Source organism: Arachis hypogaea, chromosome 10, assembly GCF_003086295.3.
Source record: "Arachis hypogaea cultivar Tifrunner chromosome 10, arahy.Tifrunner.gnm2.J5K5, whole genome shotgun sequence".
Lineage (NCBI taxonomy): Eukaryota > Viridiplantae > Streptophyta > Magnoliopsida > Fabales > Fabaceae > Arachis > Arachis hypogaea.
Genome location: NC_092045.1, coordinates 34,424,256 through 34,568,434, shown reverse-complemented (window position 1 = coordinate 34,568,434; position 144,179 = coordinate 34,424,256). Strand labels below are relative to the sequence as shown.

Sequence of the window (144,179 nt, the reverse complement as noted above, 5' to 3'; positions counted from 1 at the left end):
GCTATCTTCTTACAAATTTGCTTGCTTCTTATTGTATGATTGAATTAGTGGAATTTGATTTATGTTTGTCTTGGAGGATTTGTTTATTTTCAACCGAGTAGACATAATCATCTTAGCATATAGTTGCATTCATATATAGGTTGCATTTCATGAGTCTTACTTTCCCCTATTCATTCTTTTTGTCTCCTTAATCTTAGCATGAGGACATGCTAATGTTCAAGTATGGGGAGTTTGATAAATCACTATTTTATGGTTTATCTTGTGCTAATTTGGGTGGTTTTTATCAACTCTTTACTCACTTATTGATATGATTTGCATGATTTTACAATTCCTTCCCAATTTTATTCTATGGTTGAAAATTTGCTTCCTAGACATCTAAATTATATATTTTTAATTCTCTTTTATACCATTCGATGCTGTGATCTGTGCGTTAAGTGTTTTCAAGCTTTATAGGGCAGGAATGGCTTAGAGGATGGAAAGGAAGCTTGCAAAAATGGAAGGAACGCAAGGAAACAAAGGAGCTGACCAGCGAGGAGCGACGCGGGCGCACACGCGCACATTAGCACATTCACACCTTGACGTGCACGCGCATCTGGCGCGTACGCGCAACAGGCAAAGAGAACAATCAACACGCGCGCGCACCTGGCATGCACGCGTGACATGTGTGACGTACAATAGTTGCAGAAAAACGCTGGGGGCGATTTTGGGCCAGTTTTAGACCCAGTTCAGGCCCAGAAACACATACTAGAGCTAGGGAATAGCAGAGACTCAAGAGACATTCTGATTTTGCATAGTTTTATTTTTAGTTTTGGAATTGGGGAGAGAATTCTACTCCTTCCTCTAGGTTTTCTTCACATTCATAGTTCTTAGAGTTTCATTGCTTTTTGCTATTGATTTGGATATTGAGAAGAGTTGCTACCTCCGTTGAAGTTCCCATTATTCTAGTTTGTTTCCTTTGTCCCTTACTCTTTCATATCCTTAATCCTTGTTCATAGTTATAATTGGATTAATTTTTAGAATTTATTAATGCAAAGAACCATTTTTACTTTTAATTAATTTTCAGTCATTATTTATCATGTCTCACCTTTATCCCTCTCTTAATTCTGCGAAAGTTATATTCATGTTAATGGAGTAGTTTCCTAACTTGATTAGGAGTTGATTAAGAGGAGAATCTTGAGTTGGAATACTCAAGTGTTAATCCTAATTGGGAGTTGTTGGCTGACTCTCTAGTCTCCGACTCTAATCCTTTCTCAGGAAAGGATTAGGACGCGAGCGATAGGGTTAGTTGGTTAGCTACTTGACTTTCCCCTATTATATAAGGGATAACCAAGTAGAATAACAACCTTTTATTATTACACTTGGGAAAATTTAATAAGGATAGAACTTTCAATTAATCTTCTCCCGGTCAAGACTTTTAATTGAATTATATAAATTCTCTCGTTAATTTCCGTTGCTTGAATTCACTCTTATTTATTTTCTTGTTTCTCAAACTCAAAAATTTCTTGGAAAACCTCTGACCAATAAACTGCACTCTTTTGTTAACTCGTTGGGAGACGACCAGGGACTCATACTCCTAGTATTTTTATTCTAAAATTGTGACAATCATTTTCTAAATTGATAAGCAGATTTTAGTCGATTGAGAACTGTACTTGCAACACTGTTTTCTCTATAAATTCTTAATCAACCAATTTTCACCACGTCAGACACATATATCATCTTCTCACACCAGAAGCTTCCAAGCATCGAAGATTCCCAAGTCGAGTTGTTGCCTCATCGCTGCCGCCAGGACCATGTCCTCTTTTTCATCATCGTCATAGCCACCGTAAGTTAGGCAAGTCGTTGTCGCATTCTGAAGTTCGTATCCAATGTTGTCATCTTCTCCGTTGCAGGAAGAGCATCGACTACCTCCATCTGGAGCCTCTTCCCTATCATAGACACCGTGAGTTGGGTGAGTCGTCATTGTATATGTTCATCTTCTTCTCTTCTTTTGCAACTACAGGACCAGCACTCCACCAGGACTCTGCCCTCTCACCGCCGCTAAGACATCCACCTCCTCGTCATCGTTAACTTGCCACCATGACCTAGGTTAGTCGCCTAGATTTTAATTTGTGTCCTGATAGCATTATATATTAAACCATTCATCCACCTTAGCCTATGACAGCAATAAAGAAATCTCACGACCCACAAATTCAGTCCAACAAAATACATAAATTCAGTTACAATTTTAGTCTTTATTATCTTATCTTATCTTTACTTTTATCTTTTGTCGACAATACTCTATATATATTTAGTTTTGCCTTCATAATTTAATCAATCAACAATCAATAAAAATTTCTTCATCTTTTTCTTTTCTTTTCCTATTCTTTCATAATTTTTTTCTAGTATCAGAGCTCCTCTTGAGCTTTGCTGACATTCATAGATAAACCAACCAATTTAGATCTTCTTCGAATTGTTGAGCTACCTTCCTACTCTGTCCTAGGTCAAGGAGAAAGGGCACACCAGCAACTTTATTAGGAGCTTCTTTTGAACCTCTCGTCAATCTAGCATTCTTCTTTCATGGCACTTTCTTCCAATAAAGAAACTCGTCATTCGAACCAATTTGGACTTTTGTCAAGCCCAACTACTCATTATCTTCGTTATTTCAATACTTTTTCTCTTGTTAACAATTTTTCAAATTGGAATTCATTCTTGAACACTTGGATCATTGATTTTGGTGCCACAGATCACATTGCATCAATTTTTTTTGGTTTATTTCTTACACATAAATTTCTCCTATTATTGTTCATTTACCAAATGGCTCTCAAATTACTATTTCTTATATAGGCATTGTTCAATGTTTACCACCCTTGATTCTTCATGATGTTCTTTATTTACCTCATTTCAACTTTAATATTATCTCCATCTCAAAAATTACTTCAGCACTCAAATGTGTATCACTTTTTTATCTTCTTCTTGTACTTTACATAGCAACAATTTGGGGACGATTGATTTGGACAGAATGAGAGAGGGATTATATCTCCTTGAACCCAATTTTGGTAAAAATCCATCCACTATACATTCTATAAATTCCATCCAATCCCTACCCATTACACCTTCAAATATATGGCATTTTCGTTTAGGACACCATTCTGGACAAAGACTTAATCATTTATATAAAAAAATTTTTTATCTCTATGCATCATGATGAGGCTTGTGATATTTGTCATCTTTCTAACCAAAAGAAACTTTCATTTTCTCAAAGTTTTAATAAAGCTAATGCAAGTTTTGATTTATTACATTTTGATATTTAGAGTCCGTTTCGACAAAATTCTATTCATAATCATAAATATTTTTTTACTATTGTTGATGATTTTAGTCGCTTTACATGGATTATTTTATTAGAATCAAAAGGAGAAGTGTAAAATCATGTAAAAAATTTTATTAGTTTAGCTGAAACACAATTCAACTCTAACGTCAAAACTATTTGTTCCAATAATGGACCAGAATTCATTTTACATGATTTTTATGCTTCAAATGGCATTATTCATCAATGTAGTTGTGTTGAAACTCCTCAACAAAATGGAAGGGTAGAACGCAAGCATCAACATATTTTAAATATAGCTCATGCTCTTATGTTTCAATCTAATTTACTATCATCTTTTGGTCTTATGCTGTTAAACATGCTGTTTATTTGATACGCGAAAATTTAAGAATTAACGCGCAATCAGCAAGTATACCGGATTGTATCAAGTAGTAAAACTCACTTAGAGTGAGGTCGATCCCACGGAGATTGGTGGATTAAGCAACTTTAGTCAAATGGTATTTTAGTTAAGCAAACATGGTTTTGATTTCATGAGTTTTTTATTCTTAAATGCAATTGCAGAAAGTTAAATGACAAGGAATTTAAAGAACTAAAATAAGGAAAGAAAATGAAAGTAAATAACTGAAAATTAAAGTGCAAGAAACTTAAATGACATTAAAAATAAATTGCAAGAAAGTAAAGATTGCAGAATTGTAAAGAGCAGAAAAGTAAATTGCAAGTAATTGAAACAGAATGTAAATGGCAAGAATGATAAATTGCAAGAAGATAAAGGGGAATTAGGTAGTGGGTATTCAAAATAACTAAAGAACAAAGAAAATGAGAATTAATGATGGAGAAATCATTAGGGATCAGAGATGCAAATTCTCATGAATTGATGTTGATCAATTCCTTCTCAATCATGGGTATAGATCCATGGCGGATTGTGGGTAATTGAGTTCCAATCTCTTGGTAACTCAATTTCTCTCAACACAATCAATTGCCACTCTCGTGATCTAATTGTTCATGAGAAGAGATGAAGCTCAATTAACTAATCCTTCATACCACACAACTTCCAGGATCTCAACTAAGAGTAGTTACATCTCACATACCAACCCAAAGTGTATTGATCAAAGAAATTATGAAAGGATGAACTCTAAACTGAGTTATGTGACTCCTTTCTCAAGTTCATCACATAATTCATATAGATTTAATCCCTCTCTCGATGGTGATTAAATCTGTGAAGAACAAGAGTTTCCTCTTGGATGAACCACTTGAATTGAGAAGGAAAAGAAGAGTTATCAACCCATTCAATAAACAAAGCTCTTCCCCCTAATGAAAATGGGGTTTAGTGAGTCACAGCTCTAAATTCAACAACAAGTGCAAAAGTAGACATTAAAATTGAGTAGAGAATAGTGAAGAATGAAGAGGAAGTTCTTAAAACTTGAAATTGAAAGTTGCAAAAAAACAAAATAGCTTTCAGGTATCCTTCCCAAAATTGAAGAATGCTCTCAAAGTTAAGCACTAGAGTGGAAAGTAAAAGTCTAAGTGTGTAAAAGAGTCCCCTCAAGTACAAAACTCCTATCTATTTATACTACTCCTAAAACTCATTTAGAGCTCTTCAATTGGGTTAGCAATGTGGGCTTCACCCTTGTTGAGTTCTTGGCTCAATGGAAGAAATGTTGCCAAACAAAGGAAGTAGAGCTCATTTACATTGCTTCCGGCCTATTGGTTGGGCGTTACTGGCAAACACGCCAGCCTCATTGTACGTTGGCAACGTGCTATTGCATTTCCTAGGCTAGGAGCTTGGTGCTTGGGCGTTGTTGCTCAAGTTGTTGCCAAACACTTGGCCCATTCTTCCTTCTTAGCTTCCCTTTTCATGCTTGATGTTGCCTGAACTTTGAGCTTCAATCCTTTGCTTCAATATGGACTATTATACATCATTGAAAATCTCAGAATTTCTTCTTTCCAATGCACTTGGGGTCATCTCAATTGGATCTTCCTAGCTCAAGTTATGCTCCATTGAAGAGGGCAAGGTCAAGTTGCCTTGGTTGTGGGCGTTTTTACCAAACACGCTAGTGCCAACGTGCTAGTGAACTCCCTTAGCCCAAATTCTTGGCCTTGGCATTGTTGCTGGAGTTTCCAAGGAACACACCTTCTCCTCCTTGCCTTGGCAACGTGTTCGAGCCTCTCTAGGCTCATTCATGCTTCCTTGAGTTTCAACTCCATGTTCTTGTTTTTTGGGCCTAAAGATGACTCTGATATGAGCTTCCATTTCATGTTACACTGTAGACTATTATATATGGTTGGAAAGCTCTGAATGTCATCTTTTCAACAAAACTAGAAGCACTCAAATTGGATTTCTGTAGCTCAAGTTATGCTCCATTCAAGAGGACATGGTCAGCCTGCTAGAATCGCGGGCGTTTTTGGCAAACACGCCTTCATTCTTCCACGTTGGCAACGTGCTCAATTTCTGAGGCTCTAAATGAAGCCAGCTTTGAAGATTCAAATGAATGCCAACCCCATACTATGATATATGGTTGGAAAGCTCTTGATGTCTACTTTTCAATGCCACTAGAATTACCTCATTTGGAGCTTTGTAGCTCAAGTTATGCATCCTTGAAGAAGGTAAGGTCAGGCTGCCAAGTTCGCTGGAGTTGTTGCTGAACACGCACCCTTTCCTCCAAGTTGGCAACACCCAAGATCACTCTCCAGGGCTGCCTTGCATTGTTGGACGTTGTTGCTCGCGTTGTTGATGAACACTCTAGTTCATTCTCAAGGCAACAACGTGCTCGAGCTCTTGGTTGGCCTAAACTCTTACTTTCCTTGCTACGTTGTTGGTGGCGTTGTCAAGGAACATGCTAGTTCATCCCAAGCTTGGCAACGCTCTCGAGCTCTTGATGGCACTAAGCTTTCTTGCTGCGTTGTTGGTGGCATTGTCAAGGAACACGCCCCTCATCTCTAGATTGGCAACGTGCATACTTCTTCTCCTTGGCCAAAACTTTTTGATGCTGGCGTTGTCACCAAACACTCCCTTGTTGGTGGCATTGGCAACGTGCTAGAGGGCTGCCTCATTCCAAGTTTTGCTCCCTGGTGTTGCCTAGGAGCATGCCCTTGTTCCTGGAGTTAGCAACGTGCTAGCCCTCCTTTCTTGGCCTGCCTTGGATTGTTCTCTTACTTGCTTCACTTTTCTACTCCATCACCTATCATTAACCAAAGAATTTGCTTCAAAATTTTGCCATTCTATGCAACAATTTTCAAGAGATTCATTCATACTAATTCATTTGTAAACTTCTTGAATTATTTGCATGAATATGACCGAATTCCACCTAGTTCTTGGTTCATGAATGCATGGAGAGAAAACTCATACAAATGCTTGTTTATTTTGATGATAATGAATGAAACTAAGCTAAAACTAACTAAACTAACTAGCTAATATAGCAAAGATGCAAATGCATCACTATTTACTTAACAAAGTTCCATCATCCGCAATTAATTTTAAAACACTAATTGAAATTTTATTTAGTCATCTACCAAATTATCATGAACTTAAAGTTTTTGGATGCTTATGTTTTGTTTCTACCCTAATGGCAAATAGATCAAAATTAGATCCAAGAGCCAAAAAGACTGTGTTTATTGGTTTTCAACATGGTTTTAAAGGATATATTGTTTATGTTTTAGAAGATAAAAGAATTGAGATTTCTAGAAATGTGATTTTTTATGAAATAGCCTTGCCCTAAGTCACCAAAAATGTCCAAGTCCATACACTCATCCCAACATTGCCAAACATGCCTTCTCAAAAACAAAATTCAGTTAGTCTTCCAGTTGGATCCTCACCCATACCCATTGACCCACTTCCATCAAATTCTTTCTCTTCGCCAACAACTCCTCTTTCTTCCTCACTACCGTGTCCTGACCAACTTGAACACATGACTCCCAAATCTATTTCAAGTCAGACAACCTCCCTTCTTTTCGCAATAGACACTAACCCACCATCACCTCTTCATCCCACGTCACCTTCTTCATCACCTGAGCAATCCCGTCCTCATCATTCTGAACGATCTCACCGACCTCTAGCATATCTCTCTGATTACTTGTGTAATTCTTCTCTCACCTCTACAAATCTCTCTGCCTCAAAGTGTCATTATCATTTATCTTCAATTATATCTTTTTCTTCTCTTTCATCTTCTCATCATAAGTTTTTTTATCTCTACATTCTAATGTTGAGTCAAAGTCTTTTAAGGATACCAATCAACACCCTAATTGGCGTAGTGCTATAAAAGATGAGTTGGATGCTCTTGAGTTGAACAAAACTTGGCGTCTAGTTGATTGCCCTACAGGCGTTAAGCCAGTTGGCTGTAAATAGGTCTATCGCATCAAATGCAAGCCCGATAGTTTAGTTGATCGATATAAAGCACGCTTTGTGGCTAAAGGGTTCACTCAGAGTGAAGGTGTTGATCTGTTCCAATGGATAGTACCACAAGACTATATCAAGACAAAAGTCCCCTACTAGCTGACCCTTTTGTATATCACCATTTGGTTAGGCGTTTTATATCTCACCACTACTCGACCAGATATCATGTATGCCACTCAACAATTAAGTCAATTTATGGCATCTCCTACTGAATTTCATCTTCAAGCTACTAAGCATGTGTTATGATATCTGAAACTAACTCTGGGAAAGGACTTTTTTTTCAAGAGAATCAGAAATTCAGCTTCTCGACTTTAGTGACTCTAATTGGGCTGGATGTCTTGATACTCGGCGATCTTTAACAGACTATTGTTTCTTGTTAGGCAGGTTTTTAGTCTCTTGGAAGACCAAGAAATAAACCACCATTGTCTGCTCGTTCACTGAAGCAGAATATCGTGCACTTGCCAACACAACTTGTTAACTTCAATGGATACTAAATGTGTTACCATTTTTACACATCTCTTCTATCCGCCCACTAGTTTTATATTGTGATAATCAGAGTGCTCTTCATATTGCTGCTAACCCGATTTTTCATGAACGAACCAAACATTTAGAGGTTGATTGTCACTTGGTTCGACAAAAAGTTCAAGTTGGAGTGATGAAACTTCTCCCCAAACTGAGAAGCTAGTTGATATTTTCACCAAGCTTTTGTCTTCTCAGTCCTTTCATCTTAATTTCAATAAGCTTAGTGTTCTTGAGATCTTTCATCCTCTAACTTGCAGGGGCGTGTTAAACCATTCTTCCACCTTAACTCATGACAACAATAAAGAAGTCTCACGGCCTACAAATTCAGCCTAATAAAATATATAAATTCAATTACAATTTTAGTCTTTATTATGTTATTTTATCTTTATGTTATCTTCTTATCTTATCTTATCTTTACTTTTGTCTTTCGTAGACAATGCTCTATATATATTTAGTTTTACCATCATAATTCAATCAATCAACAATCAATAAAAATTTCTTCATATTTTCTTTTCTTTTCTTATTCTTTCACAATTTTATTATTATATATGAATTTGGTGTAGGAACCCAATTAAAAAGAAAAAAGTATAGGAATCTAATTAAAATTTTCGCAAAACTATAGAGACCGATAGAATAATTAAACCATTTTTTTATCATAATTATCAAAATTTAACCAGTAATTGGTCCAATTAAGTCATTAGTCGAATTGATTGTTTTAAAGTTAGGTATATATTTATTTAAATTAAACTTTATCTCATTCAATTATGTTATATATGTAAAATATGTGACTTAATAATCCAACTTTAACTTGGTGGTTATATTGCTTGCGGTAAGGTTTGCCATCTTGAGGTCACAAATTTTATACAAATGGATCCATCCAAGTTAATAAAATAGCACTCAATTTTAATTAACACTAACTGATAGATTATTAAATAAGTCAGTTTGACTAACTTAAATTTACAGTTTATACTTTATACAGACTCATTTATTTTTTGTTTATTCACAAATTTCAATTTTTAGACTTGGGCCGTTTATAAACAATCTAACGAATTATACTGATTGACTAAAACAAAACTATTTTGGAGCCAAAAATCTAAAACAAACTAAGTTTTTTTCGGTGGGTGTGTCAAATTTTTGTACCCAACCAGGAAAATATTGAAAAGAAAGTGCTGAATATTTTTAAAAATGCAAAAAGATTAAATGGGTCACCTGTTTAATCAACTAGTTTTTCTAGTTAATCAGGATTAGCTATGTTGCCAGAAATTAAAATGAGTCTAATTTTAAAATAAAAAATTTATCTGTAACTGGATAAATAGGATAACTCGACATATTTAGTTTATTTTGACGGTCTTACCAACTGAATTATATTAAATTAAAGCAGTTTTGAATACAAATATTGTCTGATTAATTGTTTATAGGATTGTCAAACGGATCAGTCTGTTCCGTTTAATTTCACCTAGTTTACGGGACCATAATATTTTCCGAATCGTTTATGGTAATTTTGATGGGTTAAATAGTTGACCTGTTTAATTTATACTTTATTTTTTTGAAAAATATTTTGAAAAACAAGATCACTTTTCGGTCTAAAATCATAAACAAATAATGTTTTTTAAAGTTGATGGGAAAATATTGAAAAGGAAGTGCCAATTATTTTTTAAATGCAAAAAAAAAATCTAAACAGACTATCTATTTATTTGTAAGCTAATTCGTTTAACCTTCTATTTTTTAAGATTAATTAGGCTCAATCCATTTAACCTGAAATTTAAATAGAACTAATTTTAGAAGCAAAATTATGTCCATTTAAATAGATAAATAATCGGACCCAATAGATTTGATCCCTTTTTTTTTGGACATGGCCATGGGCCAGAAGACAAACCCGGCCTAGACCCAGAACCTGAGCTCGCCCAAACCAAGAAAATCAACCCGAACCTGCTCAGCTCACCAACCCCTAGGCCCGACCTAACCAACCTCGCCCTCTTCTTCTTCCTTCCGATGAATGCGTCGTCACTCCGCCAACGTCACCGAACCTCCATGTGAAGATTAAGATGCTGCTGCAGGCCATCCGGAGTTATGTCTCCAGCTTTAGTTCGCCCGCCGATCACTGTGTGTGTGCCATCTTCAACCGGCTCGAATTCTCTCCCTCGCCGAAGCTCCCCCTGCTGCCCTTGACAACGTCCTGAGTTTGCTAAATTCACCGCCGCGTTGTGACCATTGCTACCCTTCTGCCGAGAGAGCATCTGCCCATTATGAAATGTGGCTTTGTCCCCTTCATTTGAGCTATTTCTGATGTTGAATGTGTCTCTGCTGGTGGGTTTTGTCTGCCGAGTTGAAACCGGGTGCTGAAGTCGCCGATCCCCCTGAGTTGCATGGCTGTTCCAGGTTTTCGTTTCCACCCGCCCAGGTAATCCTTTGTCTCTTTGATTTCCTTGAAGGTTGGTTAAAATTGAAACCTGGTTGTCTTGAGTTCGATTGCGTTGATTGTTCTGAAGAATTGCGAATCCTGCTTCTGTTCTGATAATATTCCTGATCTGTACAGGCAGAGTAACTGTCCACTGCCTCTGTAGCTGATTTACTGCTGCCATCGTTGCCAGTTAGTGAGCTAAGGTGTTGCCTTCTCGTGGAGTCCAAGTAGCTCCCACATCCGGCGCCTCTTCCAGCAGTTGCAGAATGTCCCTGATGATTGCGTCTGCTTCAGCTAAGGGCATTCTTGCCTTGATCGCTTGAACTAGAGGTAAACAATCTGATTCAATTATGCAGTTCCTTATCTGTAATTTTTTGTAAGAATAAGAGCTTCTCTGTATGCTTGTGCTTCAGCTGCTAAAGCTGATGTTAATTTGAATTTTGATGAAGCTCCGGTTATGATTTTACCTTGCCAGTCCCTGAACACTGCTGCTGTTGTTGCGATTCCTGTCTCCCTTTGAAAAGCCACGTCTATGTTTACTTTCATTTTGTTGCGGGGTGGAGGCCTCCAGGTAATTCTCCGATTTTCTCCATACCTATCTGCCATAGCTCTATTATCTTTGTTGAGGTCTTTTGTTGCATTATGATATTCTGCTGCAATCTGTTCTGAATGGATTATTGTATTTTGTGGATTGAGTTTTGTTTGCTGGAATATGTGCTAGTTCCTAGCTTTCCAAATGCACCAACAAACACATCCTAATTTGCACAAATGTATGTCTTGTTCACTTCCTGCTAGTTTCTTAATTTTGTCAATTGTGTTTATCAACCATTTTTCAAAAGATTTGACATCATAAGCCGTAGGCACGATTTGAATACTAGATCCAAACCATACCGCTCTCATCCACGGGCATAATAGCAACACATGTTCTATTGTTTCATCTTGTTCATGACATATGCTGCACTTGGGAGTGAGAGCACTTTTGTGCTGATATAAATTCGTGTTCACTGGCAGAATTCCATGCACTGCTTTCCATAGAAACATTTTAACCTTCTCCGGTACCGGTAATCTCCAAATCCTCTCCCATATCTCCTTCGAATTCTGACTTGTTGAAGCTTTGCCTAGCATTGCGACTTCCATTGTATCATTCTCCTCCTTCACTGCTTGATATCCTGATTTGACTGAATACTGTCCGTCATTCCTATACGGCCAAACAAAATGATCCTTCTTGTTAATCAAACAAATGGGCGTTCTTGTTATCAGCTCAGTCTCATTTCCATGAAAAATTTCCCGAATTTTGTCTAAATCCCAGCCCTCGGCCTCTATTACTAGCTCGCTCACTCTTCTAAGTTGATTTTCTCCGACTCTCCTCAACTTGTCTATTCCTACCACCCAATTATCTTCCCAGATATCTATCCCTGCTCTACTTCCTACACTCCACCTTCCTTTCCTTCTGAGAAAATCTCTACCCTTCAACATACTCCTCCAAATCCATGATGCGTTGCCTCCTCTTCCCGCTTCCCATAGGCTACAATTTGGATAGTATATGGCCTTTAGAATCCGAGCCCATATTGCATCCTCCTCCTTTACCAGTCTCCAAACTTGCTTAGCCAAGAGTGCTATGTTTTGGCTTTCAAAATCTTTAAATCCTAAGCCTCCGTTTAATTTGCTCCTGGTCATCTTTGTCCAGCTTTTCCAGTGAATGCTTCTTTCCTTACCGTTGTTAGTCCACCAGAATTTCGCAATTATTGATTCAATTTTCCTGCAAAAAGACTTGGGAAATTTGATGATGTTCATGGCATAGACCGGAATCACCTGTATAACAGCCTTTATCAAAACCTCCTTTCCCGCTTGATTTAAAAGTTTCTCCTTCCATCCTTGAATTTTGTCTAGTATCTTCTTTTGAATCCACTCTAGCACCTTGTTCTTGGATCTACCCCATGTAGCTGGTAATCTGATGAGCGGATATTTTATATGCTTTTTGGGGGTAATTTCATGTAGATTTTAGCATGTTTTAATTAGTTTTTAGTATAATATTATTAGTTTTTAGGCAAAAATCATATTTCTGGACTTTACTATGAGTTTGTGTGTTTTTCTATGATTTCAGGTATTTTTTGGCTGAAATTGAGGGAGCTGAGCAAAAATCTGAGTTAGGCTGAAAAAAGACTGCTGATGCTATTGGATCCTGACCTCCCTGCACTCGAAATGGATTTTTTGGAGCTACAGGAGTTCAATTGATGCGCTCTCAATTGGGTTGGAAAGTAGACATCCAGGGCTTTCCAGCAATATATAATAGTCCATACTTTGCGCGAAGATAGATGACGTAAATTGGCGTTCAACGCCAGAAATAGGTTACAAGTTGGAGTTCAGCGCCCAAAACACGTCACAACCTGGCGTTCAACTCCAGAAACAGCCCAAGCACGTGAGAAGCTTTAGTCTCAGCCCCAGCACACACCAAGTGGGCCCCAGAAGTGGATTTCTACACCAATTATCTTAGTTTACTCATATTTTGTAAACCTAGGTTACTAGTTTACTATTTAAACAACTTTTAGAGACTTATCTTGTACCTCATGACATTTTCAGATCTGAATTTTATATACTTTGACGGCATGAGTCTCTAAACTCCATTGTTGGGGGTGAGGAGCTCTGCAGTGTCTTGATGAATTAATGCAATTGTTTCTATTTCATTCAAACGTGTGTGTGTTCCTATCTAAGATGTTCATTCGCACTTAATTGTGAAGGAGGTGATGATCCGTGACACTCATCACCTTCCTCAATCCATGAACGTGTGCCTGACAAACACTTCCATTCTACATCAGATTGAATGAGCATCTCTTAGCTTCCTTAATCAGAATCTTCGTGGTATAAGCTAGAACTGATGGCGGCCATTCTTGAGGATCCGGAAAGTCTAAACCTTGTCTGTGGTATTTCGAGTAGGATTCAAGGATTAAATGGCTGTGACGAGCTTCAAACTCGCGATTGCTGGGCGTGATGACAAACGCAAAAGGATCAATGGATCCTATTCCAACATGATCGAGAACCAACAGCTGATTAGCCGTGCTGTGTGATGAGCGGATAATTTATACGCTTTTTGGCATTGTTTTTATATAGTTTTTAGTGAGTTTGAGCTACTTTTAGGGATGTTTTCATTAGTTTTTATGTTAAATTCACATTTCTGGACTTTACTATGAGTTTGTGTGTTTTTCTGTGATTTCAGGTAAATTCTGACTGAAATTGAGGGATTTGAGCAAAACTCTGAAGAAGGCTGACAAAAGGACTGCTGATGCTGTTGGAATCTGACCTCCCTGCACTCGAAATGGATTTTCTGGAGCTACAGAACTCCAATTGGCGCGCTCTCAACGGCGTTAGAAAGTAGACATCCAGGGCTTTCCAGCAATATATAATAGTTCATACTTTATTCGAAGAATGACGACGTAACTTGGCGTTAAACGCCAAGTACACGCTGCTGTCTAGAGTTAAACGCTAGAAAAACGTCATGATCCGGAGTTGAACGCCCAAAACACGTCATAACCTGAAGTTTGACGCCAAGAAATGCCTTAGCTCGTGTAATGATCAAGCTCAGCCCAAGCATACACCAAGTGTACTGGGTCGTCCAAGTAATAAACCTTACGTGAGTAAGGGTCGATCCCACAGAGATTGTTGGTATGAAGCAAGCTATGGTCATCTTGTAGATCTCAGTTAGTGAGTGGAATCATAGAGTCAAATGGAATTAAATTGGATAAATAAAATAAATAAAAGGGATAAGAATACCTATGCAGATTCATTGGTGGGAATTTCAGATAAGCGAATGGAGATACTGTATACTCAAGGACGCCTGCTATTCTCCTACTTCAACTCAATCCTTCTTACTCCTTTCCATGGCAAGCTGTGTATAGGGGTTCACCATCAGCTGTGGCTACTTTCAATCCTCTCGGAAAAATGATCCTATGCGGCTGTCACTCGCACGGCTAATCGTCTGGAGGCATCACCCATGGTTGATGGCTACATCCCATCCTCGCAGTGAAAACTAATGCTCACGCACTCTGTCACAGTACGGCTAATCACTGGTTGGTTCCTGCGCCTACTGGAATAGAATCCCTTGATTCTTTTGCGTCTATCACTAACGCCCAGCACTTGCAAGTTTGAAGCACGTCACAGTCATTCATTACCGGAATCCTACTCGGAATACCACAGACAAGGTTAGACTTTCCGGATTCCCAGGATCCTACTCGGAATACCACAGACAAGGTGAGACTTTCCGGATCCTCATAAATGCCGCCATCAATCTAGCTTATACCACGAAGATTCTGTTGGGGAATCTAAGAGATACACATTCAAGCTCTGTTGCATGTAGAACGGAAGTGGTTGTCAATCACGCGCGTTCATAAGTGAGAATGATAATGAGGGTTACTTATCATCACATTCATCATGTTCTTGGGTACGAATGAATATCTTGGAATAAGAATAAGAGAGATTTGAATAAAAGAAATAGAACTTCATTAATACTTGAGGTACAGCAGAGCTCCACACCCTTAATCTATGGTGTGCAGAAACTCCACCGTTGAAAATACATAAGCAAAGGGTTCAGGCATGGCCGAATGGCCAGCCCCCCTAACATGATCAATGATCTCCTAAGATGAAGAATAAAACAAAACTGAGACCAAAGATGTCTAATACAATAGATAAATGTCCTATATATACTAGACTAGCTACTAGGGTTTACATGAGTAAGTATTTGATGCATAAATCCACTTCCGGGGCCCACTTGGCGTATGCTTGGGCTGAGCTTGATTAATCCACGAGCTGAGGCATCTCTTGGAGTTGAACTCCGAGTTATGACGTGTTTTGGGCGTTCAACTCCGGATCATGACGTTTTTCTGGCGTTTAACTCCAGACAGCAGCATGAACTTGGCGTTCAACGCCAAGTTACGTCGTCAATTTCCGAATAAAGTATGGACTATTATATATTGCTGGAAAGCCCTGGATGTCTACTTTCCAACGCCGTTGAGAGCGCGCCAATTGGAGTTCTGTAGCTCCAGAAAATCCATTTCGAGTGCAGGGAGGTCAGATTCCAACAGCATCAGCAGTCCTTTTGTCAGCCTTTTTCAGAGTTTTGCTCAAGTCCCTCAATTTCAGCCAGAATTTACCTGAAATCACAGAAAAACACACAAACTCATAGTAAAGTCCAGAAATGTGAATTTAACATAAAAACTAATGAAAACATCCCTAAAAGTAGCTTGAACTCACTAAAAACTACCTAAAAACAATGCCAAAAAGCGTATAAATTATCCGCTCATCACAACACCAAACTTAAATTGTTGCTTGTCCCCAAGCAACTGAAAATCAAATAGGATAAAAAGAAGAGAATATACTATAAATTCCAAAATATCAATGAATATTAATTATAATTAGATGAGCGGGACTTGTAGCTTTTTGCTTCTGAACAGTTTTGGCATCTCACTTTTTCCTTTGAAGTTCTGAATGATTGGCTTCCTTAGGAACTTAGAATTTTGGATAGTGTTATTGAATTTCCTAGTTAAGCATGTTGATTCTTGAACACAACTACTTATGAGTCTTGGCCGTGGCCCTAAGCACTTTGTTTTCCAGTATTACCACCGGATACATAAATGCCACAGACACATAACTGGGTGAACCTTTTCAGATTGTGACTTAGCTTTGCTAAAGTCCCCAGTTAGAGGTGTCCAGAGCTCTTAAGCACACTCTTTTGCTTTGGATCACGACTTTAACCACTCAGTCCCAAGCTTTTCACTTGGACCTTCATGACACAAGCACATGGTTAGGGACAGCTTGATTTAGCCGCTTAGGCCTGGATTTTATTTCCTTGGGCCCTCCTATCCATTGATGCTCAAAGCCTTGGATCCTTTTTACCCTTGCCTTTTGGTTTTAAGGGCTATTGGCTTTTTCTGCTTGCTTTTTCTTTTTTTTTCTATTTTTTTCGCCACTTTTTTTTTTACAAGCTTTTGTTTTTTTTTTCACTGCCTTTTCTTGCTTCAAGAATCAAATTCATGATTTTTCAGATTGTCAATAACATTTCTCCTTGTTCATCATTCTTTTAAGAGCCAACAATTTTAACATTCATAAACAACAAGATCAAAAATATGCACTGTTCAAGCATTCATTCAGAAAACAAAAAGTATTGTCACCACATCAATATAATTAAATTAAATTCAAGGATAAATTCGAAATTCATGTACTTCTTGTTCTTTTGAATTAAAACATTTTTCATTTAAGAGAGGTGAAGGATTAATGGATTTATTCATAACTTTAAGACATAGTTACTAACTACTAATGATCATGTAATAAAGACACAAGTATAGATAAACATATAACATAAAAAAAATGAAAAGCAGAAGAAAAATTTAAGAACAAGGAATGAGTCCACCTTAGTGAGGGTGGCGCCTTCTTGAAGGACCATTGATGTCCTTGAGCTCTACTATGTCTCTGAATTGTTGTAATTTAGTTTCTCTTAGTTTCCTCTTCAGAGTCCTTTCAGGTTCTGGATCAGCTTCAACAAGAATGCCTTTTTCCTTGTTCCTGCTCATATGAAAGAGAAGAGGAAAATAAAAGAAAGCGGAATCTTCTATGTCATAGTAAAGAGGATCCTTATTATTAGTAGAAGAAGAAAGGAGATAATGGAAGGAGAGGGATGAATAGTCTGTATAAAGAGTAAGGATAGGGGAGGTGATAAGAGATGAAGAGAAGTGTTAGTAAATAAATAAATAAATAAAAGAAGATGAGAGAGGGATTTTCGAAAATATTTTTGAAAAGGAGTTAGTAATTTCGAAAATTAAAGATGAATTAAAATTAAAATTAAAACTTGAAACAATTAGTTAATTAAAAAGAATTTTTTGAAAAAGAGGGAGGTATTTTCGAAAATTAGAGAGGGAAAAGTAGTTAGGTGGTTTTGAAAAAGATAAGAAACAAACAAAAAGTTAGTTAGTTGATTGAAAAAGATTTGAAATCAAAATTTTTTTAAAAAGATAAGAAGATAAGAAGTTAGATAAGATATTTTGAAATCAAATTTTAAAAAAGATAAAATTTTTGAAAAAGATAAGATAAAAGATAAGATTTTTAAGAAAAAGATATTTTGAAAAAGATTTAATTTTTAAAATTAAAATTAATTACTTAACTAACAAGAAACTAAAAGATAAGATTCTAGAATTTAAAGATTGAACCTTTCTTAACAAGAAAGTAACAAACTTCAAATTTTTGAATCAATCACATTTACTTGTTAGCTAATTTTCGAAAATATGATGTAAAAGATAAGAAAAAGATTTTGAAAAATATTTTAAAAAAAATTTCGAAAATTAATAAAAAAAAGGAAAAGATTTAATTTTTGAAAAAGTTTTGAAAAGATAAGATTTTTAAAATTGAAACTTTGACTTGACTTGTAAGAAACAACTAATTTTTAAAATTTTTGACTAAGTCAACTCAAATTTTCGAAAATTAGGAGATAAAAAAGGAAAAGATAATTTTTTTATTTTTTTGAATTTTTTTTATGAGAGAGAAAAACACAAAAATGACCCAAAACATAAAGATTTTGGATCAAAACACAAGATGCATGCAAGAACACTATGAATGTCAAGATGAACACCAAGAACACTTTGAAGATCATGATGAACATCAAGAACATAATTTTGAAAAATTTTTGATGCAAAGAAAACATGCAAGACACCAAACTTAGAAATCTTTAATGCATGGACTCTAACAAACGAAAAATGCATATGAAAAACAACAAACAACACAAAACAAGAAAACCTCAAGATCAAACAAGAAGACTTGTCAAGAACAACTTGAAGATCATGAAGAACACCATGAATGCATGAATTTTCAAAAAAATGCAAGAAAAAATTTTTAAAGCATGCAATTGACACCAAACTTAAAAATTGACTCAAGACTCAAACAAGAAACACAATATTTTTGGTTTTTATGATTTTATGATTTTTTTTGTATTTTTATTATTTTTTTTCGAAAATATTTTTGGAAAAACGAAAAATAAAAGAAAAATTTTTGAAAAAGATTTTTGAAAAGAAAATTACCTAATCTGAGCAACAAGATGAACCGTCAGTTGTCCATACTCGAACAATCCCCGGCAACGGCGCCAAAAACTTGGTGGACGAAATTGTGATCCATGTTCTAACTATTTTGAGATAAATCATTATTATGGCACTGGTTGAATTCACAATTCCGTTCAACTAACCAGCAAGTGTACTGGGTCGTCCAAGTAATAAACCTTACGTGAGTAAGGGTCGATCCCACAGAGATTGTTGGTATGAAGCAAGCTATGGTCATCTTGTAGATCTCAGTTAGTGAGTGGAATCATAGAGTCAAATGGAATTAAATTGGATAAATAAAATAAATAAAAGGGATAAGAATACCTATGCAGATTCATTGGTGGGAATTTCAGATAAGCGAATGGAGATACTGTATACTCAAGGACGCCTGCTATTCTCCTACTTCAACTCAATCCTTCTTACTCCTTTCCATGGCAAGCTGTGTATAGGGGTTCACCATCAGCTGTGGCTACTTTCAATCCTCTCGGGAAAATGATCCTATGCGGCTGTCACTCGCACGGCTAATCGTCTGGAGGCATCACCCATGGTTGATGGCTACATCCCATCCTCGCAGTGAAAACTAATGCTCACGCACTCTGTCACAGTACGGCTAATCACTGGTTGGTTCCTGCGCCTACTGGAATAGAATCCCTTGATTCTTTTGCGTCTATCACTAACGCCCAGCACTTGCAAGTTTGAAGCACGTCACAGTCATTCATTACCGGAATCCTACTCGGAATACCACAGACAAGGTTAGACTTTCCGGATTCCCAGGATCCTACTCGGAATACCACAGACAAGGTGAGACTTTCCGGATCCTCATAAATGCCGCCATCAATCTAGCGTATACCACGAAGATTCTGTTGGGGAATCTAAGAGATACACATTCAAGCTCTGTTGCATGTAGAACGGAAGTGGTTGTCAATCACGCGCGTTCATAAGTGAGAATGATAATGAGGGTTACTTATCATCACATTCATCATGTTCTTGGGTACGAATGAATATCTTGGAATAAGAATAAGAGAGATTTGAATAAAAGAAAATAGAACTTCATTAATACTTGAGGTACAGCAGAGCTCCACACCCTTAATCTATGGTGTGCAGAAACTCCACCGTTGAAAATACATAAGCAAAGGGTTCAGGCATGGCCGAATGGCCAGCCCCCCTAACATGATCAATGATCTCCTAAGATGAAGAATAAAACAAAACTGAGACCAAAGATGTCTAATACAATAGATAAATGTCCTATATATACTAGACTAGCTACTAGGGTTTACATGAGTAAGTATTTGATGCATAAATCCACTTCCGGGGCCCACTTGGCGTATGCTTGGGCTGAGCTTGATTAATCCACGAGCTGAGGCATCTCTTGGAGTTGAACTCCGAGTTATGACGTGTTTTGGGCGTTCAACTCCGGATCATGACGTTTTTCTGGCGTTTAACTCCAGACAGCAGCATGAACTTGGCGTTCAACGCCAAGTTACGTCGTCAATTTCCGAATAAAGTATGGACTATTATATATTGCTGGAAAGCCCTGGATGTCTACTTTCCAACGCCGTTGAGAGCGCGCCAATTGGAGTTCTGTAGCTCCAGAAAATCCATTTCGAGTGCAGGGAGGTCAGATTCCAACAGCATCAGCAGTCCTTTTGTCAGCCTTTTTCAGAGTTTTGCTCAAGTCCCTCAATTTCAGCCAGAATTTACCTGAAATCACAGAAAAACACACAAACTCATAGTAAAGTCCAGAAATGTGAATTTAACATAAAAACTAATGAAAACATCCCTAAAAGTAGCTTGAACTCACTAAAAACTACCTAAAAACAATGCCAAAAAGCGTATAAATTATCCGCTCATCACAACACCAAACTTAAATTGTTGCTTGTCCCCAAGCAACTGAAAATCAAATAGGATAAAAAGAAGAGAATATACTATAAATTCCAAAATATCAATGAATATTAATTATAATTAGATGAGCGGGACTTGTAGCTTTTTGCTTCTGAACAGGTTTGGCATCTCACTTTTTCCTTTGAAGTTCTGAATGATTGGCTTCCTTAGGAACTTAGAATTTTGGATAGTGTTATTGAATTTCCTAGTTAAGCATGTTGATTCTTGAACACAACTACTTATGAGTCTTGGCCGTGGCCCTAAGCACTTTGTTTTCCAGTATTACCACCGGATACATAAATGCCACAGACACATAACTGGGTGAACCTTTTCAGATTGTGACTTAGCTTTGCTAAAGTCCCCAGTTAGAGGTGTCCAGAGCTCTTAAGCACACTCTTTTGCTTTGGATCACGACTTTAACCACTCAGTCCCAAGCTTTTCACTTGGACCTTCATGACACAAGCACATGGTTAGGGACAGCTTGATTTAGCCGCTTAGGCCTGGATTTTATTTCCTTGGGCCCTCCTATCCATTGATGCTCAAAGCCTTGGATCCTTTTTACCCTTGCCTTTTGGTTTTAAGGGCTATTGGCTTTTTCTGCTTGCTTTTTCTTTTTTTTTCTATTTTTTTCGCCACTTTTTTTTTTACAAGCTTTTGTTTTTTTTTTTCACTGCCTTTTCTTGCTTCAAGAATCAAATTCATGATTTTTCAGATTGTCAATAACATTTCTCCTTGTTCATCATTCTTTTAAGAGCCAACAATTTTAACATTCATAAACAACAAGATCAAAAATATGCACTGTTCAAGCATTCATTCAGAAAACAAAAAGTATTGTCACCACATCAATATAATTAAATTAAATTCAAGGATAAATTCGAAATTCATGTACTTCTTGTTCTTTTGAATTAAAACATTTTTCATTTAAGAGAGGTGAAGGATTAATGGATTTATTCATAACTTTAAGACATAGTTACTAACTACTAATGATCATGTAATAAAGACACAAGTATAGATAAACATATAACATAAAAAAAATGAAAAGCAGAAGAAAAATTTAAGAACAAGGAATGAGTCCACCTTAGTGAGGGTGGCGCCTTCTTGAAGGACCATTGATGTCCTTGAGCTCTACTATGTCTCTGAATTGTTGTAATTTAGTTTCTCTTAGTTTCCTCTTCAGAGTCCTTTCAGGTTCTGGATCAGCTTCAACAAGAATGCCTTTTTCCTTGTTCCTGCTCATATGAAAGAGAAGAGGAAAAGAAAAGAAAGCGGAATCTTCTATGTCATAGTAAAGAGGATCCTTATTATTAGTAGAAGAAGAAAGGAGATAATGGAAGGAGAGGGATGAATAGTCTGTATAAAGAGTAAGGATAGGGGAGGTGATAAGAGATGAAGAGAAGTGTTAGTAAATAAATAAATAAATAAAAGAAGATGAGAGAGGGATTTTCGAAAATATTTTTGAAAAGGAGTTAGTAATTTCGAAAATTAAAGATGAATTAAAATTAAAATTAAAACTTGAAACAATTAGTTAATTAAAAAGAATTTTTTGAAAAAGAGGGAGGTATTTTCGAAAATTAGAGAGGGAAAAGTAGTTAGGTGGTTTTGAAAAAGATAAGAAACAAACAAAAAGTTAGTTAGTTGATTGAAAAAGATTTGAAATCAAAATTTTTTTAAAAAGATAAGAAGATAAGAAGTTAGATAAGATATTTTGAAATCAAATTTTAAAAAAGATAAAATTTTTGAAAAAGATAAGATAAAAGATAAGATTTTTAAGAAAAAGATATTTTGAAAAAGATTTAATTTTTAAAATTAAAATTAATTACTTAACTAACAAGAAACTAAAAGATAAGATTCTAGAATTTAAAGATTGAACCTTTCTTAACAAGAAAGTAACAAACTTCAAATTTTTGAATCAATCACATTTACTTGTTAGCTAATTTTCGAAAATATGATGTAAAAGATAAGAAAAAGATTTTGAAAAATATTTTAAAAAAAATTTCGAAAATTAATAAAAAAAAGGAAAAGATTTAATTTTTGAAAAAGTTTTGAAAAGATAAGATTTTTAAAATTGAAACTTTGACTTGACTTGTAAGAAACAACTAATTTTTAAAATTTTTGACTAAGTCAACTCAAATTTTCGAAAATTAGGAGATAAAAAAGGAAAAGATAATTTTTTTATTTTTTTGAATTTTTTTTATGAGAGAGAAAAACACAAAAATGACCCAAAACATAAAGATTTTGGATCAAAACACAAGATGCATGCAAGAACACTATGAATGTCAAGATGAACACCAAGAACACTTTGAAGATCATGATGAACATCAAGAACATAATTTTGAAAAATTTTTGATGCAAAGAAAACATGCAAGACACCAAACTTAGAAATCTTTAATGCATGGACTCTAACAAACGAAAAATGCATATGAAAAACAACAAACAACACAAAACAAGAAAACCTCAAGATCAAACAAGAAGACTTGTCAAGAACAACTTGAAGATCATGAAGAACACCATGAATGCATGAATTTTCAAAAAAATGCAAGAAAAAATTTTTAAAGCATGCAATTGACACCAAACTTAAAAATTGACTCAAGACTCAAACAAGAAACACAATATTTTTGGTTTTTATGATTTTATGATTTTTTTTGTATTTTTATTATTTTTTTTCGAAAATATTTTTGGAAAAACGAAAAATAAAAGAAAAATTTTTGAAAAAGATTTTTGAAAAGAAAATTACCTAATCTGAGCAACAAGATGAACCGTCAGTTGTCCATGTTCTAACTATTTTGAGATAAATCATTATTATGGCACTGGTTGAATTCACAATTCCGTTCAACTAACCAGCAAGTGTACTGGGTCGTCCAAGTAATAAACCTTACGTGAGTAAGGGTCGATCCCACAGAGATTGTTGGTATGAAGCAAGCTATGGTCATCTTGTAGATCTCAGTTAGTGAGTGGAATCATAGAGTCAAATGGAATTAAATTGGATAAATAAAATAAATAAAAGGGATAAGAATACCTATGCAGATTCATTGGTGGGAATTTCAGATAAGCGAATGGAGATACTGTATACTCAAGGACGCCTGCTATTCTCCTACTTCAACTCAATCCTTCTTACTCCTTTCCATGGCAAGCTGTGTATAGGGGTTCACCATCAGCTGTGGCTACTTTCAATCCTCTCGGGAAAATGATCCTATGCGGCTGTCACTCGCACGGCTAATCGTCTGGAGGCATCACCCATGGTTGATGGCTACATCCCATCCTCGCAGTGAAAACTAATGCTCACGCACTCTGTCACAGTACGGCTAATCACTGGTTGGTTCCTGCGCCTACTGGAATAGAATCCCTTGATTCTTTTGCGTCTATCACTAACGCCCAGCACTTGCAAGTTTGAAGCACGTCACAGTCATTCATTACCGGAATCCTACTCGGAATACCACAGACAAGGTTAGACTTTCCGGATTCCCAGGATCCTACTCGGAATACCACAGACAAGGTGAGACTTTCCGGATCCTCATAAATGCCGCCATCTATCTAGCTTATACCACGAAGATTCTGTTGGGGAATCAAAGAGATACGCATTCAAGCTCTGTTGCATGTAGAACGGAAGTGGTTGTCAATCACGCGCGTTCATAAGTGAGAATGATAATGAGGGTTACTTATCATCACATTCATCATGTTCTTGGGTACGAATGAATATCTTGGAATAAGAATAAGAGAGATTTGAATAAAAGAAAATAGAACTTCATTAATACCTGAGGTACAGCAGAGCTCCACACCCTTAATCTATGGTGTGCAGAAACTCCACCGTTGAAAATACATAAGCAAAGGGTTCAGGCATGGCCGAATGGCCAGCCCCCCTAACGTGATCAATGATCTCCTAAGATGAAGAATAAAACAAAACTGAGACCAAAGATGTCTAATACAATAGATAAATGTCCTATATATACTAGACTAGCTACTAGGGTTTACATGAGTAAGTATTTGATGCATAAATCCACTTCCGGGGCCCACTTGGTGTATGCTTGGGCTGAGCTTGATTAATCCACGAGCTGAGGCATCTCTTGGAGTTGAACTCCGAGTTATGACGTGTTTTGGGCGTTCAACTCCGGATCATGACGTTTTTCTGGCGTTTAACTCCAGACAGCAGCATGAACTTGGCGTTCAACGCCAAGTTACGTCGTCAATTTCCGAATAAAGTATGGACTATTATATACGTCTGGAAAGCCCTGGATGTCTACTTTCCAACGCCGTTGAGAGCGCGCCAATTGGAGTTCTGTAGCTCCAGAAAATCCATTTCGAGTGCAGGGAGGTCAGATTCCAACAGCATCAGCAGTCCTTTTGTCAGCCTTTTTCAGAGTTTTGTTCAAGTCCCTCAATTTCAGCCAGAATTTACCTGAAATCACAGAAAAACACACAAACTCATAGTAAAGTCTAGAAATGTAAATTTAACATAAAAACTAATGAAAACATCCCTAAAAGTAGCTTGAACTCACTAAAAACTACCTAAGTTTGAGCTACTTTTAGGGATGTTTTCATTAGTTTTTATGTTAAATTCACATTTCTGGACTTTACTATGAGTTTGTGTGTTTTTCTGTGATTTCAGGTAAATTCTGACTGAAATTGAGGGATTTGAGCAAAACTCTGAAGAAGGCTGACAAAAGGACTGCTGATGCTGTTGGAATCTGACCTCCCTGTACTCGAAATAAATTTTCTGGAGCTACCGAACTCCAATTGGCGCGCTCTCAACGGCGTTGGAAAGTAGACATCCAGGGCTTTCCAGCAATATATAATAGTCCATACTTTATTCGAAGAATGACGACGTAACTTGGCGTTAAACGCCAAGTACACGCTGCTGTCTGGAGTTAAACGCCAGAAAAACGTCATGATCCGGAGTTGAACGCCCAAAACACGTCATAACCTGAAGTTTGACGCCAAGAAATGCCTTAGCTCGTGGAATGATCAAGCTCAGCCCAAGCATACACCAAGTTTTTGGCGCCGTTGCCGGGGATTGTTCGAGTATGGACAACTGACGGTTCATCTTGTTGCTCAGATTAGGTAATTTTCTTTTCAAAAAATCTTTTTCAAAAATTTTTCTTTTTATTTTTCGTTTTTCCAACCTATGTTTTTCGAAAAAATTAATAAAAATACAAAAAAATTAGAAAATCATAAAAATCAAAAAATATTTTGTGTTTCTCGTTTGAGTCTTGTGTTAATTTTTAAGTTTGGTGTCAACTGCATGCTTTTAAAATGTTTCTTGCATTTTTTTGAAAATCTCATGCATTCATAGTGTTCTTCATGATCTTCAAGTTGTTCTTGACAAGTCTTCTTGTTTGATCTTGATGATTTCTTATTTTGTGTTGTTTGTTGTTTTTCATGTGCATTTTTGCATTCATATTTTCCATGCATTAAAGATTTCTAAGTTTGGTGTCTTGCATGTTTTCTTTGCATTAAAAATTTTTCAAAAATATGTTCTTGATGTTCATCATGATCTTCATTGTGTTCTTGGTGTTCATCTTGACATTCATAGCATTCTTGCATGCATTCATTGTTTTGATCTAAAAATTTCATGCATTGAGTATTTTTGTTGTTTTTCTCTCTCATAATTAAAAATTCAAAAAAATCAAAAAAATATCTTTTCCTTATTTTCCTCCAAATTTTCGAAATTTTGGGTTGACTTGGTCAAAAATTTTTAAAATTAGTTGTTTCTTACAAGTCAAGTCAAAATTTCAATTTTAAAAATCTTATCTTTTTCAAAATCTTTTTCAAAAAATCATATCTTTTTCATTTTTTATATATAATTTTGGAAAATTTCAAAATTATTTTTCAAAATATTTTTCAAAAATCTTTTTCTTATCTTTATATCAAATTTTCGAAAATTAACTAACAAGTAATGTGATTGGTTCAAAAATTTGAAGTTTGTTACTTTCTTGTTAAGAAAGGTTCAATCTTTAAGTTCTAGAATCTTATCTTGTAGTTTCTTGTTAGTTAAGTAATTTTAAAAATTAAATCTTTTTCAAAATATCTTTTTCTTAAAACTTTTATTTTATCTTTTATCTTATCTTTTTCAAAAATCTTATCTTTTTCAAAATTTGATTTCAAAATATCTTATCTAACTTCTTATCTTCTTATCTTTTTCAAAATTTGATTTCAAAATCTTTTTCAATCAACTAACTAACTTTTTGTTTGTTTCTTATCTTTTTCAAAACCCCCTAACTACTTTTCCCTCTCTAATTTTCGAAAATTCTCCCTCTCTTTTTTTCAAAAATTCTTTTTGTTTTAAATTTTAATTTTAATTATATTTTGTCTTTGATTTTCGAAAATTACTAACCTCTTTTTCAAAAAATTATTTTCGAAAATTCTATTCTCTTCTCTTCTTCTATTTTAATTATTAATCACTAACACTTCTTCTCACCTCTCTTCATCTAAGAATCCAAACCTCTTATATCCCTTGTATTTGGATTCTTCACTCCCTTCTTCTTCTACTAACATAAAGGAATCTCTATACTGTGACATAGAGGATTCCTCTTTCTTTTCTTGTTTTCTTCTCTTTCTTATGAGCAGGAACAGGGAAAAAGGTACTCTTGTTGAAGTTGATCCAGAACCTGAAAGGACTCTGAAGAGAAAATTAAGAGAAGCTAAATTACAACAATCCAGAAACAACCTTTCAGAAATTTTCGAACAAGAAAAAGACATGGCAGCCGAAAATAATAATAATAATGCAAGGAGAATGCTTGGTGACTTCACAAAGCCAACGTCCAAGTTTGATGGAAGAAGCATCTCCATTCCTGCCATTGGAGCCAATAACTTTGAGCTTAAGCCTCAACTAGTTGCACTAATGCAACAAAACTGCAAGTTTTATGGGCTTCCATCTGAAGATCCCTATCAGTTTTTAACTGAGTTCTTGCAAGTCTGTGATACTGTAAAGACGAATGGAGTTAATCCTGAAGTCTACAGACTCATGCTTTTCCCTTTTGCTGTAAGAGACAGAGCTAGAATATGGTTGGATTCACAACCTAAGGATAGCCTGGACTCCTGGGATAAGCTGGTCACTGCCTTCTTGGATAAATTTTTTCCTCCTCAAAAGCTGAGCAAGCTAAGAGTGGATGTTCAAACCTTCAAGCAAAAAGATGGTGAATCCCTCTATGAAGCTTGGGAAAGATACAAGCAGCTGACCAAGAGATGTCCATCCGACATGTTTTCAGAATGGACCCTATTAGATATATTCTATTATGGTCTCTCTGAATTTTCAAAAATGTCACTGGATCATTCTGCAGGTGGATCTATTCACCTGAAGAAAACGCCTGAAGAGGCTCAAGAACTCATTGACATGGTTGCAAACAACCAGTTCATGTATACCTCTGAGAGGAATTCCGTGAATAATGGGGTACCTCAGAAGAAAGGAGTTCTTGAAATTGATGCTCTGAATGCCATATTGACTCAGAACAAAATGTTGACTCAACAGGTCAACATAATCTCTCAAAATCTGAATGGATTGCAACATGCATCCAACAGTACTAGAGAGGTAGCTTCTGAAGAAGCTTATGATCCTGAGAACCCTGCCATGGCAGAGGTTAATTACTTAGGTGAACCTTATGGAAACACCTATAACTCATCATGGAGAAATCATCCAAATTTCTCCTGGAAGGATCAACAAAAGCCTCAACAAGGCTTTAACAATGGTGGACGCAATAGGCTGAACAATAGTAAGCCATATCCATCATCTCCTCAGCAACAGACAGAGAACTCTGAACAAAATAATTCTAATTTAGCTAATATAGTCTCTGATCTGTCAAAGGCCACTTTTAGTTTCATGAATGAAACAAGATCCTCCATTAGAAATTTGGAGGCACAAGTGGGCCAGCTGAGTAAGAAAGTCATTGAAACTCCTCCCAGTACTCTCCCAAGCAATACAGAAGAAAATCCAAAAGGAGAGTGCAAGGCCATTGATTTAATCAAAGTGGCCGAATGCATAAAGGAGGAGGAGGACAAAAATCCTAGTGAGGAAGACCTCCTGGGACGTCCTTCAAGCAAGAAGGAGTTTCCTATTAAGGATCCAGAGGAATCTGAGGCTCATCTAGAGACCATAGAGATTCCACTAAATCTCCTTCTGCCATTCATGAGCTCTGAAGACTATTCTTCCTCTGAAGAGGATGAAGATGTGACTGGAGAGCAAGTTGCTCAATATTTAGGAGCTATCATGAAGCTGAATGCCAAGCTGTTTGGTAATGAGACTTGGGAAAGTGAACCTCCCTTGCTCATTAGTGAACTAGATACTTGGATTCAGAGAACTCTACCTCAAAAGAAACAAGATCCTGGCAAGTTCCTAATACCTTGTACCATAGGCACCATGAGCTTTGAAAAAGCTCTATGTGATCTGGGGTCAGGGATAAATCTTATGCCACTCTCTGTAATGGAGAAGCTAGGGATCATTGAGGTACAACCTGCCTTGTTCTCATTACAATTGGCAGACAAGTCAATGAGACAAGCTTATGGAATAATAGAGGACGTACTAGTAAAGGTTGAAGGCCTTTACATCCCTGCTGATTTCATAATCCTAGACACTAGGAAGGAAGATGATGAATCCATCATCCTAGGAAGACCTTTCCTAGCCACAGCAGAAGCTGTGATAGATGTCAATAGAGGTGAGTTAGTCCTTCAATTGAATGGGGACTACCTTGTGTTTAAGGCACATGGCCATCCCTCTGTGACAAAAGAGAGTAAGCATGAAGAGCTTCTCTCAGTTCAAGGTCAAGAAGAGCCCACACAGTCAAGCTCTAAGTTTGGTGTTGTGAGGCCACAACCAAACTCTAAGTTTGGTGTTAAGACCCCATATCCAAACTCTAAGTTTGGTGTTGGGACCACACTAACATTGACCTGATCACCTTGTGGCTCCATGAGAGCCACTGTCAAGCTATTGACATTAAAGAAGCGCTTGTTGGGAGGCAACCCAATTTTATTTATCTAATTTTATTTTATTTTGTTTTAGTGTTATTTTTGTGTTTAATTAGGTACATGATCATGAGGAGTCACGAAAAAATCAAAAAAATTAAAAACAGAGTCAAAAACAGAAAAAAAAAATTTTCACCCTGGAGGACGCACGGGCTGGCGTTCAACGCCCAGAAGGTGCATCTGGCCGGCGTTCAACGCCAGAACAGAGCACCATTCTGGCGCTGAACGCCCAAAACAAGCAACATCCTGGCGTTAAACGCCAGGATGGTGCACAGAGAGGAAAAACTGGCGCTGAACGCCAGGAACAAGCATGAAACTGGCGTTCAACGCCAGAAACATGCATCACATGGGCGTTGAACGCCCAGAACATGCATCAATGGGCGTTTGAACGCCAGAATGGTGTGCCAAGGCAATTTACATGCCTATATGGTGAAGGAATGGTATTTCTTTTCACCTCAGGATCTGTGGACCTCACAGGATCCCCACCGACCTCGCCCTCTCTCTTTCCATTCATGATCATCCCTTCTATTTTTCATTCACCACCTACATCTATCCACTCTTTCCCATACACCCCACCTACCTTTACAATTCAACTTTTCTTTCCCACCCAATCCCACCCATATAGCCGAATCCATCTCCCCTCACTCACCTCCATCTTCTTCTTCTTCTTCTCTTCTTTCTTTTCTTGCTCGAGGGCGAGCAATATTTTAAGTTTGGTGTGATAAAAGCATAGCTTTTTTGCTTTTCCATTACCATTAATGGCACCTAAGGCCAGAGAAACCTCAAAGGGAAGACAAAAGCTTCCACCTCTGAGTCTTGGGAGATGGAAAAATATAAGCCGTCATAGCTCAGTGGCATAACATGTGGCTGCAAATCAAGAGATCCCTGAGATACCTCAGGGGATACGTTGTCCTCCACACAAATATTGGAAGCAATTAAGGGTGGAACATCATGAGCACTCCATCATTCTCCAAGAAATAAGAGAAGATCAAAGAGCAATGAGGGAGGAGCAACAAAGGCAAGGAAGGGACATAGAAGAGTTGAAGAACATCATTGGTCCTTCAAGAAGAAGACGCCACTAAAGGTGGATTCATTCCTTATTCTTTACTTTCTGTTTTTCATTTTTAATATTGTGTTTATATATGTTTTGTGTCTTTACTTCATGATCATTAAGTATGTAACCATGCCTTAAAGATTATGAATAATTCCATGAATCCTTCACCTCTCTTAAAAGAAAAATATTTTAATTCAAAAGAATAAGAAGTACATAAATTTCGAAATTATTATTGAATTTAATTTAATTATATTGATGTGGTGGCAATAATTTTTGTTTTCTGAATGAATGCTTGAACAGTGCATATTTTTGATCTTGTTGTTTATGAGTGTTAAAATTGTTGGCTCTTGAAAGAATGACGAACAAAGAGAAATGTTATTGATGAACTGAAAAATTCATGAATTGATTCTTGAAGCAAGAAAAAGCAGTGAAAAGCAAAAGCTTGTGAAAAAAAAAATGGCGAAAAAAAAAATAGAAAGAAAAAGCAAGCAGAAAAAGCCAATAGCCCTTAAAACCAAAAGGCAAGGGTAAAAAGGATCCAAGGCTTTGAGCATCAATGGATAGGAGGGCCCAAGGAAATAAAATCCAGGCCTAAGCGGCTAAATCAAGCTGTCCCTAACTATGTGCTTATGTCATGAAGGTCCAAGTGAAAAGCTTGAGACTGAGTGGTTAAAGTCGTGATCCAAAAGAGTGTGCTTAAGAGCTCTGGACACCACTAACTGGGGACTCTAGCAAAGCTGAGTCACAATCTGAAAATGTTCACCCAGTCATGTGTCTGTGGCATTTGGGTATCCGGTGGTAATACTGGAAGACAAAGTGCTTAGGGCCACAGCCAAGACTCATAAGTAACTGTGTTCAAGAATCAACATGCTTAACTAGGAAAGTCAATAACACTATCTGAAATTCTAAGTTCCTAGAGAAGCCAATCACTCTAAACTTCAAAGGAAAAAGTGAGATGCCAAAACTGTTCAGAAGCAAAAAGCTACAAGTCCCGCTCATCTAATTAAATTAATATTCATTGATATTTTGGACTTTATAGTATATTCTCTTCTTTTTATCCTATTTGATTTTCAGTTGCTTGGGGACAAGCAACAATTTAAGTTTGGTGTTGTGATGAGCGGATAATTTATACGCTTTTTGGCATTGTTTTTATATAGTTTTTAGTGAGTTTGAGCTACTTTTAGGGATGTTTTCATTAGTTTTTATGTTAAATTCACATTTCTGAACTTTACTATGAGTTTGTGTGTTTTTCTGTGATTTCAGGTAAATTCTGACTGAAATTGAGGGATTTGAGCAAAACTCTGAAGAAGGCTGACAAAAGGACTGCTGATGCTGTTGGAATCTGACCTCCCTGCACTCGAAATGGATTTTCTGGAGCTACAGAACTCCAATTGGCGCGCTCTCAATGGCGTTGGAAAGTAGACATCCAGGGCTTTCCAGCAATATATAATAGTCCATACTTTATTCGAAGAATGACGACGTAACTTGGCGTTAAACGCCAAGTACACGCTGCTGTCTGGAGTTAAACGCCAGAAAAACGTCATGATCCGGAGTTGAACGCCCAAAACACGTCATAACCTGAAGTTTGACGCCAAGAAATGCCTTAGCTCGTGGAATGATCAAGCTCAGCCCAAGCATACACCAAGTGGGGCCCGGAAGTGGATTTATGCATCAATTACTTACTCATGTAAACCCTAGTAGCTAGTCAAGTATATATAGAACATTTATCTATTGTATTAGATATCTTTTGACCACTTTAAGTCTTTGATCATTCGGTCACTTGATCATGGAGAGGGCTGGCCATTCAGCCATGCCTGAACCTTTTGCTTATGTATTTTCAACAGTGGAGTTTCTGCACACCTTAGATTAAGGGTGTGGAGCTCTGCTGTACCTCAAGTATTAATGCAATTCTATCTTCTTTTATTCAAATCTCTCTTATTCTTATTCCAAGATATTCATTCGTACCCAAGAACATGATGAATGTTATGAGTCAAATTACCCTCATTATCATTCTCACTTATGAACGCGCGTGATTGACAACCACTTCCGTTCTACATGAAACAGAGATTGAATGCGTATCTCTTAGATTCCCCAACAGAATCTTCGTGGTATAAGCTAGATGGATGGCGGCATTTATGAGGATCCGGAAAGTCTCACCTTGTCTGTGGTATTCCGAGTAGGATCCTGGGAATCCGGAAAGTCTAACCTTGTCTGTGGTATTCCGAGTAGGATTCCGGTAATGAATGACTGTGACGTGCTTCAAACCTGTAACCTGCTGGGCGTTAGTGACAGACGCAAAAGAGGGATTCTATTCCAGTAGGGGAAGGAACCAACCGGTGATTAGCCGTACTGTGACAGAGTGCGTGAGCATTAGTTTTCACTGCGAGGATGGGATGTAGCCATCAGCCATGGGTGATGCCTCCAGACTGGTTAGCTGTGCGAGTGACAGCCGCACAGGATATTTCCCCGAGAGGAAGAAAGTAGCCACAGTTGATGGTGAACCCCTATACAAAGCTTGCCATGGAAAGGAGTAAGAAGGATTGAGTAGAAGCAGTAGGAGAGCAGGCGTCCTTGGGCTCTACAGCATCTCCATCCGCTTATCTGAAATTCCTACCAATGAATCTGCATAAGTATTCTATCCCTTTTATTATTTCCTTTTATTATTTTATTTTGAATCTAATCAAGTATCATGTTTAATTCGCCTGACTGAGATTTACAAGGTGACCATAGCTTGCTTCATACCAACAATCTCTGTGGATTCGACCCTTACTCACGTAAGGTTTATTACTTGGACGACCCAGTACACTTGCTGGTTAGTTGAGCGGAGTTGTGAATTCAACCAGTGCCATAATAAAGCTTTCATTCAAAGAAAGTAATCAGTTAGTTAAATTAGTTCTCTTTGGCACATGCCAAGGAGCCATTAATTAAGGATCACAATTTCGTCCACCACTGTGACAGAGCATCTGGACCGTTTTCACTGAGAGGATGGGAAGTAGCCACTGACAATGGTGACACCCTACATACAGCTTACCATGGATGGAACTTTACAAACAGTTGAGTTGAATATTACATTGCAGAAATTCAGAGGACAAAGCATCTCCAAAACTCCAACATATTCTTCATTAATAAAGTAACAATTCCTTTTTCCAAACACTTTTACTTCTTACAATTAAATCCAAATAATCTTATTGGCATCCTGACTAAGATTAATAAAATAAACATAGTTTGCTTCAAACCAATAATCTCTGTGGGATCGACCCTTACTCACGTAAGGTATTACTTGGATGACCCAGTGCACTTGCTGGTTAGTTGTACGGATTACAAATTCGTGCACCAAGTTTTTGGCACCGTTGCCGGGGAATTGTTCGAGTTTGAACAACTAAAGGTTTATTTTATTTCTTAGATTAAGAAGATTTTGGCAATTGGATCAGAGTCTTTTATTTTCTTTTCAAAAATTTTATTTTTCTTTATTAATTTTTTATTTTTCTTTGAGTCTAGTGTCTTGTTATAAGTTTGGTGTCAATTGCATATTTTATATTTTTCTTTAAAATTTTCGTATTAGTGTTCTTTGTTCTTCCTTGATCTTCAAGTTGTTCTTGTTTATTTCTCTTGTTTGATCTTTAATTTTTCTTGTTCTGTGTCTTTTCTTGTTTCACTTGTGTTCTTTTTAAAGCATTAATCTTCCAAAAGGAATATACCTATTTAGAACAAGTGTTACATTTACTCCCAATTGGCTAGAGCGTTGGTCTATGTTCTTGGCAATTGGGCATCTTCTTTTTAAAATCTTTCTTCAAAAATAATTTTTCTTGATTTAATCTTGTGCCAAACTTTAAGTTTGGTGTTTTCTTGTTAATCTTTTCATAATTTTTGAAAATTTTATTAAAGTCTTCTAAAAATTTTAAGTTTGGTGTTCTTTCTTTTGTTCTTGGTGTTCTTGTGAATCTTCAAGGTGTTCTTGAGTCTTTCTTGTGTTTTGATCTTAAAATTTTTAAGTTTGGTGTTCCTTGGTGTTTTCCCTCCAAAATTTTCGAAAATAAGGAGCATTAGATCTAAAACTTTTAAGTCTTGTGTCTTTTGTGTGTTTTTCTCTTTCATCATAAAATTTAAAATTCAAAATATATATATATATCTTTTTCAAAAATATCCTAACCACTTTCTCTCTCCTCAAATTTTCGAAAATCTTCATAAAAGTTTTCAAATTCTTAACTTTCTTTCTTTATTTATCTTATTTTTATTTCGATTTTTATTTTTTTTATTTTATTCTATTTCAAAAATCAATTTTCTTTATATAATAAATTAAATAAAACAGACAATATCAACATCTATATCATCTCCCTTGCTCCATCATGGAACTAAGTGGAAATGCACAGTCCAGGAAGACTCTGGGGTTATATGCTAACCCCACTACTGCTTCATATGGGAGTAGTATCTGTATACCCTCCATTGGAGTTAGTAGCTTTGAGTTGAATCCTCAACTCATTATCATGGTGCAGCAAAACTGCCAGTATTCCGGTCTTCCACATGAAGAACCTACAGAGTTTCTGGCACAATTTTTACAAATTGCTGACACAGTACATGATAAAGAAGTAGATCAGGATGTCTACAGATTATTACTGTTTCCATTTGCTGTTAAAGCTAAGAGGTGGTTAAATAACCAACCTAAGAACAGCATAAGGACATGGAAACAGCTGTCAGAAAAATTCCTGAATCACTATTTTCCTCCAAAACGGATGACACAGCTAAGGCTGAGCATCCAAGGCTTCAAACAAGGAGATAATGAGTCTCTTTATGATGCTTGGGAGAGATACAGAGAGATGCTAAGAAAATGTCCCTCTGAAATGTTTTCAGAGTGGGTGCAATTAGACATCTTCTACTATGGGCTTACAGAAAAAGCTCAGATTTCTCTAGACCACTCAGCTGGTGGATCTATACATATGAGAAAAACAATTGAAGAAGCTCAAGAGCTTATTGATACAGTTGCCAGAAATCAGCATCTGTACCTAAGCAGTGAATCTTCTATGAAAGAAGAAGCTAAAACAGTAACTGCTGAACTCAGTCCTGTAGATCAGGCTAATGAATTCAATAAGCAATTAGACTTTCTAACTCAGCAGCTAGCCGAATTCAAGGAAATACTACAGGAAACAAGAATGGCTAACAAGAATATGGAAGTACAGTTAAAGCAAACAGAAAAGCAATTGTCAAAACAAATAACAGAAGAATGCCAAGCAGTTCAATTAAGAAGTGGGAAAACATTAAATACCTCACTTCAAAGCAGCAGGAAGCCAAGAAATGAACAAACGGCTACTCAAAATCCCTCTGCGGACAATCAGAGCCCAGAGAGGAATAAGGCTGGCGCTGAACGCCCAGACCATTCTCATTCCTGGCGTTCAACGCCAGAAACAAGCATGAATCCGGCGTTGAACGCCCAAAGGAAGCACAGTTCTGGCGTTCAGACGCCAGTAACAGATAAGGAGTTGGCGTCTAATGCCACTCCAGCTTCCACCCCTGGCATTCAAACGCCAGTAGGGGGATCAGTCACATACAAGTGCTGATAACAACCCTTCTAAAAAGGCTTCCCAACCCACTTCTACAGGTAATAAACCTGCAGCAACTAAGGTTGAGGAATACAAAGCCAAAATGCCTTATCCTCAAAAACTCCGCCAAGCAGAACAGGATAAGCAATTTGCCCGCTTTGCAAACTATCTCAGGACTCTTGAAATAAAGATTCTGTTTGCAGAAGCACTTGAGCAAATACCCTCTTATGCTAAGTTCATGAAAGTGATCTTAAGTCATAAGAAGGATTGGAGAGAAACTGAAAAAGTTTACCTCATTGAAGAATGCAGTGCAGTCATTCTGAAAAGCTTACCTGAGAAGCTTAAAGACCCCGGGAGCTTTATGATACCATGCACATTAGAGGGTAATTGTACCAAGCAAGCTCTATGTGATCTTGGGGCAAGTATCAACCTAATACCTGCATCTATTATCACAAAGCTCAGTTTGACTGAAGAAGTCAAACTAACCCGGATATGTCTTTAACTTGCTTATGGCTACATTAAATACCCATCGGGCGTGATTGAAGACATGATTGTTAAGGTTGGGCCATTTGCCTTTCCTACTGACTTTGTGGTGCTGGAAATGGAGGAGCACAAGAGTGCAACTCTCATTTTAGGAAGACCTTTCCTAGCAACTAGCCGAACCCTCATTGATGTCCAAAAAGGGGAAGTAACCCTGAGAGTCAATGAGGAGGAGTTCAAGTTGAATGTTGTCAAAGCTATGCAACATCCAGACACCCCAAATGACTGCATGAGTGTTGATATCATTGACTCTCTGGTAAGGGAGGTCAATATGGCTAAGAGTCTTGAATCAGAGCTAGAGGACATCTTTAAAGATGTTCAGCCTAATTTGGAGGAATCAGAGAGAATAATAGAACCTCTGAAAATCCCTCAGGAAGAGGAGAAACCTCCCAAACCCGAGCTCAAACCATTACCACCATCCCTGAAATATGCATTTCTGGGAGAAGGTGATACCTTTCCTGTAATCATAAGCTCTACCTTAGAGCCACAGGAAGAGGAAGCACTAATTCAAGTGCTAAGGACACACAAGACAGCTCTTGGGTGGTCCATCAGTGATCTTAAGGGCATTAGCCCAGCCAGATGCATGCACAAGATCCTATTGGAGGGTGACACCAAGCCAGTGGTCCAACCACAAAGGCAGCTGAATCCAGCCATGAAGGAAGTGGTGTAGAAGGAGGTCACTAAATTACTAGAGGCTGGGATTATTTATCCTATTTCTGACAGCCCCTGGGTAAGCCCTGTCCAAGTCGTCCCTAAGAAGGGAGGCATGACAGTGGTTCATAATGAAAAAATGAACTGGTTCCTACAAGAACAGTTACAGGATGGCGTATGTGTATTGATTATAGAAGGCTCAATACAACCACCAGAAAGGATCATTTTCCTTTACCATTCATAGACCAAATGCTAGAAAGACTAACAGGTCATGAATACTACTGCTTCCTGGATGGATATTCAGGTTATAATCAAATTTCAGTAGATCCCCAGGATCAAGAGAAAATGGCTTTCACATGTCCATCTGGAGTATTTGCATACAGAAGGATGCCATTTGGCCTGTGCAATGCACCTGCAACCTTTCAGAGGTGCATGCTCTCAATTTTCTCTGATATGGTGGAAAATTTTTTGGAAGTCTTCATGGATGACTTTTCAGTATTTGGACACTCATTCAGCGCCTGTCTTGACCATCTAGCACTTGTACTAAAGAGATGCCAAGAGACTAACCTGGTTTTAAACTGGGAGAAGTGTCACTTTATGGTGACTGAAGGAATTATCCTTGGGCACAAAATTTTGAACAAGGGAATAGAGGTGGATCAAGCTAAGGTAGAGGTAATTGAAAAATTACCACCACCTGCCAATGTTAAGGCAATCAGAAGCTTTCTGGGGCATGCAGGATTCTATAGGAGGTTTATAAAGGATTTTTCAAAAATCGCCAAACCTCTGAGCAACCTGCTAGCTGCTGACACGCCATTTATCTTTGATAAAGAGTGTCTGCAGGCATTTGAGACTCTGAAAGCTAAATTGGTCACAGCACCAATCATCTCTGCACCAGACTGGACATTACCATTTGAATTGATGTGTGATGCCAGTGACCATGCCATTGGTGCAGTATTGGGACAGAGGCATGACAAGCTTCTGCACGTCATTTACTATGCCAGTCGTGTTTTAAATGACGCACAGAAGAATTACACAACCACAGAAAAAGAGCTGCTTGCAGTGGTTTATCCCATTGACAAGTTCAAATCCTATTTGGTAGGATCAAAAGTGATTGTGTACACTGATCATACTGCTCTTAAATATCTACTCACAAAGCAGGATTTAAAACCCAGACTCATCAGATGGGTGTTGCTTCTGCAAGAGTTTGATATAGAAATAAGAGACAAAAAAGGGACAAAAAACCAAGTAGCAGATCACCTGTCCCGAATAGAACCAGTAGAAGGGGTGTCCCTCCCTCTCACTGAGATCTCTGAGACCTTTCCAGATGAGCAACTCTTTCCATCCAGGAAGTGCCATGGTTTGCAGACATTGCAAACTACAAGGCAGTAAGATTCATACCCAAAGAGTATAGTAGGCAACAATCAAAGAAGTTGATCACAGATGCAAAGTACTATCTTTGGGATGAACCATATCTCTTCAAGAGATGTGCAGACGGAGTAATCCGTAGATGTGTGCCTAAAGAAGAAGCACAGAGAATCCTATGGCATTGCCATGGATCACAGTATGGATGACATTTTGGAAGTGAGCGAACAGCCACAAGAGTCCTCCAATGTGGCTTCTACTGGCCTACTCTCTATAAAGATTCCCGAGCGTTTGTGCTTAATTGTGATAGTTGCCAAAGATCTGGCAATCTGCCTCATAGTTATGCCATGCCTCAATAAGGGATCTTGGAGATTGAGTTGTTTGATGTATGGGGCATTGACTTCATGGGACCTTTCCCACCATCATACTCAAACACTTATATTCTGGTGGCAGTGGATTATGTATCCAAATGGGTGGAAGCTATTGCAACACCTACTAATGACACTAAAACAGTGTTAAAATTCCTCCAGAAACAAATCTTCAGCAGATTTGGTACCCTTAGAGTATTAATCAGTGATGGGGGCACTCATTTCTGTAATAAACAGCTTTATTCTGCTTTGGTTCGTTATGGAGTTAGCCACAGGGTAGCCACTCCATATCATCCACAGACAAATGGGCAAGCTGAAGTCTCTAACAGAGAACTTAAAAGAATCCTAGAATGGACTGTAATTAACCGTAGAAGGGATTGGGCAAGAAGCTTAGATGATGCTCTGTGGGCATACAGAACAGCATTCAAGACCCCTATAGGGACCTCTCCATACCAGCTTGTGTATGGAAAGGCATGTCACTTGCCAGTGGAACTGGAACATAAGACCTACTGGGCAACCAGATTCCTGAACCTTGATGCCAAGTTAGCTGGAGAAAAACGATTGCTTCAGTTAAATGAGCTAGAGGAATTTAGACTCAATGCTTTCGAGAATGCAAAAATTTATAAAGAGAAAGCAAAAAGATGGCATGATAAGAAATTGTCATCCAGAGCCTTTGAGCCGGGGCAGAAAGTTCTGCTATTTAATTCTAAGCTCAAATTATTCCCCGGGAAATTAAAATCCCGGTGGAGAGGTCCATATGTAATTACAAGTGTATCACCATATCGATACGTAGAGCTTCAGAATAATGACTCTAACAAAAAGTTCATTGTTAATGGACAGAGAGTCAAACATTATCTTGAAAGCAATTTTGAGCAAGAATGCTCAAAACTGAGACTTGATTAAAGCTCAGTAATAGTCCAGCTAATGACAATAAAGAAGCGCTTGCTGGGAGGCAACCCAGCCAATCACAAAATTTAATTTTATTCATTTTGATTAATTAATTGATTTTTACAGGTATATGTCAAAGTATCTTCAAGGTAAAATAGCAATTGCTTGGATTCACAGATTTACAGGGGAATTTGGAAGCTCACTGGCGTGAAAAAGCCAGTAAGAAACATTTTGGGCGTTGAACGCCCAAAAGAAGCACCCACTGGGCGTTCAACGCCAGTAAGGGTAGCCATCTGGGCGTTAAACGCCAGAAAGGAGCATCTTCTGGGCGTTGAACGCCAGAAAGAAGCACCTTCTGGGCGTTTAACGCCAGAACTACAGCATCCTGGGCGTTTAGAAAAACACCCAGTGACAAAGGACTTCCTGGCGTTCAAGCCAGAAAGAAGCAACAGCTGGGCGTTGAACGCCCAGGAGAAGCATCAATTGGGCGTCAAACGCCCAAAACATGCAGTGTTTGGGCGTTTAACGCCAGGATGGTGGGGAGGAGGTAAAATTCATTTTCCTTCACAAATTTTCTAATTTTTTATGTTTCAAATCATGATTTCTTGCATAAACATGTTTCAAAATGTCATCCTTCAAATCCAAAAATTTTAATCCTAATTTCTAAAAACCCTAATTTCTAAAATCCCTTTTACAAAAATATCAAATGTATCTTAATCCATAAACACAAATCTTTTTCCAATCCAAATCTTTTTCAAATCTTTTTCAACTCATCATATCTTTTGGATTTCGAAATTGCCTCTCCCTCTATTCCTCTCATATCCTTTCTTTTTCTTGAGGACAAGCAAACCTCTAAGTTTGGTGTGATTTGCCATGATTACTGAGCTAAAACTCATTAAGATCATGGCACCTAAGGGAACATGAAGAGCAAGGATGTGAACTGAAGGAACTGAAGCGTCAGAAATTAATTCTTGAAGGACCAAGCATCCCACAGACTAGAGAAACATCCACTTCCCAAAATACAGGTTGTTAAGTTCCAATTCTAGCTTTAACTCTGTGATAGTATTATTATAGGATTTTACCTTAGAAGTTATATAGGAGTAGTAGTAATTAGCATATCTATTTTGATTTTATTTTCAATTAAGTTATAATTTATTTTTCTCATCATCATCAAACATGAATAAAATAGTAGATTTTTAGAATAAAGAGGCAATAATTTTTTTCGAGTTCTTAATAAGAAAAATTCTAATTATTTATATGTGGTGGCAATACTTTTTGTCTTCTGAATGAATGCTTGAACAGTGCATATTTTTGATCTTGTTGTTTATGAATGTTAAAATTGTTGGCTCTTGAAAGAATGATGAAAAAGAGAAATGTTATTGATGATCTGAAAAATCATGAATTTGATTCTTGAAGCAAGAAAAAGCAGTGAAAAAAAAACTTTTACAAGAAATCATTGGATCAAGAAAAAGAAAAAGCCAATAGCCCTTAAAACCAAAATGCAAGGGTGAAAAGGATCCAAGGCTTTGAGCATCAGTGGATAGGAGGGCCCAAGGAAGTAATTCCAGGCCTAAGCGGCTAAATCAAGCTGTCTCTAACCATGTGCTTGTGGCATGCAGGTCCAAGTGAAAAGCTTGAGACTGAGTGGTTAAAGTCGTGATCCAAAGCAAAAAGAGTGTGCTTCAGAGCTCTGGACACCTCTAACTGGGGACTTTAGCAAAGCTGAGTCACAATCTGAAAAGGTTCACCCAGTCATGTGTCTGTGGCATTTATGTATCCAGTGGTAATACTGGAAAACAAAGTGCTTAGGGCCACGGCCAAGACTCATAAAGTAACTGTGTTCAAGAATCAACATACTACACTAGGAGAATCAATAATACTATCTGAATTCTAAGTTTCTATGGATGCCAATCATTCTGAATTTCAAAGGATAAAGGAAGATGCCAAAACTGTTCAGAAACAAAAAGCTACTAGCCCCGCTCATCTAAATTAGAATCTGAGCTTCACTTAAAACTCGGAGATTTTATTACTCCTTAAATTCTTTTTATCCTATTTTTGTTCATCTAGTTGCTTGGGGACAAGCAACAATTTAAGTTTGGTGTTGTGATGAGCGGATATTTTATACGCTTTTTGGGGGTAATTTCATGTAGATTTTAGCATGTTTAAATTCGTTTTTAGTATAATATTATTAGTTTTTAGGCAAAAGTCATATTTCTGGACTTTACTATGAGTTTGTGTGTTTTTCTGTGATTTCAGGTATTTTCTGGCTGAAATTGAGGGAGCTGAGCAAAAATCTGAGTTAGGCTGAAAAAGGACTGCTGATGCTGTTGGATCCTGACCTCCCTGCACTCGGAATGAATTTTTTGGAGCTACAGGGGTCCAATTGACGCGCTCTCAATTGGGTTGGAAAGTAGACATCTAGGGCTTTCCAGCAATATATAATAGTCCATACTTTTCGCGAATATAGACGATGTAAACTGGCGTTCAACGCCAGTTTCATGCTGCTGTCTGGCGTCCAGCGCCAGAAACAAGTTACAAGTTGGAGTTCAGCGCCCAAAACACGTCACAACCTGGCGTTCAACGCCAGAAACAGCCCAAGCACGTGAGAAGCTTTAGTCTCAGCCCCAGCACACACCAAGTGGGCCCCAGAAGTGGATTTCTGCACCAATTATCTTAGTTTACTCATATTCTGTAAACCTAGGTTACTAGTTTACTATTTAAACAACTTTTAGAGACTTATCTTGTACCTCATGACATTTTCAGATCTGAATTTTATATACTTTGACGGCATGAGTCTCTAAACTCCATTGTTGGGGGTGAGGAGCTCTGCAGCGTCTCGATGAATTAATGCAATTGTTTCTATTTCATTCAAACGTGTGTGTGTTCCTATCTAAGATGTTCATTCCCGCTTAATTGTGAAGGAGGTGATGATCCGTGACACTCATCACCTTCCTCAATCCATGAACGTGTGCCTGACAAACACCTCCGTTCTACATCAGATTGAATGAGCATCTCTTAGCTTCCTTAATTAGAATCTTCGTGGTATAAGCGAGAACTGATGGCGGCCATTCTTGAGGATCCGGAAAGTCTAAACCTTGTCTGTGGTATTCCGAGTAGGATTCAAGGATTGAATGGCTGTGACGAGCTTCAAACTCGCGATTGCTGGACATGATGACAAACGCAAAAGGATCAATGGATCCTATTCCAACATGATCGAGAACCAACAGCTGATTAGCCGTGCTGTGACAGAGCATCTGGACCATTTTCACTGAGAGGATGGAAAGTAGCCACTGACAATGGTGACACCCTACATACAGCTTACCATGGATGGAACTTTACAAACAATTGAGTTGAATATTACATTGCAGAAATTCAGAGGACAAAGCATCTCCAAAACTCCAACATATTCTTCATTAATAAAGTAATAATTCCTTTTTCCAAACACTTTTACTTCTTACAATTAAATCCAAATAATCTTATTGGCATCCTGACTAAGATTAATAAAATAAACATAGTTTGCTTCAAACTAATAATCTCCGTGGGATCGACCCTTACTCACGTAAGGTATTACTTGGACGACCCAGTGCACTTGCTGGTTAGTTGTACGGATTACAAATTCGTGCACCATAATCCTAGGTTTTTTCCTGGCTCTTCCCACGATGCCATTCCAGTTATCTCTTCAACATTTACTCTCCTTTGAATCAAAACCTGGCTTCCAAAGATCAGTCCAGATTTCTCTGTATTTATTTTCTGTCCTGATGCCTCTGTATATTTGTTTATTATCTGAATTAATTGATAAATCTCCTCTTCTTGCGCACCTGCAAAAATGATACAATCATCAGCGAATAGCAAATGGGTTATAACTGGTGCAGTTGGAGCTAATTTTATTCCTAAAATCAGGTTGTCCATCAATGCCCTTTCCATGAGAATAGTAAAACTTTCCACTGCTAAGATAAAGAGATATGGTGATAGAGGATCTCTCTGTCTAAGTCCCTTTTGAGGGTGGATCTTGGTCGACACTTTTCCATTAATTTTAAATCTATAAGTGGCACTCTTAACACAACTCATCATCAGCTTCACCCATTCTCTACTGAAACCAAACTTTTCCATGACCCTTTGCAAAAAAATTCCATTCCAATCTGTTGTAAGCCTTATTCATATCCAATTTGATGGCTATATCATTACTTCCGTGATTTCCTTTTCTGTTTAATTTGTGAAACACTTCCTACACTACTACTATATTGTCTTGTATGCGCATTCCTTTTATAAAAGCGCTCTGAACTGAAGATATGACAACATCAAGCACTTTCCTCAATCTTCCGACCAAGACCCTTGTTACAATCTTGTATATGAAGTTACAGCAGCTGATGGGTCTGAGTTGATTCAGACTTTCCGGTTGCCTCACTTTTGGAATTAAAACCACAGTTGTTTCTCCTAAGTCCTCTGGTAAGCTGCCTTCTTCAAAAATCTGCCTCACCACGCCACACACTTCTTTATTCAGAATATCCCAATGCTGTTGGAAAAAAAGTCCATTTAACCCATCAGGACCCGGGGCTTTTAAGCTTCCCTTGCCAAAGACTGCTTCCTTAATTTCCTCATCTTTGATCTTTGCCATTAGGTCATTATTCATCTCACTCGTGACCCTCATAGGTATATGTTTTAAGCAGTCTTCTATGTTCCTATCCCCTTCCGAGGTGAACAGCCTGGCAAAATGTGTTTTTACTAGTCTCATAATGTCTGCTTCTCCCTGTATCCAATGTCCAACCTCATCTTTCAGTTTGTCAATTCTATTTCGCATTCTTCTCTGTATGGTTGTTGCATGAAAGAAGGCTGTGTTTTTGTCTCCCCATTTAAGCCATTTCAACCTTGATCTTTGCCCCCAGTATTTTTCTTCTTGCTTCCAAAGATCATTTATCTGGTTCTTCAGTTCTTTCCCTCTTTTTTGATCTATGTCCGTCATATCGCCCTTTTGTATTTGAAGTAGCTCATTCTTCTTTTTTCTATTTCTTTGTCTGCTCTTTTGAACTTTCTTCTGCTCCACTCCGTCAATTCCCTTATGCATCTACCCCTCTTTCTGATGAATTGATTCCAACAGTTTCTATTTCCATCATCATGCTGCCAATTCCTCCTAATAACCTCTTCGCACTCCTCATGCTCTGTCCAAAAGGCCTCAAACCTGAATTCTTTTTTTATCCGAACTTTCGGCTGTGTTTCCAAAATTAAGGCACAATGATCCGAACTTATGGCCGGAGCAGCTTTTAGAACAACATTCTGATGTAAACTCAGCCATTTCTAATTCACTAATACACTATCTAGTCTTTCCCTAGTAACAAAGTTGTTTCTTGGGTTGCTGTACCATGTAAACCTACTTCCTTTAAGGTCAATATCTATTAAACCATTATCATCTACAAATTTTCTGAAGGAATCCAAATAAATTTTTGGTTGAGGATGAAGGCCTACCTTTTCGTCTTGACATAGGATATCATTGAAATCCCCCAAAATAGCTAGAGGTTCTTCCCTGTTTCTATTACTTACCGTAAGCTCCCACCAGAGTTTCCTTCGCTTTTGGAAAACTGGGTTGCCATACACGAAAACACCCTGCCATTTCATAAAATTATTGATATTAATACTTGCTTTAATATAATTATCACACCACTCATAAACATCAATATTAATATTGGATTTCCATAGCAAACATAGCCCACCGGACAAGTTCCAGGGTTCTACACAAAAAAACTTGTCAAAATTCAGCCTTCTTCTTATCCTACTCATTCTTTCTTGACTGGCCCTGGTTTCCATTAAAAAAACTATAAGCGGCTTTACTTTTTTACAAAGGTTATACAACTCAGAAATTGTCGGGGCAGCCGCTATTCTCCGACAATTCCAACTGATGATAATCATGGCTGAGGTTGGGGCTTGATAAGGCCTGCCTCCTCAGCCGTTTGCATTCCAATAATCTGACCAGTAACAAGCCTAGCTAACTGATACTCCCCTGAACCATTAAAGTTGATGTTGTTCTTTGTTTTCTTGGGTCCTCTATCCTCTTGTTCCTCCTGTCTCTCTCTATAAGTTAGCATTGGAATCTGTTTAGTTTCTCGTTTCCTCTTCAAATTCAGATTCAGTTCCAATTTCTTTGCAAGTTGCATTTCCCAATCTGTCTGTGCTTCCATTTCCTTTTCTTCATCTTCATCACTTGCTAACTCAACATAATAGATATTCTCCCCTGGCTTTGCTTTTCGGCACTCTCCTTTATGTTTTGCCTTCTAATCTTCTTTAGATAGTCTTCCAGTAGCATTCTCCTCTGTTTCCCCCTTCAGAAATTCTTGTTTTTCTTTTTCCTCTGTTATGGCTACACACTCCTGTTTGTCCCACTTCCTTGCTAACATAAGCCTTGTTAATTCCTGACCTATAGTTTCCTTTTCTTTTTTTCTGGGCCCATTCTCCAATCTTCTGTTTTATAGCTGTTCACTTCTTCTCCTTCAATTGTGTACTTATTCAGCCCACTTTTTCCAGCATTCCTTGCTTGCTGATGTAAAGCCCCTGTATTGGGCCCAATATCCCTTGCTTGACCAATTTCATCTGATTCCTCCTTTCTTGCATCTGGGCCTTTTTTATATTGGCCCATTCATTCTTCCTCTCTCTTATCTCTTTAATCAGATTGCTAATTTTATAGGCTGCTTCTAGGTCATGATGCGTATCCCCCTCTTCCTGAAAATCAGAGATTCTTGGTACTTCTTCTACCTGCTCCTCTGCATCTGCCATCTCTTCTTCTCTCTTCATTTGGTTTTCCCAGACACATTCCTCCCAGATTTTCTGCTGTGAAACTCTTTCTGCCCTCATCCTACTCTCTTCAGAACTTCGTTGATCGCTACTCTCTCTCTCAGGGTTCATTTGTTCACGCGCCTGCATCTCCCCATCCTGACTCCGTCCTCCTTATTTTGGGGTGCCTCCTCCCATGGTTGATCCTATTCGACCCTGACTTGCTCCCAGTCCCGGTGCATATTTCTTCTTTGTAGGATCCCAGCATGCCATGGCTATTGGATTCTTGCATGACTTTTTCTCATGTCCTAGTATACCACAGTTGAAGTAGTAGCTGTCCGGCAGCCTCTCATACTTGAAAAAAATCCACAGTGGAGGCAGACTCTCTCTATCTAACCAGAATCCTGTAGGTAATGTCTTTGTGATGTTGATGCTCACCCTAATTCTCAGATATGGCTTTTTAAGGACTCCATCTGTCTTTGGTTCTTCAGCTTCGACTAAGACACCTAACATTTTTCCGATAAGCCTCGCAGTTTCTTTTTCCATAAATTCAAGTGGGATGCCATGCACTTGAATCCAAAATTCCATGAAGTCATGGTCAACTTCAAAAACAGACTCGCCCTCCTTCCACAACCTGAGATTAATCATATTATCTTTGACATTCCATGGTCCATTCTGAATGATCTGCAACCCTTTCTTCCTGTCTCTAAAGCTGAATAGTATCTTCTTCCTTCCAATGTCTGTAACTGCCACTCCTTGAGGGTTTTCCCACATTTCTAGTAAAATATTTTTGCAAGTTTTGAAATTTATCTCCTTGACACTTATTAGTTTTCCCACCACGTTTAAGCAATCTTTCTTATATCCCATTTCTCCCGGCTTGTTGAGCTTTATGACTTTTCCCTCGATGTTGTTCATGTTAAAGGTTAATGCAGAGAAGGTTATGTGTTTCAAGTTCAGTGGTTAATAAGGAAAATGTTATGTGTTTCAGGTTTCAGTGGTTTTGACGGTTCAAAAAGGATGAGGATTATGTAGAAATGTAGATTTGATTGTTGAAAACAAGGCTGAAAATGAACTCCCTTAAATTTGATCCATTTGAACTGCTCTTTAACCAAATTAAATAAATAGGTGATTGGAGGCAAAAAAATAATAATAAATAGGTAATTGGATTAACGGATCGAATGATCAATTATGTGAGTATGCCATAGGCCCATAGCTATCCTTTTTCTTTTGTCAAACTTCAATTGCCAACAATGTTCTGTCTGTTTTGGTCGGAACACTTGCCCTTGGGATTTGATAGAACCAACTACCAAGCCTTTAATAGATTGTTACTAGAAGCCCAATATAATTATAATTGATCCAGCGTTATACAGCGTTAGTAAACAAATATGAGTCCAAAACGACCAGTCTACCCATTCCATTTGCATAGCAATGCCCAAAAAGCAAAACCCTGATCTAGTGACTAGTTATAGTCCACCAGATAAGTGTATCCAAGCTTGTTCAATTGCCATTTCTGACCCAAAAAAGAGAATAAAAGCTTGGTCGTTGCATCCCCTTAACGTGGCCATTAGCACTCGTAATAAAAAATAAAAAACAGTTTGGATCCCAGTGATTAGTTTATTTATTTATTTAAATAAATATTAAAATTTAAATTTTATTTGTACATGTAATAATTTATTAACTAATAATAAATTTTTAAATAAAATTTAAATTTGTTACAAATTAATTATTGATCTATCCAATAAAAAAGTACGACAAAAAAAATTAAAAAAATAATAACAATCATGATGAAAGCTCATATGGTGATATCCATAAAATAAATGGCATAAAATAAGTGGTTAGGTTGATTGATTGAAAAGGAATTTGACTTTTATAACCATCGTTAATTGAAATGTCGTCGTCAAGGCAAGAAAAACAGTATGGATGATTGTTGTTCGTCATTCATTCACTCTGTCTAGGTTTGATTCATGACTGGTTTGTTAAGTTACTTATCTCATCAAATATTTTATAGTTACTTAGCATCTTATTTGGAAGCTTATGTTTATATTAGTGTTTGTTTGTAAATGAAATTGGTGTCAACATAATTTTATAGAATTTAAATCTTACTTATAAAAATAAACTACATATCTTAATTTAAGTCTTAGTTATAAATACTCATTTATTTTTTCGAATTTTTTAGTTTTAAAATTAGATGTTTAGATGCCAAATTTAAAAATGTTAATAATAAATCATAGAAGTATTCTTTTGGTCTCTCTAATTTGGAGAGAGAGAGAGAGAGAGAGAGAGAGAGAGAGAGAGAGAGAGAGAGAGAGAGAGAGAGAGAGAGAGAGAGAGAGAGAGAGAGAGAGAGAGAGAGAGAGAGAGAGAGAGAGAGAGAGAGAGATTTTATTAAGCCCGGCTCCGTGCTGTTCTTTTCCTCATTTTTCTGTTCAATCATTAAGCCCACTTTATTCCACCTATTTATTGATGTTGGTATAGAATAATCAACGCATTAATTCTTTTATCATGGAAGGTGATTTCTTTAATTTGCTATGTTAAACAAGAAAAAAGTGATGCTTTATTTCCATATTCTTATTCTCTTTGGGTGCTGTTGATTTTTTATGGAACTTAGAAGTGTATGTGGATGTGGGTGATTTGTGTTTTGTTCATTGTTGATAGGTGAGTGTTGGAAAGATTGTGAGCATGAATGAGAGGAGAGAGTTTTTTATTTTATTTTTTCAGGAGAAATTTCATCCAAAATTTAGAAAAGGATATCTTAGTACTATTGTTTTCGTTAAGAATGGTTTTTAAACAACAAAAATCTTAAGGACGATTTTGATTTTAATTCTAAATTATAGAAATTAAAAGAGTATTTATTTTTAAAATCATTTATAAAATAAAATAACAAAATGGTACATTCAAAGGCATAACAAATTATAGGACGCATGCACACATACGTGTAAAAATTTTTTTGTTAATTTTTTAATTCTTATTATAAGATAGCAAAGTTTTTGAAGAAATTTTTTCATAATCAACATAGTTTTTAGGAGGACTAATAAAAAAAGTATTAACCAAAATTCGCATGATATTTACCAAAATTTCTTGCAAAATCTTGGCATTTAATTTTCCAACAATACTTGGTAGCCATAATTTAGAAACCATAGGGAGTTTAATTTGTATTTTTTAACTTTCTTTAATGTATTTGTTTATTTATTTTGTATATGATCATTATTGTTAAAATAAATGGATAATTTTAAATAAAATAAATATAATTATAAATGTATATACAAAAATATGGATATTAAGTAAAATAAGATAATTTTATATTATTGTCTCTCTAATATTATTTTTAATTTTATTTCAAAATACAAATAAAACAAAACATACAACAATTAAAGTTTATTTATATAGAAAATATAAAAAAATGTCACTTATGACCTATCCAGAAAATAATCATAAAAATAGAGACATGATCTTAGCGAAAGTAGTAAATATTAAAAATTACTTTAATCTAAAACGTTTCAAACATCTTTTAAGTTTTAAAAGGTTTTAAATAAATAATTAGCATATTTAACAGCCATTCAATTTCTTAGCTAAAATATGTGTTATACAATCTAGGAGAGTTTAACATATCATAGAGTTGCCAATGAATAATAACTCAAAGAGTTTTGTTAGGTAGACAATAATTTTTATGAACAAGGTGAACAATGAATTTTAAAATTAACCCAATAAAATTAAAAAAAAATACTCCACCCCCAAATTATCTTCTAAACTCTAACATGGATAATCATTCACATACTTAGTAAATTAAACATCCGACATATCTATTATTCACATTGTTTAGTATTCTCATTGTCTACCTATATTTTTTCTAACTGAAATGGTATAATCTTCCCATACTCACTTAAGAAGTTGCAAATTTGAATCTCCCTATCTTTGGTTAAAAAAAAATGACATAGACTTGAACTTGAGTCTCTCGAGGAAAAGCTGAGTATATCCTAACCACCTAGACTACAATGGGTTGACGTTGCCATTATGATAAGATTAATTAACTAACCATGTGGTTGCATATAGGTACTTATTTACACATTTTATATTAGTGTTGAATATGATTTCTAATTGCACCTTCTTTTTATGTTTTTCAAATAAAAACTATAGCTTGGGTGAGAATTGAAGGTTCAAGTTCAGGTTTAATAAGGGCAAGTTTGTAAACAGAAAATGAAACATATGATTGCATAGGGACAGTTTTGGCCAAGCGTGGATGTTGGTCATTTCTCAAAGGCGGATTTCTTTTTAATTGGCCTTCTACTTCATCTATGCTTTTCTTTCAGGTACCTTAACAATGTTACATTTTTAGCAGTATTAGTTAATAAAATTGTCCAAAAAACTAGCATTATTAATGAATTTATAATGATCCAGAACATTGATGGTAAAGATAAAGATATAAATATAGAGTTAGCTAGCCCATCACTGCAGCCATTTACTTTGCAGCAATGGAGATTAAATCAGAGTACCTAATCAACAGTCAGTACTTAGTCCAATCAACTTTTTCCTCTTCTTATTTGTAGTTCCACATCACATTCAAAAATAACTTCTACATGTGCTATGAAATGAAGTATGTGAAACCAATATTATTCTAAATTATATGTATCTTATTTTTGTCTAATTCAACATCCTATACATATTTTAATTTATTTCCAATTTGATAACATCGAAAGCAAGCTTTAACGATTCATGTGTCAGATAGCAATGTGAAGAGAATACAAGAAGCCACCATCAATATAGAGTAGATATCAAAAGACTTCCCTTTTGAATCTGCAATAGCCAAGACCATTCTTGGCAATATGCCCTATTAGATTTTTCAACATTCTCCTCATCATGTACATTAAACCATAAAACTTAGTTATATTCAATTGGTAATTAGTTAGTTCATGCCTTTTTTAATTGTTCTGCACAGAATTGGTTTGTGAAAAGATTCAATGCTGTAGTATTTGAAAATGAGCTAAAATCGTATGCCACAGAACCTGATCAAGGCAAGGTCAATTACACAATTTCAGATCAGATGCTACAATTTGTTAGAGAAAACAAAATCATAGCTAGAGGTCACAATATCTTCTGGGAAGATCCTAAGTATACTCCCGCATGGGTGCGAAACCTTATCGGAATTGAATTACAAGCTGTTGTTCAATTACCGAAAAGCAATTTCACTCGCAATCGATGATCAGTAATCATGAAGTTTCATATTTTGTAATGAAGTATATTGTAAAACCCGGTTAATTAACGGCTAATTAACCCATAAATGAGAATTTATTCTAGAAAGCCCAAAATGCGATTTTTGTGGCTAAATGTGATAGAGGAGATTGAGACGAGAATTTTGATACCAATTTTATAGAATTCGGACCAAGATTGGACCGAACGGGCTAAACCGGGCCAATTGGACCCAAAGTGGGCCCTTGGCCCAACATAACTTAACCAAAACCCTAGTTTTCAGCACTCTCTCTCCTCATTTGTTACACACACAAGCTGAAATTAGAGAGAAAAGGAGGAAGAACACTCTCTCAAGTTCTCTCCTTTGCTTAATCTTCAAACCACCATAACTTTTGATCTAGAGCTCCGATTGCCGCCCCGTTTGCGGCCACGCGTTCACCGCGGAGAGCTCTACAAAACCCATACAACCAATCTTGAGGTAAGCCACAAGTTTCTGTTCGAAATCTCAGCCCCTATTTTCGAGTTTCATGGGTGAAATGTTGAGATTTTGGGTTCTTTGATGTTATAGGACCCAACTCTCTTGAAGGAGAAGGTTAATCTTGTCTCCTTGGACCTTGGGTGTGGTAAGATTCTCAACCCTAGTGTATTTTGTTGTTTTATGATGCTTGGGTTTTGAGATGTTGTGTATGGGTATGATGGTTGTGGCTTAGGTTGTGTATATGTGAATATTGGAGCTTGATTGGTGATTTTGAAAAGCTTGGAAAGGGTTTGGTGGTGAAAAATCTGTTCTTGGAGGTGTTGAGGCCTTGAGAGCTTGTGGATAAGTGGTTTGGAAGTGCTCCGGTGGAGCTTGGGAAAATCGGCTAAGGTATGGTTTCGGTTTCCCGTATCTAATATGTAATGTGGTAGGAAATACTTAGGCTAGAGGCCCTAAGATAGGCATTGAATGGTTGATGTTGTTGAATGATTGAGATATATGATGTGGTCATATATGTGATGATGATTATTGATGCCTTGATGGTATGATGTATGAGAAATATGCATGTTGTGTTATATGCTTGATGATTGGTTATGGTTGAATTGTGGGTTGAACCATGTTGATGGTGAGTATGATATTGATTGTGTAAAATGATGATTTATTGGAATTGTTGTTGTTGAGATTTGGCATGAGGAAGAGTATATGATATGTCAATATGCTTGAGTTTGAGCCACTTGGGTGAAGTGGGTTAGAATGGTGAGATAGTGTTTTTGTAAAATGTGGTAAAGTCTCAATGTGTGAGTTGATGAGGCTTGATGTTGAATTTGACATATATTGATTGATTTCAAAGAGAAGGGATGAAAATGGCATGTTTTGATTGATTTTGAAAAGAGTTGGAAATGGCTTGTTTTGAAAATGGCACTTTGTGGTTTTTATGAAAAACATGGTTTTTGGGCATACTTTGGTGGGACATAACTTGGACTACGGATCTCTGTTTTGTGTCAAATCTATTTAGAAATGAAATTGGATCCGGGATGTCCATGCCGTTCGAAGAACGGGTGAAAAACGATTTAAAATGAGAAAGTTATGTCCGTTGGAAGATTGGGGTTTAAATTGGTGAATTCTGCAGCTTTTAACTTAGAAAAATTTTAGCAGAATGACCCCTTGCGCGTGAGCGCACTTGGCGCGTGCGCGCCGTTCTTCCCGAAAATGCCATCCACGCGTGAGCTTGATGTGCGCGGGCGCGCCGATGGTGCTGCACCCAATGCCCAGCCATTTTCCAGAAAGTTATGCCAGAACTGTGCCAGTGTTGTGCCTGGGGCACGAGAACACCCACGCGTACGCGTGGTTGACGCTTGCGCGTCGATTGGCAAATGTTTAATCCACGCGTTAGCGTGCATGACGCTTACGCGTCGATGAAGTTTTGAGGCCATTCACGCGTGCGCGTGGAGTGCGCGTACGCGTGGACCTGTTTTCATCCCAAAGTTGATTTTTGAGTTTTAAAAGCCAAATTTCATACTTCTAAGCCTCCGATCTCACCACTTATATCTTAAATCATTATGATATGCCTAGCTATGAGAGAAGGAGCTAGTGGATGTGGTAACTTGCGAGTGAAGCAAGGGAAATGAATAATCAATGAGGATCATTGATGATTATGTGAGATGTGGAGGATGGTGGTGGAAGTGCTTGTTATGCCATTGGCCGAAGGGCCGTAATTGTTTATGAATTGGCTGGTTCTGGATTGAACCGTGAGCCGGAATAGCTGTGTATGCTATGGATATTGGCTGGTTCTGGATTGAACCGTGAGCCGGAATAGCTGTGTATGCTATGGATATTGGCTGGTTCTGGATTGAACCGTGAGCCGGAATAGCTGTGTATGCTATGGATATTGGCTGGTTATGGATTTAACCGTGAGCCGGAATGGCTGATATGGATGTTGATCCATGGATGAGAATTCATGCATGTTTATGCTGAATTATTGATAATTGTGATTTGCACTTCCACTATCGGAGTTACGAGTTCCCTGGGTAGTAGCAGTGGCTAGCCACCACGTGCTCCAGGTTGAGACTTGATACTCTTTTGACCCTATGTCATAAGTGTGGCCGGGCACTGTGAAAGACCCGGATGAGCTCGCCCCCGTATATATTCACCAGTGAGGGTGATGGATATAGATCATGATTATGATCAAGTTTATGATGAGTATAACTCGAGTTGGGGATGCATGACAGAGGGACAGTCCAATGGTTAGCTACCAGGACTTGTCGGGTTGGCTCTATAACCGACAGATGATATCATCAGCCACTAGGGACAGGCATTCATCATATGCATACTATATGAATTGTTTGAGATTGCCTATTTGACTGCATATAACTTGCTAATTGTCTAAATGCCTTACTTGCTCCTATTTGTATATTTCTTATTTGATATAACTGTGTTTGCTACATTATATCCTGCTGGTGGTTGGGAGGTTTGAAGGAATTGGAAAGGGAAGTATTAGTTAGTCTGAAGAATCTCTAGTCAGATGCCCTTTTTATGGTTTAGCTTGTTTATAAGCTTGGATATTATCTGGAGGAAGTTCCAGGATTGCCTTTGGCTTTCCTCCATTACTATGTATTATATATGTGGAAGCTGTTACCATGCTGGGGACCTTTGGTTCTCACCCATGTGGGTTTTGTGGTTTTCAGATGCAGGACGTGAGGTTTCCCGCTGAGGCATGCTGGAGACTTCTATACTTGCGAAGATCCTTTGTTCTCAGGGCTATGTTTTGGTTTATATGTTTTGCTTAGATACTTTTATCTCCATTAAATAATACAAACTGTGATGACTCCTCTCATGGGAGATTTTGGAGAATAGGTTTTATGTATTTGTGTCCCTTTGGGTTTCCTTTGGGATTTTCCTTATTTCTATCATATGTATATTGTTATGCTCGGACCGGTTATCTTCGCAGCCGGATCTTGAGTCTTGATATTCCTGTTTTTGACACTCCTTTGTATATATATAATTCTCGCGTTGGTTATCCTTGTTCGTAACGTTATCGATCGGAGTGTTGCGCTTTCGAGTTGCGGTTTTTGTTTACCCCTTTTTTCTACAAAGGCTCCTAGTCATAATCAATTATTCATACTACTATACGTACTAAATTTTTATTTTAGAGGTCGTAATACCTTGCCATCTCTGAATTATGACTTAAGCATAAGACTCTGCATGGTAGGGTGTTACATTATGGTATCAGAGCAGTTCGTTCCTGTAGAGCCTGAGGGATGGACTGATTATGCTTCCGTGCATTCTCTGTGTGTGTGTTATGTGCTATTAGTATATCTGCTTGATATAATTGGCATAAACGTTCATGAGCATGCATTTGGGACTTTGAAGTACTAGACTTCCGATATTGAGACTGATCAACTTAATATCGATTGTTTGGTATGTATAGGAACCAGATGGCGCCTCGTGGACGCGGTAGAGGTAGTGCGAGAGGTCGTACGAATGCTCGTGCACCGGAGAATAACCCTAATGACCCGGTGAACTTTATGACTGCGTTGGAGAACATGGCTGCTGCTATGCAAGCCACTGCTGAGGCTCTTGGTCAACAGATGAACAACCATGGTAATGATGGAGGTGGAGTTCAAGGCCCGATGACACTGGCAAACTTTTTGAAGGTTAATCCACCTAAGTTCAAGGGAACTACTAGTCCGACTGAGGCTGATACATGGTTTCAGGCTATAGAGCGAGCGCTGCAAGCGCAAGTGGTGCCTGAAGGACAGCGTGTCGAGTTTGCTACCTATATGCTTGTCGGTGAAGCGTCGCATTGGTGGCAAGGTATCCGACGTCTTCTGCAGCAGGGTGATGACTATATCACTTGGAATGTCTTCCAAGAGGAGTTCTATAAGAAGTACTTTCCGACTTCTGCTAGGACGGCTAAGGAACTTGAATTGTTACAGCTGAAGCAGGGTACTATGTCCATATCGGAGTATACTGACAAGTTTGAGGAGCTATTCAGGTTCTCTCGTATGTGCCAAGGGACTCCGGTGGAATATGAGGAATGGAAGTGTGTTAAGTATGAAGGAGGACTCCGGAGTGATATTTTCAGTTCAGTGGGACCAATGGAGATTAGGACTTTCTCCGAGTTGGTAAACAAGTGTAGGGTTGCTGAAGAGTGTGTGAAGAGGGCAACCGCTGAGAAAGGGAGTCAAAAGGGATCATTCCCGCAGAACCGAGGGAAGAGCCTTGCACCTAGAGGTCCGTCTTTCAAGAGAGGAAGCTCTTTTAGGAGGCCCAACAACAACAACAACTCCCAAGGAAAAAGGTTTGGGAAACAGCCTCAAAATGATCAAGCTTGTACTAGGTGTGGGAGTCACCATCCGGGAGCACCATGCAAGGCCGGATGGGGTTTGTGCTACACTTGTGGAAAGGCAGGGCATAAAGCTGTAAATTGTCCTGAGAAGCAGAAACAAGGTGCTGGAAAAGCACAACAGACTGGTCGGGTGTTCACCACTTCAGCTGTAGGAGCTGAGGGATCTGAGACACTCATTCGAGGTAACTGTGAAATAGCTGGTCAAACTTTAAATGCTTTATTTGATTCGGGAGCATCACATTCATTCATTGCATTTGAGAAAGCCCATGAGTTAGGATTGAAGATTGTAACTCTAGGTTATGATCTAAGAGTGTACAATGCTACCCATGAAGCCATGGTGACTAGGCTAGGATGCCTGGAAGTTTCCTTTAGGTTCAAGCAGCGTGATTTTGTTCATAATTTAATCTGCTTACCGATGATTGGTCTTGATCTTATCTTGGGATTGGATTGGTTATCTAAGAACCATGTCCTGCTTGATTGTTCTACAAAGTCGGTGTACTTTATGCCGGAAGATACGGAAGGGCCGGTCGTGGTAAATAGTTATTACTTGAATTCGATGATGGTGAACTGTTCCGGAACCGAATGTCAGGGTATCCTGTTGTTAGCAGCGGGTGTTTCGGGTGATGACCAAAGGTTGGAACAGATTCCGGTTGTGTGTGAGTTTCCGGAAGTGTTTCCTGATGATATTGATGAGTTTCCACCTAACCGAGAGGTTGAGTTTGCTATTGAATTGGTGCCCGGGGCGGGACCAATCTCAAGTGCTCCTTATAGGATGTCACCGTTAGAGATGAACGAGCTAAAGTCTCAGTTAGAGGATTTGTTGGGAAAGAACTTTATACGACCAAGTGTCTCTCCGTGGGGTGCTCCAGTGTTACTGGTAAAGAAGAAGGATGGGAGTATGCGGCTTTGTGTGGATTACAGGCAACTGAACAAGGTTACAATAAAGAATAAGTACCTATTGCCGAGAATTGATGATCTCATGGATCAGTTACAAGGAGCTGGAGTTTTCTCCAAGATCGATTTGCGATCCGGTTATCACCAGATAAGGGTGAGGGGTGAGGATATCCCTAAGACCTCTTTTAGGACTCGTTATGGTCATTACGAGTACACTGTAATGTCTTTTGGATTGACGAACGCTCCTGCAGTATTTATGGATTACATGAATAGAGTTTTCCGTCCGTTTTTGGATAAATTCGTTGTTGTCTTCATTGATGACATACTGATTTATTCCAAGACTGAAGAAGAGCATGCGGAACACTTGAGGACCGTGTTGCAGATTCTAAAGGAGAAGAAACTCTATGCAAAACTGTCGAAGTGTGAGTTTTGGAAGAGTGAGGTGAAGTTTTTGGGCCATGTGGTGAGTAAGAAGGGAATAGCCGTAGATCCAACTAAGGTGGAGGCTGTGATGGATTGGAAGCAACCAACCACCGTAACAGAGATAAGGAGTTTTCTGGGTTTAGCTGGCTATTACCGAAGGTTTATCAAAGGCTTTTCACAGATAGCTTTGCCAATGACAAAGTTAACCCGCAAAGACACTCCGTTTGTTTGGACTCCTGAGTGCGAGGAGAGCTTTCAGACATTGAAGAAAAAGTTGACCACTGCACCTGTGTTAGTGTTACCCGAGCCGAATGAGCCATTTGAGGTGTATTGTGATGCCTCATTGAAGGGTCTAGGGTGCGTGCTAATGCAGCATCGTAATGTGGTGGCGTATGCCTCACGACAGTTGAGACCTCATGAAGTTAATTACCCTACGCACGATTTGGAACTCGCTGCGGTTGTGTTTGCCTTGAAGGTGTGGAGGCATTATCTCTATGGGGTTAAGTTCCAAGTTTTCTCTGATCATAAGAGCTTGAAGTATCTCTTTGATCAGAAAGAGCTCAATATGAGGCAGAGGAGGTGGATGGAATTGTTGAAGGACTACGACTTTGAGTTGAATTACCATCCGGGAAAGGCGAACGTAGTGGCGGATGCGTTAAGTCGGAAGTCGTTATATGCGGCTTGGATGATGCTTCAAGAGGAGAAGTTGCTCAAGGGATTTGAGAGTCTGAAAATCGGTGCTCGAGAAGTATCCGGAACCTTGTGTTTGAGCCGATTAGAGATCTCAAGTGACTTTAAGTCCGAACTCCTAAAGGCTCATCAAAATGATGAAGCTTTATGGAAGGTGTTACCAGCTATTGAGCAAGGAAAACGGTGGAGAGTATCGGAAGAAAAAGATGGGTTATGGAGATTCAAGGGTAGAATCATTGTGCCTGATGTTGGCACTTTGAGGCAAGATATTCTAAAGGAGGCACACAAAAGCGGATTCTCCATTCACCCGGGAAGTACTAAGATGTACCATGATTTAAAGGCGATGTTTTGGTGGCCGGGTATGAAGAATGATGTGGCGGAATATGTATCAAGGTGCTTAACTTGTCAAAAGGTAAAGATTGAACATCAAAGACCTTCCGGGATGTTGCAACCTTTAGAGATTCCACAATGGAAGTGGGAAAGTATTGCAATGGACTTTGTGTCGGGATTGCCAAGGACTAGAGCTGGTTTTGATGCTATTTGGGTGATTGTGGACCGACTGACGAAGTCAGCTCACTTTTTACCCATTCGGATGACTTACACCCTTGAGGAGCTAGCACGGTTATACATAAAGGAGATTGTGAGACTTCATGGTGTACCTGCTACTATAATCTCTGATAGAGATCCTCGTTTCACTTCAAGGTTTTGGGGTGCATTTCAGAAAGCTTTTGGAACCCGATTAAGCTTGAGCACGGCTTACCATCCTCAAACAGATGGTCAATCTGAGAGGACGATCCAAACACTAAAGGATATGTTGAGAGCTTGTGTTTTGGACCAACCGGTGAGTTGGGATCGGTATATGCCATTAGTGGAGTTTGCATACAATAATAGCTATCATGCGAGCATCGGAATGGCTCCGTATGAGGCCTTGTATGGGAGGAAATGTCAATCTCCGCTATGTTGGTATGAAGCTGGAGAGAAAAGCTTGTTAGGGCCGGAGATGATAGCTGAGACTACTGAACAAGTCAAGAAAATCCGTGACAGGATGCTTACGGCGCAGAGTCGTCAAAAGAGTTACGCCGATCAGAGGCGAAAGCCCTTAGAATTTGAGGAAGGAGATCATGTTTTCCTTAAGGTTACTCCGACTACGGGAGTAGGTAGGGCAATTAAGGCAAAGAAGTTGAATCCTCGATACATTGGTCCATTTCAAATCCTGGAGAGGATTGGACCGGTGGCGTATCGGATGGCTCTACCACCTCATCTTTCGAACCTGCACGACGTGTTTCACGTGTCGCAGCTTCGGAAGTACACTCCTGATGCTAGCCATGTGTTGGAACCTGAGTCGGTTCAGTTGAGGGAAGATTTGACGCTTCCAGTGGCTCCAGTCAGAATTGATGATACTAGCATCAAACGGTTGCGTGGAAAAGAGGTTTCATTGGTCAAAGTGGCATGGAGTCGAGGCGGTGTTGAGGAACACACTTGGGAACTTGAGTCGGAGATGCGAACGGATTATCCGCATTTATTCTCAGGTAATTGCATTTGAATTTTGTGGGCAAAATTCCCAATTAGGTGGGTAGAATGTAAAACCCGGTTAATTAACGGCTAATTAACCCATAAATGAGAATTTATTCTAGAAAGCCCAAAATGCGATTTTTGTGGCTAAATGTGATAGAGGAGATTGAGACGAGAATTTTGGTACCAATTTTATAGAATTCGGACCAAGATTGGACCGAACGGGCTAAACCGGGCCAATTGGACCCAAAGTGGGCCCTTGGCCCAACATAACTTAACCAAAACCCTAGTTTTCAGCACTCTCTCTCCTCATTTGTTACACACACAAGCTGAAATTAGAGAGAAAAGGAGGAAGAACACTCTCTCAAGTTCTCTCCTTTGCTTAATCTTCAAACCACCATAACTTTTGATCTAGAGCTTCGATTGCCGCCCCGTTTGCGGCCACGCGTTCACCGCGGAGAGCTCTACAAAACCCATACAACCAATCTTGAGGTAAGCCACAAGTTTCTGTTCGAAATCTCAGCCCCTATTTTCGAGTTTCATGGGTGAAATGTTGAGATTTTGGGTTCTTTGATGTTATAGGACCCAACTCTCTTGAAGGAGAAGGTTAATCTTGTCTCCTTGGACCTTGGGTGTGGTAAAATTCTCAACCCTAGTGTATTTTGTTGTTTTATGATGCTTGGGTTTTGAGATGTTGTGTATGGGTATGATGGTTGTGGCTTAGGTTGTGTATATGTGAATATTGGAGCTTGATTGGTGATTTTGAAAAGCTTGGAAAGGGTTTGGTGGTGAAAAATCTGTTCTTGGAGGTGTTGAGGCCTTGAGAGCTTGTGGATAAGTGGTTTGGAAGTGCTCCGGTGGAGCTTGGGAAAATCGGCTAAGGTATGGTTTCGGTTTCCCGTATCTAATATGTAATGTGGTAGGAAATACTTAGGCTAGAGGCCCTAAGATAGGCATTGAATGGTTGATGTTGTTGAATGATTGAGATATATGATGTGGTCATATATGTGATGATGATTATTGATGCCTTGATGGTATGATGTATGAGAAATATGCATGTTGTGATATATGCTTGATGATTGGTTATGGTTGAATTGTGGGTTGAACCATGTTGATGGTGAGTATGATATTGATTGTGTAAAATGATGATTTATTGGAATTGGTGTTGTTGAGATTTGGCATGAGGAAGAGTATATGATATGTCAATATGCTTGAGTTTGAGCCACTTGGGTGAAGTGGGTTAGAATGGTGAGATAGTGTTTTTGTAAAATGTGGTAAAGTCTCAATGTGTGAGTTGAGGAGGCTTGATGTTGAATTTGACATATATTGATTGATTTCAAAGAGAAGGGATGAAAATGGCATGTTTTGATTGATTTTGAAAAGAGTTGGAAATGGCTTGTTTTGAAAATGGCACTTTGTGGTTTTTATGAAAAACATGGTTTTTGGGCATACTTTGGTGGGACATAACTTGGACTACGAATCTCTGTTTTGTGTCAAATCTATTTAGAAATGAAATTGGATCCGGGATGTCCATGCCGTTCGAAGAACGGGTGAAAAACGATTTAAAATGAGAAAGTTATGTCCGTTGGAAGATTGGGGTTTAAATTGGTGAATTCTGCAGCTTTTAACTTAGAAAAATTTTAGCAGAATGACCCCTTGCGCGTGGGCGCACTTGGCGCGTGCGCGCCGTTCTTCCCGAAAATGCCATCCACGCGTGAGCGTGATGTGCGCGGGTGCGCCGATGGTGCTGCACCCAATGCCCAGCCATTTTCCAGAGAGTTATGCCAGAACTGTGCCAGTGTTGTACCTGGGGCATGAGAACACCCACGCGTACGCGTGGTTGACGCTTGCCCGTCGATTGGCAAATGTTTAATCCACGCGTTAGCGTGCATGACGCTTGCGCGTCGATGAAGTTTTGAGGCCATTCACGCGTGCGCGTGGAGTGCGCGTACGCGTGGAGTGCGCGTACGCGTGGACCTGTTTTCATCCCAAAGTTGATTTTTGAGTTTTAAAAGCCAAATTTCATACTTCTAAGCCTCCGATCTCACCACTTATATCTTAAATCATTATGATATGCCTAGCTATGAGAGAAGGAGCTAGTGGATGTGGTAACTTGCGAGTGAAGCAAGGGAAATGAATAATCAATGAGGATCATTGATGATTATGTGAGATGTGGAGGATGGTGGTGGAAGTGCTTGTTATGCCATTGGCCGAAGGGCCGTAATTGTTTATGAATTGGCTGGTTCTGGATTGAACCGTGAGCCGGAATAGCTGTGTATGCTATGGATATTGGCTGGTTCTGGATTGAACCGTGAGCCGGAATAGCTGTGTATGCTATGGATATTGGCTGGTTATGGATTTAACCGTGAGCCGGAATGGCTGATATGGATGTTGATCCATGGATGAGAATTCATGCATGTTTATGCTGAATTATTGATAATTGTGATTTGCACTTCCACTATCGGAGTTACGAGTTCCCTGGGTAGTAGCAATGGCTAGCCACCACGTGCTCCAGGTTGAGACTTGATACTCTTTTGACCCTATGTCATAAGTGTGGCCGGGCACTGTGAAAGACCCGGATGAGCTCGCCCCCGTATATATTCACCAGTGAGGGTGATGGATATAGATCATGATTATGATCAAGTTTATGATGAGTATAACTCGAGTTGGGGATGCATGACAGAGGGACAGTCCAATGGTTAGCTACCAGGACTTGTCGGGTTGGCTCTATAACCGACGGATGATATCATCAGCCACTAGGGACAGGCATTCATCATATGCATACTATATGAATTGTTTGAGATTGCCTATTTGACTGCATATAACTTGCTAATTGTCTAAATGCCTTACTTGCTCCTATTTGTATATTTCTTGTTTGATATAACTGTGTTTGCTACATTATATCCTGCTGGGAGGTTTGAAGGAATTGGAAAGGGAAGTATTAGTTAGACTGAAGAATCTCTAGTCAGATGCCCTTTTATGGTTTAGCTTGTTTATAAGCTTGGATATTATCTGGAGGAAGTTCCAGGATTGCCTTTGGCTTTCCTCCATTATTATGTATTATATATGTGGAAGCTGTTACCATGCTGGGGACCTTTGGTTCTCACCCATGCGGGTTTTGTGGTTTTCAGATGCAGGACGTGAGGTTTCCCGCTGAGGCATGCTGGAGACTTCTATACTTGCGAAGATCCTTTGTTCTCGGGGCTATGTTTTGGTTTATATGTTTTGCTTAGATACTTTTATCTCCATTAAATAATACAAACTGTGATGACTCCTCTCATGGGAGATTTTGGAGAATAGGTTTTATGTATTTGTGTCCCTTTGGGTTTCCTTTGGGATTTTCCTTATTTCTATCATATGTATATTGTTATGCTCGGACCGGTTATCTTCGCAGCCGGATCTTGAGTCTTGATATTCCTGTTTTTGACACTCCTTTGTATATATATAATTCTCGCGTTGGTTATCCTTGTTCGTAACGTTATCGATCGGAGTGTTGCGCTTTCGAGTTGCGGTTTTTGTTTACCCCTTTTTTCTACAAAGGCTCCTAGTCATAATCAATTATTCATACTACTATACGTACTAAATTTTTATTTTAGAGGTCGTAATACCTTGCCATCTCTGAATTATGACTTAAGCATAAGACTCTGCATGGTAGGGTGTTACATATATAAAGGAAGTAGATAATATAATAGTTATTGAAATTGTAATTCATATATTAAAAATTCATGGGTAGTTGTTATGAGTTTGATTTTTGGTATTTTGTTAGAATATATTATATGATCAAACATACTTTTTTTTTTAGACAAGTTTACGAAGGTTGGATTAGTTGATTTAAAATTATTGGTATTGTCTATATATATTTTTTTTGTGATTGAAATAAATTAAACAAAGAAAAACAAAACAAGGAACTAAATAAATAGAGGGACAGTCTCGTTTAAGACTACTCTTAAACTCCTCCCAAGGTGAAAGAAGCTCCACATGCGAAAGTTGTAACTTCATCGCCATCTTTGCCATAGTATCTGCCACCGTGTTTGCATCTCTCATAATCAAACGAAAGTCAACACGCCAATTCCAATACATGATATCTCTTATTTTGAGCACTAATGGATCAATAAACCCAAAACCATCTTGAGTAACAAAATTAAATGCTTCCACACAATCCGTCTCACAAATAATATCTCGTTAACCCACATCACAAGCTAAGAGATCTCCTCTCCAAATAGCAAACAGTTCTTCTTGAAGAATACTATTACTCTCAATCATTCCCAAACACCCCATTTGCCAGCTCCCATTACAATCTCTAATAACAGAAGCAAAACCAACACTATCACCCGAACTAAAATAACTAGCATCACAATTAATCTTAAAAGTACTAATGGATGGGGGATTCCAAAAACCATTTAGAGTAGAGGGAAGGGACATACGTTGTAATTCAAAAATATTCCTAAACTCCTTTTCTGAAGTTAATGCCAGACAAATCACTTTTTCTGGAGGCCAAGTTTCATGGGAATTAAAGATGTCATTATTCCTTGCTCGCCATATCCACCAAAGTCCCGAAAAGAACTTGAACGGATGCTCTCTGCTATGATACAAGTCTCTATGGTATTGTCTATATTTTAAAATTATCTATGAATTTTGTAAGCTTTTATTACGAAGATTAAAAAAAAGGTTACTGAACAACTTATAGCCACGCTTTAAAAGAATAGTCATATTATACGGTAGTTATCAACAGCTACGCTTTAAAAGCGTAATCATATCTCTCGCTATTGGCACGTTTTGAAAGCGCAACCATATCTCTCACATACAAGCATGGCAATCTATAAAGGTCTGGCAAAAAATAAAGCGTGGCAATAAGTTACAAAAAGTGTGGCGATAGAGCAACCGACACGCTTACAGATGTGACTCTTTCAAAAGCGTGCCGTTAGCTCAAAAAGCGTGGCCAAAAGTTATCGCTACGCTTTTTTTAACTTTTTACTCTGCTTTAAAAGCGTAACAAAATTCATGTTTTCTTATAGTGATAAGACTTTTGAAATGTTATGAATCAACTTATGATTTGGTCTAAACATTAAGGATTGAAATAGCTCTTTATCCCATTAAAATATTCATTGATACATACTACACGTACAAAATTTTTACACATAGAATAGAAATTAATACATAAATTCTTGATATAATATAGAAATTTTTATACATAACACATAAATTCTTGATATAATATAGAAATTTTTATACATAACACAAATTTTTGGATTAAGTACTGAAATCGTCCCTAAGGTCTGGGGTGAAAATCAAAATCGTCCCCGACCTTTTTTTGTTATTAAAATCATCCTCAACGTTCAAAAACTCTTTAAAATCATCCTTCCCCGAATTCTTGGACCAAAATACCCTCATCATCATCATTCTTCTCTTCACCTTTCTCACCCCACCATCCACCTCCACTGCCACCAACATTACCACCACAACCACCATCAACACCACCACCACCACCACCACCACCAACGCCAACCAACACCAACACCATGATCAAACAACAGCCACAACACCATACCACCACAACCACCAACACAAACACCACCACCAACACCAAGAACCCCAAACAACAGCAACAACACAAAACAACACCAAATCAAAAAGTAGAAACAGAAAGCAAAAAAGCAGGAAATCAGATGCAGATGGCAGAGGCGGACAGGCGGCGAGGCGGTGAGGTTGCGAGGCAGAGGCGCAGGCGGCGAGGCGGCGAAGAACGGCAACGAAGGCGCGGCGGTCTCCCTCCCCTGTGCGCGATGGCGGTGACTGGCGCGATGGCGGCGAGGTTGCGAGGCGGAGGCGCAGGCGGCGAGGCGGCGAGGAACGGCAACGAAGGCGCGGCGGTCTCCCTCCCCTATGCGCGATGGCGGTAACTAGCGCGATGGCGGCGATCCCCTCCCCCCTTTCCCCTTCCCACTCCTCCTCCCCCACCCCCACCCCGCGTCCTTTCCCCTTCCCTCTTTGCCGGCGCCGTCCCCCCTCCCCCCTTCCCCTTCCCCTCTCCCTTTTCCCTTCTCCCCTGCCCCCTCGCCCTTCCCCTTTTCCCTTCTCCCCCCCCCCCTTTTCCCCCTTCCCCCGATTCTCTTTTCTCCCTCAGCCTTTCTTTTTTTTCTTTTTTTTATTTTATAATTTTTTAATGAAGGGAAATTTAGTAATAAAAAAATAAAATTAGTAAAAACGACGATTTTATAACGTTTTGTAACGTTGAGAATGATTTTAATAACAGAAAAAGGTCGGGAACGATTTTGATTTTAACCCGACCTTAGGGACGATTTCAGTACTTAACCCTAAATTTTTTATACAAATGTATTTTGTGGGTTTGGTGATTTAATATTTGGACATGTGGTTCTTCAAAAAATGTGTTTCGGATTAAATTTTTTGTGTTATGTACCAAAATATCTGTACTATGTTTATTTTTATTAGTTTAGTATCAATATTCTAGGCATGTAATTTTTTAAAATTTTTTGTATTATATACCAAAATTTTTATGTTATACATTAATATTTCTTTGTTTAGTAAAAATAAAAAAAGAAAAAAAAAGATGTTAAAAAAAGTGCATAAAAAAAGCAAAAAAAAAAGAAAATTAAAAAAAATACGGGCGTATATGATTTGGTTGAGACTTAGTCAATTAAATGCTTGGCCGCAAACTCTACCATTGTAAAATATTTGTGTCTCCAATCGCAAGTATACGATGAAAGCATAAAAGACTATTTGGCCTTAATATCAAACTGTCTTTTCAATAATGTATTTTTTATATTTATTTTAAGTGCTAAGTAAAAAGTAACTCTTGATTATAAATATAGTGGTTTAGTTTATCTTATTATTATTCTTATTACTAAATATATAAGTTTTTCTAAATGATATTTTTAATTTAATTATTCTCTACATATAAGTCATTTTTTTATACAAATCTATACAAATTATTTATATTTACGTGCGCATGCCGTTACCGCACACGTTCTTTTTCGTTATTTTTCTCTTTCGTTATCGTCGTCACCAACACCACCACCACCTCCTCCTCCTCCTCCTCCTTTTTTAACTTCATTGGAATTTCTTCTCTTCCTTTCTTTTTCTCTTTTTCCTCCATCTTCAGTTATCTTGTTGTTGAAGATAATGAATAATTCAAGTTCAGATTGTCAATTGAACTAGAACGAAATTGATTATTGTTTTGAATCCAATCAAGTGGCTGAGGTGTGATTCGATTCTAGTTAAATTTTTCGTCAGTAGTTTATGATTCTGTAGGTAAATAATGTTTTATCGTTGATGATTTGAATTGAATGTAATGTAAAAGTTTTACATTAAAGAAAATATTTTTCTGTATTTACAGCAAATTTGGGTGTAACACGAAGATATTTAAGTGTATTGTTTAAAACTTTTCGGTGTATGTGTATTGATAAGTTCTGTATAATTCGAAACTCTTCTTCTCCCTCCTCCTCATCTTCTACTGCTTCTTCTTCTTTTTCATCATCATCGTCATCATCTTCTTCTTTTTTCTTATTCATTTTTTTTATTTTACCTTCTCAAGTTTCTTCTTGTTTTACTCTTTTAATAGGAATAAAAATAAAAAAAGCAAATAAAGAAGAAGAAGAAACACATAATGCTGCAAAATTATTTGGAAAATGATGAACTTACATTCATTCAACTAAAAGAAAGAAAGAAATAAGAAAAAAAGAAGAAAAAATACAACATTAGAGGAAATATTTTTCTATATTTACAGTAAATTTGGGTGTAACACGAAGATATTTGGATGTAACACGAAGATATTCGAGTATATTGTTTAAGAATTTTAGGTATATGTGTGCTGATAAGTTCTGCAAAATTCAAAACTCTTGCTCTTCCTTCTCTTCATCTTCTGCTGCTGTTTCTTCTTTTTTTTTTTCATCATCATCACCATCTTCTTCTTTTTTTCTTATTCTACTTTTCTTTTTTATTTTACCTTCTCAAGTTTCTTCTTGTTTTACTCTTTTAATAAGAATAAAAACAAAAAAAGTCAAACAAAGAAGAAGAAAAAATACATAATGGTGTAAAATTACTTGAAAGATGATGAACTTATATTCATTCAACTAAATAAAAGAAAAAAATAAGAAAAAGAAGAAGAAGAAAAACAAAATGCAGCATTAGAGGAAATATTTATAGCAAATTTGAGTGTAATATGAAGATATTTGAGTGTAATACGAAGATATTCGAGAGTATTATTTAAAAATTTTTTGTGTATGTGTACTGATAAATTTTGCATAATTCAAAACTCTTCCTCTTTTCCCTCTTCATCTTCTGCTGCTTCTTCTTCTTCATCTTCTTATTTCATATTCTCATAATTCTTCTTGCGAAGAAAAAATCAAACAAAGAAGAAAAAAATACATAATGTTGCAAAATTAATAGAAAGAGGAGGAGGAAAAAATGCAGTAACAACAACAGTAATAAAAAAAACGACGATGAAGATGAAACACGCCAAGAAAAAAGGAAGAGAAATACAAAAAAGAAAGAGTAAATTAAAAGAAGGAAGAAGAGGAGGAGGAACGCGAGATACAAAGAAGAACAACGTGATTTCACGCGCGCGTTATGTAAGTGATTTGTATAACTTGTATGTGTAGTAGTACTCTTTTAATTATATGTCTAATTTATTATGAATCTTAGGATTCAAAAACAAAGAAAAAGAAAAAGAAAAAGAAAAATGAGAAGAGAGAAAGTAAAGGAAGAACGAGAGAACGTTTGTCATTTAGAGATATATTGTAAAAAAAATATTATGTATATATTAAAATTAGTCAAATAAATTTGTTATTATGTATTGTATAAATATAAAAAATATTATTTGTATATCAAAATTAGTTATATATTATCTAATTTATTTTTAATGTATATTTTATATTTTAATATATTTTATACTAATAATTAATTTTAATAACTAATTTTAATATTCACGTAATATAATTAATAAATATTATATATATACTAATTTATTTTTTATATATATTTTATATTCTATAGTCTATACTAACCACTAATTTAATAACTAATTTTTAATATATATCTAATATAATTAAATATACATAAAGCGTATACAAATATTTATAATCGAAGGTAAGAGATAAAAGATAACAATTATTAATAGACCGCATTAACGAAGTTTAAATAGGATATTATAAAAGAAAAAAGACATCTATATCAAATATTTCATACATAACCTAATTAAGAAGTTATAATGCTTATTTATTGTAAAAGTAATACCTTAAATAGGTCTTTAAAAATTTAGCGGTCTGATAGATTTATCTTTTAAAAAGATTAGTGTATGTTTTCGTATACTGTACAGATAATTAATAAAAATATATAAATTTTTTTATTAAAATAAGTTAAACAAAAAATATATATATAATAATTATTACTATAAATATTTTATAAAGTTATAATTAAAATTAAAGTTTAATTATTTTTAATGTTAAAAATATTAAAAATAATTAGTATTTGTTTTAACTGATTTGAATTAGTTGAGTGGTCATTTTACTCGTCTACCTAAGAAAGTATTAGAGTTTCGAATCCCGCATTGTGTATATAACAACTCATTAGCTAGTAGCACACCCTTAATAAATGGAGTTTCAATCCGTGGAAGATTAGTTCTCGATCTGCCGAGTTGAAAAATACAGTGAAAAAAAATAGTATTTGTCTTGAAAGTAGAACAATTCTCGTTGATGATAGTAATACTTATGAAGATTTGTCTTTGTTGAAATTAAACTGTGGCAGTTTTATTTATTGGTATCATATTCATCCAGGAAGTCAAACAATATGACATTAAAATTTTATACAATATGACATTAAAATTTTATATTTTATGACATGATTTTCAAATTTCTAAACTTATGTCATTAAAAAAGCTATTAGATTAATTAATATTTATTGGTAATATTACCAAAATACCGTCGTTGAGTATTAGTTTGTGTAAAAAGAAACTATAATAACTTTTGTTATTCAATATATAATTTATTCTACTGAAAAATAAATTATTATTCCTAGATTGGTAAATATATTTTTCTCCATTTTTATATCATTTTATTTGGCAATAATTGCCATTAAAAAAAACGAATTACTGCACTATCTTATAATATGATGTACAAAATAATTTTTTATTTCAAAATTAATTCCGGTTAGTGAAAAAAATTCAAAATATTTTCTTACACAAATTTAATTTTAAATTTAAATTCATAATTGATTAACAACTCATCTTTTTTAAACTTTAATAACAAAAATAAAATTAGTTAGATATAAAATATTCAACATTTAATAATTTCAATAATTTAAATTTCAATTACCAAAAATTGAGTTAGAAATTAATTATAACTTAATAATCGATAATTAATATATATATATATATATATTAGAACACAAATAATAATATCTAACGTAAAATTTAATTTTTTTTAACAGAACTAATATATAATTTATTGAGAATTGATTTATTGTCTAAATTTTTTTTATAAATTTTATAATATATAAAAGTAGTGATCTTATTTTTTATTATTATTTAAAAAATTATTCATAATTTTTTATTATATAATTAATTTAATTAATAACCTTTGTTATTACTTTGCTACCAAAAAAATCATGTTTATATTATTTGTATATTTTTTAATACTAATAAATATGTAGGTATTTGTATTATTATATTTATTATCTTAGATAATGGTTTAAGTTACTTATTTCGTATGTTAAATAATATAAATTATATTTTATATATTAAATTCATCAATTTATCCATATTAAGAGGAGAAAAAGTATGCAATAGATCATATGTTATAAAGATTAGTTGATTTACATATAAATTATCTTAAAAAGATAAAAAAAATAATTTATCACATATAATAATCTTTGATATATGTAGTGTCATGTATATATTAGAATGATCTATTTTAATTTTGTGAGTGATTATTATTATTCACTTTTTCATTAAGATAGTAAATAATATTTAAAATTAAAAAAAAAAGATAATTAAAATTTTTTTAGTTTGATTATAAAATCTATTGTAAGTATACCTAACTTTTATATATACTAAATATAATCATATTTAATAGTATAGTATTTATTATAGCAATGACTCAAAATATTAATTCAAGTGAGTAAGATCAACCTAGGTCTATTGTTAGGATCTAAATCCGAATTAGGTTCATTCTCTTAAAACCCAATGCAGATAGTCACAAAAAAACCCCAATGCAGATAAAGTTCATGTGTCCTATCTCAAATCGGCTCAAATTAAATTTCCATTATTAGTTAGATATAGTGATGGATACTCGTGTGGGCATGATGGACCCCTTTTTCCGTCTTTCACTCCCGTTTAGAAAAAAATATCTCCCGTCTGTTCTCCATCTTCATCGCAAGTCCCCTATTTAATTATCCCCTTAGCGAATACAGATACCCACAATTATCTATGGATATTTTTTGAAATTTTTTATTAAATTAACAAAAAAACTATAATATAATAATAATAAATAATCAGTTCAATATATATAATTCAACATAACTCATAATATATTCGTTATAAAAAGTAACATTTAAAAAAATAATAAAAATATCTTCCAACATAATAACATAATATAATATTTTAGGGCGAGACTGAACGACATAATAACGAACTTAAAAGATAGAGAAAGTGAGTTAGAGAAAGAGTAGATACAAAATCAAGATTAAGGATGAGTTTAAAAGAAAAAAAAGTTTAAATTAAAGACAGAAATTAGGATTACTAAATTTAAGAAATGAATATATATATATATATATATATATATATATATATATATATATATATATATATATATATATATATATAATCAGTAATTTTATATTTGCGTGGATTTAACAGGTTCCTTGAAGATGATATCTATGTCCCTATTCCAGCCTATTCACATGGATAGGTCTCCACTTGTAAAAATTTTATAGATCCTCATTTAGTTCTAAATTGCTAGTAATCCGGCGAGTATTCATTTGGATGGTCTTTTTTTATCATTCTAATTGTTAGCATTTGTTGGTTCATGACCTGAAACTACTCTAGCCACTTAGTAAATTCCTAGATAACTAAAGTTCAAGTTATATCATTCTCATAAAGTCACATGTATCCTTGTTATAACAATATTAATCGAAAATAGGTGGTTAAACACTAAATGAGTCACAATTTTTTATATATATAATAATAGCTAATATCACATTAAATTAAAAAATATCACATTTTATATTATCAATCACATTAATATCACATTATATATATATATATATATATATATATATATATATATATATATATATATATATATATATATTATTCGAAAATAAGTGGTTAAACACAAAATGAATCACTTAAATTAAAAAAGAACATGCATGTGATAAATTATAATAAATTTATATATGAGGAGTAAAAATAAAATAAAAAATTGAAAATAAAATAAAGAGAACAATTAAAAGAAGTAAAAGAAGATAAAATAAATAATGTGTGTAATAAATAAAAAATATATTGTAACGGAAGATTGATATAATCAATGAATATAAAAGATAAAAGAAAAAAATTAAAATACGATCCCATTAAATAAATTTTAAAAATTTTTTGAAAAAGAACCTATTAATTAACTTTTATAAAAATATTATAAAAAAATTAACATGACTTTAAATAAAATAATTCAATTAATCAAAATACATAAAAAATAATTGATATAAAATAAAATTATAAAAAATTTTAGCAAAATTAAGATAAAAAAAAATTACAAACATTACATTCGAAGTACAAAATAGAGAAGAAAAAGGGATAGAAAGTACATTCTAATTATATATAATTAAAATGTATTGTTGAATTAATAAATTAAAGAAATTGAATTGATGACTATAAACAATAAATTCTTATGACTAAAAATAATAAATTAAAACAAAAAATTTTAAAAATATTATCTGAGAATATAGGAATCATAAAATATATAATATAGGAGTATATATACATTAATAACAAAATAAAATCGTAGCATATAGAATTGGAATCCTTCATATTTTTAAATGAATTTAATGAATTTATTTAAAAATAATAAATATTCATTAACTACAATGATTAATACCTGTTTTATTTATTACACTGTACTAATCAGAGAACCATTAAAAATATATGTGATCAGTTTAAATAATTTATTTAAATATCAATTAATTAATACATAGTATAAACTCGTTACCTTTTCAATAATTAATATTCATTTTATTTAAGTATCAATTAATTAATACTCATTTTATTTTAGGTTTAATTACTCTATTGGTCTTAATAGTTTTGCAAAATTTTCAATTAGGTCCATATACTTTTTTTTCTTTTAATTTGGTCTTTGCACCAAATTTTTTTTAATTAGGTTCCTTTTGGTAGTAATTGGTTTAATTGTATAGGGACCCAATTAAAAAAAAATTAGTGCAGGGACCCAAATAAAAGAAAAAAGTATAGGGATCGAATTATAAAAAATTTGGTGCAAGGACTCAATTAAAAGAAAAAAAAGTATAGGAAACTAATTAAAAATTTTGCGAAACTATAGGAACCAATAGAATAATTAAATCTTTATTTTATATATATAAAATAATAAGATAATAAATTAAATTAAATGAAGGTTTAATTATTCTGTTGGTCCTATAGTTTCACAAAATTTTCAATTAGATCCCTATATTTTTTTTCCTTTTAATTGGGTCCTTGCACCATTTTTTGTTTCAATTAGGTCTCTTTTGGCAGTAATTAGCTTAATTTTTTAAGGACCTAACTAAAAAAAAATAATTGGTGTAAGGACCCAAATAAAAGAAAAAAAATGTAGAGACTCAATTAAAAAAAAATTTTGGTGCAAGGACTCAATTAAAAAAAAAAGTATAGGGACCTAAATTAAAAATTTTGCGAAATTATAAGAACCAATAGAGTAATTAAACCTTAAATGAATTCATTTATTTCATTGCCTTATATATTATTTATTAAATTATTTAATATTTATGTGGTTTAATGAATCAAACAAAATTTTAAATAATTTAATATATATTCTAATTAAATTAAATATTTGATTAGTTATGATTGATGTAATTTAATTGATCAAATAAAATATTAAATGATGGAATATTATTTATTCTAATAAAATAAAATTAAATATAATTAATTTAGTTGAATGAATTAAACACATTAAATTAAAATATAATTTAGCTAACTTATCTCTTAAGGACACATTTTAAAAATATTTATTTTTTAATAATTTTTATAAAATATTTCTTTTTATAATGTTTTTAGCCTATGCTCTAAGGATACAGTTAGCAGAACTCATTAAAAAAATTTAATTAGTTAATACAAATAATTAGTATACTTGATTTAGTTCAATAAATTAAAAGAAATAAATGTGAAAGGAAGAGAAAAAGAAAAAGTGAATGAATAAAAATGTGTAGCTATCAAAAGATAATAAAAAAGTTTTTTTAGTTTTTATTTATTTATTAATTTTTAACTTATTATAATTAATTTCACACCATTTATTATATGTTATTCATCTTATAAATTAACACAATCAATTATTTTAATTATAGATAATTAATTATAATTGATATAACTTATTTCACTATATTTTCTAAAAAAATAATTAAAAAGACACGTTTTAATTTTTTGTTAAAGTAAAATAAAATAAAATACATAAATTAAATAGATATAAATCTGAAAATTATAAAATTTTATTAACAATTCAAATAAATTAGTACCATAAAACTAAATTTAATGTCTATTAAAAATAATTATCTGACCTTCTATTCTTCTAATTATTAATAATTTAAATAAAATAATACCCTATAACTTATTTTTTATTTATTTTAAGTAATTACTAACATCTTATTTTTCTAATTATTTTCTTGTCTTATTTATCATTTATACTTTTAATCAAATATATTAATAAACAAATAAACTAAATTAACTACCTAATTATACTTGGACTATTCAACAATTTAACATAATCTTTTCAATTGGAATTAACTACTAACCATCGAAAATAAAATATTTAGAGTAATTTAGTATTATGAACATTAATTATGTATTGTGAAATAACCTAAAACCATAATGTAATTTATTTTTAAAGAAATAATCAAACTTTATTGTTAATTGTGAAATAACCTAAAATTATAATGCATTTTATTTTAAAACACCGTAAAAAAGACATATCTCTTTTGTTAATCAAAAGCTAGAAGGAAAAAATATGTGCCTAATAATGAGCAACTAAAATAGATAAAAATATTTAAAAAATAAAAAATATAATATATAATTAAATTAAAAGAAATAAATTAAATATATTACAAAAATTGTATCATAAACACAAGAGAGAGAAAGAGAGAAAAAAACAAATGAGTAAAAAATACATTATGATCTCGTATAAATAGATGACATTTAAAAAAATAAACTAATTAAATTAATTAATGTATTTCGTTATCATATTTATTATTTACTGAAATAATATGATATTTACTCCAATAAAATCAAATCAAATAATTAATATAATGAACTTAATTAATTAATTAATATAATTAATAATTATAATTAATTAGTTTATATAAATGATAATAAATTGTGAGATTTGAATGTATAATCAAAGTAATTAATTGATATCATTAATTAGTTATAATTGATTTGGTTTATTGAATTAAAAAAATAAATCGAGAAACACTCTCAAAAACATGCCACGTCAGCTCCATCATTAAGTGCAGAAATTCGATTTTTATATAATAGAATAGATTAACTAAGTCCTAGGTCTTTAAAATTACTAAATATATGTCATATAGGTCTCCAGATCAGGTTGAACCGGTTAACATAGGGGTGAGCACGGATAGTGAGTACCTGATTACCTGTCTGAATTCGAACCGAACCAATTAAATTGGTTCTGGAATCAACGGGTAATCGGGTTCAACCCGAACCAAATTGATGATCTTTGTTAGTGATTGGTTCGGGTATCGGTTCTGGGAGTGCAGAACCTGAACTAACCCGCGAACCCGATCATATATTAATTAAATAAAAAGATAAAAAATATATATATGACTTTTCCATTAGACAAAGATTATTCACTATTAATATGTTTGGATTTTAATGAGTTTAGTTTTTAATGTATTTGGTGTTTAACATGTTTGGATTATTTCTATTAATGTTACATGTTTATTGTACTTCTTGAATTTTTAAGATAAAAATTTGGTTATTTTTATGAATTTCAAAGTCATCGGGTACCCAATTACCCAAACCGAACTAATCTGTTCTTAATTGGTTTGTTTGGTTCGAATATATGTACAAAAAAATGTAAATCCGAACCAATTATATTTTGATCGATTGGGTTCTAATTTTACCATGAATTCGAACTAAACTGACCCATGCTCACCCATAGGTTAACACGACACTCTCTCCTCTACGTGGATGTTGTATGTGTGATGTGTCAGGTAAAGCAACACATGTCGCGTTCAGAACAGATTAGTCCCTGGACATTGGCTAAAACGACATCGTTTTGGGACAACGCCAAACGATGCTATTTTGAGGGACAGATTCGTCCCTAAAGTCAAATAGGTCCCTAAAATTTTTGTTATAAGTCAAAAAGGTCCTTGATTTATAGTATATATGTCAAATTATTCCCTCGAATTAAGCAACTAGAACCATAACTAGAATCAAATCATGATGAAATTATTTAAAGTATGTCAAAATATGCAATCCAAAGCACATATCTCAAGTATAATTACAGTCAAACAATTAGAATTCATCAGTATCCTCATTTAGCATCTTGTTCTTTTGCATAACTTTAATCTTTTTATCTTTATTAATTGGGTGAATATCAGATTTCAAATTAGCAGAAGTGGGATCATACTAATATATTACCTTGTGGTCATGGTAACCTAAGTCTAAGAAAAATTTCTATAGGTCAAAGAAACAGATCAAGTCAATGTCTATTGAGAGAAATTTTTTTACTTTTCCATTAATGTGCACAAGTACCCTTATGTTGTCTCTAACAAAACTTTTACCATAGTGAAATACAGATACTATGTCTTTATTCATCTAAATACCAAAAGATAAAACTCTGTCACAAGTTAACTAAGCAATCAACACAATACAACATCATAATAGAATAAAAAATTCAAATATCTACATTGTTTTTGTTATTATCAAATATCTATCTGTAACCACTTCACAACTCTCACTTAAACTACACCTACAACAAATTATTTTTTATCTACCCTGAATGTATATCACATGCACGTTCATCATGCTTCACTTTTTACTGCCAATTTAATACGGCAAAAACCAACTTAACTTATCTCGAACAATGACAATATGCACGACACACCACCACCAAGTAGTTTCTGTACACACTGTCAAAGCACCGTTACGAACTTGGATAAACGTTAATGGGGTGAAAAATATGAAGGGTTAGGTTGTAAAATTTAGGTGAGAATTTGGGATAGTTGTAATTTTACAAAGAAAAAAAGAAGAGGATACGTTTTTTTATACAAAGTACCTACTTAAATTCAGGGATCTTTTTGACTTATAATAAAAATTTTAGGGAATCTTTTTGATTTATAACAAAAATTTTAGGGATCTATTTGACTTTAGAACATCAAAGTTTCGAGAACCAAAAAATAAAGGTAGGGACGAATTTGTCCCCTTAAAACAGCGTCGTTTGGCGTTGTCTCAAAATGACGTCGTTTTAGCTATGTGTCCAGGGACTAATCTATCCTGAGCACGACATGTGTTGCTTTACCTGATACGTCACACCTACAACCTCTGCGTAGGAGAGAGAGTGTTGTATTAACCGGTTCAACCTGACTTAAAAATCTATATATGGCATATATCTAGTAATCTTAGGAATTCGAAACTTAGTTAATTTTTCTAGAAGATAAATATGTTAAATCGCTAAATCTTTAGAGATCTATTTGAATATTACTCTTATTGTAATGAGTTCGAAATTCGAATGATTTCAATGTTACAATTTAAATAAAAGAAATTTCATATATACAAATAAGTATCGAGTGCTTTCAAATTCTAGACTATACAGTAGTATATATAATATATAATATATATAGTCAAGTGGTTTATTATTGAAGGAAAGTCACAAGCATGTCCTTTAACGAAGCGGGGCTGCACACTCATGAATCATGATATCGTTTTTCTTCGGTTATACTTTTCCAGGGAACAACAGAAAACGTTATGAAAATTGCCTGCGCTCAAAGATACTAATCCATAAAAATACATCTTTTTCAATAAAAAAATATTTGAGAGAATGAAATATGATCTCTCACCTTTAATTTTATAAGTGAGACTAAAATTAAATAAAAAAATAATAAAATATTAGATTAAATATTTAACAGCATTCAATTTTTATTTTACCAAAAAAGATCCACTCCTCTGATCCATAATCCATGGTGCTTAAATAAATTTGTATAGATATGGAAGAATTCAAATATTTGAATAAGATATTCTTACTCGTTTGTTTAAATATATATTGAAGAGTTCAAATTTTATTTTTTATATATACAATTGTTGTTGGACAATAATATATTTTAAATAAAAATTAGATTCACCATAAAATAGATAAAATTAATAGTATTATAAAAAATAAAAAAATAATATTATATAATTATAAAAATTATTATTTTTGATTAATATTTTATTAATATAAAAATAGAATATTAATCAAATGTTAACCAATATTAATAAAAAATATTAATTCGATAACTTTTTCTTTTGAAATATCCATTGTCGTTAAACCGGAAAATTTGCCCAAAAATAAAAAGGGCAACGGTCGAAGTTTGCAATCTTACAGAAAAGCAGTAAAGCACTTTATTACCCTTTATTCATCAATTCGTTATCCACGCACGAGACCAAAAAGATATACATAAATAAATCTAAAAATAAGATAATTACTAAAATAAACAAATAAAAGAATTGAAGAAAGCTCCTAGTCACTCACTCTCACACCCTTTTTCATCATCATCGAAACCCTTTCGCTTTTCCTTCAATCTTCTTCCCTCTAAGGGTTTCAGCAATCAATGAGAGCTGAAAATCAGCTTTAGAATCCAAAAGAGTACCCCCAAAGATGCCTTTTCATTTTCATTCCTTTTGAGCTCGTCAACAATGGCCGATGATCTATCTTCCATCGCCAAGGTTAGTGTGTTTTTCCCCTTTCTTGTTTGGTTTTGTAATTTCCTGTTTTTTTATACTTCGGTCATGTGTCATGTTGGCTCTTACCATTCAAATCCTCCAAAAAACATGAGGTGAAAGATTCCCTTTTTGGTTTTGTTTTCTCATGAGGTGGCACGTGAGATTGTCCGATCTGGTTTCTTAAAATAACCTGAAATCGAATATGTGAGTGCATTTTTTGAATGCCAATGGGGTTGTGATGTAGATTCTGTTTGCATTTGGTTGGTTAGCTCAGTGTTATTAATCTCTATTTCATGTCCTGGATCAACATTGATGAAGTCTTTAATTGTTTATATATTTATGTGTGTGTAGTTGTTGTATACCATACATGTTGAATTAAATTATTGTACTATAATGTTTACAGGATGTTTTCCTTGTAAAGGGTTTGAAAAATACTACTTTGATATGGAGGATGGTCGTGTTGACCCTTGCTATGGTCTGTGGTGTGTATATATGTTCTATTTGTCTAAAGCAAATAGGCATAGGCACCGCCAGCAAGATTGGATTTTTAGATATCAAGATTGTTGACAAGCCGTGCCCGGAACCTAACATTGAACCTTGGGAGATTCCTTATGTTCACTACCCGAATCCCAAAACTTACAGCAGGTGAAGGATGGTGCACTGCTCAAACCTGAGATTTTAGTTGCCAAATCCGTGTGGATTTTACTGATGTTGCTTCTGTGGTGTGTTTGTTAGGGAGGAATGCGCTTGCAGCCCTGTGCGGTATTTCGCTATTCTGTCGATGCAGAGATCTGGGAGTGGATGGTTCGAGACATTTTTAAACAGTCATGCTAACATAAGCTCAAATGGGGAAATATTTTCAGTTAAGGCGAGGAGGAGTAATATGTCCACAATAACAGAGACGCTGGATACCATTTATAATCTAGACTGGGTCAGTAGCGCTTCAAAAAACGAGTGCACAGCTGCTGTTGGCTTGAAGTGGATGCTTAATCAGGTGGATGTTGTTTTGTTTACTACTGCCCCTATCTTTCATCAAATTTTTGTCTTGCGTGATGTTCATCTTTGTATCTATTTCTCCTTCTGATACGTGAGCCAAAATTGGACAAACTTGTGTTATTTGTGGACATTAAAAGTGCATTAGCATGTTGAATTCTTCCAATACTGAACCTCTTACGAATTCTGATATCATCTCTTGTCAGATGGTCGAAGAAACAAAAAATTGATTAATGGTATATCCATGTAATGGTTCAAAGTGTGTTTGTTCAATGAAGTACCTCTAGAGAATGCGGTGTGCCTTCTCACATGGCTTAAAGAGGCCTACATTTTTGTATCGCTTTAACCTTGCTTCTTTTTATGATGCCTTGTCCTCTGTCTGTGTTCATTTCTTTCTCACCATAATTTTTTTCCCTACGAAAAATATTACTGTTGTTGGTTGTTGTACTAAAAATAGAAAAGAGTGATGTACCTATAAATGGTGGTCTAGAAATCTTGAGATAAGCAGGAGTTATCTTTCAAAACCCTAATGGTCAAATTTATGCTTTACAACATGTATGCACCCTTCACTAGTTATATTTCTTCTTGCTATCGACTTATCATTTTCCTAATTGTTAAGCTTTTAGTAAATTGCCCTTTAACAGTTAGGTACCATATGATGCGGAAGCTCCTTTTCTACAAGTTGATTTTCAAAGGGGAGATACAATATTTGAACAGATACAGTTATATGTCACCCAGTTTTCCCCAATGTTCAGTGAATACTGTATTATGTTAGATACGTTTTTATTAATAGAATGTCTGCGTCATTCTACTTGAGCGACTATGCACTTGTTAAACTAGTTTCTGATGCGCAAAGACAAGATTTCATTCAATAAGCTTCCCTATATTTGCCCTCCCTCTCAATATTTTTGACATCTGGCTTTTAATTTTTAAATTGCATACACAGATACCAACATGGCACTAGATTCTTTCATGCATGATCATTTTAAGCTTATAAGGCATCTGATTATATCATAATCTATATTTTAATGCAGGGATTGATGCAGAATCATGAACAAATTGCTGAGTACTTCAGAATACATGGTGTTTCAGTCATATTTCTTTTCAGAAGGAATCTCTTGCGCCGGATGATTTCTGTAATTGCAAATGAGTACGATCGGAGTGCTAAGACATTAAATGGAACTCATAAATCCCATGTTCATTCGCCCAAGGAGGTCTCTCTCTCTCTCTCTGGAATGTGGCAAGATGCTTAATTGGTTAACATAACATCATCAAAGACTGTTGATATTTCATGTTAATTGGTTATGACTATGCTTTCAGGCCGAAATACTTGCACAATACAAACCCAAACTCAATTCATCAATATTGATACAAAATTTGAAGCAAGTAAGCGAAACCACCAAGAAGGCTCTGGAGTATTTCAAGAGCACCAGACACATTCTCGTATATTACGAAGATGTCGTCAAGAACCGGACCGTAAGTCAAGAACCACATGTTGCTCGGTATCTGCTTCGTATTACTTTTATACATGCACATGACAAGCTCTTGATGATTCATTTCCTTCTCTTGTTTTCAGAAATTAATGGATGTTCAGGATTTTCTGAAGGTTCCTCGCATGGAACTAAAGACACGTCAGGTTAAGATACATAAAGGAACCTTATCCAGCCAAGTCGAAAATTGGAACGATGTAGAGAAGGCACTCACCGGAACACCATTCGAGAATTTCCTCCATGAAGATTACCGTAGATAACGCAGCTGGGTATGTACATACCTCATGCCCTCTTTGTCTTTTTTCTTTTCCCTCTATTTCCCTTAATGTAAGCCTTCCCCCTATTCTACGCGGCAAGAGCCAACAGGGACGACCGCCACCCTGTTGAAATTTTGGCCAGGGCTCCCTCATCTTTGTACTCAATCTTATGTTGCTAATTTGCCTGGTTATTCAATTTAATATTTAATTCATTCTTTGCATTTTTCTCACTTTTTTTTTTTTTTACCTTTTTGTTCAACTCTTGTATTGGAGCTATAAGAGAACTTCTGTTTCAGTTTACATTTTCTTTGTCCCATCAAGTTTTTCTTTCCCCACAATCAGCAGATAGATATTTAAATCACTTCTTCCGTTTCCTTTGATCTGTCACCGTCTCTTTTTGGTATATCATTGTATCCTTATCAATGAATGTATCTATTAGATACATACCGTGACAGATAAAATGGGTGTGGAGAAAGAGAAATTTACGTTAGAAACCTCCAATATTGAACCAATTTGGGTTGGTCTAGTAGTCAGCTCACTCGTTCGCTTAAGCAAATGTCGAGGGATTCGAATCGCATATTGTGCATGCAGTAACCTATTGGTTAGTAGTAGACCCCTAAATAGAGTTCAAATTCGCGACGGATTAGTTCTTAGCCTGAATACTGGGTCAACCAAACAAAAGAGAAAGCTCCAATATTGTGAAAATTGCCAATAGAGAGCACAACTGAATTATTGTTTCACATTTTTTATAACGGTTAATTAATTTAGCTGCGCACAGCTGTAAACGTTTAAGGTTGTTACACAACAGCCTGTGTACATGTCATTTTCATTATTATATTATAATATTATCAGGTCACCAAAAATATTATAATATTATTACAGTAGTTCATGCCAACTCTGAAGTCTGAACCAAAGCTGGGAGTGAGTTGTAATAACTCTCAGGAAGTCTGAACCAAAGCTGGGAGTGAGTTGTAATAACTCTCAGGATTCACATTATGCTTTAAGTCAAATTGGAAATTTGAGGCCGCATAATGTCGTTTTTGGGTTCTTAGTAAAAAAATTAATTGTCTGCCGTGCAAGTAAACAACATCAATGAGTCCAAAGTCCATGACTCGATGTACTACGATTTCAAGTGAATATAGATAATTTAGTATATTAGGTATGAAATTTTGTGCATTTGATTTAGCTTTTTCGGAAAAAAAGGTGATTTTAAAAAAATTGCATTTTCACATATTTGTATAAATTCTGTAAAATAATAAGAAATAACTTTTTCTAACCAACTTGGATTAGTCTAATAGTTAGTTCACTACTGTTAAGTAAGTGTAGTAAGTTTGAATCTTGTCAGATACATGCAGTAATTTGAGGCCAAAACTAAGAAATAATTTTTTTGCTTTATCTTTTTAAGAAGCTAAATAGTATAGTTTTGTTCGGTTGTCGGGTTCTGGGCAGATCGGGTAGGCTGGTGAAGGGGTGAGGACGCCTTAACTTTGGTCGCACAGGTTGCGGGCTCGCCGAGTAGCCGGGTACTTGTCCTGGAGAGAGGATGAGGGGGGATGCCACCTGCAAAGACACTCCGACGCTCAAGTCAGCGATGTGCAGGCGGGCAGAATAATGAGGTGAAAGGATATGACGTACCTCGGGGGAAGAGCCAATCTTCCCCTTATATACATGTCAGTAGTGGGCCCCCTCATGGGGTCAGGCCCATATCCTCAAGGACGCTGTCCCATAGCTACGTGTGAGCCGTACGGGACGCGTGTCCGGGTTGGTTGAAGACCGCGTGACCGGGCCGGGTGGAGCTCGGGTCGGGTTGACCCGCGGGGATCTCGGGCCAGGCCGTAACAGTGCCCCCACGCGCCAGTGGTAGTCGTGGGAGCTATCAATGGCGTGTCGTCTCGTATCCCGTCTGTTCTTGTCAGGTCGGCCGCTCGTGATAAGGATATGCCCTCAACGCGCGTGTCCTTTGATTGCACAAGCAATCGTTTCGTCGCATCGTTCCCAGTGCCGAGCATTAAATGCTCATAATGGGGTAAAAAACCCTTGCTGAAAAGACCATTCTGCCCCCAGACGTTTCGCGCTTCCAGGGGTAGTTTTTAAACGGGCCAGTTTAAGCTCTCCTTTCTTTCTTTTGTATCTTCCTTTTTCTGCCATCTTCTTGCTCCCAAATCCCATCATTTCTCTGCAGTGCTGTTGTGCGCCTCTCCCTTCGTATATTTTTTAACACTGCTCCGTCGTTCTTTCACTAATTCAGGTAACTTTCGAATCACACTCTCTTTTATGCATTATTTTGCATGTCTGTTGTTTGGTTTTTTGCTGTTGTTGTGTAGCTTTTTAATTGCGACTAGATGTGTTAGGGGGGGAAGTACCATTCCAGGGTAGGCTTTTATTGTTCTTTTCGCGATTTAGTCTCGATTGGCCTTAGTCGGGGAGTCGTGGGGGGTAGTGTCTGTACTCGGCCTGAGCAACCGATCTCTTAGACTGACTGGATGGTCCCCCCATGTAGGTATGGCTTGCACGGTTTCCCGGGCTTCCGTTAACCCCGCGGCGTACGATCCCTATGCTTGGGTCGTTTCCGACTTGAAGGAATCGCCTAACCAAATGGGCGAGGAGGAGCTTACCGAGTTCCGGCAAGCCGGGTACTTGTGTGGAGGGACCGACGAGGAAGCCAATTATGACGTTTTCGTCCCGGCTCCTCACGAAAGATTGTATGAAATCAACTTCCACCACCCCCGAGTCGCCGACTGGATTTGGTTCTACAAGTCCATGTTCACCCAAGTCGGAGTTCGTATCCCGTTCTCAGCCTTTCAAATGGCGCTCTTAAGTCGAATTTCCGTGTCGCCGTCGCAGTTGCATCCGAACAGTTGGGCCTCAATCCGCTGTTTCGAGATGGTTTGTGAGTACCTCGAACTGCCGGTGTCTGTAGATGTTTTCCTCTTCTTTTTCACCCTCACAAACCCTTCCAAGGAGGGGAAACACAAAAAGGGGTTTATGTCCTTCCGGTCTGCCCAGGGTCGGAGGATTTTTGGTTTGTTTGAAGATTCCTACCACGGGTTTAAGGACAAATATTTCAAAGTCCGCCCTGTCAAAGGTCGTCACCCCTTTTGGTTGTCGTTGGAGGGAGTACGGCTCATCCCGACCTATTGGAGTTTCGGGGCAGGGTCCAATACCTTTATTAAGGTAACTTATAATGGCATGTCGGCGGTGGATAGGCAGATTGCCGAAGTGTTGATGGCAGTCTTTGGGAAGAACCTAGTGAATCCCCACCTCCTTATGGGTGACCGGGAGTCCGGTCGTAATTATATTTGTGAGAAACTTGTACTTTACCCTTTACCTTTTCGTTTTTATTTATACTTTGTGGCGATTAACCGATCTTCTTTACTTTCCTGCAGTGGAGATGTCTGCGTCGGTGACGGGTCTTCCCAACTTGTTCCAAACTTTCCTCTGTGCCAGCGACGACGAAGGGGATAATGACAAATCTGCCGCCGAGAAGTCCGCGATTCCCCCGGAGGACAAAACTACTTCCGAGCAAGAAGCCGCGGTCGACGGAACCGGGACCTCGACCCAAGCTGCCCAGGTCGAGGGTGACAAAACGGTTCATGCTTCTCCCTTCTGCGAGGTGGTAGGCACCGGGGGTTCGACGTCTACCCCTGAGGTCGATGATGGTGTGGAGGAGGTTCCTAACCCCAAGAGGAAAAGGAAGATGTCCTCCAGTCCCGAGGGGGTCCTCACCGTTATGGAGAGGAATTTTGATGCTGGGAACTTCATAGATTCCCAGCTGATCCCTGGTACTGAGGAGTACTTTCACGAGTCTTCCCTTGCCGGGCAGGCGAGATGGATGTACCGTACTCTTCTGCGGGGCGCCGTGATAGCCCGGAAGGCTGAGTTTGAGCTGTCCGGGATGGAGTCCCTCCGCAGGAGGTTAGAAGCTAGTGGGAAGGCTAATAATGAGCTGAAAAGTGAAGTCGAGACTCTCCGGGAGCAGTTGACCCAGTCAAATGAAAAACTTGACGCTGCCGAGAAGGCCACTGCAGCCGAGAAGAAGACTGCCACTGTTGAGGAGAAATTAAAGGACTCGGTCGCCACGGTTTCTCGTCTTGTTGAACGTGAGATGACTTTGGAGAGCCAGGTCGGCGCAGCGCAGAAACGGGTGGCCGAGATGGAGAAGGAAAAGCAGGCCGTGTAGGCCGAACTGGCAACGTGGAAGGCTAAGTACAAAGATATCGTGAAGCAGGGGAAGGGTGCAATTTTGGCGACCGAGGAGGCTCTTAAGGCTCAGGTCAAAGCCATTGCTCCCGAATTTGATACGTCGGCGATTGGTGTTCTCAAGGTCATTCAGGATGGCAAAGTTGTCGACGCCCCCAAGAAATGAATTTTCTGTTTAAAGTTTTTGTTTAGCCGTTTCATTTTGGCTTGCGAACAGTTTTAATTTTGGCCGTTTTGGCTTGTGAACAGTTTGATTTTAGCCGTTTTATTTTGGCTTGTGAACAATGACCTTTTTAGTCGTTTGCTCGAGTTGTCGTGATGAACTTATCCTTACTCGTCTAGTCGTGTTACCGTTACTCTTAACCGTTTTTGGTTTATTGTCGTCATTTATATCAACGGCCCACGGCCTTTCGCGTAGTCGTTACGACGGTGGTGGACGGGTTCCCGGGGTGATCAGTCCCGGGGACGCGCGTCGTCGTTGGTCGTGATGGGATGGTTTATCTGGAGAATTGAGTGATAAAATAGGAGAGAAAATTTGCACAAGTATATCTTACTCGATATGTCGCTACGAAAAGTTCATAAGTTAAATTTGTAAATTAACTACTTAGCTAGGTTGGTCGGCTTGTCGGGCCTTCCTCTAGGAGTAGAATCTCCTTAGGTTGTCCGCGTTCCATGTTCTCGGGACTTCTTTGCCGTCAAGCCTTTCTAACTTGAATGCTCCTTTTCCCATCACTTTCTTGATTCTATAGGGGCCTTCCCAGTTCGCCGCTAGCTTGCCTTCTTCGGGGGTCGGTAGGCCGATATCATTTCGCTTCAGGACGAGGTCGTTTGGCTCGAACTCCCTCTTGAGCACTTTGGTGTTATAGCGCAGAGCCATTCTTTGTTTTAGCGCCGTTTCTGTCAAATGGGCCATTTCCCTAGCTTCATCTATCAGGTCCTTTTCTACGGTTTCCTCCACTCCTTTTAAGAGCAACCGCGGGCTTGGTTCCCCGATCTCCACGGGTATTACCGCGTCCACACCGTACGTTAGTCGGAAAGGAGTCTCCTTAGTGGAGGATTGTTCAGTTGTTCGGTAGGACCAGAGAACCGCTGCTAGTTCATCGGCCCAAGCACCTTTTTTATTGTCCAACCTCTTTTTTAGCCCTGAAAGGATAACCTTGTTGGCGGACTCCACTTGTTCGTTCGTCTGAGGGTGTTCTACCGAAGAGAACTTTTGCCTTATACCCAGGCCGTTGAGAAATTCCGTGAACTTTTTGTCAGTAAACTGTGTGCCATTATCCGAGATGACGGCTTCCGGTATCCCGAATCGCGTTATCACCTGCCTCCACATGAATTTCCTGCAATTGGACGAGGATATGCTAGCTAGTGGCTCGGCTTCTATCCATTTGGTATAGTAGTCAATTGCAACTATGAGGTATTTGACTTGCCCAGGGCCGACTGGGAAGGGCCCTAAGAGGTCGATTCCCCACTGAGAGAATGACCGGGAGGTCGTTATCAAGCTTAACTCGGATGCCGGCGCCCTGGCAAAGTTGGCGTTCTGTTGGCACTTTACACATTTTTTGACAAACTCTTTAGAATCCGCCATCATCGACGGCCAGTAGTATCCGGCTCGGATTAGTTTCCTCGCTAGGGCTTTGCCTCCGATGTGGTGACCACAGCAGCCCTCATGGACTTCTCTGAGGACGTAGTCCGTCTGGTCGGGATGTAGGCACTTCAGCAAGGGTTGGCTGAGCCCTTTCCTGAACAGCTGTCCTTGGATGACGGCGTACTTGGCCGCTTCTCTTCTTAATTTTGCCGCATCCTTTTCATGACTAGGGAGTTTGCCGTGTTCTAGGAAGTTGGTGATGGGGTCTAGCCATGAAGAACCTAGGGTTGTCATGTGCAGTGTGATTGCTGGTTCTTTTGTCATGCCTTGGATGAGAGACCGGTTCCCTTCCCCTGGCTTTGTGCTGGCCAGCTTTGATAGGAGGTCTGCCCGTGTGTTCCTTTCTCTAGGTACGTGGTGGACTGTGACTTCTTCGAACTTTTGGCTCAAGCTTTTAACCTTTTCCAAGTACTTTTGTAGCAGGGGGTCTTTGGCCTGATAGCTACCGTTTACTTAGGAGGTGACGACTTGGGAATCGCTACATATTTCTAGTCTTCTTGCGCCGACTTCTGCCGCTAGGGTTAAGCCTCCTATAAGGGCTTCATATTCTGCCTGGTTGTTCGAGATGGGAAACTCGAATCTGACCGACTGTTCGTATACAACCCCAATCGGGCTTTCCAGGATGATCCCGGCGCCTCCGAAGGTCTGGTTGGAGGCCCCGTCCACATGGAGCTTCCACCGTGTGCCCACCTCTTCGCTTGGATCTCCCGTCACTTCTACTAGAAAATCCGCCATTGCCTGCGCCTTGATGGCTTGCCGGGGTTCGTATCGTATGTCATACTGGGAGAGCTCGATGGACCAAGTCATCATTCTTCCCGCCAGATCGGGTTTTTGAAGTACTTGTCGGATCCCTTGGTCCGTTCTGACGACAACTTGGTGGCTCTGGAAGTACTGTTTTAACCTTCGAGAGGAAGTCAGGAGTGCTAAGGCTAGCTTTTCCAACTTGCTATACCTTAATTCTGCCCCTTGCAAGGCCCTGCTTATGAAATAGACTGGCTGCTGAGCTTTTCCGTCCTCCCGTACCAGAACTGCGGCCAGGGCTTCACTTGTTATGGCGAGGTACAGGTATAGTGGTTCCCCGTCTTTTGGCTTCCCGAGAACGGGTGGAGCTGCCAAGATTTCCTTGAAGTGCTGAAAGGCTTCTTCACATGCGGGCGTCCATTCGAACGCCATCCCTTTCTTCATGAGGTTAAAGAATGGCAGGGCCTTTGTTGCTGAAGCTCCGAGAAATTGGGATAATGAGGTCAACCGTCCTGCCAACCTCTGGACGTCCTTGATGCAACCCGGGCTCCTCATCTGGAGTATTGCCTGGCATTTCTCCGGGTTAGCTTCTACCCCTCTCTGAGTTATCATAAATCCCAGGAACTTGCCGGCTTCCATGGCGAAGGCGCACTTGAGGGGATTCAGCCTCATACCGTGTTGACCGAGGGAGGCGAATACACTTGCCAGGTCGTTCAAGAGGTCGTCAGGTCGTGTCGTTTTTGCCAGGATGTCGTCCACGTAGACTTCAACTGTTTTCCCTATGAGGTCGTGGAATATCCTGTTCATCAGCCTTTGATACGTTGCCCCCGCATTTTTCAATCCGAATGGCATTACCTTATAGCAGAAAGTTCCTCCTGGCATTATGAATGCCGTCTTGTCTTCGTCAGGACGGTGCATCGGTATCTGGTTGTAACCGGAGTAGGCATCCATGAAACTCAGATACCGATATCCCGCCGCGGCGTCGACGAGTGCATCTATGTTGGGGAGGGGGAAGCAATCTTTGGGGCATGCTTTGTTGAGGTCAGAATAGTCCACGCACATTCTCCACTTGCCGTTGTGTTTCCTCACCAGTACCACATTCGAGAGCCATGTCGAGTAGTCTACTTCCCGTATGAAGCCTGCTTCTAGGAGGCTGGCCGTCTGCCTGGCCACCTCCTCTGCTCTTTCCGCCGACATCTTTCTCCTCCGTTGGGCCACTGGGCGTGCCTCCGCCTTGACGGCTAGATGATGTGAGATGATTTTTGGGTCTATGCCCGGCATGTCGGCTGGGGTCCAAGCGAACAGGTCCTTGTTGGCTCTTATCATTTCGATCAAAGGCTCCTTCAACTCATGTGGGAGGTTCTTGTTAACGAATGTGAATTTTTCCACGTCGTCACCGATTCTAAACTTCTCCAGATCCCCTTCTGGTTCTGGTCTCGGCTTGTCGTCCACTCTGGCATCAAGGTCGGCTAGGAACACACCGGATGCCTCCTTGGACTTCTTTCTAAGGGAGAGGCTGGCGTTGTCACAAGCGACCGCCGTCTCGAGGTCTCCCCTTATGGTCCCTATGGATCCGTCATCGGTAACGAACTTAATGACTAGCAGCTTTGTGTTGATTATGGCTTCGAAATCGTTGATTGTTTTTCTTCCTAAGATGATGTTGTAGGCAGTGGAATCTCGGAGGATTACGAACTCCGCCATCGCCGACCTTCGGCCTTGGGCTTGCCCCACCGAGATTGGTAGGGATATTACTCCGTCCGGTTTGATGAAGTGGTCGCCCAACCCAATAACACCGTGCTGGTGACTCGTCAGGTCTGCGTCTCTTAGTCCTAGCGCGTCGAACACGTTATGGAACATGATATTTGAATCAGCTCCTGTGTCGACAAGGATTCGTTTGACGAGGCCGGTTCCCACTCTGGCCGTGATGACCATGGGGGGGTTTTCCGGGGCGTCGCTGAACCATTGGTCTTCCGGGCCGAAAGAAATGGAGGGAGGTTTCTTAGAGTTTTGCACCTGCGGGGATGAGATCGTCAGAACCTTAGCGTCTTTCTTGTGTGCTGACCGGGATTTTGGCGCGGCGTTTTTTGCCGTTACCACGTTTATCACGGTGAGGCCATGTTCTTTGTCTTCGGGTTCTTGTCGCCGCTTGGCCACATGGGCTTTGCCTTCCTCGTCTTGATCGCGATAACGTCTTCTCGGCTCCCTGATGAGGTGGGAGAACGCCGCTAGCTTTCCTTCCCTTATCGCTTGTTCTAGTGCATCCTTCAGGTCAAAACAGTCCTGTGTTTGATGGCCGTAACCCTTATGATAATCACAATAAAGGTTCTTGTTCCCTCCCGTTCGGTCCTTAAGTGGTCGGGGCTTCGGAAGAATTCCTTTCTCAGCTATTTGCTGATAGACTTCCACGATGGGGAGAGCGAGTGGAGTGTAGTTTGTAAATTTCCCAACTCGAGGGAACGGTCTAGGTGCCTTGTTTGTTGCCTCTTCCCTAACTTTTTCTTTTGCTCTTCCCTCGTTACCTTGTTGCCGAGCCTGGCTATAACCGGACTGCCGCTTATTGGCAGCCACGACTCGGCTAACTTCCTCGTCGTTTATGTACTCCTTGGCCACCGTCTGGATTTCATGCATTGTCCAAACCGGCTTCGTGGTGAGGTGTTTTCGGAAGTTCTCGTTGAGGAGGCCGTTTGTCAGACAGAGACTGGCCACCGAGTCGGTTAGGCCGTCGATTTCCAGGCATTCGTCGTTGAACCGATCTAAGTACCTCCTGGTCGGCTCTCCTTGTCTCTGGGTTATCCCTAGAAGGTTGATAGGGTGCTTGGCCTTTGCTATCCGCGTTGTAAATTGGGCCAGGAATGCACGGCTGATGTCCGAGAAACTGTAGATGGAACCTTGAGGGAGGCCGTTAAACCATCTGATCGCTGGCCCTGCTAGGGTCACCGGGAAGGCTCGGCATCTTACTTCGTCCCCCACTCCCTCTAGATTCATCCTGGCCTCGAAGGCCGTGAGGTGTTCTAGAGGGTCTTGAGTTCCGTCGTACCTCATGTCCGTTGGTTTGTCGAAGTGTTTCGGCAACCGGACCTCGAGGATAGATCGGTGGAACGGGGTGACGCCCATTATCACAGGTTGTCGTGTTCTCTCATATCTCCCTTCCCCGTCTTCGCGACCTCTCGCCGTTCGGCGGGTTAATCTGCCGCGAGAGTAGATGATCGTGTCATTTCGCCTTCTCATTATGGGTGATTCCTCCCGCGTGCTCTCCGCTTCCGTCCGGGATGCGGATGTACGCCGCGGGCGGCTTCTGTGAGAGTCTTCCTCCTCACTCCCGGGAGACGGGGTATAGCTGGGATCGGTAGATCGTCCCTCTCGCTCCCGGTCGGCTAGCTGTCGTTCTAGGTTCTGGACTCTGTGGCGTAGCTCCTGCATTATTATGGCGCTATCGCCGCCCGTTCCCCCAAATGGTCGTGTTCTCGTGTGTTGTTGGGGGGACCTCCGTCGTCCCCTTAGCGAGGCGACGGAGGCTGCCCCCTCCGCTCCGGCTGCTCGAGCTTGGTCGCCGGGACCCAGCACGACTTCCATCTAGGCAGGAAATCCCCACAGACGGCGCCAATGTTCGGTTGTCGGGTTCTGGGCAGATCGGGTAGGCTGGTGAAGGGGTGAGGACGCCTTAACTTTGGTCGCACAGGTTGCGGGTTCGCCGAGTAGCCGGGCACTTGTCCTGGAGAGAGGATGAGGGGGGATGCCACCTGCAAAGACACTCCGACGCTCAAGTCAGCGATGTGCAGGCGGGCAGAATAATGAGGTGAAAGGATATGACGTACCTCGGGGGAAGAGCCAATCTTCCCCTTATATACATGTCAGTAGTGGGCCCCCTCATGGGGTCAGGCCCATATCCTCAAGGACGCTGTCCCATAGCTACGTGTGAGCCGTACGGGACGCGTGTCCGGGTTGGTTGAAGACCGCGTGACCGGGCCGGGTGGAGCTCGGGTCGGATTGACCCGCGGGGATCTCGGGCCAGGCCGTAACAAGTTTCTAATTAAAATCAATTTTCCCTTGTTTTAAATTGAAATTACCTTTTTTAATTCTCGCTTGGCATCTCCAAAGCATGATTTTGGTCAGACACAAAAAAGACATGATTTTTGTCATCATGGTGCTGATAGGGCGTCTTTAAAATATCTTTTGGAATTAATTTGATTTCGATTAAAATGGATTGAATTAAATTGAAAATACATTATTATATTTGTAATTAATTATGTAAAAGAATTAATATTTTCACAGTATTTATTTAAGGATCTACTTTTAGTTAGTGCCAATGAGTTATTATATAGACAAAATAAAATTTGAATTCCCAATATTTCAATCCCCAACATTTGGTTAAGTAATTACTCAACCAAGTTAAAAAAAGAAATTGATTTGATTTAAAAATTGATATAATGATTTGATTTTACTTTTTATCCTTTATTTACTACACAATTTATTATGACCGTCAATAACTAGAGTCAGTCGGGTGTTGGCTTGCGTCGATAACTAGGGTCGGCCTACGGCAATCCGCAGTCAACATGCTTGGTCAGTGGTTGTTCAGGGGTGGCTAAGCAGAGTAGCGCCATCGACGAGCAATGCTTGATCTCTACTACCTTTGTACCTCTTTCTTACTCCAAATTCTTATCATGAATATTAATATCTAAAGGATAAAAATGGCTTTTTATATTTTTATCAAATCAAATTATTTTAATTCCAAACAAATTTTATAAAAATTAAACGATTTGAGTTTATTTATATGTAAATTCTAAATAAATTCAATTTCTTTTTCAATCCATTCCAAACAAAAAATTTGATTTTAAAATTAAAATCAATTCTAATTTTATTGTGTTCCAAACTCTCGCATGGAGATTTCTATTTTAAAGGGAAAATGTAATATCTTAAGAGTTGGTATTTTGAGGGAAATTGTACTTGTTATTTCAGCATAAATTTTTGCAAACAATATATACACACACAAAAGGGGCTGATTTTTTTTAATATTGTAGAAAAATATGTGATATGCTTCATTATTTTTATGTGTATGAATTTTACAGTGTTAGGAAAAGGTTTTTATTTTTCAGAAGATAAAAAATGTCACCGCTATTTTCTGTGTAGCTAATATTTTTTAGGAAAAGTTTAGGGGGCAGCAGTTTTATTGAATTTTGGCCAGCATGTAACCAGCAGAGAAAGGTGAGCCATTGGATGAAATCTCACACCAATCTCACACCATCAAATCATCATTGATGGCTAGTTGATGGCTAACAATCACAAAAATTGCTGACCCCCTAGCATTGCTCTATTTTTTAATTCATTAAATGTATAACACGACACCAATATTTTGTTAAAAAATAATTTTTTAACAAAAATTTAAATCACAACACGGCATTGCCATTTTGCATTTGATTTTTTTAATTATAATAATTGAAAACATGATTGACGTTTTATTTATTTAGCAAATTTTAAAATACAATTTGGTCAAAAAGTCACCTACATATTGTAATAAATGTGAAAAGAGTAAACTACCATTTGTACTCACGGAAGTTGAAAACGCTGACATATCAACCCATAGAAAAAAGAAATTACTATTTGTACCCATAAAAAATAGTTTTTGCAAACAAAATTATCCAAACCCTAAAAAATTAAATAAAATTCCTAAACTACCCTTCTTTCCACCACTATCATCTCCTCCCTTCTTTTTCTCTCTCTCTCTCTCTCTCTCTCTCTCTCTCAATTTTCTCAGCCACCCAATTTCAACATCAACCACATACCACCGTATCACCCTCCTCATCACTGTTCACCCCCTTATCCGCCAGCAACGTCGCAGACCTACGCTGAGCCCAGGAGCACCGCGCCAGCTTCTCCTCGCCACCATCACCATCGGCCTCGAACCAGAGCCTACTGCGTCAGAGATCCTCCTCTTCACGCTACCTTATCACCGCCATAGCCAACCCTCTTCACCTCTTTCCGCATCGTAGAACCACCATCGTCGTTGCCTGATCGCTACCGTTGTTATATCTACCTCTCCCCTGATTTCCTTTTGCTTCGTTCTTCATTACAGGTTCATGAACCAACCCATTTTTTGCAGGCTCCGATGGTGTCTCCCCGCATGTGGAGCATTAGGCCTTCACCCTTGAAGAGGACGACACCATAATCAGAGCTCACGCTCGGTTCGCGGATGAGACATTTTTTGGCGAGTCGCGGTAGCGGAGAGTGATTAATAGCGCGAATGCGCCGCTGAGGGATTCGGAGTAGAGGAAGGAAGGAAGAGAAGGATCGAAGAGAGAGCGGAATTCGTCAAAGAAGGCAATGCAGTCGTCGACGACGGGGTTGATGTCAGGGATGTGGGCGATGAGGTCGTCGGAGAAGCCGTGGCCCTAATGGTCAATGGCGCAGGTAGCGAATCCGGCCTTGACGAAGTAGATGGCGGTGAGCTGGAGGAACCAGCTGGATTCGCCGGTAAATCCGTGAACGAGGGCGAGGATTTCGATGACGGTTGCAGGGGGTAGCGGGAGCCACCATTGAGTGAAGAGCTTGAGGGATAGTGGTGGGTGAAGGGGGTGGTGGTAGAATTTGAGATTAGAAAGGAAAAGAGGGGTGGTGGCTGGGTGAAGAGGGTTAGGATTAGAAAGGTGATTGGGTGAAGGAGGTGGTGTGGTGGTGAAGATAAGGGTAATTTTGGAATTTTAGGTAATTTTTTAGTGTTTGGATATTTTTGTTGTGCGGAACCCATATTTCATGAGTACAAATAGTAATTTTCTTTTTCTGTGTGTGGATATGTCAGCGTTTTCAACTTTCGTGGGCACAAATGGTAGTTTACTCAATGTGAAAATATAAGCAACGTTTTGTGCTAGAACAAATAAAAAATTATAAAATTAACTATAAAAGAAGTAATAGTATTATGTCCGGGAACGTATTCAAAAGAGAATTGAAGTGGAGTGTTTTTCATGTTGAATATGTGTAATGAGTGTAAAAGATGAAGAGTTATGTTAGTTTAAAAATATATTATAATGGTTAGATTTTGTCTCATACACATGAGGGTGTTAGTTTTTATGTGAAAACTCATGTTTTATTGTTGTTTCTCTTTCAATAACATATAAAAGACTTAAGAGTGTAATTTCTCGAAATATAGATCATCAAGTGTTAAAGGGAGTAACAAATATTTTGTATAGACACCTGTGCTAGTATTTAGTAGTTTCTTTCAATTTTAAATAAGGCATGTGACTGATGAAGCTATTACAAAAGGAACGTTTTCGACCTACCATTTATCTAGAGCATAAGCTTCACTTTTTGAATTGTATGTTAAGTTCGAGGAAATCGATAATGATAATTTTTTGGAACCCAATATAGATTGGACGGGTTATAATACTGAAAGCAATGAAGAGTTTGAAGGTAATTATGAAATTATTGGTCTTGGTAAAAATGTGATGAAGAGTTTGAAGGTAATTATAAAATTATTAGTCTTGCTAAAAATGTGGAGAAAGATGTGGCAAATATTACAAATGCACTAGCGAACTAACAACCATCTGAAGAGTCATGTTTATGCATATTTTGAATCTTGATGACATGCATACATTGAAATTTTCAGAATACGTCAATACATGTAATTTTGCTATTGTTCTTGTTGTTACCACGACAGTAACAATGATGATGATGATAATGATAGAATAGTATTTAGATTTATTTTGTTTTATTATTGGTGCAGTCCTTGCTGTTGTCGTAGACGGTCATCGAAATAGAATTTAACACTAAAAAAATTGTTATTGCGATAGTAGTTAAAGAATATATCATTCGAAAAAGTATCGATTACAGAATGTATGAATCGGAATCGACGATATTCTACACTAAATAACTAAATATATAAATTAATAATAAATTAGAGTTAATAATATTAACTCTGTTTTAGGTAACTAAAAATATAAATTAATAATTATTGAAACTTCTAATGTTTAATGTAAAATAAATAAAATTTCTAAAAAGTAAATACTAATCATGAATAACAATCATCAAAAGCTAATATATTTTAATAAAATTTTAACATAAAAACTAAATCAATAAAAAATACAACAACTATTAAATAAATAATTCTGTTTCTGAAAATAATTATTTTAAATAAAATCAAAATTATTAAAAATATGTATTAACAATTAATTAATAATATATACTAACAGTAATTAACTAACATCAATACTAATATTATTACTGTAGTTACAACAACAAATTATATTCTTTAACTAGTACTAATAAATTAATAACAATTTTATTTAGTGCTGATCAACAATAAAATAATATTAATAAATTTAAACTGTTTTTTTTTTCACTAGTAGGATAAAAAAGTTTATTTAAGCAATACATGTTAGGGGTAAGTAACTTTTGTGATTTGTAGTCATTAAGTAGTCATCAATGATATTTTTAATGGTGTGAAATTTTATCCAGTAATGTGAGATTACTCACTTTTCTTTTACTGATTATATGCTGGTCAGAATTTAATAAAGTTGCTGGCCCCTAAACTTTTCCTAAACAATATATAAAATACTTACTTGTGTGGTTTATTTAATGGTGGGTCTCCTTTTTCTTTTTACAAATTAATGTGTTCCCTGCTGTTTTGTGCTGTTTTGTTTAGGTAGGGTGTTCATGGATCGGATTTGATCTGCATATTTGCAGTAGTTATTTGAATTTGATCCGAAAATATTAGATATAGATCTGATCTGCAAGGCTATCGGATCGGATTCGCATACTTATAGGATCAGATTGTGGATTTTATGTAGGTATCCGTATATTTGATCCACATATCTGCGGATCTACAAAAATAAATAAATAAATAAATAAATATTCTTCTTATGTTTTATTTCAACTAATAATTATCATATATGTTGTATTATTTAAATTTTATTATTTAAGAAAAATATGTTTAATATTATTTTAAGAGTAAATATATTTAAAAGAGTAAAAAAAATTTATTAATATTTTTTAATAAAAATAAACTTTTAAAAATATTTTTTTGTTTTGCAGATATATCTGATATCCGATTCAATCCACAAATGTGTGAATCGTCGGATCGAATCCAAACTTAAAAACTACCCCTAAACAAAGCTGGAGTGAGACTTTCTTAATTTGTGAAAGTGATAAGCCAATCGAAGAAGAAAAGATGAGAGAAGAGATGGATTGACTTTTGGTAAAAATAGAGTGGGAGAGAGTTCGTCCACATGTTGCATATGCAACACGAAATGTCAGTGATGGTTTTTGTGCTTGTCCACATGTTGCATATACAACACGAAATGTCAGTAATGGTTTTTGTTTAACGGTGCATCGCGGAATTCCATCCTCCTGTAGCTGCCAATTACAATGATGTAATACATGATTGCTCAACAATTTTTGTGAGATATACCACTAACAGTCTAATATTGGAAAAAAAAGGTTCACAAAGGAAGGGAGAAGATAAACCTAGAGTCAGAATATTCAAAAGATCACGGATGTATAATGAACGTATGCGTGGATATCGATTCATATCTTTCAGTTCGGTAGGTCGTAGTAACGGACGGGTCGGATTGTTCCCTTGTGAGTTGGTGGGGATGAGCTGGGATCTGGATCGGGCGCGCGGGTAGGCGAGGTCACGAGCTCTTTGAGTAGTGAAAAGGTGGGGGTGTCACCTGCAAAGACACTCCAATGTCCAAGTGATGATTGGATTTTTGACGGTTTAGAATTTCACTAATGAAATCTCGTTGAAGTATAGTCTCTAAACCAATCACTAATCCTCTCATACAAAAATTCGTTTGTCACAAGTACAAACCCCTAAAATCTATAAACCGAAGTATTTAAACCTCGGGTCGTTCTCCCTAGGAATTACAATAAAGTGTCTTGTTATTGGTTAGAAATGTGTTTTGGGGTTTTGAATAAGAAGCATGAAAAATAAATGGCAATGAAAATAAACTAACAACTATAAAAGGCTCTTGGCAAGGTATGAGAATTAGAAGTCCTATCCTAGTTATCCTTCTCAATTGTGATGAGAATTGTTCATTGCTACCACTTAGTTAACCCTTACTAAATAAAGGAAAGTCAAGTGGATGAATTGACTTGAGCCACAAGTTCTAGCCAACTCCCAAGGAAAGACTAGCTTTAGTGCACTCCAAACCAATTAGCAATCTCTCCAATTATCAATCAACTAAGGAATTAGATAACTCAAGTGTCACTAATTACTCTACCTAGGCCAAGAGGAACAAAATCTAACTAATGGCTATAAGAGACATTTCATCAAACACATAAAAGGCACAAAAGGAAAACATAGTAAATCAACAACAAGAATAGAATCTAACAACCATTATTGCAAAGAATTAACAACAATAATCAAGGAAATCACAATTATCATGAATTACCTCAAATTGCATTATTGAAAGAAAACAAAGGAACAACAATCTATCCCAAACAAAATGAAGAATTACAATTATTAAAGCACATAACTAGAAAGAGGAAGAGAAGAAGATTAAGAATTGACAAATGAAAAGTGAATCAAAGCATGAATTAAACCTAGATCTAAGAGAGAGATTAACCTAAACCTAATCCTAATTCTAGAGAGAAGTGAGAGCTTCTCTCTCTAAAACCAACTCTAAAACTAAACTATTGGTAACTAACTTCTCATCATCATGTCTTCCCCTTAAACCTTCATCCTTTTATTCCTTTCTCCTAGCAATTGGCGCAAAAAATGGGTTCAGAAACTGGTGGACGAATTGTGATCACTATTCTTTGATGTGCATTCACTGTAAAATTGTGGAATTTAGGTATTTGGCACGAGTGGACACAACTCCGTTCAACTGACCAGCAAGTGTACTGGGTCGTCCAAGTAATAAACCTTACGCGAGTAAGGGTCGATCCCACAGAGATTGTTGGTATGAAGCAAGCTATGGTCACCTTGTAAATCTCAGTCAGGCAGATTAAAATGGTTTATGGGTTTCGAAAATAAAGATAAAAGAATAGATTAAATAAAAGGATAGAAGACTTATGCAGATTCATTGGTGGGAATTTCAGGTAAGCGGATGGAGATGCTGCATGGCTCAAGGACGCCTGCTCTCCTACTGCTTCTACTCAATCCTTCTTACTCCTTTCCATGGCAAGCTTTGTATAGGGGTTCACCATCAGTTGTGGCTACTTTCAATCCTCTCGGGAAAATGATCCTATGTGGTTGTCAGTCGCACGGCTAATCGTCTGGAGGCATCACCCATGGTTGATGGCTACATCCCATCCTCGCAGTGAAAACTAATGCTCACGCACTCTGTCACAGTACGGCTAATCACTGGTTGGTTCCCACTCCTACTGGAATAGAATCCCTTGATTCTTTTGCGTCTGTCACTAACGCCCAGCAGGTTGCAAGTTTGAAGCACGTCACAGTCATTCATTACCGGAATCCTACTCGGAACACCACAGACAAGGTTAGACTTTCCGGATTCCCAGGATCCTACTCGGAATACCACAGACAAGGTGAGACTTTCCGGATCCTCATAAATGCCGCCATCTATCTAGCTTATACCACGAAGATTCTGTTGGGGAATCTAAGAGATACGCATTCAAGCTCTGTTGCATGTAGAACGGAAGTGGTTGTCAATCACGTGCGTTCATAAGTGAGAAAATAATGATCGTCACTTTCATCATTATATTCATCATGTTCTTGGGTACGAATGGATATCTTGGAATAAGAATAAGAGAGATTTGAATAAAAGATAATAGAATTGCATTAATACTTGAGGTACAGCAGAGCTCCACACCCTTAATCTATGGTGTGCAGAAACTCCACCGTTAAAAATACATAAGTAAGAGGTTCAGGCATGGCCGAATGGCCAGCCCCCTAAAACGTGATCAATGATCTCCTAAGATGAAGAATAAAACAAAACTGAGACCAAAGATGAAACGTGGTCAAAAGACATCTAATACAATAGATAAATGTTCTATTTATACTAGATTAGCTACTAGGGTTTACATGAGTAAGTAATTGATGCATAAATTCACTTCCGGGGCCCACTTGGTGTATGCTTGGGCTGAGCTTGATCAATCCACGAGCTGAGGCTTTACTTGGAGTTGAACTCCGAGTTATGACGTGTTTTGGGCGTTCAACTCCGGATCATGACGTTTTTCTGGCGTTTAACTCCAAACAGCAGCGTGTACTTGGCGTTCAACGCCAAGTTACGTCGTCATTATTCGAATAAAGTATGGACTATTATATATTGCTGGAAAGCCCTGGATGTCTACTTTCCAACGCCATTGAGAGCGCGCCAATTGGAGTTCTGTAGCTCCAGAAAATCCATTTCAAGTGCAGGGAGGTCAGATTCCAACAGCATCAGCAGTCCTTTTGTCAGCCTTCTTCAGAGTTTTGCTCAAGTCCCTCAATTTCAGCCAGAATTTACCTGAAATCACAGAAAAACACACAAACTCATAGTAAAGTCCAAAAATGTGAATTTAACATAAAAACTAGTGAAAACATCCCTAAAAGTAGCTTAAACTTACTAAAAACTACCTAAAAACAATGCCAAAAAGCGTATAAATTATCCGCTCATCACAACACCAAACTTAAATTGTTGTTTGTCCCCAAGCAACTGAAAATCAAATAGGATAAAAGAAGAGAATATACTATAAATTCCAGAATATCAATGAATATTAATTTAATTAGATGAGCGGGACTTGTAGCTTTTTGCTTCTGAACAGTTTTGGCATCTCACTTTTTCCTTTGAAGTTTAGAGTGATTGGCTTCTCTAGGAACTTAGAATTTCAGATAGTGTTATTGACTTTCCTAGTTAAGCATGTTGATTCTTGAACACAGCTACTTATGAGTCTTGGCCGTGGCCCTAAGCACTTTGTTTTCCAGTATTACCACCGGATACACAAATGCCACAGACACATAACTGGGTGAACCTTTTCAGATTGTGACTCAGCTTTGCTAGAGTCCCCAGTTAGTGGTGTCCAGAGCTCTTAAGCACACTCTTTTGGATCACGACTTTAACCACTCAGTCTCAAGCTTTTCACTTGGACCTTCATGACACAAGCACATGGTTCGGGACAGCTTGATTTAGCCGCTTAGGCCTGGATTTAACTTCCTTGGGCCCTCTTATCCATTGATGCTCAAAGCCTTGGATCCTTGCTACCCTTGCCTTTTGGTTTTAAAGGTTATTGGCTTTTTCTGCTTGCTTTTTCTTTCTATTTTTTCGCCACATTTTTTTTTTCGCACAAGCTTTTGCTTTTCACTGCTTTTTCTTGCTTCAAGAATCAATTCATGAATTTTTCAGTTCATCAATAACATTTCTCTTTGTTCATCATTCTTTCAAGAGCCAACAATTTTAACACTCATAAACAACAAGATCAAAAATATGCACTGTTCAAGCATTCATTCAGAAAACAAAAAGTATTGCCACCACATCAATATAATTAAATTAAATTCAATAATAAATTCGAAATCTATGTACTTCTTGTTCTTTTGAATTAAAACATTTTGCATTTAAGAGAGGTGAAAGACTAATGGATTTTATTCATAGCTTTAAGGCATGGTTACATACTACTGATCATGAAATAAAGACACAAAACATAGATAAACACAATAATTAAAAATCGAAAACAGAAAGAAATAAAGAACAAGGAATGAATCCACCTTTAGTGGCGTCTTCTTCTTGAAGGACCAACAATGTCCTTAAGCTCTTCTATGTCCCTTCCTTGCCTTTGTTGCTCCTCCCTCATTGCTCTTTGATCTTCTCTTATTTCTTGGAGAATGATGGAGTGTTCATGATGTTCCACCCTTAATTGTTCCACATTATGGCTCAAATCTTCTAAAGAGGTACTGAGTTGCTCCCAATAGTTGTTGGGAGGAAAGTGCATTCCTTGAGGCATTTGTTGATGATGAACTTCCTCATGTTCTTCTTGAGGGCCGTGAGGAACTTCTCTTGTTTGCTCCATCCTTTTCTTGGTGATGGGCTTGTCTTCTTCAATGGAGACATCTCCATCTATGATAACTCCAGCTGAGTAACATAGATGGCAAATAAGATGAGGGAAGGCTAGCCGTGCCATGGGTGAGGACTTGTCGGCTATTTTGTAGAGTTCATTGGAGATGACTTCATGAACCTCTACTTCCTCTCCAATCATGATGCTATGGATCATGATGGCCCGATCCACAGTAACTTCAGATCGGTTGCTAGTAGGGATGATGGATCTTTGAATGAACTCCAACCATCCTCTAGCCACAGGCTTGAGATCCAGTCTTCTTAGTTGGACTGGCTTGCCTTTGGAGTCTATTCTCCATTGGGCGCCTTCCACACATATGTCCGTAAGGACTTGGTCCAACCTTTGATTAAAGTTGACCCTTCTTGTGTAGGGGCGTTCATCACTTTGCATCATAGGCAAGTGAAACGCCAACCTCACATTTTTCGGACTAAAATCTAAGTATTTCCCCCGAACCATTGTGAGATAGTTCTTTGGATTCGGGTTCATACTTTGATCATGGTTCCTAGTGATCCATGCATTGGCATAGAACTCTTGAACCATCAATATTCCGACTTGTTGCATGGGGTTGGCTAAGACTTCCCAACCTCTTCTTTGGATTTCATGTCGGATTTCCGGATACTCATTCTTTTTGAGCTTGAAAGGGACCTCGGGGATCACCTTCTTCTTTGCCACAACATCATAGAAGTGGTCTTGATGGCTCTTGGAGATGAATCTCTCCTTCTCCCATGACTCGGAGGTGGAAGCTTTTGTCTTCCCTTTCCCTTTTCTTGAGGATACTCCGGTCTTAGGTGCCATTGATGGTGAATGAAAAAACAAAAAGCTTAGGCTTTTTCCACACCAAACTTAAAATTTTGCTCGCCCTCGAGCAAGAAAGAAAAGAAAAGAAAAGAAGAAGAAGAGAATAGAGGAGAGAGGGGAAGAAGGGGGTTCGGCTATGTGGGAGAAGAAGGGGTTTGTGTTGTGTGAAAATGAAGAAGAAAAGAAGGGTATTTATAGGGAGAGGGAGGGTGGGTATTCGGCCATTTTGGGTGGGAATGGGTGGGAAAGTGAATTTGAATTTTATGAAGGTAGGTGGGGTTTATGGGGAAGAGGAGGGTGATGTGAATGGTGAATGGGGTATTCAAATCACAAAAATAGGATTAGGAGGTAAGGTGGGAATATGGTAGGTAGGGATCCTGTGGGGTCCACAGATCCTGAGGTTAAAAGAAATACCATTCCTTCACCATATAGGCATGTAAATTGCCTCCATGCATCATTCTGGCGTTCAAATGCCCATTGGTGCATGTTCTGGGCGTTGAACGCCCATGTAATGCATGTTTCTGGCGTTGAACGCCAGTTTCATGCTTGTTTCTGGCGTTCAGCGCCAGATTGTCCTCTGTGTGCACATCCTGGCGTTAAACGCCAGGTTGTTGCTTGTTTCTGGCGTTCAGCGCCAGAATGGTGCTCTGTTCTGGCGTTGAACGCCAGCCAGATGCATCTTACTGGCGTTGAACGCCAGTCTGTGCTGCCTCCAGGGTGACAATTTTTTTCTTCTGTTTTTGACTCTGTTTTTAATTTTTTTGATTTTTTCGTGACTCCTCATGATCATGTACCTAATTAAACACAAAAATAACAAAGAAACAAAATAAAATAAAATTAGATAAATAAAATTGGGTTGCCTCCCAACAAGCGCTTCTTTAATGTCAATAGCTTGACAGTGGCTCTCATGGAGCCATAAGGTGATCAGGTCAATGTTGTATAGTTGTCCACACCAAACTTAGAGTTTGGATATGGGATCTTAACACCAAACTTAGAGTTTGGTTGTGGCCTCACAACACCAAACTTAGAATTTGACTGTGTGGGCTCTTCTTGACTCTGAACTGTGAGAAGCTCTTCATGCTTACTCTCTTTTGTCACAGAGGGATGGCCATGTGCCTTAAACACAAGGTAGTCCCCATTCAATTGAAGGACTAACGCACCTCTATTGACATCTATCACAACTTCTGCTGTGGCTAGGAAAGGTCTTCCTAGGATGATGCATTCATCATCTTCCTTCCTAGTGTCTAGGATTATGAAATCAGCAGGGATGTAAAGGCCTTCAACCTTTACTAAAACGTCCTCTACTATTCCATAAGCTTGTCTTATTGACTTATCTGCCAATTGTAATGAGAACAAGGCAGGTTGTACCTCAATGATCCCTAGCTTCTCCATTACAGAGAGTGGCATCAAATTTATCCCTGACCCAAGATCACATAGAGCTTTTTCAAAGCTCATGGTGCCAATGGTGCAAGGTATTAAGAACTTGCCAGGATCTTGTTTCTTTTGAGGTAGAGTTTTCTGAATCCAAGCATCTAGTTCACTAATGAGCAAGGGAGGTTCACTTTCCCAAGTCTCATTACCAAACAACTTGGCATTCAGCTTCATGATAGCTCCTAAGTATTGAGCAACTTGCTCTCCAGTCACATCTTCATCCTCTTCAGAGGAAGAATAGTCTTCAGAGCTCATGAATGGCAGAAGGAGATTTAATGGAATCTCTATGGTCTCTAGATGAGCCTCAGAGTCCTCTGGATCCTTAATAGGAGACTCCTTCTTGCTTGAAGGACGTCCCAGGAGGTCTTCCTCACTAGGATTTTCGTCCTCCTCCTCCCTAGTGCATTCGGCCACTTTGATCAAATCAATGGCCTTGCACTCTCCTTTTGGATTCTCTTCTGTATTGCTTGGGAGAATACTGGGAGGAGTTTCAATGACTTTCTTACTCAGCTGGCCCACTTGTGCCTCCAAATTTCTAATGGAGGATCTTGTTTCATTCATGAAACTGAAAGTGGCTTTTGACAGATCAGAGACAATATTGGCTAAATTAGAAGTGTTTTGTTCTGAATTCTCTGTTTGTTGCTGAGAAGATGATGGATATGGCTTACTATTACTCAGCCTATTGCGTCCACCATTGTTAAAGCCTTGTTGAGGCTTTTGTTGATCCTTCCAGGAGAAATTTGGGTGATTTCTCCATGATGGGTTATAGGTGTTTCCATAAGGTTCACCCATGTAATTAACCTCTGCCATGGCAGGGTTCTCAGGATCATAAGCTTCTTCAGAAGCTGCCTCTCTAGTACTGTTGGATGCATGTTGCAGTCCATTCAGATTTTGAGAGATCATGTTGACCTGTTGAGTCAACACTTTGTTCTGAGCCAATATGGCATTCAGAGCATCAATTTCAAGAACTCCTTTCTTCTGAGGTATCCCATTATTCACGGAATTCCTCTCAGAGGTATACATGAACTGGTTGTTTGCAACCATGTCAATGAGTTCTTGAGCCTCTTCAGGCATTTTCTTCAGGTGAATAGATCCACCTGCAGAATGGTCCAGTGACATTTTCGAAAATTCAGAGAGACCATAATAGAATATATCTAACATGGTCCATTCTGAAAACATGTCAGATGGACATCTTTTGGTCAACTGCTTGTATCTTTCCCAAGCTTCATAGAGGGATTCACCATCTTTTTGTTTGAAGGTTTGAACATCCACTCTCAGCTTGCTCAGCTTTTGAGGAGGAAAGAATTTATCCAAGAAGGCAGTGACCAGCTTATCCCAGGAGTCCAGGCTATCCTTAGGTTGTGAATCCAACCATATTCTAGCTCTGTCTCTTACAGCAAAAGGGAAAAGCATGAGTCTGTAGACTTCAGGATCAACTCCATTCGTCTTTACAGTCTCACAGATCTGCAAGAACTCAGTTAAGAACTGATAAGGATCTTCAGATGGAAGTCCATAAAACTTGCAGTTTTGTTGCATCAAAGCAACTAATTAAGGCTTAAGCTCAAAGTTATTGGCTCCAATGGCAGGAATGGAGATGCTTCTTCCATCAAACTTGGACGTTGGCTTTGTGAAGTCACCAAGCATTCTCCTTGCATTATTATTATTATTTTCGGCTGCCATCTCCTTCTCTTGTTCGAAAATTTCTGAAAGGTTGTTTCTGGATTGTTGTAATTTAGCTTCTCTTAATTTTCTCTTCAGAGTCCTTTCAGGTTCTGGATCAATTTCAACAAGAGTGCCTTTTTCCCTGTTCCTGCTCATATGAAAGAGAAGAAAACAAGAAAAGAAAGAAGAATCCTCTATGTCACAGTATAGAGATTCCCTTATGTTAGTAGAAGAAGAAAGGGGTTAGAAGAATGGAGATGGAGATTCGGATTTTTGGATGAAGAGAGGTGAAGAGAAGTGTTAGTAATTAAATAATTAAATAGAAGAAGAAAAGAGAAGGAAGATTTCGAAAATAATTTTTGAAAAAGAAGTTAGTAATTTTCGAAAATCAAAGACAAAATATAATTAAAATTAAAATTTAAAACAAAAAGAATTTTTGAAAAAGAGAGGGAGAATTTTCGAAAATTAGAGAGGAAAAAGTAGTTAGGTGGTTTTGAAAAAGATAAGAAACAAACAAAAAGTTAGTTAGTTGATTGAAAAAGATTTTGAAATCAAATTTTGAAAAAGATAAGAGGATAAGAAGTTAGATAAGATATTTTGAAATCAAATTTTGAAAAAGATACAATTTTGAAAAAGATAAGATAAAAGATAAAAAGATAAGATAAAAATTTTAATAAAAAGATATTTTGAAAAAGATTTAATTTTTAAAAAGACTCAACTAACAAGAAACTACAAGATAAGATTCTAGAACTTAAAGATTGAACCTTTCTTAACAAGAAAGTAACAAACTTCAAATTTTTGAACCAATCACATTAATTGTTAGCTAATTTTCGAAAATTTGATATAAAGATAAGAAAAAGATTTTGAAAATATTTTGAAAAAGATTTTTGAAATTTTCGAAAATTATATAAAAAATGAAAAAGATATGATTTTTGAAAAAGATTTTGAAAAGATAAGATTTTTAAAATTGAAATTTTGACTTGACTTGTAAGAAACAACTAATTTTAAAAATTTTTGACCAAGTCAACCCAAAATTTCGAAAATTTGGAGGAAAATAAGGAAAAGATATTTTTTTGATTTTTTTGAATTTTTAATGATAAAAGAGAAAAACAACAAAAATACTCAATGCATGAAATTTTTAGATCAAAACAATGAATGCATGCAAGAATGCTATGAATGTCAAGATGAACACCAAGAACACTTTGAAGATCATGATGAACATCAAGAACATAATTTTGAAAAATTTTTTTAATGCAAATAAAACATGTAAGACACCAAACTTAGAAATCTTTAATGCATGGAAAATATGAACGCAAAAATGCACATGAAAAACAACAAACAACACAAAACAAGAAATCATCAAGATCAAACAAGAAGACTTGTCAAGAACAACTTGAAGATCATGAAGAACACTATGAATGCATGAGATTTTCGAAAAAATGCAAGAAAAATTGTAAAAGCATGCAATTGACACCAAACTTGAAAATTAACACAAGACTCAAACAAGAAACACAAAATATTTTTGATTTTTATGATTTTCTAATTTTTTTGTATTTTTATTTTAATTTTTTTTCGAAAATATTTGTGAAGAAAACAAAAAAGAAAAGAAAAATTTTGAAAAAGTTTTTGAAAAGAAAATTACCTAATCTGAGCAACAAGATGAACCGTCAGTTGTCCATACTCGAACAATCCCCGGCAACGGCGCCAAAAACTTGGTGGACAAAATTGTGATCACTATTCTTTGATGTGCATTCACTGTAAAATTGTGGAATTTAGGTATTTGGCACGAGTGGACACAACTCCGTTCAACTGACCAGCAAGTGTACTGGGTCGTCCAAGTAATAAACCTTACGCGAGTAAGGGTCGATCCCACAGAGATTGTTGGTATGAAGCAAGCTATGGTCACCTTGTAAATCTCAGTCAGGCAGATTAAAATGGTTTATGGGTTTCGAAAATAAAGATAAAAGAATAGATTAAATAAAAGGATAGAAGACTTATGCAGATTCATTGGTGGGAATTTCAGGTAAGCGGATGGAGATGCTGCATGGCTCGAGGACGCCTGCTCTCCTACTGCTTCTACTCAATCCTTCTTACTCCTTTCCATGGCAAGCTTTGTATAGGGGTTCACCATCAGCTGTGGCTACTTTCAATCCTCTCGGGAAAATGATCCTATGCGGTTGTCAGTCGCACGGCTAATCGTCTGGAGGCATCACCCATGGTTGATGGCTACATCCCATCCTCGCAGTGAAAACTAATGCTCACGCACTCTGTCATAGTACGGCTAATCACTGGTTGGTTCCCACTCCTACTGGAATAGAATCCCTTGATTCTTTTGCGTCTGTCACTAACGCCCAGCAGGTTGCAAGTTTGAAGCACGTCACAGTCATTCATTACCGGAATCCTACTCGGAACACCACAGACAAGGTTAGACTTTCCGGATTCCCAGGATCCTACTCGGAATACCACAGACAAGGTGAGACTTTCCGGATCCTCATAAATGCCGCCATCTATCTAGCTTATACCACGAAGATTCTGTTGGGGAATCTAAGAGATACGCATTCAAGCTCTGTTGCATGTAGAACGGAAGTGGTTGTCAATCACGTGCGTTCATAAGTGAGAAAATAATGATCGTCACTTTCATCATTATATTCATCATGTTCTTGGGTACGAATGGATATCTTGGAATAAGAATAAGAGAGATTTGAATAAAAGATAATAGAATTGCATTAATACTTGAGGTACAGCAGAGCTCCACACCCTTAATCTATGGTGTGCAGAAACTCCACCGTTGAAAATACATAAGTAAGAGGTTCAGGCATGGCCGAATGGCCAGCCCCCTAAAACGTGATCAATGATCTCCTAAGATGAAGAATAAAACAAAACTGAGACCAAAGATGAAACGTGGTCAAAAGACATCTAATACAATAGATAAATGTTCTATTTATACTAGATTAGCTACTAGGGTTTACATGGGTAAGTAATTGATGCATAAATTCACTTCCGGGGCCCACTTGGTGTATGCTTGGGCTGAGCTTGATCAATCCACGAGCTGAGGCTTTACTTGGAGTTGAACTCCGAGTTATGACGTGTTTTGGGCGTTCAACTCCGGATCATGACGTTTTTCTGGCGTTTAACTCCAGACAGCAGCGTGTACTTGGCGTTCAACGCCAAGTTACGTCGTCATTCTTCGAATAAAGTATGGACTATTATATATTGCTGGAAAGCCCTGGATGTCTACTTTCCAACGCCGTTGAGAGCGCGCCAATTGGAGTTCTGTAGCTCCAGAAAATCTATTTCGAGTGCAGGGAGGTCAGATTCCAACAGCATCAGCAGTCCTTTTGTCAGCCTTCTTCAGAGTTTTGCTCAAGTCCCTCAATTTCAGCCAGAATTTACCTGAAATCACAGAAAAACACACAAACTCATAGTAAAGTCCAGAAATGTGAATTTAACATAAAAACTAGTGAAAACATCCCTAAAAGTAGCTTAAACTTACTAAAAACTACCTAAAAACAATGCCAAAAAGCGTATAAATTATCCGCTCATCAGAAACCCTCTCAAATCGCCAGGCACGTGTTGCATTAATGAAGTCATGTGCCACCATTGGCGCGTGCGCGCACGGTACGCGTGCGCGTCCCTGGCCGATTCTGCAATGTGCGCGCGAGCGCCTTGTGCGCGTGCGCGTGCTTGGCCGAGATCAATTCTCTTGTCTTTTGTGCTTCTCTCCAATTGCATGATTCCTTCCTTGCTCCTTTGATCCATGCCTAGCCTATTTCAATCCTGGAATTACTAGCAAACACATCAAGGCATCTTATGGAATCAAGGAAAAATTAGAATTTATCAAAATAAAGCTTAAAAAGCATGTTTTTACACTTAAGCATGAATATGGGAGAGATAACAAAACCATGCTAATTCATAGGCTAAATGTGATAAAAGGTTATCAAAATACTCTAAATTCAATACAAGATAAACCCTAAAAATGGGGTTTATCACCAAGTCAGAAGTGAGCAGGTGGATTTTGGAGGAAAGGGTGTGATGACGTACCTTGGGGGAGGGGTAGGACCCTCCCCATATATACCCTGTTAGTAGGGCGGGTCCCACAGGAGAGGTCTCCTTCTAGGAAGCTTCCTCTCCTAACTATCATGTGGTTGGCAGCAGGGGTGCAGGTGCCCGGGTCGCTGCCCAGATGCGGGGCGGCCTCTCGGGTCGGGTCGTCCCGTGTGCAGGACCGGGTCAGCATGTGGTGCGCGAAATTGTGAACAATACTTTTTCACAACTCTCATAATCCCCGGTCATGAACCCCAAAAACTTGGTAGTTCAGTACCATGGCATTACACAACTTCGCACAACTAACCAGCAAGTGCACTGGGTCGTCCAAGTAATAAACCTTACGCGAGTAAGGGTCGATCCCACGGAGATTGTTAGTATTGAAGCAAGCTATGGTCATCTTGTAAATCTTAGTCAGGCAAACTCAAATGGTAATGGTGATGAACGAAAATAACACAAAGGTAAAGATAGTGATACTTATGTAATTCATTGGTAGGAACTTCAGATAAGCGCATGAAGATGCCTTCCCTTCCGTCTCTCTGCTTTCCTACTGTCTTCATCCAATCCTTCTTACTCCTTTCCATGGCAAGCTTAAGCAAGGGTTTCACCGTTGTCAGTGGCTACCTCCCATCCTCTCAGTGAAAGCGATTGCATATGCTCTGTCACAGCATAGCGGAATTCATCTGTCGGTTCTCAATCAGGCCGGAATAGAATCCAGTGATTCTTTTGCGTCTGTCACTAACGCCCCGCCCTCAGGAGTTTGAAGCACGTCACAGTCATTCAATCATTGAATCCTACTCAGAATACCACAGACAAGGTTAGACCTTCCGGATTCTCTTGAATGCTGCCATCAGTTCTCGCCTAAACCACGAAGACTCTGATCTCACGGAATGGTTGGCTCGTTTGTCAGGCGAGCACTCGGTTGTCAGGCGATCAACCATGCATCGTGCAATCAGGAATCCAAGAGATATTCACTAGGGCCTTGATCGCTTGTAGAACAAGAATGGTTGTCAGTCACCTTGTTCATGGGTGAGAATGATGATGAGTGTCACGGATCATCACATTCATCAGGTTGAAGAACAAGTGATATCTTGGATAAAGAACAAGCGGAATTGAATGGAAGAACAATAGTAATTGCATTAATACTCGAGGTACAGCAGAGCTCCACACCTTAATCTATGGTGTGTAGAAACTCCACCGTTGAAAATACATAAGCATGAGGTCTAGGCATGGCCGAATGGCCAGCCTCCCATAGTGATCAAAAGATCTAAAGAAAAAGGTTCCAAAGATCAAAAGATTTTTAATACAATAGTCAAAGGTCCTACTTATAGAAAACTAGTAGCCTAAGGTGTACAGAAATGAGTAAATGACATAAAAATCCTCTTCCGGGCCCACTTGGTGTGTGCTTGGGCTGAGCATTGAAGCATTTTTCGTGCAGAGACCCTTCTTGGAGTTAAACGCCAGCTTTAGTGCCAGTTTGGGCGTTTAACTCCCATTTGGGTGCCAGTTCCAGCGTTTAACGCTGGGATTTCTTGAGGTGACTTTGAACGCCGGTTTGGGCCATCAAATCTTGGGCAAAGTATGGACTATCATATATTGCTGGAAAGCCCAGGATGTCTACTTTCCAACGCCGTTGAGAGCGCGCCAATTGGGCTTCTGTAGCTCCAGAAAATCCACTTCGAGTGCAGGGAGGTCAGAATCCAACAGCATCTGCAGTCCTTTTTGGTCTCTGAATCAGATTTTTGCTCAGGTCCCTCAATTTCAGCCAGAAAATACCTGAAATCACAGAAAAACACACAAACTCATAGTAAAGTCCAGAAAAGTGAATTTTAACTAAAAACTAATAAAAATATACTAAAAACTAACTAGATCATACCAAAAACATACTAAAAACAATGCCAAAAAGCATACAAATTATCCGCTCATCACAACACCAAACTTAAATTGTTGCTTGTCCTCAAGCAACTGAAAATCAAATAAGATAAAAAGAAGAGAATATGCAATGAATTCCAAAAACATCTATGAAGATCAGTATTAATTAGATGAGCGGGGCTTTTAGCTTTTTGCCTCTGAATAGTTTTGGCATCTCACTCTATCCTTTGAAATTCAGAATGGTTGGCTTCTTTAGGAACTCAGAGTCCAGATAGTGTTAATGATTCTCTTAGTAAAGTATGATGATTCTTGAACATAGCTATTTATTAAGTCTTGGCTGTGGCCCAAAGTACTATGTCTTCCAGTATTACCACCGGATACATACATGCCACAGACACATAATTGGGTGAACCTTTTCAGATTGTGACTCAGCTTTGCTAAAGTCCCCAATTAGAGGTGTCCAGGGTTCTTAAGCACACTCTTATTTGCCTTGGATCACAACTCTTGTTTCTCTATTTTTTCGCTTTTTTTTTCTCTTTCTTTTTTTTTTCGTTTTTTTTTGAATAGCTTTTTCTTGCTTCAGGAATCATTTTAATGATTTTTCAGATCCTCAGTAACATGTCTCCTTTTTCATCATTCTTTCAAGAGCCAACATTCATGAACCACAAATTCAAGATACATATGCACTGTTTAAGCATACATTCAGAGAACAAAAATATTGCCACCACATCAAAATAATTAACTGTTATAAAATTCAAAATTCATGCAATTCTTCCTTTTTCAATTAAGCACATTTTTATTTAAGAAAGGTGATGGATTCATAGGACATTCATAACTTTAAGGCATAGACACTAAGACACTAATGATCACAAGACACAAACATGGACAAACATAAGCATAAAATTCGAAAAAAACAGAAGAATAAAGAACAAGGAAATCAAAGAACGGGTCCACCTTAGTGATGGCGGCTCTTTCTTGCTCTTGAAGATCCTATGGAGTGCTTGAGCTCTTCAATGTCTCTTCCTTGTCTTTGTTGCTCCTCCCTCATGATCCTTTGATCTTCTCTAATCTCATGAAGGATGATGGAGTGTTCTTGATGCTCCACCCTTAGTTGTCCCATGTTGGAACTCAATTCTCCTAGGGAGGTATTTAATTGCTCCCAATAGTTTTGTGGAGGAAAGTGCATCCCTTGAGGAATCTCAGGGATCTCATGATGAGTGGGATCTCTTGTGTGCTCCATCCTCTTCTTAGTGATGGGCTTGTCCTCCTCAATGGGGGTGTCTCCTTCTATGTCAACTCCAACTGAATAATAGAGGTGACAAATGAGATGAGGAAAGGCTAACCTTGCCAAGGTAGAGGACTTGTCCGCCACCTTATAGAGTTCTTGGGCTATAACCTCATGAACCTCTATTTCTTCTCCAATCATGATGCTATGGATCATGATAGCCCGGTCTATGGTAACTTCGGACCGGTTGCTAGTGGGAATGATTGAGCGTTGTATGAACTCTAACCATCCTCTAGCCACGGGCTTGAGGTCATGCCTTCTCAATTGAACCGGCTTTCCTCTTGAATCTTGCTTCCATTGGGCGCCCTCTTCACATATGACTGTGAGGACTTGGTCCAACCTTTGATCAAAGTTGACCCTTCTTGTGTAAGGATGTTCATCTCCTTGCATCATAGGCAAGTTGAACGCCACCCTCACACTCTCCGGACTAAAATCCAAGTATTTCCCCCGAACCATAGTAAGATAATTCTTTGGATTTGGGTTCACACTTTGATCATGGTTCTTGGTGATCCATGCATTTGCATAGAACTCTTGAACCATCAAGATTCCGACTTGTTGAATGGGGTTGGTAAGAACTTCCCAACCTCTTTTTCGGATCTCATGTCGGATCTCCGGATATTCACTCTTTTTGAGTGAAAAAGGGACCTCGGGGATTACCTTCTTCAAGGCCACAACTTCATAGAAATGGTCTTGATGCACCCTTGAGATGAATCTCTCCATCTCCCATGACTCGGAGGTGGAAGCTTTTGCCTTCCCTTTCCTCTTTCTAGAGGTTTCTCCGGCCTTGGATGCCATAATGGTTATGGATAAACTAAAAGCAATGCTTTTACCACACCAAACTTAAAATGTTTGCTCGTCCTCGAGCAAAAGAAGAAAGAAGAGAGTAGAAGAAGAAGAAATGAGGAAGAGGGAGATGGTGGTGTGTTCGGCCAAAGAGGGGGAGAAGTGGTGTTTAGGTTGTGTGAAATGAAGGGTTGAAGAAGGGTATATATAGGAGAGAGGGGGGTAATGGTTCGGCCATTATGGGTGGGTTTGGGAGGGAAAGTGGTTTGAATTTGAAGGGTGAGGTTGGTGGGGATTAATGAAGGATGGATGTGAGTGGTGAAGAGAAAGATGGGATTTGATAGGTGAAGGGTTTTTGGGGAAGAGGTGTTGAGGTGATTGGTGAATGGGGGAAGAAGAGAGAGTGATGGTGGGGTAGGTGGGGTCCACAGATCCTGTGGTGTCAAGGAAAAGTCATCCCTGCACCAAATGGCATCAAAATTCACGTTTTGAGCCAATTCTGGCGTTAAACGCCGGGCTGGTGCCCATTCCTGGCGTTTAACGCCAGGTTCTTGCCCTTTCCTGGCGTTTAACGCCAGTCTGGTGCCCCTTTCTGGCGTTAAACGCCCAGAATGGTGCCAGACTGGGCGTTAAACGCCAACTGCTAGGCTTACTGGCGTTTGAACGCCAGCAGCATCTTCCTCCAGGGTGTGCTGTTTTTCTTCCTGTTTTTCATTCTGTTTTTGCTTTTTCAGTTAATTTTGTGACTTCCCATGATCATCAACCTACAAAAAAGATAAAATAACAAAAGAAAATAATTAATTATAAAACATTGGGTTGCCTCCCAACAAGCGCTTCTTTATTGTCACTAGCTTGACAGAGGACTCTCATGGAGCCTCAGAAATGCTCAGAACCGTATTGGAACTTCCCAACACCAAACTTAGAGTTTGAATGTGGGGGTTCAACACCAAACTTAGAGTTTGGTTGTGGCCTCCCAACACCAAACTTAGAGTTTGACTGTGGGGGCTCTGTTTGGCTCTGTTTTGAGAGAAGCTCTTCATGCTTCCTCTCCATGATGACAGAGGGATACCCTTGGGCCTTAAACACCAAGGATTCTTCATTCACTTGAATGATCAACTCTCCTCTATCAACATCAATCACAGCCTTTGCTGTGGCTAGGAAGGGTCTGCCAAGGATGATGGATTCATCCATGCACTTCCCAGTCTCTAGGACTATGAAATCAATAGGGATGTAATGGTCTTCAACTTTAACAAGAACATCCTCTACAAGTCCATAGGCTTGTTTTCTTGAGTTGTCTGCCATCTCTAGTGAGATTTTTGCAGCTTGCACCTCAAAGATCCCTAGCTTCTCCATTACAGAGAGGGGCATGAGGTTTACACTTGACCCTAAGTCACACAAGGCCTTCTTGAAGGTCATGGTGCCTATGGTACAAGGTATAGAAAACTTCCCAGGATCCTGTCTCTTTTGAGGCAGTTTCTGCCTAGACAAGTCATCCAGTTCTTTGGTGAGCAAAGGGGGTTCATCCTCCCAAGTCTCATTTCCAAATAACTTGTCATTTAGCTTCATGATTACTCCAAGGTATTTAGCAACTTGCTCCTCAGTGACATACGCATCCTCTTCAGAGGAGGAATACTCATCAGAGCTCATGAATGGCAGAAGTAAGTCCAATGGAATCTCTATGGTCTCATTTTGGGCCTCAGATTCCCATGGTTCCTCATTGGGGAACTCATTGGAGGCCAGTGGACGCCCAGTGAGGCCTTCCTCAGTGGCGTTTACTGCCTCTCCTCCCTCCCAGGATTCGGCCAAGTTGATGGCTTTGCACTCTCCTTTTGGATTTTCTTCTGTATTGCTTGGGAGAGTACTTGGGGGGAGTTCAGTAATTTTCTTGCTCAGCTGACCCACTTGTCCCTCCAAATTTCTAATGGAGGACCTTGTTTCAGTCATGAAACTTTGAGTGGTTTTGATCAGATCAGAGACCATGGTTGCTAAGTCAGAGTTATTCTGCTTAGAACTCTCTGTCTGTTGCTGAGAAGATGATGGAAAAGGCTTGCTATTGCTAAACCTGTTTCTTCCACCATTGTTGTTATTGAAACCTTGTTGAGGTCTCTGTTGATCCTTCCATGAAAGATTTGGATGATTCCTCCATGAAGGATTGTAGGTGTTTCCATAGGGTTCTCCTATGTAATTCACCTCTTCCATTGAAGGGTTCTCAGGATCATAGACTTCTTCCTCAGATGAAGCCTCTTTAGTACCGCTTGGTGCATTTTGCTTTCCAGACAGACTTTGAGAAATCATATTGACTTGTTGAGTCAATATTTTATTCTGAGCCAATATGGCATTCAGAGTATCAATCTCAAGAACTCCTTTCTTCTGACTAGTCCCAATGTTCACAGGATTTCTTTCAGAAGTGTACATGAATTGGTTATTAGCAACCATTTCAATCAGTTCTTGAGCTTCAGTAGGCGTCTTCTTCAGATGAAGAGATCCTCCAGAAGAGCTATCCAAAGACATCTTGGACAGTTCAGAGAGACCATCATAGAAAATACCTATGATGCTCCATTCAGAAAGCATATCAGTGGGACACTTTCTGATCAATTGTTTGTATCTTTCCCAAGCTTCATAGAGGGATTCTCCTTCCTTCTGTCTGAAGGTTTGGACTTCCACTCTAAGCTTACTCAATTTTTGAGGTGGAAAGAATTTTGCCAAGAAGGCATTGACTAGCTTTTCCCAAGAGTCCAGGCTTTCTTTAGGTTGAGAGTCCAACCATGTTCTAGCTCTGTCTCTTACAGCAAAAGGGAATAGCATTAGTCTATAGACCTCAGGGTCAACCCCATTAGTCTTGACAGTGTCACAGATTTGCAAGAACTCAGCTAAAAACTGATGAGGATCTTCCAGTGGAAGTCCATGGAACTTGCAATTCTGTTGCATTAGAGAAACTAATTGAGGCTTAAGCTCAAAGTTGTTTGCTCCAATGGCAGGGATAGAGATGCTTCTCCCATAGAAATCGGGAATAGGTGCAGTAAAGTCACCAAGCACCTTCCTTGCATTGTTGGCATTGTTGTTGTTTTCGGCTGCCATGAGTTCTTCCTCCTTGAAGAGTTCGTTCAGGTGCTCTAAAGAGAGTTGTGCTTTGGCTTCTCTTAGCTTTCTCTTCAAGGTCCTTTCAGGTTCAGGATCAGCCTCAACAAGAATGCCTTTGTCTTTGCTCCTGCTCATAAGAAAGATAAGGGAACAAGAAAATGTGGAATCCTCTATGTCACAGTATAGAGATTCCTTTAGGTGTCAGAGGAAAAGAAGAGTAGAAAACAGAAGTGGAAAATTCGAACTTAACAAAGGAGATGGAGTTCGAATTTTGCATTAAGGGATAGGGTTAGTCCATAAATAGAAGGATGTGAGAAGGAGGGAAGTAATTTTCGAAAATTAAGTGAAAAAATTTTGAAAACATTTTTGAAAAACATTACTTAATTTTCGAAAATGAAAATGGAAAAGAAATCAAGTGATTTTTGAAAAAGATTTTGAAATTAGAAATCAAAAGGATTTGATTGAAAACTATTTTGAAAAAGATGTGGTTAAGAAGATATGATTGATTTAAAAAAATGTCATTGAGAAGATATGATTTGAAAAACATTTTAAAAAGATTTGATTTGAAAATTAAAAACTTGACTAACAAGAAAAGATATGATTCAAACATTAAACCTTTCTCAACAGAAAAGGTAACATACTTGAAATGTTGAATCAAATCATTAATTGATAGTAAGTATCTTTAAAAATGGAAAGAAATTGGTTTTGAAAAAGATTTGATTGAAAAATTGATTTGAAAAAGATTTGATTTTGAAAAGATTTTGAAAACTTGAAAAAAAAATTGATTTGAAAACAAAATCTTCCCCTCTAGCCATCCTGGCGTTAAACGCCCAGAATGGTATCCATTCTGGCGTTTAACGCCCAAAATGCTACCCTTTTGGGCGTTAAACGCCCAACCAGGTACCCTGGCTGGCGTTTAAACGCCAGTCTGTCCTTCTTCACTGGGCGTTTTGAACGCCCAGCTTTTTCTGTGCAATTCCTCTGCTGTATGTTCTGAATCTTCAATTCTCTGTATTATTGACTTGAAAAGACATAAATTAAAAATATTTTTGGATTTTTAATAATAAGGACAAACCAAAATGCAACAAGAATCAAATAACAATGCATGCAAGACACCAAACTTAGCAGTTTGTATACTACTGACACTAACAGGATGAAAATGCATATGAGACACACAAAACTATCAAGTCAAATTGAATTCAAAGATCAGAGCAAGTAAATCATCAAGAACAACTTGAAGATCACTTAGACACATGAATGCATGCAATTGACACCAAACTTATGATGAGACACTAGACTCAAACAAGAAATATTTTTGGATTTTATGATTTTGAAATTTTTTTTTTGTGTTTTTCGAAAATTAAATGGAAAAAGATATCAAAATTCTCAATGAGAATTCCAGGAATGAGTGCAATGCTAGTCTAAGACTCCGGTCCAGGAATTAGACATGGCTTCACAGCCAGCCAAGCTTTCAAAGAAAGCTTCGGTCCAAAACACTAGACATGGCCAGAGGCCAGCCAAGCCTTAGCAGATCACTGCTCCAAAAGCAAGATTGATAAGAAATCAACAAGCTCTTGTGGTGATAAGTTGAAATCTCGGTCCAATGAGATTAGACATGGCTTCTCAGCCAGCCAGATTTCAACAAATCATCACGAAACTCTAGAATTCATCTTCAAGAATTTCGAAAAAAAATAAATACCTAATCTAAGCAACAAGATGAACCGTCAGTTGTCCAAACTTGAACAATCCCGGGCAATAACGCCAAAAATTTGGTGTTGTTGCCGGATCTTGGCACTGATGTTACCAAAAGCTTGCTCAAAACTTGAACAATCCCCGGCAACGGCGCCAAAAACTTGGTGTCGCGAAATTGTGAACAATACTTTTTCACAACTCTCATAATCCCCGGTCATGAACCCCAAAAACTTGGTAGTTCAGTACCATGGCATTACACAACTTCGCACAACTAACCAGCAAGTGCACTGGGTCGTCCAAGTAATAAACCTTACGCGAGTAAGGGTCGATCCCACGGAGATTGTTAGTATTGAAGCAAGCTATGGTCATCTTGTAAATCTTAGTCAGGCAAACTCAAATGGTAATGGTGATGAACGAAAATAACACAAAGGTAAAGATAGTGATACTTATGTAATTCATTGGTAGGAACTTCAGATAAGCGCATGAAGATGCCTTCCCTTCCGTCTCTCTGCTTTCCTACTGTCTTCATCCAATCCTTCTTACTCCTTTCCATGGCAAGCTTAAGCAAGGGTTTCACTGTTGTCAGTGGCTACCTCCCATCCTCTCAGTGAAAGCGATTGCATATGCTCTGTCACAGCATAGCGGAATTCATCTGTCGGTTCTCAATCAGGCCGGAATAGAATCCAGTGATTCTTTTGCGTCTGTCACTAACGCCCCGCCCTCAGGAGTTTGAAGCACGTCACAGTCATTCAATCATTGAATCCTACTCAGAATACCACAGACAAGGTTAGACCTTCCGGATTCTCTTGAATGCTGCCATCAGTTCTCGCCTATACCACGAAGACTCTGATCTCACGGAATGGTTGGCTCGTTTGTCAGGCGAGCACTCGGTTGTCAGGCGATCAACCATGCATCGTGCAATCAGGAATCCAAGAGATATTCACTAGGGCCTTGATCGCTTGTAGAACAAGAATGGTTGTCAGTCACCTTGTTCATGGGTGAGAATGATGATGAGTGTCACGGATCATCACATTCATCAGGTTGAAGAACAAGTGATATCTTGGATAAAGAACAAGCGGAATTGAATGGAAGAACAATAGTAATTGCATTAATACTCGAGGTACAGCAGAGCTCCACACCTTAATCTATGGTGTGTAGAAACTCCACCGTTGAAAATACATAAGCATGAGGTCTAGGCATGGCCGAATGGCCAGCCTCCCATAGTGATCAAAAGATCTAAAGAAAAAGGTTCCAAAGATCAAAAGATTTTTAATACAATAGTCAAAGGTCCTACTTATAGAAAACTAGTAGCCTAAGGTGTACAGAAATGAGTAAATGACATAAAAATCCTCTTCCGGGCCCACTTGGTGTGTGCTTGGGCTGAGCATTGAAGCATTTTTCGTGCAGAGACCCTTCTTGGAGTTAAACGCCAGCTTTAGTGCCAGTTTGGGCGTTTAACTCCCATTTGGGTGCCAGTTCCAGCGTTTAACGCTGGGATTTCTTGAGGTGAATTTGAACGCCGGTTTGGGCCATCAAATCTTGGGCAACGTATGGACTATCATATATTGCTGGAAAGCCCAGGATGTCTACTTTCCAACGCCGTTGAAAGCGCGCCAATTGGGCATCTGTAGCTCCAGAAAATCCACTTCGAGTGCAGGGAAGTCAGAATCCAACAGCATCTGCAGTCCTTTTTGGTCTCTGAATCAGATTTTTGCTCAGGTCCCTCAATTTCAGCCAGAAAATACCTGAAATCACAGAAAAACACACAAACTCATAGTAAAGTCCAGAAAAGTGAATTTTAACTAAAAACTAATAAAAATATACTAAAAACTAACTAGATCATACCAAAAACATACTAAAAACAATGCCAAAAAGCATACAAATTATCCGCTCATCAGCATGCCAGCTGGGCTGGGCTGTAACAGTGCCCCCAACGCGCTAGCTATAGCCGTGAGCGCCGTTGTTGGCGCGTTCTGTTCCCTTCTGTGTGTTGTCACTTTGTCGGTCCCCGCGGCCAAAACGCTCCTCTCGTGCGCGTGTGGTCTTCGTCGCTTTCAAGGAAGCGCTATTTCTCGCCTTGTTTTTTGAGCTAGGCATTTAATGCTCATTATGGGTTATTTAAAACTTGCGTGAAATGACCATGTTACCCCTACCTTTCGCGCTTCTTGAATTATTTACAGTTCAATTTCTTTTCTGCCTCACACTTTGCTTTTCGAGTCCACAACCGCTTCTTCTTCCTCTCTGTCTCCCATTTTCTCATTCATCTGCATTTTCCCTTTTTCACTTTCAAAATTCCTTGCTGTGATACCTGAGTGCTGACGCATTTGCTTCTTCTTGTTTTCTTTCGAATCAGTACAATCATCCTGGTAATCATCCTGTGGCCTTACTTTACTGTTCATGCCTCTGCATGCATGTTGTCTCTCTGATTGATTTGCATGTTGGATAACATTAGCGTTAAGTAGGCGTATTAGGGGGGTTACCTTTCCAGTACATTAGTTTTTAGGATTCATTTAAGATTTGCTAGGAGTTGCTTTGGCCATGCTTGGTTGTAGTCATTGAATAGGCAAGATGTAGTTTCTGGGCCAGTTCCGAACTCCCGATCTCGTAGACTAACTGAGTGGTACCCCCACTGTAGGTATGGCCCAATGCCCTGTTACACGGGTTCCTGTCGCAAGAGTGGCTTACAACTGGTACGCTTGGGTAACTTCGGACGTGAAAGACTCCCCTAACCAAATGGCCGAATAGGAGCTCGCAGAGTTCCGACAAGCCTAGTACTTATGTGGCGGAACCGACGAGGAAGCCAACTATGTGGTCTACGTCCCCGCTGCTCATGAGCGGATATATGAACTCAACCTACACTCCCCGCGGATTACCGATTGAATTTGGTTCTATAAGGCAACGTTTACCCAATTGGGGGTTGGTATCCCCTTCTCCCCCTTTCAGATGGCGCTGCTCAATAGATGTAACGTAGCGCTGTCCCAATTGCATCCGAACAGTTGGGCTTCCATCTGCTGTTTCGAGATGGTGTGTGAGTATCTAGACCTGCTGGTCTATGTGGAGGTTTTCCTTTATCTCTTTACCCTGACGAACCCTTCCAAGGAAGGGAAGGCCAAAAAGGGGTTTATGTCGTTCCGGTCTGCTCAAGGTCGGAGGATCTTTGGCTTGTTCGAGGATTCATACCATGGATTCAAGGACAAATATTTTAAGGTTCGTCTTGCTAAAGGTCGGCATCCATTTTGGCTGACGTTGGAAGGGGAAAGGCACATCCTGACCTACTGGAGTTTCAGGGCGGGGGCCAACGCCTTCAATAAGGTCACTTACAAGGAGTTGCCTCCCAAAAATAAGAGAGTTGTCGACGTGTTGTTAGCCGTCTTTTCAAAAAATCATGTAACCCCCAGCTCCTCATGGGTGATCAGGACGTCGCTAGAAACTACATTTGTGAGTGGTTTTAACTTGGGTTTCTTGAACTACTATTTTTATTCGCTTTCCCGATTTCACGACTAACGGGTCTTGTTGTTTTGTTATAGTAGGAATGTCTACCAAGGTGACAGAACTTGATGCCTTATTCAACACGTTCCTTGGTGGTGATAGTGACGACGAACACCAGGAGGTGACTCCCAAAAATAATAAGAATCAGAAGGCGCCTCCCCATAACGCCGCTGATGTGCTCCCTCATAATACTGTTGATGCCCAGACTCCGTCCCAAGCCTCCCAAGGTAAAGTGATCGGGACAAGCGCTGGCTCGGGTCCTCGGCCTGAACCCGAGGAAGAGGAGGTGATTGTCGTGGCCAACCTGAAGAAGAGGAAACCATCTGCCAGCCTCGAAGGAGCTCTTACGGTGATGGAGAAAAACTTCGATGCCGGAAACTTCATTGATTCCCAATTGCTTCCCGGCACGGAGGACTTCTTCCATGGTGGGGATCTCTCCTCACAAGCAAGGTGGATGTATCGTACCTTGCTCCGGGGAGCCTCCATAGCGAGAAAAGTGGAATTAGCTTTGGCAGGGATGCAATCCTTGCAGAACAAGCTTGAGTCTTCTGTCCAGGCAAATAACAAATACAAAGTTGAAGTAGAATCGCTTCGGCAACAGTTAGCCAGCGCAGAGCAGATGGCCAAGGCTGCCGAAGAAAAGGCCACGATTGCTGAGGAGAAAGTGAAGACTTCCGATGTCGCGATTTCCTGTCTGACCAAGCGAGAGCTCACTTTGGAGGGTCAGGTCAAGGTAGCTCAAGGTCGGTAGCCGGGTTAGAGAAAGAGCGTGACGAGGCTGCTTTATTGGCCAAGACTGCCTAGGTTGAAGCTGCTGATTTAAAAAAGAAGTATAAAGAAACTGTGAAGCAGGGTAAAAACCCCATCTTGATGACCGAGGAAGCCCTTAAAGCCCAAGTGAAGGTGGTAGCTCCTGAATTCGATACGTCGGCTATTAGGGATGGTAAGATTGTTGATTTGCTTAGGAAGTAAGCTTTGTAACCTTGTGAATTTTTTAAGGTCTTTATGGTTTTGTGAACTTTGTACCTTTTGGGTTGATGTTGTGAACGTTGGCCGTTTGGTCGGCTTTTATTTGGTGACTTCCTTTATATTTTGTCACCGTTTTGTTGGTATTGTCTTACTTGCTTATTTACCATTATGTTGGTAACTGTCGTAGCTAGGTCGTGGCTTTTACTGTTGTTATGGCCACTCATTATGATGTGTTGCTCTTGTTGGTCTCCCGGGGTGATCAGTCCTGGGCTACCGCGTTACCGTAATGTTTATTCGATATAACAAACTTGTTATCAATATAGAATGTAAAATGGAAGAAAAAGTTCAATCAAGAAGTGAATACTATTCGCTAATTAGTTAGGCATAAGTAATAACAAAGGATTGACAAAGGTAGAAGATTCATCATAGGATAATGCGGATCTTACTGAGCCTGGCAGGCCGTGTAGTCGGTGTGCTCGGTCTAGGAATAAAATCTTCTTAAGTTACTCGCGTTCCATATTCTCGGGACTTCTTTGCCATCCTGTCGTTCTAACTTGTAGGCGCCCTTTCCGATTACCTCTTTTATCCTATATGGGATTTCCCAATTGGATGCCAACTTTCCTTCTCCTGGCGTCGGTGGACCGATATTGTTACGCTGTAAAACCAGTTCATTCTACTCAAATTTCCTTTTGAGTACTTTGGCATTGTAGCATAGAGCCATTCTTTGTTTCAGGGCCGCTTCCGACAAGTTGGCTACCTCCCTAGCCTTGTCTACTAGGTCTTTTTTCATGGCTTCCTCGACTCCCCCCAAGATCAGTTGCGGGCTCAGCTCACCGATCTCCACAGGTATTATCGCATCTACCCCGTAAATAAGGCGGAAAGGAGTCTCCCCGGTAGATGATTGCTGGGTTGTGCGGTAGGACCAGAGGACCGAGGCCAACTCGTCTGCCCACGCCCCTATCTTGTGGTTAAGTCGTTTTTTGAGGCCTTGCAAGATGACTTTGTTAGCGGCCTCGACTTGGCCGTTAGTCTCGGAGTGTTCAACTGACGAGAACCTTTGCTTAATGCCCAAGCCGGCCAGGAATTCTCCAAACTTTTTGTCTGCAAACTGGGTGCCGTTATCCGAGACGACGACCTCTGGGATACCAAATCTGGTTATCACTTGCTCCATATCAACTTTCGGCAGTTGGCCGATGATATGCTGGCTAGTGGCTCGGCCTCTACTCATTTGGTGTAGTAATCGATGACAACGATCAAGTACTTCATCTGCCCGGGTCCCAGCGGAAAGGGTCCCAACAGGTCAACTCCTCATTGCGAAAATGGTCGGGAGGCCATCATAAGGCTAAACTCTGCTGCCGGTGCTTTGTGGAAGTTGGCGTTCTCCTGGCATCTTTTGCATTTTCCCACAAATGGTTTAGAGTCTGCCATCATCGAAGGCCAGTAATAACCAGCCTTGACAAGTTTTCGGGTAAGGGCCTTCCCTCCGACGTGGTGACCACAACATCCCTCGTGGACCTCGCGTAGCACGTAGTCCATTTGGTCGGGATGCAGGAACTTCAACAAGGGTTGGCTAAGCCCTTTCTTAAACAATTGGCCCTGTATTACGGTATACTTGGCTGCTTCTCTTCTTGTCACTCTTGTCATTTTCTCGTCACTGGAGAGTTTACCGCTCTCCAAGAAGTCAGTAATCGCGTCCATCAATGAGGGGCTTGAGCGGGCAAGGTGTAAGGTCACTGCTGGCTCCTTCATCAGGATGAGGGATTGGTTGCCCATTCCCGGCTTCGTGCTTGCCAGCTTTGACATAAGGCCAACCCTTATGTTTTTCTCCCTAGGGACATGTTGCACGGTGACCTCATCGAACTCCTACTTGTTGACTTGTTCCAAGTACTTTTGTAGCAGTGAGTCCCTAGCTTGGTATGTCCCATTGACCTGTGACGTGACGATCTGGGAGCCGCTACACACTTCTACTTTGGTGGCCTCAACCTCCCTTGCCAGATGGAGGTTGCCAAGGAGAGCCTCGTATTCTGCTTGATTGTTGGATACGGGGAAGTCGAACTTGATCGAATGCTCGTACACGAGTCATTTAGGACTTTCCAGAATGATTCCTGCTCCTCCGAACGTTTGGTTGGAGGATCCATCTACGTGGTGCTTCCACCATGTGTTCAGGTTACCGGGAAGAACTCATGTGACCTCAACTAGGAAATCCGCCCATGCTTGGGCCTTGATGGCGTGTCTAGGCTCATAGTGCAGGTCATATTGGGACAGCTCAATGGCCCAGGCCATCATCCGACCCGCCAGGTCGGGTTTATGCAAGACCTGTCGGATTGCCTGGTCTGTTCTTATTGTTATCGAGTGCCCTTAAAGGTATTGTCGGAGCCTGCGGGACGAGGTCAGCAGCGCGTAAGCAAGTTTTTCTAACTTGCTATATCTCAACTCTGCCCTTTGTAGCACTTTGCTTACGAAGTAGACCGACTGCTGAACTTTTCCCTCTTCTCACAACAAGATTGCCGCCAGGGCCTCGTCTATCACTGCCAAGTACAAGAATAGCATTTCCTCGTTTTTGGGCTTACCGAGGACTGGGGGTGACGAGATGATTCTATTGAAGTGATCGAGAGATTCTTTGCAAACCGGGGTCCATTCAAATGCGATCCCTTTCTTCATCAAGTTAAAGAAAGGGAGGGCTTTGGCAGCCGATGCGCCGAGAAATCGGGATAGTGCCAAGAAATCGGGATAGCACCGTTAACCTTACGGCCAGTCTCTGCACGTCCTTTACGCTTCTGGGGTTTGCATCTGTAGGACCGCCTCACACTTTTTCGGATTGGCTTCTACTCCTCTCTGGGTTATCATGAATCCCAAGAATTTCTTGGCCTCCATAGCGAAAGTGCACTTGAGTGGGTTCAGCCTCATACCGTGTCGCCGAAGAGCTGCGAACATGCTTTCTAAGTGACCAATGAGGTCGCCGGCCTTGATGGTTTTCACTAGGATGTCGTCTACGTAGACTTCCACCGTTTTGCCGATGAGATCACAGAATATCTTGTTCATCAGCCTTTGATACGTGACTCCCGCATTCTTCAGCCCAAAGGGCATCACCTTCTAGCAATACATTCCCCCTGGCGTTATGAACGCCGTCTTTTCTTCATCTGGCCGATGCATCAGGATTTGGTTATACCCTGAATAGGCATCCATGAAGCTGAGGTACCAGTAACCCGAGGCCGCGTCTACCAGTGCATCAATGTTAGGGAGGGGGAAAGAGTCATTGGGGCAGGCTTTGTTGAGGTCAGAGTAGTCTATGCACATCCTTCACTTTCTGCTGGGCTTCCTGTCCAAGACAACGTTTGACAGCCATGTTGAGTACTCTACTCCTGGATGAACTCCACTTGCAAGAGGTCAGCCGTCTGTCTGGCCACCTCATCGGCTCTTTCCTGGGACATTTTCCTTCTTCTCTGTGCTGCCAGCTTGGCGTCCGCTCTCATGGCCAGGTGATGCGACATGAGCTCGGGGTCAATACTTGGCATGTCGGCTGGCGTCCACGCGAACAGGTCGCCGTTTTTCCAAATCACTTCCACCAATGGCTCCTTTACTTCATAAGGAAGGTTTCTATTCACGAAGGTGAACTTTGCCTCCGAGTAGCCGATCCTGATCTTCTCGAGGTCTCCCTCGGGCTCTGGCCTGGGCTTGTCCTCAATTCTTGCATCTAGGTCGGCTAAGAAGACTCCAGCTGCTTCTTTGGATTTCTTCCTTAGGGAAAGGCTGGCGTTGTCACAGGCGACTGCCTTCTCTAAATCTCCCTGGATGGATCCAATCAACCCGTTATCAGAAACAAACTTCATCACCAGCAACTTAGTGTAAATTATTGCTCCGAGTTCATTGATGGTTTCTCTTCCTATTATGATGTTGTATGCTGTAGAGTCCCTTAGGACGACGAACTCCGGCATTACGGTCCTCCTCACTGGACCTCTGCCTATGGAGACCGGCAAAGAAATTATCCCATCCGACTTGATGAAGTGATCTCCAAGACCGACCACACCGTGTTCGTGGGTCTTCAAGTCGGCATCTCGTAGATCTAAGGCATCAAACACATTGCGGAATATGATGTTTGAATCTGTGCCAGTGTCCACCAGGATTCGCTTAACCAGTCCGGTTCCAACTCTTGCTGTGATCACCATAGGAGGGTTTTCTTGCATGCCTTCAATCCACTGGTTTTTAGGTCCGAACGAGATTAGCGGTACTTTCCCGGGGGAAGGTGTGGTTCTCGATGAGGATACTGCCAAGACTTTGGCATCCTTTCTGCACGCCGATCTCGACCTGGGTGCAGCATCCCTTTCGACCACGACATTCACCACCGTGAGTCCCTGTTTGCTGTCCTCCTCTGGTTCCCTCTTTTGCCTTACGACTCTGTCTTTGTCCTCGGGCCGATCTCTATCTCTCCTTCTCGGCTCTCTTATGAGATGGGATAGTTCCGCCAGCTTTCCGTCTCGGATTGCCTGTTCCAAGGCGTCTTTGAGATCAAAACAGTCTTGGGTCTTATGACCGAAGCCCTTATGGTAATCACAATAGAGGCTCTTGTTTCCCCCGGTCCTGTCCTTGAGAGGTCGGGGCTTCGACAGGATACCCTTATCGGCTATTTGTTGATAGACCTCCACAATTGGGGCGGCTAGGGGGGTATAATTGGTGAACTTGCCAACCCGGGGAAACGGCCTGGAGTTTTTGGTCGGGACTCCGTCCTTGGAGTGCTCCTCAAGCCTCTCTCTGCTGCTGTACTGTCGAGGCTGGTTGTAGGCAGGCTGCCGCTTGTTGGCCGTCACTACCTGGCTGACTTCTTCATTATTGATATACTCCCTCGCCACGTTCTAGATTTTCTGCATCGTACGCACGGGTTTGGTGGTAAGATGCTTCCTGAAATCCTCGTTTAGCAACCCGTTGGTTAAACATAAACTAGCCACCGAGTCGGTTAAGCCGTCGATCTCTAGGCACTCGTCGTTGAACCTGTCTGGGTATTTCCTGGTCGGCTTTCTGGTTCTTTGTGTTATGCCAAGGAGGTTGATCGGGTGTTTCGCCTTAACGATACGGGTAGTAAACTGGCTTAGGAAGGCTTGGGTAATGTCTCCGAAGGTCGTTATAGAGGCCTGAGGGAGGCCGTTGAACCATCGTATCGCCAAGCCTGCTAAAGTGACCTGGAAGGCGCGGCATCTGACTTCGTCACCGACCCCTTCCAAGTTCATCCTGGCCTCGAAGGTCGTCAGATGTTCTTGGGGATCTTGGGTCCCATCGTACCGCATGTTGGTCGGCTTATCAAAGTGCTTCGAAAGTCGGACCTCGAGGATCGAGTGGTGGAAAGGGGTTACTCCCATGATCACAGGTTGTTGGCTTCTCCTCGCCCTTTCTCCACCGTCCTCTCCGCGTGACCGGTTTCTCCTTGGTCTTTCTCTAGAGCTTTCGCGATGCGTTCGGGTATATACCAAGGGGTCTCGCCATCTTCTCGGCGCTTCTCTACTTTCTTCTTGGCTCTTGGGTTCCGATTCGGGGCTCGGAGTACGCCTGGAGTGACTACTTCGAGGGCTTCCTTCCCTTCTTTGGGAGGGTCGGGAATGCTCTAAACTTGGCGTTGATTGGCGACGCTCCCTGACTGCCACTTTCCGTTCCAGGTTCTGCACTCTATGGCGCAGCTCCTGGATTATTCTGGCTCTATCGCTACCGGTTCCTCCAAAGGGTCGCTTCTCGGGCTGCCTCGGCGGGGATCTGATGCGCTCGTGCTGGGGAACCCCCGAGGTTGCCCCTCCTTCCATTCTCCGTGGGTTGCCCCCATCGTCTACCGCTACAGGCTCCAAAATAAAATCTATGTCATCCGTTTATCCCCACAGACGGCGCCAATATTCGGTCGGTCGTAGTACCGGACGGGTCGGATTGTTCCCTTGTGAGTTGGTGGGGATGAGCTGGGATCTGGATCGGGCGCGTGGGTAGACGAGGTCACGAGCTCTTTGAGTATTGAAAAGGTGGGGGTGTCACCTGCAAAGACACTCCAACGTCCAAGTCAGAAGTGAGCAGGTGATTTTTGGAGAAAAGGGTGTGATGACGTATCTTGGGGGAGGGGTAGGACCCTCTCCATATATACCCTGTTAGTAGTGCGGACCCCACAGAAGAGGTCTCCTTCCAAGAAACTTCCTCTCCCAGCTGTCATGTGGTTGGCAGCAGGAGTGCAGGTGTCCGGATCGCTGCCCCGATATGGGACAGCCTCTCAGGTCAAATCGTCCCGTGTGCAAAACCGGATTAACATGCCAATTGGATTGGACCGTAACAGTTTCAAATATTATATGTGATCCTCACTTGTACGAAGTTTCAATTTTTTAAAGGGCAAATGTTCACTTTAATTTTTATAAATATAGATTTGAATTATTTTAACTTTTATACCGTGTACAAATTAAAACAATTTTTGTAAATCCTAAAAGTGAGTCAAATTAGTGCATTTTGACATAGATATTGATGTCATATTGTCATCCGTAGGTAATTTGCTTAGGACAAAGCTGGTCAAAACACCGCGTCATAGGGTGGCACCTAAGCTAAATAAAAGTCGTAAAAGATCCCATTGCATTTGCATAAGTACAATAATGTTGACTAGCCAATCTTCACACGTTGGAATTCAACAGGGCGATGCCAATTTTTTGACCTAGTCGTGTTCTCGTGTGTGTTCCTAAACAGTGAATAACATTCACTTACAAAAATGAAAATTTGCAAGCTTTGCTACCAAATTCAACTACTGCTTTTATAATATAAAAACCATATATCATTGACTTAGCGCGTTTAATTTATTATCTGGAGTGCAAATTGCCAAATTGATCCCGAACCCTTATTATTATTAGATTATATAAAAGCCATATTTGAATGCTTTCCATGTTTTAAGACATGTGTGATTTAGATGTCAATTCATCGGTTGGATTCGGAATTTAGGATTAGGATGCAATAATTAATATGTTCTTTGTGGAATACGTAATAACACTATAATGATGGCAAAGGTATTAATATATCTTTTACCTTATGGATGAGACGGTATATTATTTTGAGAGTTGCAAGTTCATCATACCTTAAGAACGCTCATTAAAGTAGTTTTTAATTTTTAAAAATGGCTAAATTAATTTTTAAATTTACAAATTATAAATCTTCATTCGTTCCTAATCAGTGCTGGTATGGAATATTACAGTGCTAGCATAGCATTCTCTTAATGTGATTAAGATTTTAGAATGATCTAATAGGTATTTCAAATTAATTAATTTGGCTTATTTAATTTAAGTGGCACATGTATTATTATTATTATTATTATTATTATTATTATTATTATTATTATTATTATTTAGCTAACATGTATCCTACTAGGATACAGGATAAAACTACAATTAACACTACAAGAAAAACATCCATTCAAGTACATTTGAAAAGTGTAGGCAAAAGTGAAAAAAAATGATGTCTTAAACTACGGCTACGCTTTTTGGGCTACGGCTACGCTTTTTGGGGTAATTCCTATTCGGCCGTTGCCTATTCTCAAAGGCTACGCTTTTCAGCACCAAGGGCTACGCTTTTGGCGTTTGGGAATAGGCTACGCTTTTCAACTGATGCTGTCCAGGACCAAAGGCTACGCTTTTCAGCTTCCATTTTTACCAGAATAGGCTACACTTTTCAATGCTACTACATCACTTGTAAAACGTAGCCGCATTGTATATTATAGCTACTCTATATAAGTGTAGCCCTAAGTCCTTTTTTTTAATTTTCTGTATAACCATAACTACTCTATATAAGTGTAGCCTTAAGTCCTTCATTGTTTTTTTTTTAATTTTCTATATATATATATATATATATATATATATAATATTCTAATAATTTTTTATACAACATAATATTTAATAATATTATTACATATATAATTTTATATTTTTAATTAAATGAGTTAAATATTATAAAATAAAATTAAACACATAATTATACTAAATAATTTTTTTAAATAATAAAAATCATCTTTACACAATTCAAAAACATAATCTTAAGAAGAGATAATTTAAGTCACATGAAACTTATATCACATATCAATTAAAATGCAAAGTTTGTACTCTATATCCGAAAAAAACTTAACAAACAAAAAATCATTAATCTTCTAATCTCGGCATAATGACTAAAAAATATTCTAAAGCATCTTCAAATTCTTCTCAAACACATCTTTTTCATGATGGTCTTCATCACCATCAAGAAAACTCTTGCCCTTAACAATTGTATCAGCGTTCATTCCCTTGTTCATTCCAGCAAGAACTAATTTCCAAGCAGTTACTGCCCTGCTTATAGCTGCAGATTATCATAATTCAAAAAGAGAAGCATGTAAGGATTTTGCATACTGATTCACCACCATACGCAATCAATACAAGATTATGTTGAAGGAAATGACGGGTCTACTTACAAATATTCTTTTGACCATTCTCACGACACATGAAGAAAACAAAATGAAGAAAACAAAATCATAGAACCGAATGAATTCTAAAAAGTCTGCCTGGTAAGAGCAACAAATGAATCACATGTTCCAATTGCAAGTATCAGATTAAAGATTAAAAATACAAGAAAACAAACTTGTTGCTTTTCTATTATTCTCATTAAAGCTGAATGCTAAATTCACAAAATCATGCCAATCAGCTTAATTTCAAGTGCAAAAGGAAAAAACGGCGTTGTCTCAAAGAGTAAAGTGAGAATCATCAACCTAAATTGTAAAATTAAAAATGAATTGAGACAGATATATCAATTTTGCACCAATATCCCAAATGCAAAAGGAAAAACCATAAAGTAAATAAAACTGTGCTCTTTACATTGTTATTTAATCATGTCACTCAATCAAACATAACACAACAAAACAAAACAAAAAATTTTTTGGGGGTACCAATAATGGTAGGAAAAACCATGGAAGCTGGAAAACAACATAACTAAGGGTAAATTAGAAAAACAAAGAAAGAAAAGAAAAGAACATTGCTCACAAAAGCTAAATAGAATTGAGGGTGTATTATTGAAAAGATATATGTATAGTTAACTAGTCTAGCCATTTAAAAAGTAAATAAAAAACAATCTTTTTAAATGAAAGCTAAGAATCCCAATTCTATAGTCCTAGATTGCATTGAAGCCATGTGAAAAATTGGTCAATTACCTTGATAAAGGACATCATCATCAACGTCATCATCTGCTTGAAAGTTATCAGTTTTGCACTTGATATTCAACCACTTATTGACCAATGTCTTGGGCCATGAAAGCTTCACTAAATAAAGGAGAGTAAGCAATTTATTAACCAAAGATGAAAGTTCAGAAGAAACAGAATAAAAGGGCTATAAAAAGCTCACCTTATCCAAATTATCAATGTGAACAAAACCAGGAGAACTTGTTTGATTACTTACTTTAACGGAGATAAAAGCTGAATCTGAATTATATATCAGCAGAAACACCACAAGAGAAGGATGATGAGCGGATAATTTATACGCTTTTTGGGATTGTTTTTAGTATGTTTTTAGTATGTTTTAGTTAGTTTTTATTATATTTTTATTAGTTTTTATTTAAAATTCACTTTTCTGGACTTTACTATGAGTTTGTGTATTTTTCTATGATTTTAGTATTTTCTGGCTGAAATTGAGGGACCTGAGCAAAAATCTGATCCAGAGACTGAAAGAGGACTGCAGATGCTGTTAGATTCTGACCTCCCTTCACTCGAAGTAAATTTTCTGGAGCTACAGAAGCCCAATTGGCGCGCTCTCAATTGCGTTAGAAAGTAGACATCTAGGGATTTCCAGCAATATATAATAGTCTATACTTTGCCCGAGATTTGATGGTCCAAACAGGCGTTCCAAGTCAGCTCAAGAATTATGGCGTTTAACGCCGGAACTGGCACAGAAGTGGGAGTTAAACGCCCAAACTGGCACAAAAGCTGGCGTTTAACTCTAAGAAGAGTCTCTACACATGAAAGCTTCAATGCTCAGCCCAAGCACACACCAAGTGGACCCGGAAGTGGATTTTTATGTCATTTACTCATTTCTGTAAACCCTAAGCTACTAGTTCTCTATAAATAAGACCTTTTGCTGTTGTATTTTCATCTTGGTTCTTCTGGTTCCCTCTCTGCGGCCAAAGCCAATGATCACCATTATCACTTATGTATTTTCAATGGTGGAGTTTCTACACACCATAGATTAAGGTGTGGAGCTCTGCTGTACCTCGAGTATTAATGCAATTACTATTGTTCTTCTATTCAATTCAGCTTATTCTTGTTCTAAGATATCATTTGTTCCTCAACTTGATGAATGTGATGATCCGTGACACTCATCATCATTCTCACCTATGAACGTGTGCCTGACAACCACCTCCGTTCTACCTTAGATTGAGTGGATATCTCTTGGATTCCTTAATCAGAATCTTCGTGGTATAAGCTAGAATCCATTGGCGGCCATTCTTGAGAATCCGGAAGGTCTAAACCTTGTCTGTGGTATTCTGAGTAGGATTCAGGGATTGAATGACTGTGACGAGTTTCAAACTCGCGATTGTGGGGCATTAGTGACAGACGCAAAAGAATCACTGGATTCTATTCCGACATGATCGAGAACCGACAGATGAATAGCCGTGCTATGACAGAGCACGTTGAACATTTTCACTGAGAGGACGGGACTGTAGCCATTGACAACGGTGATGCCCAACATATAGCTTGCCATGGAAAGCAGTAAGAAGGATTGGATGAAGACAGTAGGAAAGCAGAGAGACTGAAGGGACAAAGCATCTCCATACGCTTATCTGAAATTCTCACCAATGAATTACATAAGTATCTCTATCTTTATTTTATGTTTTATTCTTCTTTTAATTATCAATCCTCCATAACCATTTGAATCCGCCTGACTAAGAATTTCAAGATGACCATAGCTTGCTTCATACCAACAATCTCCGAGGGATTGACCCTTACTCGCGTAAGGTTTATTACTTGGACGACCCAGTGCACTTGCTGGCTAGTTGTGCAAAGTTGTGATAAAGAGTTGAGATTGCAATTGAGCGTACCATGTTGATGGCGCCATTGATGATCACAATTTCGTGCACCGAGTTTTTGGCGCCGTTGCCAGGGATTGTTTGAGTATGGACAAGTGACGGTTCATCTTGTTGCTTAGATTAGGTATTGTTCTTCAGAGTTCTTAAGAATGAATTCTAGAGTTTCAGATGATGTTTTCATCATCACCAAAGCTGATTGATTTTCATCAATTTAGCTCTTGAATGTAATGTCCTGTTGAAGCTTGGCTAGCCATGTCTAATCTCTTTAGACTAAAGCTTTAGACTAACATTGCATGATTCCTGGAAATTCTTATTAAGAATTTTGATATCCTTATTTTCTTTTCCACTCAATTTTCGAAAAATCCAAAAAAATTATAAAATCTTAAAATCAAAAATATTTTTATGCTTCTTGGTTGAGTCTAGTGTCTAATTTTAAGTTTGGTGTCAATTGCATGTCTTTATTCTCCTAATTTTCGAAAATCACATGCATTATGTTCTTCATTGATCTTCAAGTTGTTTTTGATGATTTCCTTGCTCTGATCTTTAGATTTTCTTGTCTTGAGTGTTTTGTTGTTTCTCATGTGCATTCTCAATTTGTTAGTGTCAATAGTATACAAACTTCTAAGTTTGGTGTCTTGCATGCATTGTTTATTTGATTTTAGTTGCATTTTGATTATTCCTCATCATTAAAAATTCAAAAAAATTCTTAATTTGTGTCTTTTCAAGTCAATAATACAAAGAATTGAAGATTCAGAACATGCAGCAGAGGAATTACACAGAAAAAGCTGGGCGTTCAAAACGCCCAGTGAAGAAGGAAAGCTGGCGTTTAAACGCCAGCCAGGGCACCTGGATGGGCGTTTAACGCCCAAAAGGGTAGCATTTTGGGCGTTAAACGCCAGAATGGATACCATTCTGGGCGTTTAACGCTAGGATGGCACAAGAGGGAAGATTTTGTTTTTAATTCATATTTTTTTTCAAGTTTCCATAAGTTTTCAAAATCAAATCTTTTTCAAATCATATCTTTTCAATCATATATTTTCAAAATCAATTTCTTTCCATTTTCAAAAATACTTGCTAACAATTAATGATTTGATTCAACATTTCAGGTATGTTGCCTTTTCTGTTGAGAAAGGTTTAATGTCTGAATCATATCTTTTAAATTTCTTGTTAGCCAAGTCATTAATTTTAAAAATCAAATCTTTTTAAATTGTTTTTCAATCATATCTTTTTAATCACATCTTTTTCAAAATAGTTTTCAATTATATCTTTTTGATTTCTAATTTTAAAATCTTTTTCAAAAATCACTTTATTTCTTTCTTAATCTTAGTTTTCGAAAATCATCAATCAAATTTTCAAAATTTCTTTTAATTGTTTCAAAATCTTTTACTTTATTTTCGAAAATTCTTCCCCTATTCTCACATCCTTCTATTTAAGGACTAACACTCCTCCACTATCAAAAATTCGAACTCTATCTCTCTGGATAAGTTCCAATTCTTCTTATTCTACCTCCTCCTTCTATTCTTCTTTTCCTCTGACATCTCAAGGAATCTCTATACTGTGACATAGATGATTCCATATTTTCTTGTTCTCTTCTCTTTCATATGAGCAGGAGCAAAGACAAAAGCATTCTTGTTGAGGCTGACCCTGAACCTGAAAGGACCTTGAAGTGAAATCTAAGAGAAGCCAAAGCACTACTCTCTGTAGAGGACCTAACAGAGCTCTTCAAAGAAGAAGAAACCATGGCAGCCGAAAACAACAACAATGCCAACAATGCAAGGAAGGTGCTGGGTGACTTTACTGCACCTACTCCCGACGTCTATGGGAGAAGCATCTCTATCCCTGCTATTGGAGCAAACAACTTTGAGCTTAAGCCTCAATTAGTTTCTCTAATGCAACAGAATTTCAAGTTTTATGGACTTCCATTGGAAGATCCTCATCTGTTCTTATCTGAATTCTTGCAAATCTGTGACACTGTCAAGACCAATGGGGTTAACCCTGAGGTCTACAGACTTATGCTATTCCCTTTTGCTGTAAGAGACAGAGCTAGGATATGGTTGAGCTCACAACCTAAAGAAAGCCTGAACTCTTGGGAAAAGCTAGTCAATGCCTTCTTGGCAAAGTTCTTTCCACCTCAAAAATTGAGTAAGCTTAGAGTGGAAGTACAAACCTTCAGACAGAAGGAAGGTGAATCCCTTTATGAAGCTTGGGAAAGATACAAACAATTGATCAGAAAGTGTCCTTCTGACATGCTTTCTGAATGGAGCATCATAGGTATCTACTATGATGGTCTGTCTGAACTGTCCAAGATGTCATTGGACAGCTCTGCTGGAGGATCTCTTCATCTGAAGAAGACGCCTGCAGAAGCTCAAGAACTCATTAAAATGGTTGCAAATAACCAATTCATGTACACTTCTGAAAGGAATCCTATGAACAATGGGGCGAATCAGAAGAAAGGAGTTCTTGAGATTGATACTCTGAATGCCATATTGGCTCAGAACAAAATATTGACTCAGCAAGTCAATATGATTTCTCAAAGTCTGTCTGGAATGCAAGCTGCACCAAGCAGTACTAAGGACACTTCATCTGAAGAAGAAGCTTATAATCCTGAGAACCCATCAATGGAAGAGGTGAATTACATGGGAGAACCCTATGGAAACACCTATAATCCTTCATGAAGAAATCATCCAAATCTCTCATAGAAGGATCAACAGAGACCTCAACAAGGTTTCAACAACAATAATGGTGGAAGAAACAGGTTTAGCAATGGCAAGCCTTTTCCATCATCTTCTCAGCAACAGAAAGAGAATTCTAAGCAGAACTCCTCTGACTACGCAACTATAGTCTCTGATCTAATTAAAACCACTCAAAGTTTCATGACTGAAACAAGGTCCTCCATTAGAAATTTGGAGGCACAAGTGGGTCAGCTGAGTAAGAAAGTTACTGAACTCCCTCCTAGTACTCTTCCAAGCAACACAAAAGAGAATCCAAAAGGAGAGTGTAAGGCCATCAACATAGTCGAATTTGGAGAGGAGAAAGAGGCAGTGAGCGGCACTGAGGAAGACCTCAATGGACGTCCACTGGCCTCCAATGAGTTCCCTAATGAGGAACCATGGGAATCTGAGGCTCACACTGAGACCATAGAGATTCCATTGGATTTACTTCTGCCATTCATGAGCTCTGATGAGTATTTTTCCTCTGAAGAGGACGAAGATGTCACTGAAGAGCAAGTTGCTAAGTACCTTGGAACAATCATGAAGCTAAATGACAAGTTATTTGGTAATGAGACTTGGGAGGACGAACTCCCTTTGCTCACTAAAGAACTGGATGACTTGACTAGGCAGAGATTACCTCAAAAGAGACAGGACCCTGGGAAGTTCTCAATACCTTGTACATTAGGCACCATGACCTTCGAGAAGGCTCTGTGTGACCTAGGGTCAAGCATAAACCTCATGCCTCTCTCTGTAATGGAGAAGCTAGGGATCTTTGAGGTACAAGCTACAAGAATCTCACTAGAGATGGCAGACAATTCAAGAAAACAAGCTTATGGACTTGTAGAGGATGTTCTGGTAAAGATTGAAGACCATTACATCCCTGCAGATTTTATAGTCCTAGAGACTGGGAAGTGCATGGATGAATCCATCATCCTTGGCAGACCCTTCCTAGCCACAGCAAAGGCTGTGATTGATGTTGACAGAGGAGAATTGATCATTCAAGTGAATGAAGAATCCGTTGTGTTTAAGGCTCAAGGATATCCCTCTGTAACCATGGAGAGGAAGCATGAAGAGCTTCTCTAAAAACAGAGTCAAACAGAGCCCCCACAGTCAAACTCTAAGTTTGGTGTTGGGAGGCCATAACCAAATTCTAAGTTTGGTGTTGAACCCCCACAGTCAAACTCTAAGTTTGGTGTTAAGAGGTTCCAACATTGCTCTGAGTATCTGTGAGGCTCCATGAGAGCCCACTGTCAAGCTACTGACATTAAAGAAGCGCTTGTTGGGAGGCAACCCAATGTTATATTTATCTATTTTCCTTTTGTTATTTCTGTAGGTTGATGATCATGTGAAGTCCCAAAATCATTTGAAAAAAGCAAAAATAGAATGAAAAATAGAAAGAAAAATAGCACACCCTGGTGGAAAACTTGGTGGCGTTTAAACGCCAGTGAAGACAGCAAAATGGGCGTTTAACGCCCAGTCTGGCACCATTCTGGGCATTTAACGCCAGAAAGGGGCACCGGACTGGCGTTTAACGCCAGGAATGGGCAAGAAGCTGGCGTTAAATGCCAGAAAAGGGCAGCAGTCCGGTGTTTAACACCAGGATTTACAGAAGGGGCATTTTTGCATGCCACTTGGTGCAGGGATGAGTTATCCTTGGCACCTCAGGATATGTGGACCCCACAGGATCCCCACCTACCCCACCATTCTCTCTCTTCTTCACCCATTCACCAATCACCTCAATACCTCTTCCCCAAAAACCCTCACCTATCAAATCCCACCATTCTCTTCACCACTCACATCCATCCTTCATAAAACCCCACCTACCCCACCATCCAAATTCAAACCACTTTCCCTCCCAAACCCACCCATAATGGCCGAACCATACCCCCCTCTCCACCCCTATATAAACCCATCTTCACCCCTTCATTTTCACACAACCTAAACACTACTTCTCCCCCTTGGCTGAAACACAAAGCCCCCCTCCATCTCCTCTATTTCCTCTACTTCTACTCTTTTCTTTCCTCTTTTGCTCAAGGACGAGCAAACCTTCTAATTTTGGTGTGGTAAAAGCGTTGCTTTTCATTTTTCCATAACCTTTATGGCACTTAAGGCCTGAGAAACCTCTAGAAAGAGGAAAAGGAAGGCAAAAGCTTCCACCTCCGAGTCATGGGAAATGGAGAGATTCATCTCAAGGGTGCATCAAGACGACTTCTATGAAGTTGTGGCCATGAAGAAGGTGATCCCCGAGGTCCCTTTCAAACTTAAAAAGAGTGAATATCTGGAGATCCGACATGAGATCCAAAGAAGAGGTTGCGAAGTTCTTACCAACCCCATTCAACAAGTCGGAATCTTAATGGTTCAAGAGTTCTATGCCAATGCATGGATCACCAAGAACCATGATCAAAGTGTGAACCCGGACCCAAAGAATTGGCTTACAATGGTTTAGGGGAAATGCTTAGATTTTAGTCTGGAAAATGTAAGGTTGGCATTCAACTTGCCCATGATGCAAGGAGATGAACACCCCTACACTAGAAGGGTCAACTTTGATCAAAGGTTGGACCACGTCCTCATAGACATTTGTGAAGAGGGCGCTCAATGGATGAGAGATTCAAGAGGGAAGCTAGTTCAACTGAGAAGGCATGACCTCAAGCCCGTGGCTAGGGGATGGTTGGAGTTTATCCAACGCTCAATCATTCCCACTAGCAACCGGTCCGAAGCTACTATAGACCGGGCTATCATGATTCATAGCATCATGATTGGAGAGAAAGTAGAAGTCTATGAGGTTATATCCCAAGAACTTTATAAGGTGGTGGACAAGTCCTCTACCTTGGCAAGGTTAGCCTCCCCTTATCTCATTTGTCACCTCTGTAATTCAGTTGGAATTAACATAGAGGGAGACATCCTCATTGATGAGGACAAGCCCATCACTAAGAAGAGAATGGAGCAAACAAGAGATCCCACTCATGGACATGAGGAAATTCCTCATCATGAAATCCCTGAGATGCCTCAAGGGATGCACTTTCCTCCACAAAACTATTGGGAGCAAATTAACACCTCCCTAGGAGAATTGAGTTCCAACATGGGACAACTAAGGGTGGAGCACCAAGAACATTCCATCCTCCTCCATGAAATTAGAGAAGATCAAAGAATCATGAGAGAGGAGCAACAAAGACAAGGAAGAGACATTGAGGAGCTCAAGCACTCCATAAGATCTTCAAGAGGAAGAACAAGCCGCCATCACTAAGGTGAACCCGTTCTTTAATCTCCTTGTTCTTTATTTTTCTATTTTTCGAAAAATTATGCTCTATGTTTTATTTATGTTTGTGTCTTATGATCATTAGTGTCTTAGTGTCTATGCCTTAAAGTTATGAATGTCCTATGAATCCATGTCCTTTTTTAAATGAAAAATGTTCTTAATTGAAAAAGAGAAGAATTGCATGAATTCCGAATTTTATAACAGATTAATTATTTTGATGTGGTGGCAATACTTTTGATTTCTGAATGTATGCTTGAACAGTGCATATGTCTTTTGAATTTTTTGTTCATGAATGTTAAAATTGTTGGCTCTTGAAAGAATGATGAAAAAGGAGACATATTACTGAGGATCTGAAAAATCATAAAAATGATTCTTGAAGCAAGAAAAAGCAGTGAATTCAAAAAAAAAAGCAAGCAGAAAAAGCCAATAGCCCTTTAAACCAAAAGGCAAGGGTAATAAAAAGGATCCAAGGATTTGAGCATTAGTGGATAGGAGGGCCTACAGGAATAACATCCTGGCCTAAGCGGCTAAACCAAGCTGTTCCTAACCATGTGCTTGTGGCGTGAAGGTGTCAAGTGAAAACTTGAGACTGAGCGGTTAAAGTCGTGATCCCAATCAAAAAGGGTGTGCTTAAGAACCCTGGGCACCTCTAATTGGAGACTCTAGCAAAACTGAGTCACAATCTAAAAAGGTTCACCCAGTTATGTGTCTGTGGCATGTATGTATCCAGTGGTAATACTGGAAGACAGAGTGCTTTGGGCCACGGCCAAGACTCATAAAGTAGCTGTGTTCAAGAATCAACATACTTAACTAGGAGAATCAATAACACTATCCGGATTCTGAGTTCCTATAGAAGCCAATCATTCTGAACTTCAAAGGATAAAGTGAGATGCCAAAACTGTTCAGAGGCAAAAAGCTAAAAGCCCCGCTCATCTAATTAATACTGATCTTCATAGATGTTTTTGGAATTCATTGTATATTCTCTTCTTTTTATCCTATTTGATTTTCAGTTGCTTGGGGACAAGCAACAATTTAAGTTTGGTGTTGTGATGAGCGGATAATTTATACGCTTTTTGGCATTGTTTTTAGTATGTTTTAGTTAGTTTTTATTATATTTTTATTAGTTTTTATTTAAAATTCACTTTTCTGGACTTTACTATGAGTTTGTGTATTTTTCTGTGATTTCAGGTATTTTCTGGCTGAAATTGAGGGACCTGAGCAAAAATCTGATCCAGAGACTGAAAGAGGACTGCAGATGCTGTTGGATTCTGACCTCCCTTCACTCGAAGTAGATTTTCTGGAGCTACAGATATCCAATTGGCGCGCTCTTAATTGTGTTGGAAAGTAGACATCTAGGGATTTCCAGCAACATATAATAGTCCATACTTTGCCCGAGATTTGATGGCCCAAACAGGCATTCCAAGTCAGCTCAAGAATTATGGCGTTTAACGCCGGAACTGGCACAGAAGTGGGAGTTAAACGCCCAAACTGGCACAAAAGCTGGCGTTTAACTCCAAGAAGAGTCTCTACACATGAAAGCTTCAATGCTCAGCCCAAGCACACACCAAGTGGGCCTGGAAGTGGATTTTTATGTCATTTACTCATTTCTGTAAACCCTAAGCTACTAGTTCTCTATAAATAAGACCTTTTGCTATTGTATTTTCATCTTGGTTCTTCTGGTTCCCTCTCTGTGGCCGAAGCCAATGATCACCATTATCACTTATGTATTTTCAACGGTGGAGTTTCTACACACCATAGATTAAGGTGTGGAGCTCTGCTGTACCTCGAGTATTAATGCAATTACTATTGTTCTTCTATTCAATTCAGCTTATTCTTGTTCTAAGATATTACTTGTTCCTCAACTTGATGAATGTGATGATCCGTGACACTCATCATCATTCTCACCTATGAACGTGTGCCTGACAACCACCTCCGTTCTACCTTAGATTGAGTGGATATCTCTTGGATTCCTTAATCAGAATCTTCGTGGTATAAGTTAGAATCCATTGGCGGCCATTCTTGAAAATTCGGAAGGTCTAAATCTTGTCTGTGGTATTCTGAGTAGGATTCAGGGATTGAATGACTGTGACGAGCTTCAAACTCGCGATTGTGGGGCATTAGTGACAGACGCAAAAGAATCACTGGATTCTATTCCGACATGATCGAGAACCGACAGATGAATAGCCGTGCTGTGACAGAGCGCGTTGAACATTTTCACTGAGAGGACGGGACTAAGGCCATTGACAACGGTGATGCCCAACATACAGCTTGCCATGGAAAGGAGTAAGAAGGATTGGATGAAGACAGTCGGAAAGCAGACAGACGGAAGGGACAAAGCATCTGCATACGCTTATCTGAAATTCTCACCAATGAATTACATAAGTATCTCTATCTTTATTTTATGTTTTATTCATCTTTTAATTATCAATCCTCCATAACCATTTGAATCCGCCTGACTGAGATTTACAAGATGACCATAGCTTGCTTCATACCAACAATCTCCGTGGGATCGACCCTTACTCGCGTAAGATTTATTACTTGGACGACCCAGTGCACTTGCTGGTTAGTTGTGCGAAGTTGTGATAAAGAGTTGAGATTGCAATTGAGCGTACCATGTTGATGACGCTATTGATGATCACAATTTCGTGCACCAAAGGACATGTCAAAAACGTCTATACTTGTTAACAAGAATTTAGAAACAAGTTAATCAGATTTATATTTTGTAACTCATAAACATAGATATATCTAACTGATTTGGATATATATGTGCATTGTGTATTGTGTATTATGTCTCTGTCAGTGCAAATATTCCCTTTACTTAGTAGCAAAATACTAGTTAGTTTTGAACTGACATACTACAAAAACATCAGCTATTGCATAAACTAGTGCCCCAATGAATGAGGCTGCTACCATGACCTGTAGGTCACAGGATAAGTTAGTTACTTTTGATCTCTATTAATCTTACCGAATCCTTGATAATACGGTTTAGAATTTGATGCTTAATCTCTCCCTTTTACAAAAGAGGAACATGTAGAGACATCCTTAGATTTCGGCCCAGCATTCTAAAGTAGTAGGACACAGAGAACCTGAAACAATTCTAAATGTAAACTAATCTGATATATTTAGCAAATCAGTAGTAATACATCTAGATACCTGCACACCCAATGAATACACACACACACACACACACACACACACACACACACACACACACACACACACACACACACACACACACACACACACACACACACACACACACACACACACACACACAAAGCTACCTCCAAAATGGGAGCTGAAGCAGGATACTCGGGCAAATGAAGCAAGTTGCAAAATCAAAAAGCAAATTCAAACGAAGCAAGCAAAATAAACGCAAAAAATTAACTTTAACTCC

General features: G+C 38.5%; 4 protein-coding genes, 1 long non-coding RNA gene and 3 other non-coding genes across 10 annotated transcripts; 5 read left to right on the top strand and 3 right to left on the bottom strand.

Moving 5' to 3' along the window:
- Positions 1–46,846: 46,846 nt before the first annotated feature.
- Positions 46,847–47,587, bottom strand: LOC140175634 (uncharacterized). The gene has a single exon (XM_072204161.1). The coding sequence runs from the start codon at positions 47,585–47,587 to the stop codon at positions 46,847–46,849; it is 741 nt and encodes a 246-aa protein (XP_072060262.1).
- A 3,203-nt stretch (positions 47,588–50,790) lies between these two features.
- On the top strand, positions 50,791–63,664 carry LOC140175483 (uncharacterized). Of its 2 annotated transcripts, none has more exons than XR_011866297.1 (2): positions 50,791–50,979; positions 63,333–63,664. It is a non-coding gene; the product is annotated as an uncharacterized lncRNA (long non-coding RNA). The 2 variants fall into 2 exon arrangements; XR_011866296.1 differs by lacking the exon at positions 63,333–63,664 and adding an exon at positions 55,019–55,316.
- Positions 63,665–79,054: 15,390 nt separating this feature from the next.
- LOC112715557 (uncharacterized) lies at positions 79,055–82,324 on the top strand. Of its 2 annotated transcripts, none has more exons than XM_025767326.3 (6): positions 79,055–79,366; positions 79,767–80,008; positions 80,099–80,357; positions 81,391–81,570; positions 81,677–81,832; positions 81,933–82,324. In XM_025767326.3, the coding sequence occupies exons 1-6, from the start codon at positions 79,337–79,339 to the stop codon at positions 82,104–82,106; spliced, it is 1,041 nt and encodes a 346-aa protein (XP_025623111.1). In that variant the 5' UTR covers positions 79,055–79,336; the 3' UTR covers positions 82,107–82,324. The 2 variants fall into 2 exon arrangements, with proteins under 2 accessions (XP_025623111.1, XP_025623112.1); XM_025767327.3 differs by having other exon boundaries at positions 79,099–79,366; positions 79,785–80,008.
- Positions 82,325–85,160: 2,836 nt separating this feature from the next.
- LOC140175840 (uncharacterized) lies at positions 85,161–86,838 on the top strand. Its single transcript, XM_072204826.1, has 2 exons — positions 85,161–85,404; positions 85,490–86,838. Exons 1-2 carry the CDS (start codon positions 85,293–85,295, stop codon positions 86,281–86,283), a joined length of 906 nt encoding a protein of 301 aa, XP_072060927.1. The 5' UTR covers positions 85,161–85,292; the 3' UTR covers positions 86,284–86,838.
- A 1,563-nt stretch (positions 86,839–88,401) lies between these two features.
- On the bottom strand, positions 88,402–92,262 carry LOC140175633 (uncharacterized). Its single transcript, XM_072204160.1, has 3 exons — positions 90,666–92,262; positions 89,779–90,563; positions 88,402–89,613 (listed from the first exon to the last, which is right to left on the bottom strand). The coding sequence occupies exons 1-3, from the start codon at positions 92,260–92,262 to the stop codon at positions 88,402–88,404; spliced, it is 3,594 nt and encodes a 1,197-aa protein (XP_072060261.1).
- A 13,816-nt stretch (positions 92,263–106,078) lies between these two features.
- On the top strand, positions 106,079–106,182 carry LOC112719465 (small nucleolar RNA R71). The gene has a single exon (XR_003161766.1). It is a non-coding gene; the product is annotated as a small nucleolar RNA R71 (small nucleolar RNA).
- A 10,930-nt stretch (positions 106,183–117,112) lies between these two features.
- On the top strand, positions 117,113–117,220 carry LOC112718929 (small nucleolar RNA R71). Its single transcript, XR_003161255.1, has one exon. It is a non-coding gene; the product is annotated as a small nucleolar RNA R71 (small nucleolar RNA).
- A 19,739-nt stretch (positions 117,221–136,959) lies between these two features.
- LOC112718813 (small nucleolar RNA R71) lies at positions 136,960–137,067 on the bottom strand. Its single transcript, XR_003161139.1, has one exon. It is a non-coding gene; the product is annotated as a small nucleolar RNA R71 (small nucleolar RNA).
- Between the last annotated feature and the right edge of the window lie 7,112 nt (positions 137,068–144,179).

Coding starts and splice junctions, on each gene's coding strand:
- LOC140175634 (XM_072204161.1), bottom strand. CDS start 47,587: ATGAACAACATCGAGGGAAAAGTCATAAAGCTCAACAAGCCGGGAGAA.
- LOC112715557 (XM_025767326.3), top strand. CDS start 79,337: ATGGCCGATGATCTATCTTCCATCGCCAAG. Junction 79,367..79,766: donor ATCTATCTTCCATCGCCAAG/GTTAGTGTGTTT, acceptor TAATGTTTACAG/GATGTTTTCCTTGTAAAGGG. Junction 80,358..81,390: donor TGAAGTGGATGCTTAATCAG/GTGGATGTTGTT, acceptor ATTTTAATGCAG/GGATTGATGCAGAATCATGA.
- LOC140175840 (XM_072204826.1), top strand. CDS start 85,293: ATGTCGGCGGTGGATAGGCAGATTGCCGAAGTGTTGATGGCAGTCTTT. Junction 85,405..85,489: donor GTCCGGTCGTAATTATATTT/GTGAGAAACTTG, acceptor ACTTTCCTGCAG/TGGAGATGTCTGCGTCGGTG.
- LOC140175633 (XM_072204160.1), bottom strand. CDS start 92,262: ATGGAAGTCGTGCTGGGTCCCGGCGACCAAGCTCGAGCAGCCGGAGCG. Junction 90,564..90,665: donor ACCTCCCTCCATTTCTTTCG/GCCCGGAAGACC, acceptor TTGTCGACACAG/GAGCTGATTCAAATATCATG. Junction 89,614..89,778: donor GGCTCTCGAATGTGGTACTG/GTGAGGAAACAC, acceptor GGTTACAACCAG/ATACCGATGCACCGTCCTGA.